The sequence below is a fragment of the Lichenostomus cassidix genome, chromosome Z, assembly GCF_008360975.1.
Source record: "Lichenostomus cassidix isolate B80296 chromosome Z, HeHo_3.0, whole genome shotgun sequence".
NCBI classification, from domain to species: Eukaryota; Metazoa; Chordata; class Aves; order Passeriformes; family Meliphagidae; genus Lichenostomus; species Lichenostomus cassidix.
Window position 1 is genome coordinate 60,926,795 of NC_139511.1, and position 131,772 is coordinate 61,058,566.

General features: G+C 41.3%; 6 protein-coding genes across 18 annotated transcripts; 3 read left to right on the forward strand and 3 right to left on the reverse strand.

Annotated features, from left to right (window-relative positions):
- Positions 1-9,702: 9,702 nt before the first annotated feature.
- Positions 9,703-23,989, forward strand: CCL28 (C-C motif chemokine ligand 28). The gene is made up of 4 exons (XM_085042435.1): positions 9,703-9,851; positions 19,937-20,063; positions 20,797-20,980; positions 23,497-23,989. The coding sequence occupies exons 1-3, from the start codon at positions 9,788-9,790 to the stop codon at positions 20,951-20,953; spliced, it is 348 nt and encodes a 115-aa protein (XP_084898561.1). The 5' UTR covers positions 9,703-9,787; the 3' UTR covers positions 20,954-20,980; positions 23,497-23,989.
- A 3,711-nt stretch (positions 23,990-27,700) lies between these two features.
- HMGCS1 (3-hydroxy-3-methylglutaryl-CoA synthase 1) lies at positions 27,701-49,235 on the forward strand. Of its 5 annotated transcripts, none has more exons than XM_085043072.1 (10): positions 27,701-27,857; positions 32,033-32,490; positions 32,877-33,002; positions 33,520-33,684; positions 34,412-34,580; positions 34,709-34,879; positions 35,684-35,790; positions 36,123-36,248; positions 36,524-36,687; positions 47,727-49,235. In XM_085043072.1, the coding sequence occupies exons 2-10, from the start codon at positions 32,043-32,045 to the stop codon at positions 47,868-47,870; spliced, it is 1,620 nt and encodes a 539-aa protein (XP_084899198.1). In that variant the 5' UTR covers positions 27,701-27,857; positions 32,033-32,042; the 3' UTR covers positions 47,871-49,235. The 5 variants fall into 5 exon arrangements, with proteins under 5 accessions (XP_084899198.1, XP_084899197.1, XP_084899201.1 ...); XM_085043071.1 differs by lacking the exon at positions 27,701-27,857 and adding an exon at positions 30,748-30,779; XM_085043075.1 differs by lacking the exons at positions 27,701-27,857; positions 47,727-49,235 and adding exons at positions 30,748-30,779; positions 38,932-39,182.
- NIM1K (NIM1 serine/threonine protein kinase) lies at positions 40,679-57,078 on the reverse strand. Of its 4 annotated transcripts, none has more exons than XM_085043078.1 (4): positions 50,597-57,078; positions 49,697-50,085; positions 43,615-43,883; positions 40,679-41,683 (listed from the first exon to the last, which is right to left on the reverse strand). In XM_085043078.1, exons 2-4 carry the CDS (start codon positions 49,986-49,988, stop codon positions 40,934-40,936), a joined length of 1,311 nt encoding a protein of 436 aa, XP_084899204.1. In that variant the 5' UTR covers positions 49,989-50,085; positions 50,597-57,078; the 3' UTR covers positions 40,679-40,933. The 4 variants fall into 4 exon arrangements, with proteins under 4 accessions (XP_084899204.1, XP_084899205.1, XP_084899203.1 ...); XM_085043079.1 differs by having other exon boundaries at positions 49,697-50,027; positions 50,498-57,078; XM_085043077.1 differs by having other exon boundaries at positions 50,498-57,078.
- Positions 57,079-70,514: 13,436 nt separating this feature from the next.
- Positions 70,515-86,961, reverse strand: ZBTB35 (zinc finger and BTB domain containing 35). 5 transcript variants are annotated; one of them, XM_085042101.1, is made up of 8 exons: positions 86,846-86,931; positions 83,107-83,245; positions 81,733-81,834; positions 80,600-80,744; positions 78,442-78,805; positions 78,117-78,339; positions 74,455-74,585; positions 70,515-72,161 (listed from the first exon to the last, which is right to left on the reverse strand). In XM_085042101.1, the coding sequence occupies exons 2-8, from the start codon at positions 83,228-83,230 to the stop codon at positions 71,499-71,501; spliced, it is 1,752 nt and encodes a 583-aa protein (XP_084898227.1). In that variant the 5' UTR covers positions 83,231-83,245; positions 86,846-86,931; the 3' UTR covers positions 70,515-71,498. The 5 variants fall into 5 exon arrangements, with proteins under 5 accessions (XP_084898227.1, XP_084898228.1, XP_084898226.1 ...); XM_085042102.1 differs by having other exon boundaries at positions 78,117-78,805; positions 86,846-86,961; XM_085042100.1 differs by lacking the exon at positions 86,846-86,931 and adding an exon at positions 85,938-86,248 and having other exon boundaries at positions 78,117-78,805.
- An 11,739-nt stretch (positions 86,962-98,700) lies between these two features.
- SELENOP (selenoprotein P) lies at positions 98,701-106,325 on the forward strand. 2 transcript variants are annotated; one of them, XM_085041855.1, is made up of 6 exons: positions 98,795-98,847; positions 99,523-99,562; positions 100,320-100,523; positions 101,704-101,916; positions 103,556-103,673; positions 104,546-106,325. In XM_085041855.1, exons 3-6 carry the CDS (start codon positions 100,333-100,335, stop codon positions 105,209-105,211), a joined length of 1,188 nt encoding a protein of 395 aa, XP_084897981.1. In that variant the 5' UTR covers positions 98,795-98,847; positions 99,523-99,562; positions 100,320-100,332; the 3' UTR covers positions 105,212-106,325. The 2 variants fall into 2 exon arrangements, with proteins under 2 accessions (XP_084897980.1, XP_084897981.1); XM_085041854.1 differs by lacking the exon at positions 99,523-99,562 and having other exon boundaries at positions 98,701-98,847.
- On the reverse strand, positions 105,663-118,958 carry CCDC152 (coiled-coil domain containing 152). The gene is made up of 8 exons (XM_085041856.1): positions 118,819-118,958; positions 117,718-117,823; positions 111,542-111,610; positions 110,449-110,513; positions 108,868-108,970; positions 108,048-108,175; positions 107,059-107,145; positions 105,663-106,538 (listed from the first exon to the last, which is right to left on the reverse strand). Exons 1-8 carry the CDS (start codon positions 118,903-118,905, stop codon positions 106,416-106,418), a joined length of 768 nt encoding a protein of 255 aa, XP_084897982.1. The 5' UTR covers positions 118,906-118,958; the 3' UTR covers positions 105,663-106,415.
- Positions 118,959-131,772: the final 12,814 nt, after the last annotated feature.

The following is a 131,772-nucleotide window of genomic DNA, read 5'->3' on the forward strand; positions in this document are numbered from 1 at the left end:
TAGAGGATACATGACTATAATTGGGATTGTAGATTGGGCTTGTCTTCCTGCCATTCACATGATTTCCTCTTGAACCATCTCTTCATGGACTATTTTATCTAGGGGTTCTTTGACATGTAACGTAAGAATGTAAACATAGAAAAGTGAAACAACCAGAGCCAGTTCTCAGGAGGCACTGATGTTATAGTTGCTTCCAGACTGACGTATTTCAGTAAAGGGATGACCAGCTTTTTAAAATGAATTTTAACTGTTAAAATGCAGATGAAGCTGTTATTGTAAAGTTAGACAATTTTGTCAAAATCTGTCCAAAGACAGGAGTTTCTCTTTGAAAGATTTCACAATTTCAGTTAGAATATTTATAATGGCTGAAATTTTCAGTGCTAAACCTTTCCTTTAGTTTACTATTTGTTCTGCACTCGGTGTGGGGGGACTTAGACTAGGAACTTGAAATTTATTAAAAATTTGCACCCTTTTCTCCCAGGAAACTTAACACAGAGAGGCTTTGTTTACATATCCTATAGTGGAGCATGTACTAGTTACTTCTAGTCTCTGTGGTAATATATAAAATCTGATCACCTGATACTGTCATGATAAATATCTATTGAAGTTAGAAACCCTCCTGCAGCACTACCAGGGAGATGTGGGCTGTATTTGCTGCTGCCATCTGCAGACTCAGTGCAAAGGAGTGCTGCAGTGTTAGTTAAGGGAAGCCGTGGCTTGAGTATGTGCTGGGTGGAGCTCCATGCTTCAGTGGTTTCTGTGAGTGTTAAAACCTGCTTCTGTTAAAAAGAAAATCATGAGTTTCCAAAAAAAGAAGGGTTTTTGCCAATGAACTTCACCTACTAAAAGTCTTGTTGAATGATCAAATTTCTTGAAAACTCATTTCAGATAAGTAAACCAGTTTGGCAGTGACTTGATTTACAAGTAAGTATATTCTTACAGTCTGTTTCAAAGTGAGGAATGTTGGCGCATTTCTGTAGTTCTCTGTTGCCTGGATTAGCTTTGCAAAAAAAGGACATGTTTTCTTAGTCACCAAGTATGAGCATTTACTCTCTTTATAGTGAACATACAGAAAGCTTTGGAAGTGTTCAGTACAACTTTCTTTGCCTTTGGCACGTATTGACAAGCATTCACCTGTCATGGTTATGAAAGGTATTCAACAAAAGATGAAAAATGCCTTGGACTAGGCATGCACCGAACATTTAATCAGAATCTGTCCTAACTGCTTACATAACAGGCTATAGGTGAATCTCCTCCGGAAGAAAGTAATTTATAGCGTGAAAAAGTCTGTTGGAGAACAAAGCATTGAAGACAGAATTGCTTTGCTCTGGCTTTTTTCTTCACCCCGTTGTTCTACCTCCCTACCTTGCAGAAGGACTGGCTTTTCAGTGAGTTTTTTCCCATTTCCATAAGGTGTGCACGTACCCCAGGCAAAAGGGGAAAGGTTTCAAAGGCACAGGTGAAGGTGAACTGCCTGATTGTGGCAGAATGCTCTGTTCCTCAGCTGGTGGTATGTGATACCAAGAGAGTGTGGGGGAAGCACATCTCCAAAGGATTAGTGCTGATTGAAGGTAGAGAACATGTTATTTCCCTGGCACTGGTGATGTTATGCCACAATATCTCTCCAGTTTCCCTGGCAGGAGTTACTTTACTGCTGGAGATAGAAGCTTTATTTTTCAGCTGAGATTCCACACTGACATAATTACATCTACAAAGTAATAAACATTGATGTTCCCAGTGTAATGAGAACGGCTTCTGCTAAAATTTTCCAAGTTTGTGCTATACCTAGACATGGGGGGGAAAAAGACAACAGAATACTTTGCATTGGAGATGTTGTTTGAAAACACTCACATCCTGTCATGTTTACAAAAGGTTTTGATATTTCTGCTTCCTTTCTATCCCAAAGTAAACCATACTTGCAGGCCTTTAGCTGCCTCACACAAAAGGAAAGACGTTGCAGAGTTAAATACACAAGAAAATTTGGTTTGCCAACATCCTGAAGGCTTTCTGCTAGGCTTCCAAAGTCAAAACAGTTGAGCAGAGGTGTTCTGGGACATACAGAAAATAAATCTCAACACTATTGAATGTTTTATCCCTTCATACTTTATCAAAATAAAACTTCACTGCTGCTTGTTTTCTTTCCTCCAGTCCATGACCAGTCCTTTCTTTCCTCTATCTCGACTCTTCTGGTGGTAGCATTTCACATTTGTCTCCAATGTGCTCTGTAAGAATTACCCAATCTCACTAGGTCCCTAATTAGTTTATAGGAGGGAAAAAGCTTATTGTCTAATATGAACAAGTGGAGGAGCTGGGCCAATAAATGTATTCAAAAATAAATTCTTCAAATCTGAAGAAGTAGAGCTGAATGAGAATGTTACGATGAAATGTAGCTCTTCAAGAGAAAGACTGATCTAGAGAGGAGCTTGTTTAAAACTCTGTAAATACTAGCTTGGACTTTCGTGGTTAATGGTGGGTGCCAGTCACTTCCTGCTAGCTGACCTAAAGTGATGAAATAGTTTGGGTTTTAAAACTACAAAAACACAGGAGGTTTTGCAAACAACTTTCCAGTGCTAGGAAACAGGATCTGGAATAGTGATGAGGAAATAGGATACCAAATTCACTTGCCAAAGTAAATCAACTCAATGCCCCAAGTTAGTCAATAAATGCAAATATGCAGGACTGTTTCCATCCAAGTATTTGATGGTCTGGAAACCACTGGATAATTTGAAAAAAAAACAGATAGTGAAATAGATTACAGGAAGGCAGTGTGTCATGTCCTCTGGAGGGCACAGAACCACTCCTGGGCAGGACAGTCAGCATTTATTTGAAAGATTTGTCTTTTATTCCAGTTTTATTCCTGTTGCAGCCCAAAGACTGGATCTCTGAAGAAGTGAACAATTCAGAGTAGTCCATCCTTAACTGAAAACATATAGTCAGTGGTACTTGACTGCAAATGAGATTAAAAAAAGAAGCATATTTACTTGCCCAACTTCAAGTGGCTAGTATAACCTGGAAGACATTTAAGTGCAAATTTATACCTATCTATTTTTGCGAATCAAATTAACTCTGTTACATCTGTGGAGGCTTGATCTGCTGGCTGAGATGAGCTTGGTTTGCTGTGGTAGTCTCGTGATGTAACCTTTACTGCAAATGAGGAATATTTGGTGACCACATTTCTTTAAGCAGAATTCAAATGAAAAGCAACCAAATCTAGCAACCAAAGCCCTTCCAGTATTAAAGAGTGAGAACCATAGAAGCAGACATATTATTAACATTATTCTTAATAATTTATTTGTCCTGGGGAGGGCAGGGAGGTTTCAGTCATTCCTTATGTTAGATGTTGTGTGTCAGTAAAATAGTCTGTGCCCAAGTAGTCTTACAATATAAATAGTTTGGTTTAATATGATGTAAGTAGCGTTTAACTAAAAATATGAAAACAGAGCAAGTGATTCTAATCTTGTTTAAGTTCAAGTAAGAGACTTTATAAATGTAAATTAGAACTAATAAATGCAAATTAGTAGTTTTTTATCAAATTGTTGGCATTCCACATTCCCCATGGACTAGTGAATTTCATGGCTCTGGTATTCCAAAAAGAGTGGCCAGAATACTTCCATGTCTTTTTGCTTTTTCTTTCAAGTCCTGTTTAAAAAATTTCTTAAGTACATTTTCCTGAAACAGTAGCATCATGGAGGATGATAGGGGAGATCTATATGCAATTCACACATCATTTTGCTATTAAAAGATTTAGTCCTTCTGTGTCCCATTGCTGGTAAATGGTGAATCAGGTTTTCTCCAAATGGCACAGTAGAAATTAACCCAGCTGCAGTGCTGTCTACTGTGTTTCATCATAACACATGATGGTGCTGTACACTGAAGTTATTTTGTGCCATTCTGAGGGGAAAAAAAGAAAAAAAAAAAGAAAAATGGCACAGGGAAGAAGCTTTTTTGGATGACTGCTCCTTGGATGGTGAGTTTCTCCACTTGTGCCTAGCTACCTGACATCTTCAGAGACAGAATGGGCATTGATAGGAAATTTATGCAAGGACACAGAGTGAAAACACATTTTGCAGTGGGCCAGAAGGCCTGTTCACAAAAGAAAGATCCTTCATTAGCGTCACCCTCACATTTCTTAGCCTGGGCTATAGAAAGCATAAAAGAATTCTTGGCCTACACTAGGCTTAAAGGAACTGTGAATTCAGCTCTGAACAAAGAACCAAGTATGCTCTGTGAGACTGAAGAATGGAGCATAACCTCAGAGGCCTCAGAGCTGTGAGGGGACAACTATCTGTCACCTGGCAGACATGAGGTCATGCGAAATTCTATAAAAGCCTTGGTAAAAGCCAGCTAAATAACAAAAAAGTAGCACGAGGGCATGATGGTTTAAAAGACAAAATTTAATTTTCTGGTGTAAACAAGGGCTGCAAGAGATCATAGTTCAGGGCTGGTAATGACTTCACAAACTACTGTAAGAGTCACTGAATTTGGGTCAGGAAAAGAGGCAGAATCACGTTTGTTCCCTGTGAAATTGGTGCAAGGTTGCTGTTCCCCACGCGTTGCTGTAATGTGCTGCACGTGCTCCACACACACTTGTGTTGGTATAACCTTGTCTGTGGTCATGTTTGCGCTCATCCTGCGTAAGCCTCGCTGACCGTAAACGTGTTCAGCCAGAGCATAAGACCAGAACATTTCTGTGTTTGTTTATTTTGGTAGAAAAGAGCACCAGCCTGTCCAAAAAACTTGATTTAATGCATTCCCATTGAACGTTTGTCACTTCTTGTTACCAACCTATGCATACAATGTTGGATTTTAAAAGATAAGGTGAGTAGAATAGATACTTGGGATGTTTCTTGTCTGGAAAGCCAGCTTCAAGGTTTGTAGGACTCAGGAGAAGAAGGTTAGAAACAGAACATCCTGCTGATCTGGACCACTGATCTGTGTGGTCAGATACTGTGACTAGACCTGTCCAACTCCCATTTTGGTTTTTGCCTTTTGGAATCAAAATCACAGACTCACTTCCTCATTCAAAAAGTCAGCTAAGGCTTAGGACCAAAAAGCCCCCATCCAAAACTTAAGGGATCCTGTTCTTTGATGCTCATCTTTGTCATGACAAAAGGCAAAGTCTCTTGGGAGGCCGAGTTGGAAAGAAGCTGTATGGACACTGATAGAAATGTCATATTTTTACTTGGTTTCAAGAACAACTAAGCTATGTAGTCAAGAAGATATATTTGTTTTTAAAATAGTAAGGAAGCATGCAGAATTGCTGGTCTTTGTTCTGTTCAAAAACACAAATCCCAATGTACTTATTTCCTGCTTGTGCATCTCAGCATCAGATTCTCTCCTGAGCCAATCCCAAACCATGGAAAACATCTGCCATTCTTTCTCTTCAGCACCCATCTTGTGGTCATCTAAATTATGATTAATTTTTTTAAAAACAGAGATTGAGAGGGGAAGGGTCTTCAGTCTGTCCTTTTTGTCACTGCCTCAATGAATTAGGTCTGTCTTCTAATGCTGCATAATAGTTTGTCAGCCTTAAATATCATACTGGATGTATGGAAAGGGTTGTTATTTGGCCATCTCAGATGATGGGAACATGCCATTAGAAACCAAGATTTCCTGTTCACCAGTGATAAAGGTACTCTTTGGCAGTCTTGAAGGAAGTTTTTGAGGTGAATCCTGAGGCTCTGCTCAGGGCTGACTTCCCAGAATGGTTCAACATCTGCAACATGATACTAACAGCATTCTATCAAATGGTATTGCTTGCTTCTTCAGCAATTGATTTCTGGGCGTCTCCCTCTTTAGTCTGCAACATTTTCATGGCCATTTTCCCTTCAGTCTGTTTCATCCTTTCAGAGAGGAGTAGAATCACAGAACTTTTTCAGCTTTCTCATTGTTCTCACTTCAGAGAGATTTTCACTTCTCTTTTGCATGCCAGTCAGCTTCTCATCTCGGTTAGCACCTGTGCCACAGCATTCTCTCCTCCTCTGGTTTGGTCTCCAAAGCACCAAAGGGATTGTGAGGAACAATCCCTTTTGCTGTGTACTAGTGGTAGGGGAAACTCTGTGCTGTTTCCATTGGTGATGACAATTGCTGCCACAGAAAGAGGTTAAGTCCATACAGCCACCTCTACATAAAATGCCTGGTCTGTCTGTGTGTGACTCTGTGTGTCAGCTGGTCCAGATGGAATTCAAAATACCCATGGTAAACATTTTACTGAAATGGGTAAATTTCAGGGTATTTCCCTGAAATTTTATCACTGCAGCTAGAGCTGGCACCTTTGCCTTCTTGGTCTGTAAAGCCCAATATATCATTTCAGGACAAAACCTACATCTTCTTTCAAAGAACTCAACTTTCATCCTATTCTGTCATAATTTAGGAAGTCAGGGAATGGGAAGTCCATGCCCTAAGTGCCAGGCAACAGCACAGACAGGGACAAGCTTCTCAGCAATTCCTGCATGTGCTGCAACTCTGTCCTGGGGAGGCTGAGCACAGCAGGAGCATGTGAACATTATTTGTGGGGACATTCACCTGGTGCAAGGGGAATGGGTGCTCCAGTCCTTCCTGAAACTTTTTTCCCTGTTTTATGTACCCATAAGATGTAGTGCTGAGTGTAAGACAGATCCCACAGCTGCTGGCTGCTGGAAAAGAAATTATTGGAAAAGGATTTCTGGGAGCTTTCCTGGGAATGGGTGTATCCATACCCATCCTCTTGGGCAGAGGACTGAATCTGGCTTGCATATTAGAAACTTGCATATTAACCACTTAAAATTTTCACAGCCTGAAATTTTCTTCAGGACTCTTCCCATTTCCCCCCTGCAAAGTACCCACAGATAAATTTCTGGTAAGCAGAAGGCTGAAAGAGAGTTATGCAGACCATCTTAAAGTCAGGGGGATTATGGTAGGCACAGGGTCAGCCGATGCAGTCTAGAATAGGGGGCATCTGAGTAGGCCACAGTTTCAGGTTTTGATGCCCACATAAACAATTGAGACATTGCCATGAAGTCCAAAGTATAATTGTAAATTGTTGTGAAATCTGTCCATTCATGATTTAAGCTGAACTAGAAAAAATTCCTTGTGTGTTGATTATTATGATCATTTACAGAGTAACAGAAAGTACTGTGTTAAGCCTATTGCATCTATCAGTGTGTCAGAAGAATTCATCAAATTCAGACTTGCTGGAAACAGCAAAGACCCAAAGTTGCTTTAACATGGATTACCCTGCTTTAGCAAACTGGGCATAGTCTTCCTCAGCAATCAGCACTCCTATTGCAAAAGAAGATTGACTGAAAGGAATGAGTGAAAATCTTGCCTTGGCTTGAGTAACTGGAGAAAGGTGTACGTAACTGAGGGCATTATATTACAGAGCATATTGAAGTAGAAGAAATTACAGTCATTAACCTCCGCTCAAAAACTGAAGGCTCAGATTAAAAGATCTGTCAGTTTTAGCCTTGGTAGCAGTTCTAGGTTCACAAATCAAAGGCAGAATTTCAAAAAGGATTAAAACAAGCATTTACTTTGTTTCTCAGGATAGAAGAATGACTAGCTTCTCATTTGCAACACTTTCTGCCTGCAGGTTAGTGCTCTGATCTGAGCTTTGAATGCAATCCAAGTCAATATGTCAATAAAACTCTTTGCCTTCCTTCAGCTACACTTGTAACTAATGCGACTGTCAACCCAGTGAGCCCAATTCTTGGAAAAGAATTTCTGGCTAACTCCTCTTTCCTTTGTAAATTGGATGGCTGCCTGCACATTTATATAGAGCCATAGCACAATATTTGCTATTGTTCTCTGACTTTGTTTTTATTTTTAATTTCTCAGTCTCATAAATCAGCATTGTTTCCTGAGTTTACATTTTGTCCTGTTCCAATAGGTTTAGCATTTTAAACTGTTGGCAGGTTATATAGCCTCCATAAAGTGGAAAGCGTGTTCCGGGTCTGACACAATCCTAATTTCCTTGCTGCACTTTCATGTTGAAGTACATGGCCATTTACTTCAGTTTGTACCTGTAAGTGACAACATGAACATAAGGCAGAGGATTGTAAGATATTAAACTTGAGCGCAAGCTGAAACAAGTGTTTTTCAGTCTGCTGTTGTTTGTTGCCAGCAGCAGAGAAAACAATAGCTGCAGATACCTGGATTTACTCTGTGGTTTTGAGAACATTGCAGGTGTGTGTGTCTGAGCAACCTCCAGGGAACACTTCAAACTTGTCATACAGAAACAGGCCTTAAGAAACACAGAATGCTTTGATTCTTCCTCCATCTCCATCACTGCTGCAGCTCCCTGTACTCTACACTCTCACCATGAAGAGACTTTTGTAATCAGTATCAGGCCTTTAAAACTGTATCATCCCATGTAAAACATTTGCCAGAACAAACAAATTAATTATCTGTAAGGAAACCAAGCACCTCAGTTTACAGCATCAACCAGACACAGGAATACAAAATCTAATACGGAGTGAAGCACTGTTTCTTTAACATGTTACTCCAGTAACACCTGTCTCACTGTATTTCTTTTAATCTAGTTTGTTCCTGTTCATGCTAATTTGAAGAAGAACATTGATGCTGCTAATGCTCTTGTCCTCTTATAGGTTCAGGTTAATAAAGATGTTCTGATCGGTCTTACCTTTGGCCAGGGTGGTTTAGCTTTTATGATACAGATTTTTCACTGTAATCAAATGGTGACAATGAATCAACTTGTGATTTCAACATAAATGACTGCCCTGAAATCATACTTTAAACAACACATATCATTATCTTCTACTCTTTTTCATTTTAACAATAGACTTTTATTTCAAAGTGTAGTAGTCTGCATTAGCCCTGCTCTCTTATACTGGTAGATAACAGTGACTAGCAGAAACCAACAGCTATGAAATAAAACACTGATAGCCAGAAAGGTTGATTGCACTTTATTAATTTATTATTAGAGGAAATTGCAGGAGCAGTGTTGGGACAGTGTGAGTACAACTAAAGTCCCTGAGGTTAGCAATTTCTTCTATATTCAGGAAATTTAGAAATAGTAAGAATGGTATAGTGAGCTAGAGCAAAGATGAGCTTGGTTGAGCAGTCTAGGAAATTCCCAGACTGATTTTTCTGATTCAGCCCTGGGAAAGGTCAAAGCCTGCACTGCACTGAGAGTGGTGGAGTACAGCAGCTGCTCGCTACCCTTCAGCCACAGAGCTCAGTTCAGACTGAGACCACACAGTAATTTTTTAGGGGTTTGGAAGCCTTGAAACAGTGCTGAAAGCGAAGTGTAACAGGGGTAACATTGTCCTTACAGGCTGAAAATGCGTAAGTCAAATGCAAAGCCAGTGCAAGGCTGGGGTTTCCTTGAGATTACACCTATTCATACTGCAGCAGGTTTGGCCCACAGTATTGCATGTGTAGCTTCCATGGAGATGACACCTAATAGCAGAGGGGTTTTTTTCCTTCTGCCTTAATCCTGCAAGTACTTGTTTCTGAAGTATTCCTACCCCTGGCAAATCTTTTGCTGAAGAGCCTCATCAGTGAGGAGGGCTGTGAGGATCCAGCTGTAAGGCAGTACCATCTCAGGGCACTATGTGGAATACAGCCTGTTTTCCCATCTGGCAAAACACGGAACACACGTCTGCAGGCGAGAGGAGGAATCCTGCTGAAGTCCATAGTGCCACACGGGACGGAGCTGACGCCAGGCTGCTGCTCAGGGTGGGGCTCTAAGGTATGTTCATCCCCAGCAGCCAGCAGGTAGGCTCAGGTGTTAGTCCTCCAGCTCACCACCTGCTCTGTGGCTGTGGTCCTGCAGCTCCAAGGAGGAATGGATGTGAAATTACTCACTGTTTTGGTTGTTCTAGCAGTCACGGTTAGCCAGACGTCTGAGAGTGAGTAAAACTGTACTTTATCTATTTCTGTACTTGAATTGCTTTAAGAAAAAAGGGCCTTCTGAAGTGTGTCTACCTGGAACTGTGTCTGCTTGTTTGCAGCTCTGCACAGGACCAGAGGTGATGGCTTAAAGGTCTGTGCTTTTCTTCAAAAAGTCAAACCTGGATGTCTTAACTGCACAGAGCAATTGGCATTTTCTGTGGGGTCAGGGCTTCATCTGAGAATTTCCTCTGCAAACCTGATGTTTCCACAACTGGTGTGGGCACCTTATAATTCTGTGAATTGGCTTAAGCAAGGAAAAGCCACATGATTTATTTGTCACAGGAAACATGAAGATTTTAGTTGCTGAAGGTGTAAAACCTTTAAAGCAGTGATTTCCTGTGGGAGCCCTAGTAAAATTTCTGTATATGTTTAAAGGGGTCTCTCAAGTTGAAATGTAAATTCCTCCTCTACAAGCTGCTCAGAGGAAATATGTTTAGAAAATCACTTGGTCTTTTTCCTTTAAAGTGAAGTTTCCCTGGGTGACAGAGGTTTCAAAACACTTTTTATGACAAACTTCAAGTAACTGATTTCCCCCAGCAGAAGAGCAGTTTTGCATGCAACTTTGCTCTGCATTCAGTGCAGCATGCCTCAAGGATTCAAGAGATCAAATAACAATAACACTTAAATTTAAATTTAAACTTAAAATTTAAAAGACATTTTAAATTTTTTTTTAATTAACCTGAAACTAAAAAAGTTTTCAAAACTGACTAGGCAATGTTGTGCTTGAATTCTTAGTTTTTCTTTGTAATTTTTTACTGGAAAATAAACTGTGTTCACAGATAAGATAACTCAGATTCTGGAGCACTTCCTTTGGGATGATCCTTTCTCAAGCTCCACTGGCTTCAGTAGGAGTAGGAAAAGTGGAATTCATTGAAGATTTAGACAACACATGGACAAAATCTGCCTTAAAATTTTACCCTGCTAAAATGGCCACTGCACCTGCTGGTGTGGGAAGGCTCTGCAAGTGCTTCTGTACAAGATATATGATCTGGCCAGTCAGCAGGGTTTTGCACAATGGGGCTGGCACGTGCATGCAAAGGTCAAAGTAAAGGGTCTCTTAGAATATGTTCTCTTACACTGAGCCACCTGGCACAGGGAAATGCCTTTATCACCCAGTTTTCCTCATCCAGACATGCTCCATACTTGGCTACAATACTCAAATGGCAGAACACAATGAAAATGAGCAGAACTTCAGGGGGCCAGCTGGGTACAGGCACACCCTACCCAGAGCTGAACTAGATTTGGGCTTAACCCTACGTAGGCTCAGGCTTCTTAGGCTCACCATTATGCATTTGTTCATTTCAGGGTGACAGTACAGATATACAAGTAAGATTTGGGCTGGCACATGCAAACTTGCACAAGTTTCCTTTGCTTGTGGATATGCATTGGTAGCTGTTGACAGAGGCCAGGAAAGGCATCTGATGGCCAAAATCACACCTAACCATTGGCTTAAACATGGTCCAGCCAGGAAAGGCCAGAAAACAAGATCCAGGTATTTTGCAGAGTGTGATGGGGATTTCCCCCTCCACAACCTCCACCCCTTCACCCTTATTTCCCGTAATATAATCCAAAAGAAATTTTTGCTGTTTTACTTTAAAAAATCCTGGCAATCTTCCATGATCACAGCTCAGTGCCAGAGATTTACAGGGTGCCACACCTGCAGTGAAGGGGGCAGCACTGCATGAAGTATGCAGCAAGCTGAACAATGGAGCTTATTCCAAAGATGTGTGATTGGTTTGAATTTCAATTTGACAAGACAGAAGTTCTGTTTTGGAAGCTCCTACATGTATTTCATCTTCAAGCCATGAAGAGAGAAATTTGGTAATTCACATACAGTAATAGCATCCAAATCAAGTGTTCAATGCTACAGCATAGGAATAACACCTAAGTGAGACTTCCCAAAGAAGTTATCTGGAGTTATCCTACTGAGGTTATTCCAGTAATGCTAGTCTGGTCTGTGCAGTATGGGAGATGGTTTTCCTCTTATCAAAATGTGTTGCTTTAGAGAAACAAACCAGATCTAAGTTCACATGACAGCTTCTTTCTGCATGTTAATATGCAAGACATTCTGATGTTTGTTTTTGTTAGGAATCGGAGAAATTTCACCTTCTGTAAGGCAGTGGAGATCACTATTAGACCACTTCAATATTACACTATGGTTTTATAATTTTCAGCCTGCATTTCCTTGATGATCTGTAATCCAAGTACCAAGGAATGTTGTATGGGGACAGACAGCTTGCAAACTGATCATGATTTGATGAACGAAGACCCATCTGAAAATCCTGACCTGTGTGGAATACCCATCTGTTCATCTCCATTCAGCCTTCCAGCCTTGAAAATGTCCATATTAACAGCACTCCTCATAGCAAAACAGGAAAAGCATCACTGCATAACTTCATTTGTATTTAGTCGTTATATAGTATGCTTTATAGATTTATATATTGTTTTTTATGGTTATATGGCTATAGCTTAGAATCCTTTCCATCTCTTTTTTAACTCTTTCTCAACATTGTCCTTTAACTGTCAAAATTAACTCTTTCTCAAAATTGTCCTTTAACTGTGTGTATTACCATGTCAAAATAATAGGATGCATTAGATAATTTTTCAACATTTGAGTTCCCCTCTGAAGTCCAGCTATTAAGCAACCACTTTGTTTTTACAGACCACAGCTATGCTGTAGTACAGCTATACAGACAAATGCTATGCTGCATTTGCCAAGAATTCTAACATCCTGCTTTGTTCACCTGTCAACCAAGATCAGAGCCTTCTGCATAATGAAATAGTTACTGACTTGCTTTAGGTTAAGCTGAAAAGATCTGCCTTGAGATGCTGAACTCTTAAAATAGCCTCAAGTTTGTTTCAAATGAGAGGAACACTTTCTGGCAGCTTAATGAAATGAGTGCTAAATAAGCTGCCTTAAGGTTGTTAATATTAGGTGTAGGTGATTTGATAGCAAATTTCCCTCCAAGGAGAGAGCCTGGGTTCCATATTCTTAAACTAACAACATGGGAATAAGTGCTGAAACTTGTTTGTGGAAATGGTTGTATTGATACCAGAGCATATCAATACATACAATGTTCTGACTCAGCAAGACATTAATCTGATTAATCTATGCAAAATTGCTGGGGTTTTCTTTCCATATGTACAAAGCCTACTTTGTAACCACAAAAGAATTCCATTAGGAAACACTAATGCCTGCTGCTAATAGTGCAGGTGTGCCAAACTTGTGCAATGTGTGCAGAGCTGCAACTGTTCAGGGTGAACCTGAGGCAGAATTAGCAGCAGGTCTCACATTTCAGCACAGAAAGTGCCTCAGATTTATGGATCTCACCATGCAAGGGAAGCATTCCTTCAGACCACACAATGCGTTGGGGCAACCCATCCTACTCAGTAATATTACACATATTTTCTGGGCTCCCTTAGTTTGTATAAATTCAAGAACAGTCCTGGTTTTCTTGGTTACGTAAAAGAACAAGTACAGCATGGCCTTTCATTCAGCAGTCCATTGGTCACATCCAGTTCATGGAGGCCAACCAGGTGCTCTGCCAGCAGTACTGACAGGCTCCTCTGTGCTGCAAGGAGGACTCAGGAGGGACCACCAAGGGCCTGGTCAAAACACTGACCGCTGGAGTGAAACTTGTGAAGGAAAGAGCTGCACAAATCCTGCCTAAGGCACCTGGGTTGGGTCTGGAGGGGAGGGAAATGGAGATAGGAAGGAAAAATGCCTTTCCCACTGCTCTCACTTAGCACCCAGCTTTTCTTTATCATGTTTAGTCAAAAGAGACCAAAATGAACCCAATAAGATTTAAGAGCAAGCACAGGGGTTGGGGACACAACGGGTCCATCACTCACCATCTATTTCCATGTGGCATCATCTCCCCTTTTTTCCTCCATCTGGCTGTCCTTCATGAGGCAGAGACCAGCCGTGTCTGTCCTTAGCAGTGCTCTGCCCTGCCCCCTGCCCAGTCCCACCTGCCTGAAACTGCAGCTGAGAGCAGTGCAGGAGCCGTGCATGCTCCTCCTGTGTGCCACAGGAGGGCTCTTCATCAGGCACGACAGCTTCCCTAAAAGAGCTGGCAAATCTAGGATTATCAGCTTGAAACTGAAGAGCTGTGGAAAAGTTCTTTGTGGCCCCAGAAACTGAGCATGCATCAGTGATTTTTTTTAGTATTTCTTGCCTGAACCCTAGATGACCAGCCTTCTCCAGCTGATTAGCATGTGGCTCTCAAGTCTGAGAATGAGAATGAAAAAAGTAGAACAGAAGGATAAGACAAGTTTCTATGGACTAAGTTTGGCCAGGTAGCAGAGAGGAAATGGAAAAAGAAAGTGTAGGCAGTCAAAGAGATTTGATACTGATCACCTAAAATGTAAAGACAGATATAATGAACAGTACTCAGGGAGGTTTTGGGTCTTGTTCCATCAGAGCCTGTGTTTTCACTGCCCTTCATTCCCAAGTAGTCCACTTTTTTTTCTTTTGAATGTGATAAATTACTTTGAAAACAACAGATCCTTTTCAGGAGAGAGTTCCCAGGGAAGAAATACCAAAACAGATAACACCACCTGCTGAAATAAAAACAGAGCAATCCCGTCTGGCTCAAGATCCATCACTAAGCTTGTCAGTCCTTTCAGCAGCTCCTTTAGCTTTAAGAGTCTCAGTGTCAAAATACAGGTCTAAATAATTTTTGGGTAAGCTGCTGCATATTTCTTACTGTGACACTGAGCTGTAGATACAAATGAAATCAGCAGCACTGAAAAAAATCCCATTGATTGACAAATGGCACAAAAAAGGCCAGGCCAGCTTCTGTATGCAGAACCACACTTCTTTCCTTTTAACTTAACTTTGTTTAGATCAATAATTACTAATAACCCTTGTTTAATTGCTGAAACCATAAAAAACCAAGGCCCTGGGTTGGGCTGAAATTAATAGCTTTCCTTATTACCTCTAATTTCTTCCCACTTGCAGGATTAGAAGGAAGTTATAGTAACAATGGAGCTGCAAGATAGCTCAGTGCTCCACAAGAGCAGCATCAGCTTTCCCAGGCTCAGGGGAAACAGAGGAATTCCTTGGCTCACTGCTCTCATTCTTCATACACAGGAAAGAAAATCACTTTTAAAACTGACTCCCAAGTAAAAAGGTACCAGTTATCATATGTGCCTCTGTCAAAAGAAGGTTGCTGGTGACACTCTAATGTTCTCTGACCAAAAGACCCTCATGCCATACATTCATCTATGATTCACAGATTATCAGTTTCTATTTTCCACATTGTAGCTGTGCTTTCATGCACACAACAAAAATTTAAAAAAAATTAAAGGTGACAGCTTATTTTTCATAAAAAAAACAGTGCAGATCAGAATTTCTCAAGGAATATATACCTGTGAAAGTAAGAAAGCTTCCCCAGGCACACACCTCTAATAAAAACATACTAGCAGGCTCTCAATCTCTGTAAGAAACGCTCTTGCCTCTTTAGCAAGAACATAAGCACCACTCACATACATTTTATCCAGAATTTCAGCCAGGTTTCTGTTGGGGTATATCCCAGTTTCACATGCCACCTGCTGCCTGTGCTCATGCTGTGGGGCACAGCTTTTGCACAGCTGCATGGGTTGGATGTCAGTGGCATCCAATGCTCCAGGTCAAAGATTGACTGGGCAGTGGCTAATTGCACTTGCTCTAAAATGGCAACTCTGGCCATGGAAGTGGTGTGTAAAGGCACAGTTATAAACAAGTTGTTAAAGGATGCAATTCCCATTGGCTAAGTTTGTAGCAAAAGTGCAATTTGTCAGCAGTGACCAGCAAGACACACACAAGTCCACGTGGATGCATCAAGAGTTTTCCTTTATTTTGCTTGGTTGAGCCTGTGTATATTTTTCCTTACAAAGCTATAAAAGTACATCAGTATTAATTTCATAATTTTCAGTTATGAAATGTAAAAATGGCTAACCTGGGGCTATATTGTGCATTGTAAAGTGCAATACTGATAGTTCAGATCTGAGGATCAAAGCAAGTGATGGTTTTAAGTATATAAAGTAGGATGAGGGCAAGAGATGATAGCCAAACATCAGCAAAAGCAGCTGAGGAACAGTTTGGGGGACAGCTGGCTCTCCCTAACACCTCCTGTAATATTCAGCCATTCCACAGGAGCTGGCAGTATTGGTCTTGCCAAGCATTTTAGTTTACTAGACCCCCAAAGTAGTACAGGATTAGTCCTCTCCAAAAAGCACAGCAGGCAATCAGACAGAGTTTAAAATATAGTTACCCTTCCTTAAGTTTTTATCTGACATAATCCTTCTGTCAGGAGCTAACTGGCAACAACAAAAATTTATGCTTTAGTTTGACCAGCTCTACCTTGAGGGCCCAGAAAAAAAACTCAGTGGTGCTCAATAAGCTGAATTTCCATTTGTGAAAATCAATTAACTTGCTTTACAAGAAGTATGCTGTTGAAGAAAGAAAAACAAAGGGCAACCGGGAAATACTACAGGTAACACTCAACACATTTCATTAGTCCTTCTGCACCGTATGATTATTTACAACCCTCCTCTCTGGGTTGCTGACGAGACAGCTGCAGGGCCAGCTTCTGTCTTTCCCCCTCCCTTCTGACTGTGAAATCCCAGGGTTCTGTCACCAACCCCACGGGTACAAAACCCCCCTGCAAGCAGCAGTGGGCAGTGTGAGTGCTCTCCAGCGACTCTGGTTCTGTCACTGGCTGCTCAAGCACACTGCTACAGCTGTGCCAGCATCTGTTTTTCCAGCCCTCAGCAAGCACTCTTGTAAGGAGCACAGCACACAATCTTCTTGCTTACAGGAAAATTTTTAAACAGACTTCTTATCTACTGCTTACAGAAGCTGAAATTGATTCTCTGTCTTTTTCCCTAGCTTGTGACTCTTGCGTTCAAGGCTAAATGATTACTTAAGGGAAAGAATGAATAGGAAGAAAAATGAAAACAAATAGGAAGAAGACTCTCTCCCCATTTCTCCCAAATTAGTTCAAGGTCTGGGACACAGGGGTCCTTGTTGTGTTCACTTTGAGCGTGGGTTTAATCCTGAGACCTTCATCCTAGATAAATCCCTGAGCAGCACAGCTTTGCTTGTCCTTGAGCTGATGGACAAAATCCCTTTTAGAAGATCTATTTCTGTGCTAGCACTGAAGAAAATCAAGTGCCAAAATGTCAGTATTTGCCTTTCAAAATCAAAACCCACCTATATTTATTATCTGCTTTTTAAAGTTCAGTGTCTTTTTATTTTCAAGGTGGTATTAGCAAACAGGAGATAATCTGCTGGAGATAATTCCATGGTGGAGACACATTCAACCACGGGAGCCCTTGGGGTAAAAGAAAACACAATGCCCAGCAAGATAATTAATAATTTCAAAAAGATAACAAAAGATAATGGGCCTGATTTGACCTCAAAAGACAGAGATTTTACATTATAGTCCTGCCACTTATTGTGTCATTAATGATGGTGATCTTCCACAAGTAGAAATAAATCTTTTAAAACTACTTTTATATTACTGTAACAAGCCTTTACACATGCACAAGGAGGGGTAAAGGCAACTATTATTTAAACAACAAAACCACCAACCTCACTTGTGGGAGAAACTGAGAGGACAGTATCTCACCACACAAGCTGTGAAGATAACTAGCCCTTGACAGCACTCCGAATTGCCCTTCCACTCAGGCATGCAGCATGGGGAGCAAACAGGAGTCTGAAGTGTGGTTGCAGGTGCAGGGCTTGGACCTCACTGGGCTCAGGAACATGTGCTGGGGTGGCTAATGTCACTGCTGTGCTGCAAATGAGGGATATGGGCTTTTGCTTTTAGGAAGGGCAGGCTGGAAGGCAAGGAGAGGGAGCTGGCCTTTATGCAAGAGAGCAGCAGGAATGTGCGGACTCTGCCTCTGGGTGGTGATGAGCCAGCTCAGAGCTTACAGGTCAGGATTAGTGGGCAGACCAACAGGGGTGACACGGTAATGTGGGGGTCTGCTAGAGACTCCTGACCTTCTTCAAACAGCTGGGAAAAGCCTCATGTTCACAGGCCTTAGCCTTCATGGGGAACTTCAAACACACTGATATCTGCTGGAAGGGCAATTCAACAGTGCTCAAGCAATCCACAAGCTTTCTCAAGTGCATTAATAATATCTTTCACCACAAGTAATCAGGGAACTGGCACAGAAAACCTCTCAGCTGGACCAGATGCTTGCAAGCAGGGCAGACTTAGTCAGGGGCACCAAATCAGAGGTAGCATTGGCTACAGTGTCCATAAGTGGTGGGGTTTGGGATCCTAGGAGAAGGAAGGTGGGCAAAAGGCAAGATCATTGCCCTGGATTTAATAAGAGCAGATTTACAACCTCTTCAGAAGTTTGGAAGAATCCATGGAATACAAGCCTGGATAGAAGGGCCAAGCAGAGCTGGCTAATGTTCAAGAGTCACCCCCTCCAAGCATTAGAAAGGTCTGTCCTGACAAACAGAAAACCAAGCAATGTGTCAGGAGCACTGGCTGGATGTGCTCAGAGCTTGCAACTGCACCAGAACATAAAAACTATGTGTGGAACAAAGGGGTGGAAGCAGGGCCAGGTGATCCAAATGGAGCATAGAGTTGTCTGATCATGCAAAAATGAGGTTAGGAAAGACAGAAAAAGCTGAGCTGGAGTTAAATCTGTCAAGAGATGTGACATGTGATAAAATACTCCACAAGTACATAAACAGCAAAGGAAAGAGTGAATATGAAAACCCACAGCTACATCAGACAGAGCAACTGGTGACAAATTACATGGATAAGGCTGAGGTACTCAACACTGTCTTACTCTTTACCATTCAAACTGGGCTTCAAGAATCCCAGACTCCTGGGACCAGAGAGATAGTCTGCAGTAAGGGTGATTTTTGTCAGTGGAAAAGGACCAAATTAGGGAGCACTTTTTAAAACTGGACAGATATAAGGCCACAGGACAGATAGGATGGGCCACAACCAGTACTAAGGAAGCTGGTTGATGTCATTGTGAGGCCACTGTCAGTTATCTTTGAACAGTTATGGCAACTGGGAGAGGTTCCCAAAGACTGATAGAGAGCAAGTATTACCCGCATCTTCAAGTAGAGCAAAAAGGATGATCCAGAGAAATATAGGCTGCTCAATCTCATCTCAGTCCCTGGGAAGGTGAAGAAAATCCTCTGAGAAAGCATTTCCAATTGGAAAGTATTTCCAATGAAGGACAAAACAAAACAGTCATCAGGAGTAGTCAGCATAGATTTATGAAGGGGAGATCATGCTTGACCAACCTGGTAACGTTCTCCAGTAACATGACTAGCTTGTTGGTCAGGAGACAGGTTTTATGTACCTTGACTTCAGAAAAATCTTTGATACTGTCTCCTGTTGTATCACCATAGACAAGCTGACAAAGTTTAGGACAGATGAGTGAAGATTGAGGCAGACAGGATGAAGGACCAGGTCCAGAGGGTTGTGAACATTGTCAAAAACCGTGGGAGTCAACATGGGAGATAATACTGTTCAACATCTTCATTAAAGACCTGGATGATGAAATAGAATGTGCCTGTGGCATGTTTGCAGATGACAGAAAACTGGGAGCAGTAGCTCATGCACCACATGGTTTTGCTGACACAGAAATGGGCAGAGAGGAAACTCATGAAGTTCAACAAGGGGAAATGCAAAGTCCTGCATCTGGGGAGGAATGATGGCAGGCTGGGGGCTGGTAGAGAATGGAAATAGAAATCTGGTTGGTTTGTCTGCTTGTTTCACAGGACCTCCAGGGCCTGATAATGAGGGAAGGGGCATGAATACATGACTTTCTTGGTCACCAAATGGCTGCTTGTCTCATAAAATGGAGTTAATTAAGCCAACCGCATTATCAGGGGCTGGGAGCAGATTTCAAGCAGAACTCAGGGACCAGATGGCCCTGCCTGAGCAGGGGGTTGAACCAAATGACTTCCAGAGGTGCCTTCCAACCTCAACCCCTCTGTGAATCTGTGCAATCTAACTCTGACTTGTCCCTCTCACATCTGTGTTATTTCCAACATTGTTACTACTCTTTTTAGCTTTGTTTCCTGGGGCCTTTGACTGTTGCACGAAAATTTCAGATGAAATTCCCAGAAGAATTCTCAGAAGGGTGAATAGGTTTGAAATCCAGGAAGCTGATGGCCCATGTCACCTAGAGGCTGCTATGTAAGATATTTTATGTTCATTGTGAAATGGATACTACAAGTTAAAAAATATTAGGCAGCATTTAAATAAGTAGAGTCTTGGAAAGATAACACAAATTCAAAAACAAACATATGGTGTGATTTGAGAACTGTCCTTGCTAGTGCTATTTAAACTTAATTGTTAAAATTTCGTTCCTTTTTCAGTAATAATATTGAATAATATTCAACCTTCATTGACACTTGTTTTATTTTCAGAACTGAAAAATTACCCATGCACCTTAAGACTTCTCTGCTTTTTCCAATTATTTATCCCCTAAAACCCTTGCCTAAACTCATTAAATCAGCTTTACTTCTGTACATAAGCTATTTCTAATTTTTTTTCTGGTACAGTACCACACTGTTCAGGTTAAATTGGTACCTTTTTTAGACTTTTGCATGATAATCATGACAATAATAATAATTATACAGTGGTCTGCTTATTTATGAGCCATAGAAATACTGATTTGCACTGTGGTTCTTTTTACACCAAAGTAGTTAAGCTTTTTCAGATCTTGGAATGTACATTTAATCATGTAAAACTCAGATCCTAACTTATCTGAAATAAGGAAAAACGTGAATAAACACAGTATAAAATATAATTTAAGATTAAACAAGTTTAACTTTGTTGCCTTCATAGGTCAGTGATAAGTATGATGATTTTAAAAGCTGGGATTCTTTTTTTCTTTGAAACTGACAACCTTTTTTTCCTCTGTCAGTCTCTATGTGAAAGGAAAAAAATTCTGTGTGAATCCACGGATTAGAAAAGTCAGAAAATTCATGGAGAAGATAAAGCACAAGATTCACAAGAGCAAACTTCATGTTAGAAAACACAGAAGAACCCGAATTTCCAAAATGAAAGAACAGAAGCAGTAGCATGATGAACCAAGGCCCATTATGAAGGTACTGTGATATACAGCATTGCGGGCAAGGATACCAGATTTCACCAACAATGGATGACTGTAGCATTAAAATGACTTTTCAAATCTCTGTGTGCTAGAGAAAGCAGACGCAGAATACATCACCTGTACTCAGAATGATACTGATCAGATTACCAGATAAATGACAAGGTGTTCCTAGCAATGTCTTGCAGCAAGTGCTCGCTGTACCTCCTGGACCTTTTGCAGACTTAAATCTTCCTCTCTCACACCCTGCTTTCATGGCAACCTCCCCTGTGATCTCTGTTTTAAAATGCTGCTCCTTCTCATTCCTCCATTTTTCCAGTCCTACCTCTGGCCTTTATTCTTCCCTGTCTGAAATCATCTTTGTGCTGTTGCCTGCTTTGTTTATATTCTTCCATTTATTAATCTTTCTTTATCTTACATAGTTTTACAAACACCTTTCCAGAAACTTGCAGTGTAAGTTTGGCAATCTCTGCTCCCAGCTGTTACTATCATGAAATGCAATTTCAGTGGTAATTATCTGAGTCTGTTCATAGGACTCAAAGCTTGGCATTCAAAGCTTTGCAACAAAGATCATCACTATTGCTTTTTTGTTCATTCAATAGCCTATTCAGATCCTTCAGATGTGTCCTTCCTACCCTCTTTGCTGAATTTCTCATAATTAGGACTGAGAATTACATGTGTCCCTCAAGGCCTTTTTTTGAAGACTAGCAATGATGACAGTCTGGCTACCCACTCCGTAGCCTCTCTTCCACTGCACAGCATTGCCTTCTTTTGTGTGGAAAAGACCTGATTCCCTCCCTCCTTCTTAGAAAACTTCAAATTAATTAAGTATTTCCACTAAGACATCTCAACAACAGCACCTCTCCTCACAGACACGTATACAAAACGCAGCAAATGAGGGATAAGGGAGGTCTTTTAAAGAGTAAGTGCCATAGAAGGCATAATTCTAGTGACACAATAATACTTAATGCAGCACCACAATTCTGTTCTTTCTCCTCTTCCCCCAGCAATTACTGGGATTTTTAATCACTGCATTTGACTTAAATGAGCTCCTCTAAGTTGCTTCTTGTGTTTGTTTTGAAATTTTTATGCGTAGCTACATCCTGCAAGCATGAGAGAAAGCAAGGCCAAGGATAGGGGCGAGAAGCAGCTGCTGGTAGGTTCCCGAAATAAGAAAGATTAACTACCGCAGCAAGGTCACTAGAGATAAACAGCATACTCCTATAGATGCAAATCTGGTGAAAGAAACTTGACTTCCTCCAAAACAGATAAGAGAAACAATTACTGCCTTTATGAGCCAACAGCCTTCTGACAGGGATGAGGCAACTAATCTAACTCTTCTTCCAGATTCTAGGGAATATTTTGCACAGCATGTACGCTGGCATAGCTCCATCCACTGCCTGAGCAGCATGCAGGAAGCCTGCTGCTGGGAGCAGGAGCTGGGGCTGCCCTCTCTGACTCTGAGCCTGCACAGAGGCTCTTCCTCCCTAGGCTGTGCTTGGCGCACTGCTGAGGCAGAGGATCTGACCCTGGCTGATGCAAGCTGAAATGGCACACGCTTTCCACCATTTCATTTGCACTGCCTGGACACCACATGGATAATTGGCTAATGGGTATTACACAGAATCCAATCCCCCTGGGCCCAGGTCAGCAGAGCAGAGCTCCAGGAATGCTAAATTGCTGAAGCATTTTACAGCATCTTACTGTTTCTGGCAGTTTTATTTTCTTCCTCATGCTCTGCTCTGCATTCCAGATTTTACCTTCTTGCTTCCCTCAGATTTCTACGTAGGTTTATGATGGCATCTCAGCTCCTCAGAGCTGTGCCATCAATGCAACCAGTCACCTTTTGAGTGTACCCAACATCCTGACTAAAGCATGGACTGTACCCTAATTCCATGGCTGTTCTTTGGGAGAGAGCATTTCACGGGATTAGAGCATGCAGTATCTTTCCAGGGGAAGGGAAGGGGAAGGGGAAGAGGAAGGAAAAAGGGAAGGAAGGGAAGAAGGGAAGGAAGGGGAAGGGGAAGGAAGGGGAAGGGGAAGGAAAGGGAAGGGAAGGGAAGGGGAAGGAAGGGAAGGGGAAGGGGAAGGGAAGGAAGGGGAAGGGGAAGGGGAAGGGGAAGGGGAAGGGGAAGGGGAAGGGGAAGGGGAAGGGGAAGGGGAAGGGGAAGGGGAGGCAAGGGAATGGGTCCATGCTGGTCTAGGTACAGGCTGCTGGGAAGCTTCATGCACTCTTGGCTTGCAGACCTGTCCTGTGACAATTGTAGGAACACAGAAGAGCTGCAGTTTTCTCTCCTGTTTCACAAGCAGTACATATACTAGGTGGTGACTTGTTTTTGTGCTATCAGCTTTCCTGGCCTTCAAATCTTTGATTCTTATCAGTTCAGCAATTCCTGCTTTGTATTTGAAATTAAAGACCCAACCAGATCTGCAACTCAAATGTTATAAAAGTATTTGCTTTTACTGGATCTACTTTAAAAGACAGGCTTTGATATTTTTGTTTACATCTTCCAGTTCTTCAGCGTGTTGAAGCTTCTTTTGGAATCAGTAGATCAAACTGAGAGATTATGAGATTACAAAGTCCACTCCCCGCTGCCAACTGTGTTTCAAGTTTTGGTTCCTGTGCATTCTTTTGGGAATTGAATTACAAGTAACTTCCACCAGTCATTCAATTTTAAAAAACTTTCTTCCCTGATATAGGTATGTGAAATATCAAAACAGCACTTGAGAGATCCACTGTCTCATACAGTTGCATTTATCCCTGAATCCTGACACACAAATATGTAGAAGAAAAACCTTCCAGTTTCCAAACCTTCATTTGAGTGACCTCATACTCTCTGTACCTGAGCATTATTTTTGACCTTTGCTATTTTGTACTTGGCAACAAAATGAAATCAATGTCTTTTTCAGTAAAGTCATCTCAACATCTTGTTTTGTGGAAGAGATTATTAGGGCACATTACTTTGTTTTCTCTGAAAATGCTGAATAAAGCTCTCTTTTCAATGGGTTTAGGTGCCTAAAAGATGTATTTGGCTGCATCTGAAATCCCCAGTGAATATTTAGTGGCTTAGAAGAGTAACTTCCATTGAATTAAGTCCAAATTAGGCCTATAATTAATATTCTTGAAAATTCCAATAAAGGCACTCTTAGGCAGTTTTAAGAAACAGTTTAATATTGCTATAATCTGGCTTTTTCATTTATTTTAGGAGTTATTAACTTAATGTGACAGCCTGTCACATTAACTTAATGTGACAGCCTAAACTGTAAAGTTTAGGAGGCTTTAAAAAAATCACAGATAGCATTGGTTAAGAACTACTGAACAGAAGCAAACCTGTTGGGTCTATTAAGGCAAAACCAGCACCTTGAATTTGATATTCTTACTTAAAACCAGAAAGTGAGTCATCAGACTGCAAACATTTTTCTTTCAAAACAAGGTAAGGAGTTCCCACACACTTTTACACAGTTGAAAAATGTTGACAGACACTCAAATTCAAGCCCCTCTTTCATCAAAACAGCCTGCATTTTAACACAGGAAGAGGATACGTGCTTGTCCTCTCACTAGGACACCTGAGTATGTTTCTGAGACAAGGTTATTCTGAGTTATGCTGAGTTTCTTTGGTAGCATCATCTTTACTAAAACAGCCTGTTCTTTCTCAGGTTTCCAGTTCTGAGGTTACTGAGGTGCAGCATTCATTTTGATGCATTAGTCCAAATTAACAAATAGAATTTGGAAATACAATTTTTGATCGAAGATTTCTCGGGGTAGACTGGTTAAGCTCTGCAGCCATGAAAGGGAAATGACCTGCATGCTCACTAGCTGGGCTGGAAATAGTGCAATCACATGTCTGGAGCACAATTTGTTTAGAGAACTATAATTAATTACCTAAGAGGTTTGGAATAAGATTCACCAACAACTTTAATGATATTAATGCAATCTTTACAAGAAATTAGTGTAACAAAATGTAGACCATTGCAAAAGCAGCATATAGGCAGATCCTTTCTTGTGAAGAAACAACTGTAATTTTTTATAAGTATTCCCTTGTAATACACTCCATGGCAGAAAAAGCAAATAGTCTCATAAAGCTGAATGAAAAGAATAACACTATTGACAATGATTATAACACAAATTGTACTTTTAGTAAGAATAAGTAGATTCTAGATCTTGGGCTATAAAGAATTAGTCATCAAACTGCTTTGCAAGAGGAGGACATCTGGACTTGATACAAATTTAAGTCAGCATCTGGATCTATAAATATCCTGAGGAGACAAAAACATTGCTTTTAGCAACGTAAAGACCAGGTAAATATCTACATATCAGGTAGAGACACATAGACCATGGAAAAGAAAGCAGTTATATGGGTCACCTCTCCAATCTTAGTAACTTTGGTAACATCTTTTTTATGAGATCTGTAGAAGATGTAATAAAGAAGATTGTTCTTTACGTATGCATTTAGTGTTGACTATTAAAAAAAATTGAAAACCCCAATTCTGACTTGACCACTTTGAAAGCAAATTGGACATTTATCAGAAAGAAACCCCCCACCTGAGTGCAGGTTTATGCTGTCAGGAGCAGCAAGAGCAGGTGCAGTTAGAGCTGTGACAAGCCAGCAAGCAGGGCAGCGACCTCACCAAGGGCATGCTCTCACAGTGCCCAAACACACACATAGAGCAGGGCCAGTGACAGCAAAACAGGGTCAACCAAGAGTCCAGGTTTCCAGACAAGTCTGCAGAGATGAGTAGGCCAGAGGTGAAGCTGGGAAGTCACTGGGTCAGGATCAGCAAGGGTCACACCAGGCACAGGCACACTCACAGTGCCCCTCTGGCAAGGGCCCATGTTTGAACACAGCTCCCAGTTGAAAGGGAAGAGATTGCCAAGGAGGCTCCTCACAGCTCCATCACAATGCTTTCTCCAGGACAGCCCCATTCCAGGCTACCTGAGATGTGGGAATCAGAGCCAGCCTCGGGCACAGGCAACTGAGCCCCTGGGGAGCAGGGGGATGCACTGCTCCATCTGTTCCCCAGCAACTCTTCCACAAACCCAGGATGGTCCAGGCACCTTCATATCAGGAAACATTTTGCCACAAAAGCACGTAATGAGAGGCTGGTTTCAGGAATCCATTTCGATGTCTAGAACAAGGATACAGCTCTGGTTCTGGCTTTTTTTTGTTTGGAGCTTGTTTGTTGGTTTGTTGGGGGGTTTTTTTGGTGTTTTTTGGTTTTTTTTGGTTTTTTTGGTTTGGTTGTTTTTTTTTTTTTTTTTGTGGTAGGAATGGAAAAGAAGAAGGAATTGAAGTTTTAGAGTCCCAGAGCAGAAAATGAATGTTCCTAACAAGTCCCTTTGGTCTGTAGGCACAGGAGTTAACAGGATGTCTACATGATGTAACTGTGCTATCACCTACTGAGTTTGCATTTTGTCAACATGTTTTTTTCAGAATGACAAATGGAACTGGCTTGTACACAGAGTGGCACAAGCTTATCAGGGGACTGCAGGGTGACCCGTGCAAACAAAATTTCTCTCGATTTCTCAGTAGAATTTCTCAATCCTTACACTACAGATAGTTGTGTGACAAATCTGCGATGATTTTGCATGAAAACAGCAAAACAAACACCTACAAGTTCAAAACACATTGAACAAATGGGACGGGAGTTAGTGCTTTCAATGATGGCTTTTCCATTTCATTTGCCGTATTTTTAGCTGCCCCTGAGACGGTGGTTTAACACCTGGAGTGGTGTGAGGTGAGCAAGGTGGTGTCTTCTGGCTACAGCAGCTAGATCTCACAGAACCTGACAGCTGCTAAGGGAGTACATTTCCTTGACTTGAGCAGTGTTTTACAACCCAATTATCCAGGCAATAAAATTTATGTTTGACTTTCGTCAAGCAACTTCCCATCTGCAACAGAGGTTTGTGCTCCCAATTCTCTAGGGGTGTGCAGCAATGGATTAGGTGGATATAAATCATCGCACGGCCTAAAGGCAAGCGAGGCTGCCAGGAGGAACCCACACATTAGCTAATTTCAAATTTGTCAGACAGCACTAACCCCGTGATGTGCACCTTGGCACGCGGAGGATTTGACGAGCTCGGACAAAAATGTTACGGGAAGATCCAGGGCAGGGCAGGGCAGGACACCCATCACATCCTCCGTGAAGCAATTCCGCTGGCACAGCCCCGTGCGAGCCCCGGTGCCGAGGCACGCCGGGGTGAGGACACGCCGGGGCCGGGGCACGGCGGGGGCTGGCTGCACTGGAGCCGGGACGAGCCGGGAAGGGCCGGGAAGGGCCGAGGCCGGGAAGGGCCGGGAAGGGCCGAGGCCGGGACGAGCCGGGAAGGGCCGGGAAGGGAAGGACCGGGAAGGGCCGGGAAGGGCCGGGAAGGGAAGGGCCGGGAAGGGCCGTGGGCTGGCAGCGCCGTGCCGGGATGCTGCGGGCGGCTCCGGCCGGGACACGCGGACACTCCCGTCGCCAGGCAACCGCCTCAGCGCGGCCCGAGCCCGTCCTACCCTCACCCGCGGTCGGCTGCGCGCTCCCATTGGCTATCCCTGCTCGGCGCTCGGCTCCCATTGGGCGTCCGCCGCCTCTGCCGCGTCCCCATTGGCGCGCCGCCCTCTGCCCACGCCGCGTCACTTTCTCACGCCATTCCCCCCGCCCGCTCCGCCCGCCGCGCGCCGGGAGGGGGGCGGGGCCTGGGGCGGCCGCAGCTGTGATTGGCGGGTGGAGCTGCCGCTCAGGGCGCGCGCCGGGCGGCGGGCGGTGCAGCTCCTTAAAGGGGCCGCACGCCCGCCGGGGACCGGTGCTGTTCTGAGTGCGTGCGGAGCCACACCGGCAGCGACATCGGCAGCGACATCGGGAACCACACCGGGAACCATCACCTCCGACGGGTGAGCGCGGCTCGGGCCGCGGAGGCCCTCGGGCCGGGAGCGAAGGGCTGCGGAGCCGCGCGGGGAGAGCATGCGGGGGGCGGTGGGGCTGCGAGGGGCGAGCCGCACGCAGGGTCGGCGTGGATGGGAGAGGTGTTTCCAGGGATGCGAGCGCGTTCGGAGGAACGCCCGTAACGCGGCAGGGAGGAAAGAATAATAATAATAATAATAAAATTAATAATGGGGGAAAAACGAGGAGAGAAAAAGGATAAAAAGCCACCCCAAAGAGGCGCGTCAGGGTGTCCCAAATTAGGTGTCACCCGCACCGGCCGCTGTCCGGAGCATCACGGCCCGTGGGGCGACGCAGCGGGCGATGCTCACTGCCCGGGAGGCAGACAAGTGCCTCCCGAAAGAGCCGCATCCCGGGACGGGGGTCCCGGGCGCTGCCTCCCGCCCTGCCCCAGGGGAGGCCCCCGGGCTGTGTGAGCTGCGCTGAGCTCAGGCTGCTGCGGGGCTCCGCCGGGCTCTGCCCCGCCTCAGAGGCCACCGAGAAGCCTTCGGTGTGTCCCTTAATTGCCTCCCAGTGTCGCGACAGCGTCGCCCTCCCAAGCCGGGAAAGGCGGAGCGAGCGTGTCCCCCTGCCCACGCCACCTCCCGTCGCGCAGGCAAAGGCAGCCGGGTGCTGTCCCGAGGCATGCCGCCGCCTTGGTTGTTGATGGCGTTAGCCGCAGGGCTGTGGGCATCCCGGCGCCCACCCGTGCTGCTGACGGAGCCCCGTGCTCCGACCTGCCGCCACCCCCGCGGGTGGGGCCGCACGGCTCCGTCCCAGGCTCCGTGCCCGCGGTGTGGGGCTCCGGCGGTGTTCCGTGTCCCGCGGGATGCCCGGCGCGGCCCGTCCCGGCTGCGGGGCTGCGCGTCCCGCGGGGCTGTGCCGCGCTCGCGGCGGGCGCGGCGACCTCTGCTGGCGGCAAGGCTGTCGTGCGCGCGAGTGTCACCTGCGGGCCCGTGCGGGGACAAGTGGGTGATGTCACACCGGGGCTGCCACAGCCCGTCCCGCTGCTCCTCTGGAGCCAAAGGCATCGCTTGTAGCCAACGAGGCCGGGACGTATTTTCTACCTTTGAGTAAAGTGTTCCGTTAGAATTAAAAACTTAGGCAGGAAATAACAGCGTCAAATTATTGACATTATATGCTCAAATTCCTAAGAAAGACAATGAACGCCACCAGCTGTTATGAGAGAATGTGTTTCTGGTAACACCAGCAGAAAGAAGCGGCTTGTCTTACACTGCTTGTTCATTCCCACCGGAATCATAAGGAGACACAAAATAAAGCAGGTTTCTAATTTCTGTAAATTAAAGCGTTTGAGGTTCTTGGTTTTTTTCAAAGAAATCATACTTCTGAGAAAGTTTTCATTTTCAGTAAAAACTCAATGATAGGATGTTGTTTGCCGTTTGACCAGGAGGACAAAGGACTGTCTGTTTTACACTGAGTAAACAAGTTTTTTTTTTCTATAATGACTGACTGACTCAAGATGTCATACAGCCCATTTCCTTCAGCAGTCAGAGCATGCTTACAAAGCAGTGCTTCTCATGGCAGTACAGCCCGGTAGCCCAGACTGCTGCCCTGTTTGGTGTGACTAGTGAGCTTGGTATTTTGTGAGCCTGGGAACACGATAAAAACACCCTCCCTTTAGTTGTGTCCTACATAAAGTTTTCCGATGAGAGGACTGCAGTGCATAATACCACTTGAATGCCAGTTTTGGCATCTCAAAGTTCTCTAAGTAGCAAGCAAAGGACACACTGGTTTTCCTCAGCACTCAACAACAGAGCAATTCCTTTTGGCATTTGGATTTTCCCAGCGATTCACTGCCTGGTTAAAAGCCCCCGTTGTTCCATGGCCAGTACATATCAAATCCATTACACGTGGCATGCAGGTTTCACGGAAAAGTCGCTGCATCCTTTCAGTACTTAGAAAGAGCTTGTTAAAAAATAGAGGGAGAGGGACTTCTTGCAAGAGTGCATAGTGAGAGGACAAGGGGGAATGGTTTCAAACTGAGAGTAGGTTTAGATGAGGTATGAGTGAGCTCTGCTCTGGGTACACAGCTTGCCCTCAGCATGGCTGCCAGACACTCATGAGCTGGTATTTTCTTTTTGAAAAAAATGAGGTGTTTTGTGCCAGAGAGATGGACCCCAAAGCCCTTTTCCCAGCTGGTCCCTTGGGATCTCTCTGTGGGCATGTGTCCGCATTCATATGGGAGCCAAAAAGCACCCTCCTCCCCTGCAGTGCCTTTGCAGGTGTGGAATAAAACACAGCTTTTGGAACCAAGTTTCGGAGCGCAGCGCTGCTGTGTGTGCCCAGGCCACAGAGGTGTGTGTGACTCGGTCACGGTGCTGCCGAGAGGGACGTGTCCCTGCTGTCCGCAGCTCCTGGCCACTCTCCGGACCAGCACACTCCCTCCCTCCCCTCGCTGTGGCTTCAGCAAATCGCTGATGGCCACTGCACTGACAGCACCAGCCTGTTGCTGTGCCATAACAAACCCTGCCCGGCAGCTTCCAAAGGCAGGAATAATGATGGGTTTGCTCCGTTTGTGGGTTGGTGGTTTTTGGTTTTTTTAAATCAGTATAGTTTAAAGCAAGATACGGAGATACGGTGTTGCTCCACAGTGCAAACAGAAGGGAGGTGCCAGGGGATTGTCCGAGATAGCAAACAAACAAACCCAAAGCCACACAGGAAGCCTCGCAGAGCTGGGGTTTGGGTGCTGGAGAGCTCAGTTTGTTTCCCGCCGGGCGTTTCTGGCTCGCACGGAGCCGCAGCCCGGCGTTCCGTCCCGCCGCTCTGTCCCGCCGCTTCCCGTGCCGGCCGGGCGGGGCTGCCCCCGAGCATGCGCGCTGCCCGCCCTGCGCATGCGCACTCCGGCGGGAGGCGGCCATGGGATTCCGCGGCGTGTAAGAGTGCGAGCCGCGGCTGCGTGAGGGCAGAGGTGGGACGGCGGGAGGGCGGCGGGGCTGCGCGCTGCGCTGTGCTGGGCACAGCCTGGGTGGGGAACGCGCTGGGAGCCCTCTGCGCCGTTCCCGCGGCTCCTCTCCGGCTCCCGGGCGGGGTATGGGTAACCTTGAGTGTGGTGGGGACGGCGGCAGGGGACGCAAACACGGCGGAATTGGTTGTTTTGGTTAAAGCGGCGCAGCGCGCTGTGGGCCGTTGTTGGTCCGTTTGCACAGTTGGTGCCGCTGGGAGAGGCCGGGCGAGGTCAGTGCGGCGGTGCTCGGAGCTGGGCGCGGAAGGGACGAGTGCCCTGTTAGGATGTAAGCCAAGGAGGATGATGCAGGGCAGTGTAATTGAGGTAGGGTTGAAGTAACAGGGTGTAGTATGTCCTTGGGCGTAGTAAATCCTCAAGTGTGGTGACAGGAAGGTTGTGGGGTTAGAGTAAGGAAACTCGGCCTTTCAGGGAGAACACTGTTCATCTCAGCCCGTGAAATATTCCTCCAGGCTTGGTGTTTGGAGTTCTAATTTTGGAATGCCAAAATAAAGTATGTCTAAAGCAAAAAAAAATAAAACCCAAACCCAAAAAAAAACCCCACCCCAAAAACGGACACCAACACCCCTCTCAAAAAAACCCCTAAAACCAAAACAGAAACTAAAAAGCAAACCCCACACAGAAATAATTCTGCCCTGTTGCAAGTATAAACAAAACAAAGTGACCTATGTCACTTTGTTTAAAAATAAAAATGGTTTTGAAGAGTCCTGGTCTGTTTTAAGATGGTGATTTCCTAGTAAGTGTTTTCAACTAGCAACACTAATAAAAATACCCATTTTTTCTAGCTTGGTTATATGCAAAACTGAGACTGTGCATTTAAGCAGAAGTAAGAAAATGAACATTAATTTCTCAAACACTTAACACTCAGTAAGTTTGTGTTTTGCTTCAGTAAGATAGCTTGGGCTTAACCTACATCTGTCCATCTGCAGGGCTGAAATTAGTATTTTCACTTAATTGAAAAAAATTTTACAAAACTCTAATGATGTTTACAGTATACTTGGTCTAAAGCTTCACCCGAGGCAAAGGCATGCATTCTGCAAATGACCTTACAGAGTACATACAATACAGTTTTTCCAATAAAATTACAGAAACTGAAAGTAGGTCCCTCTAAATGGATGTGAATAAATCACAAGGTTTTGTGGTTTTCTTTTTTTTTTCTTAAAGATCTGCCACGATGCCTGGGTCTCTTCCAGTGAATGCTGAATCCTGTTGGCCCAAAGATGTGGGAATTGTGGCACTGGAAATATATTTTCCCGCTCAATATGTTGACCAGACAGAGCTGGAGAAGTATGATGGTGTGGATGCTGGGAAGTACACCATTGGGCTAGGCCAGGCAAGGATGGGATTCTGCTCTGACCGGGAGGATATCAATTCCCTCTGCTTGACTGTGGTTCAGAAGCTCATGGAGAGGAACAACCTTTCCTATGATTGCATTGGGAGGTTAGAAGTTGGAACGGAGACCATAATTGATAAATCAAAATCTGTGAAGACTGTCCTGATGCAGCTTTTTGAAGAGTCTGGTAATACAGATGTAGAAGGAATCGACACCACCAATGCATGCTATGGAGGCACTGCTGCTCTTTTTAATGCTATTAACTGGATTGAGTCCAGTTCCTGGGATGGTAAGTCAAGTGTATTTTCTTGAAAAGTTACATCATTCTTACATCAGTCTGCCCTGCAATGACAGTGTTCATGTTTAACCTTATAAAGCCCAGAGCCTAAACTGCTTTTTTCTCTTTCTCTTAAGAAAAAGAAGTCTTTTTCTTAAATGCCCTGGGCATTTGCCACTAGTTCAGTTACAGTGTGAAGAATAATGACATAGCTGTTAATGTAAAAGTCTTCTGTAAATTTTGTTGTTTGCCAGTTGAAATGTAGGGGGAAAGTCAGGATTGATGAGCCCTTTAATCTCGGTGTCATCTCAATAACCCAAGTCTAAACATTGCAGATGGATGTTAAGATATGCCAGACTCGTGGCTCCTTCTCACCATTTTTTCTGTGTTTCTCCTAGGACGCTATGCCCTCGTGGTGGCTGGAGACATCGCTGTGTATGCCTCTGGAAATGCCAGGCCCACTGGGGGAGCTGGTGCTGTTGCAATGCTGGTTGGCCCAAATGCACCACTGATTTTTGAGAGAGGTTAGTCCTGTGGGAGAACATACACTGTTCAAGTCAGATAAGTGCATTTGTCCTGAAGCCTCTTTCCTGGTTTTTGTACCTTGCTGGAGCAGTGGATTAATTCCCACTAATGTCAGAAATTGTGCTTTGTCTCCTCTTGCTCTGGGCTAATTCAGCCAAATTCTGTTACAGGACACAGCAGGGAGCAACTAGAGATGCTCCTATCTGTTAATTTCCTTGAGGATTCTCCAGTAAAATTGATAGAGTGTACTAGGGGTGAATAACACAACATTCTACTTCCAGGACAATATGATGACAATCCTTTATTTCTTGTGTTTGTCATGCTCACTCCTACTGTTGGTTACAGGCAATTGGGAACTGTGTGAAACCTTACCTTAAAAGGCCTGAAGTGCTGTGAAGTGCTTGACTGGGGCCAAAACCACTTGTTTTCCCATGTGTACCAACTGATGCATGCCAATTGACTCGAAGCAGCTGAATAAAATAATTTTCAACTTTTCTGTTGATTTCTGTCCACCAGGGTTGCGTGGAACCCACATGCAGCATGCGTATGATTTCTATAAACCAGACATGGTTTCTGAATACCCTGTGGTGGATGGCAAGCTCTCCATACAGTGCTACCTCAGTGCATTAGACCGCTGCTACACCGTCTATCGCAACAAAATCCACGCCCAGTGGCAGAAAGGTGCGTAGCCTCCCCTGATGATACTACAAAATTGTCAAACACTGGAATGTGTAACTACATAGACAATGCATTTTCAAGTTCTAGTATCTGGTCTGAAGACTAGTCTATGGGTCTCTTCATGTTTGTACGTTCTAAAGCTATTGAAATATTTGCTCTCTCCTGTAAGAAATTATTTATTTCTGTTCTGGCATACCTAAGTTCCTGACAGTCTGTAAGCAGCAGCGTCTACAGGCATTTGTTGGTGTAACATATAACACCTTGGTTAAAAGCATGCTATTACCCACCTCCTTCCAGGCTAGTAAGAAATTTAGATTAATATTTAAATGTTATATAATGACACTGATTTTTTTTTTTTTTACCCAATACATTTAGTAATTGCTTCAATTATATTAAGAGGCATAGGTGTGAAGAGAGGCAAATTAAATAGATTATTATGTCAAAATGCTGGGTGGGAATACAGAGATCCTGTTAAACATAGCTCTTTATTCTAGAATAAGAGCAAACATTGTTAGCTGGTGCAAAAGGTAGTAGAGAAAGAATTTTTAGATGGAAGCAATGCAGTGTTTTAAGTGCACTTGACAGCAGCAGTTAGTGTAACTTGTATGTTTGTGTCTCTTCTATGCCAACATGGTACCATAACTGGTGTCCTGCCAGCTCCCTGCTTTATTTCTATAATTGAAGTGAGTACTAAACATAGATTGTAACACAACACTTCTGCCACTTCCAGAGGGGACAGACAGACGTTTCACCTTGAATGACTTTGGATTCATGATCTTCCATTCTCCTTACTGTAAACTGGTACAGAAATCTGTGGCTAGACTCTTGCTGAATGACTTTCTCAGTGACCAGAACCCAGAAACAGCAAATGGTATTTTCAGTGGTCTGGAAGCTTTCAGGTGAGAATGGCTGCTGTCTTCCTAATTCACATAATCCTAATCTGTTACACATCCAAGGTGTGTTTTCACTTTCTGCTATTTTAGCGACTGCTTCTGAAATTCTTCTTTTTTTCTTCTCTTTTGAATAGGGATATAAAACTTGAAGATACATACTTTGACAGAGATGTGGAAAAAGCTTTTATGAAAGCCAGTGCAGAGCTCTTCAATCAGAAAACCAAAGCTTCATTACTTGTATCCAATCAGAATGGAAATATGTATACCCCTTCAGTCTACGGTTGCCTTGCTTCTCTTCTAGCCCAGTAAGCGTAAAATTGGGAAAAGCTGTTTATGAATAAGGTCATGAAAGGTTTTGGTTTCAGAAAGCCTTTTGTAAAAGCATTGTCTAGCAAACCTTTTCCTATGAGAATGTCTTACGGAGAAAAACTTAAGTTAAATGACTATTCTGCACACACATTCAGTTCAAGTGACAAGCAGATTGAAAATTTCTGTGTCAGAAGCTGACCCAAAACACTTGCTTACGGCCTTCCAAAGTAGGATCTTGTTTGTGAGGTGGTATCTCCCCTGAGCCTCAACCTTTCTCCTCTCCCTTCCCCTAGAAACACTCCTGAAGTGGAAAAGAAAGTCAGGATGTCTTCTCTGTCTTACTATAATAAACACAGCCAAATTAAATTACCATTTAATTAATGTTTTTTAATTACAGACTTTTGCAAAATCCTGTTAAGTTTAAATTAAGCCTCTTCCTGTTTTTTTCCTTTTTTTTCTTTTTTCTTTTTTCTTTTTTTCTCCATTTTTCTTTATTCTGACACTGCCTTCCAGGATGTATGTATTCATTTTAGGCTTGAGATTGCTTAAGAATGAAATTTAGCTGCCTTTATCATATTCTGGGTATTTCTCAGGCATGTTTTGCAGCTTCGGAACTCGTAACAGCAGTATTTGAATTTGTGTTTTTAAAAATCAGCATTTATGCACATAGCATACTAAATGTGTATTATAGACAATATAATTTGCTGGCTGCTCTTCCTAAGATAGCTGCAGTTTCTAGTTATTTAAAACTGGCACTTTGGCTTAATTCTGGATTTAAAAAGCTGTTGTATGATTTGCAGGTACTCCCCAGAGCAGCTTGCGGGACAGAGAATCAGCGTGTTCTCATATGGCTCTGGTTTTGCTGCTACCCTGTATTCCATCAGGGTCACACAGGATGCCACCCCTGGTGAGTGACAGGAGGTGATGTCAGCTACCTCCCTTGCACAGATCACTCTCTATGCCTTTTTACACAACCCACCAGCATAAGTAAACCTGCCTAATGACAGCAGTGCCACACTGAGAATGTCCAGCTTCAGGAAGTATTTACATGTCTCCTTGAGCAAATAAATAATATTCTTCAAACTGTCCTTAAATGTTCTGAGTTGGTTATTGGGAATATTTTTAAATTACTAATACTCGAGATTCTGTAAGGCAAAGTACTTTGGGTTTGAAATGTTCACATGCTAGTGTGCAGTTCTCAGTACTGGCTCTACCTTACATGATGGCTCTATATTGCAGGCTCTGCACTGGACAAAATAACTGCCAGCCTTTCTGATCTCAAAACAAGACTTGACTCAAGAAAATGTATTGCACCTGATGTCTTTGCTGAAAACATGAAGATCAGACAGGAAACACATCATTTGGGTAAGAACTTAATAAATAAATGTCAATCTTTTCTAGTTGTAGAGCAAAATGCTCCTCTCTAATCCACATGACTTTAAATCATTATGGTATGGAATGAAGGAAATGTCCAACCCTTTCTGCTTCTGAGTAGCTTGTGTTCATTTGGCCCAACATTTCTGAAGTAGAAATGCTGGTTTATTTTTTTCTGCCTTAGTGCATCCAATCTGCAAAGGCCTATGTTGGGTAAAACTCTTAGCAGGAAACAACTAACAGTGTGTTACTCCCTTTTTTTACAGCCAATTATATTCCACAATGTTCAGTCGAGGATCTCTTTGAAGGAACATGGTACCTTGTGCGTGTGGATGAAAAACACAGGAGAACTTATGCCCGGCGCCCACTCATGAGTGATGGACCTCTGGAAGCAAGAGTTGGAGTTGTCCACCCGGGCATTGTTCATGAGGTGAACACTCGGCACTCTTTTAAAGTTTGATGTAAATGGTGGAACCATTTACATGTTTGTCTTAGCATGTGCATGTATGTTAAGAGGAAGTGGTTTTATGACTAAAATTCAATACTTTGTTAACACATAACAAGCCAGAAGTAGAAAGTTGAACATGTAATTTTAAAAACTACATTTCATCATAAAAAAGAACGAAACTGCACAAGAATGAAAGAAGAACAAACTGGCTTTTCTCACACAATCTGTTTGCATGAAGCATGACCAATTTGACTGACTTAAGGCCAAGCCGTCCAGTGTAGCATGAATGTTGTTTGAGAGTTGAACTAGCCATGAAGTATGAATGTCTGTGAACTAGAAAACTGTGTTTAATGGTTTTTTTCCCTTCTTCTTAGCACATCCCAAGCCCTGCTAAGAAAGTGCCAAGAATCCCTGCAACAACAGAATCTGAAGGCGTTACTGTCGCCATTTCCAATGGGGAGCATTAAGATACCTCTGTGAGGTGGGGAAAGAAACGAGGTGTGAGGGCAGGGTGAGAGAGAGAAAAAAAGGATTGCAGTAGCACTGAAGTTTCAGTGTACCGTAGTACTTAACTGGAGCATGAAAAAACTGTTTAAGCTCCTTGAAAAAAATCATCATAATATGGTGTGCTGATTTTATAGTATTTTCAGAACACTAAAATCAGGAGTATATTGGAGATAGAGGGACTTGCCAGGTGCTGTGGGGATTCCTTAACATGTCTGAACTTCCATAATTGCTGAAAAGTAGCTGTAGTACATTACTAAGTCTTCATACACAGAAAATAAAAGGAATCTTCTGCCTGCTCTTCCATGTAAAATGACTTGAAACTTGCACTGTTAACTTCTACTAGTATTCAAGTGTGTGCAAAAATAGTCCAAGCTTTTAATGTTAGGGTTCTCAGTGCCTTGACAGTAAGTAGTCTACCTTCTGAATACTGCAATTCTCTTTCACTTTATCACCTTCCCTTTCATCTCCCAGTCTTCCTCCCATCACCCCATTGCTTTGGGACAGGCATAGAACCAAGAACATCCATTGTTGGAATAGAGTCTCTCTTCCCTGTCAAAGTGATTGGATCAAGAACGACTAGGCTGACAAGTGGTTCTCTTAGAAGAAACTCCGTGACCCACTATGTTAGTTACTATGTAATTCCTCCTAACATCTTAACTTGTTTTATACCTGCATTGTAAGTCCCAGCAGCCTGGGAGGAAAGAAGAAGGGAGGTAGTAAATTTTTTCTTCTTAAAAAATGAGATCATTGATTTGGCACCATGATGGATTGATTTGTAGAAGTATCCAAGACAGCAGAATTTTCAAATAAAACTTAAGAGTTATTGTGGAGCTGTTTTAATTGGCAAACGAAGGAAGCAAGTGATCTTTATCACTTTGTCCAGAATTGTGGCCTATTCGCCTTTATATAACACATTTCCAAAAGACTCTTTCAAGCTTTGAATCTGGCTTTGAAGTCCTTCTGACTACAGTAATACTGTAGGAGTGAAGTCTTTTATTTCTTTCCCCCCTCCCGCAATGTGCAAGCTAAAGCTATCCATTTTGCAAGTAGTAGATAGATATACAGTGGTTATGGGGAGTCCATTCTGGTAGATTTTTAAAGGCCAGATTGGAAATGAACTATGATATGAGCCTTTTAAGCTTGTAATATATATATATATATACACACATACATATATATATATATTTAAGTTGAGCTAATGTACAGATTGAAGTTTCATTGAATTTATTTCTTTGCTAATTCTACGTAGCTACATTATCTAATATAAAGTAGCAGAAATTGATTTCTCTGTTAATTACAATTTTTTGTGCGTGTAATGAAGTGTTTGTATTACCTGTCACTCACTAGGATTTGATAACTTGCTGTATTTGTACCAAGTCAAGCCTTGGTAAAATAGTTGTTTATTATAAACTGATGAATACTAATCTGTTTGTTCTGCTGAAAATGATGGAGCAATGCATGATGGTAGTGTTTGCAAGTATTTTGGTTTAGGTTGCTCTCATGAAACTTAACCTTGGCACCTGTAAAACAAACTGTCATGGAACAAAGTCCATTGCTGGCAGTGGACAAGCCAAGAAACGAGCTACTGGCACAGACCTCACATGTCTGTGAGGCTGATCCTTTATTAAAATAAAGTTTGAGATATTTGAAACCTGTTGGAGTAGTGCTGACTTGTTGGTTGGGTTGGGTTTTTAGGGTGGACTTTGTTTTCTTTAACAGGAAAGAAAAAGGAAACTGGCTCTGTTAAACCCAAAGTTCTGAATTCACAAGCTGTGTGGACATTCTGCATCTTTCTTCTTAGTGTCATTCTGTTACAAAAGTGGAAAGAGTTTCTTAGGCTGTATGAAACAATTTTATCAAGGCCATGTTTCAAGATAACTTTAAATGCTTTTATATGAAATGCTTTTCCTTTATAGTGGAGGAATTAATACTCACTTTATTAAATGGAATTAATTACTGTCTTATAAAAAGTGGTATTGTTTTATTCCCCTCAGAAAATCGGAGAAGGAGGCTTGGTTCTTGCTTTGTACATACCTGAGCCTCACAGTCCAGCTTCCCATGGGTGGCTTTTCAGAGTCATTCTGTTGCTCGTTTATATTATTTACTCCTTCTAAAGTGAGCTGATTGTCTCACTGATGTTACAACAGATAAGGCATCCTGCCCGTAAGTGGGAAAGCACGAGCTGTGCCTTTGGACACTCTGTATGGGGCATCTCAACTAAACTCATAGGTTCTACCTCTTAGGTTATCATCTGAGCTGTCCCTGTTGAGAGAACAGCTACCACACTTGTGCTTTGCACTGGAGTTGATGCTGTTGAAGATGTAAGTATAGAATAAGCCATTAAAGCTGAAAATTGGAGCATCTGAGCATTTTGGTGAAGCTCAGAACAACTGGAGTTGTCAGATTCTCCAGTTTTTAACTTGCAGTGGTCAAGTGTCAAAATCAGCTTTGTGCCAGCTTTGGTTGCCAAAGCAGGATGGCAGGAGTGAGGAGAAGCCTGTAATGCTCAGTGGATATAAGCAGATTTTGCAGCTGCTTGCATTCAGCTACTGGTAACACAGGCTAAAGCAAGAACATAAAACTACACAAGTTTTGGAGTATCTTTAAATCTTTCTTTATTGTGCAGCTGGAGTCCAAGCAGTTCCAGACTGGCAGAATCGTGCAAGTAATGGAAGGCGTCAGAAGGGTAATTGATGGTGGGCCAACCAGTCAAGAACCCACACGTGCAGGGTTAAAGTACTGAATCCTAATTTGTCTTTTGGAATCATGACAAGTTGGGAACTGCAGCCAACAACAGTTTTGCTGTTTCTTGAAAGAAAATAAAATGCTTTTTTAAAATTAGTTTGTCTAATTGGATGAGGAAGTTCCAAAGAAGAATTTGAAGTTTAGATTATGATCTGGTCTCTGCTTAAATTTAGTTCTCTGCAAAAACTATCTCGGTTTGCTGTGGTAAAGGTGTGTTAAGCTGAGGTACAGCTTTTCAGAAGTTAGCTGTTATATGCCTGTGTTGCGGTTTTGAGGATGTTACAGCAGACTTTACCCTAGAGCCTCTCTACCCAGCCCGGTTCAGCGCCTCAGTGCTCCAAACCCTCTGTCCCAGGGCTGGACACTGCATTCTCACCGGCCAGGGAGCCATAAGGCTAGCTCTGGTTTGTCTGCTTCCACAACCGGCGGTGATAAAGGAGGCGAGGAGGGTCTATGCGTTGTGTCCATGGAAGATGTTTATTCGCATGGTGCAGCAGAGGCCAACGACCTCCCCGAGGCAGAGATGCCTCGAGGGCGAAGGCCTCACATGCACAGCTACATGTGGAGCATAAACACACATGGAGCATAGACAGCAAGATGGTGGAGGGTAAGGGGTTTTATAGGGCAACAGAGAAGGGCAGGGAGTGGGGAACTTGCAGCTATTACCACAATATGCCTGTATAGAGAATCTCCCAAGTGGGTTAAGTGCAGTAGTGTGATGTTTATTAAAAGATCCCCTCCACTCATGATCCTTTCAGTTACTGAGTTCTTGTACTTCTCCAGGTGTCTGGAGAAAGGGTCAAAAAAATGCACAAGAGCTCTGTATTTGAGTGCTTCACTGTCACTTGAGAAATGCGAAGAAAATGAGGCATTTTTGGCTTATTCAAAAATTACAAAAAATGTTAACACTAGAATTTAAGGAAAGTGAATAATCCCCTTTGTCAAATGTGCTGAGCATAAAGCTTGCAGTGCAATTTTATAAAATAGAGCACAGCTTGGATGTGTGCTTAATCCCACTGTAAGAATTTATTCCGTTCCTCGAGTCATCTTCTTTGGGATCTGGGTGGGACATGATAGGAACAGATTCTAGTGCTCTTTTCTTCTGTACTCTGTGCAACACAATTCTGTAGACCCCTGTTATTGAGCTGCGTGCATCTCTTCCCCGGTTGTTTTGAATGTGCTGTTCTGTGATTCCTAGATCTTCCAGAATATTTTTCACCTCAATTTCTTCTTCTTTGAGTGTACTGATGTCTGATAAATACTTCGGATCCAGTTGAAATGTCTGTAAAGGTTTGGGGAATGGTATTCCTTGCATCCATTCACTGTTCATAATCAGTTTGACAGAGTATCGCTTGGTTGGTACTGGCTGAAGGACTCCTTTTATTAGTTTCTGGCAATTTTCTGAGAGGCAGGGAGGCAAAGTGTATGTCCCTTCAAGAATGCACTTTTTCAGCTTGCCTACTGTATCTGCCCGAAATGGCATGCTACCTGTCGTCATGAAGTATAAGAGGATTCCCAGTGCCCAGATGTCTACATAGATGCCAATATAGTTTTCATCTCGGAAGAGTTCAGGAGCGGCGTAAGGAGGGGAGCCACAGAAAGTTTTTAAAGTTTCATCTCTTTTACTCATTGTGCTGAATCCAAAGTCTCCCACCTTAACACAGGTGTTACTGGCGTAGAAGACATTTTCTGCTTTCAGGTCCCGGTGAATGATATTATTGTCATGCTGCGGAAGAAGAGAAGTTGGTATTGATTTGTTCCCATGAAAGTTCTCAATGGCTATCCCTAATGGATTAACTATCCTTTGGGACAAGGGGAGTTATCTTAGGCAAAGTGAGAAACCAGTTTTGCAATGAAATTGGGAAAAGTATTAAATTTAACTTAATTCTCTAATGATACAAAAACAATTGAGTAGGGGGAGAAGAAGGGTGCTGGGATTTTTTTAAGCACTGCAGTCTCGACTTTTAATTTTCATGAAGCAAATGCGTGAGGGCAGTGTGACTAATCCTACAAGACTAGACACCTTCATGTGCAAAATCTGTGCTTTTTTAGGGTTCACAACAGTTGTTTTTGCAGTTACTACATGTAACTTATGGATTTAAGCATTTAGTTCACCAATTTAACATGATCACAGAAAAAGTAAGAAAGTTGCTACAATTCCATTCTGTGATCTAATGTCCTATGAGGAACTGGTGGTGGCAGGACAGAAGGGCCACAGAGGACCACAGACTTGTGCCTTGTGGTTTTTCATGTTGGAGGACACCTAACTTTACTGTCTTCTAGTTTTAGAAATCTAAAATACATACATCATAACTTCTAGTTTTTTCCCTTGGAAATGTCAGTAGTAACTAAGGACTCAAACTGAATTTGCTCTGCTTCGTTATGACACACCCATCTTGATTAGGTAAGAGTTTAGCTTTGAAATAACTAGAATGAGCACTCTCTGCCTTATCCTTTGGAGTAACATGGTGGCAGTACCTGGAGGCAATAAGGAAACCCTTTGGAATCCTATTTCAACTGTCATTATTAACAGCCAGGGATCCTGTGTCCTTGTAGACTGGCAGCAGTGAGATGGGATTTTTTTATGTAACCCGGATGTGATGGCTTAATGAAAGTGAAATGTGCAGAAGTCTTTCTGTACAACTGAAAAGGCTGGCTAGCTCAGTAGTCTATAATTAATTCTAAGAAATAGATGTGGTGTAATTTTGAAATGTAAATTCAGTTCCTGTAGCTGCAGGGTACCTGTCCTGTGGATCAAGTGTTTAAGCTAATCCACCACTTAAAACAAATATGATCATTTCGTCAAAATACATAAAAAATTCATGCTGTTTATATAAGCCATGAACAGTGTGTAATGCAGTTTCTAGATGTCAGACCTGAGAATATCATTGTTTCTAACTTCGCCGGAAGCTACTGCATGGCAGGATAACACGAGCCACGGGAGGGCACCCTGAGCCAACTTTAACCAATGCTGCTTCTCAAATTTGTGCAACCGTTCTCCGTGTTTTTATTTGATTGAAGGAGCTGTAATTACCCTGCAAGGTTTAGATGAGATTTACCGAAGTAGTTTAGTTGCTCCTTTTCTGCCTGGACAAGATGCTTTGGGGTCTACACAACTAGCATCATCCTAAGTGAAGATACTGAAGACAAGGCAAGAAGTGACTTGCTGGGTGTTAACTTCACAGATTTTCATTGAAGCAAGGACCAGGAATTGACTGTCTTTAAGTGACAGATTCCCATGCATCCCATTAAGAAGAAAAAGCATGATCTTTGCAGTACCTAACCAGCCTTTCTGGAAGTAGGAGAGTGACTGATCCTACGTTTTTAAATAAGGTGAGGGAAGAAATGAAGTTTTGTTCACTTTGCCCACAGCACCTTAAAGCAGACAGAACATTTGCTAAAGGGATGATTACACCCACCAGGTGTTCCCAGTTCAGTCTCTTCTCAAAAACTGTCAACAGAGAGGCGGCAAGCCAAGGTGGATGTGCAAGCTCTCAGATACCTATAACCCAGCCCTTCTCTGGCTGTTTTGCTTTTCAGAAATGTGGGCCTGAAATTTTGGGCAACAGTATACCTACTGTTGAAAGTCAAAAGACACATCCACAAACTGTGCTAGTAATAGTGAAGGGCCAACATGCCTGTATAAGAGCAACTTACCATGTGCTTCACAGCAGACACAATCTGGGAGAATATTATTTTACACTCTGTTTCTAGCAGCTTTCCTTCTGTACTGATTTTAGTGAAGAGCTCCCCACCTCCTGCATACTCCATCACCAGGTGCAGTTTTGAGAGTGTCTCCACCACTTCATACAGCCTGATGATATTTGGGTGGTGCAGCTTTTCCATGCTGGATATCTCACGAGACAGCAAACGTTGAGTCTTCCTGTCTAGCTTTGTCTTGTCCAAAATCTTAATTGCAACTTTCTCTGAGAAGAAAAGGATATTTTCTATGTTGTTAATGCAATAGGTACAAATGGTAATACTATTTATTTACAACAATGCTTGTTGTAGAAAAGCAATAAAATTTCACCTCATCACAATAAATTAAGCTGCAGCCCTGCAATCTTTCACACAACCCGCAATCTTTCACACAACTCCTGCCCCCTTCTGTCTATGACATCCTACTCAGTGCTGAGATAGCTGAAGGCTAGTAGAGTATTGCAAGAGCTGATCAAATCATCTGCTGCCTTGGTGTGCTTTGCTGTGACAAGCTAATGAATGTCTGAAGGTACAGCATCTGCTTTTGGTGTCCAGTGCTGGTAAAAGAAGTCTGTGTTTTCTTAGTCACAGCTCCTGAGATGAGGTACTTGGAGACTAATGGAGGTGCTAAATTTGGGTGCTTTATTTCAGACAAAACAGACAAACTTGCAGGGAATTTAGAGGCTTTGGGTGTTTTATTCTGAGCAGTGGAGTAAGTCGCAGGGATCCTGTAAGGCAGCAAATCTAGCCAGCAGATGCTGTCCTGGTAATGCAAAGCTGCTTTTAAGTCCTACATGTTTCTGGAGCATATCTGCCATGAAGCCAAGGGCCACAAAACACATACACATATCTGCAGCTGCACCACTTCATCAGAGTAGCTCAGAGCAGTATGAATAGGTCAGTCAATTACCCTTATGTTTCTGTAATAGTCTGTAAGTTACAGCTTTTGTCTTCACTCTTCTGAATACAGCTGGTATTTGAAGGATTAATCTGGTTAAAACAGGTTTACAGTGGCTTTGTATAACTTGTCAGGACAGCAAAATAAAAATGGAGCACAGCAATAAAAACAACTATTTTTATTCATGGGAATAAGGGATTTTTGGTTGTTTGGTGATTTTTTCCCCCTCAAAACTGTTTCTTCCCCTCAAAACAATCACAAATTTCTTAATAATTAATCACTTTTAATAAATCTTTCAGACAAAAACTTCACCTTGGTTTCTAGTACACAAGAATAAATTAGAAAAAATGGATTTGTTCACTTGTTGCTGTAAGAGAAGAGTGAGAAGGCTATTACATTTGTACACGTGTTCTGGCATAAAAGCATTCAAAACATTTTTACTGAACGTTATAGTTTTTAATTCAAATCTAGTATTTCAACATACATAAAGGAAAGGTTAAGGATACTTATGCCTGTATCTGAACAGATCAAGAAAACTCCATGTTTGGTATATTTACATTTTTTCATATGATACATGCATCACTTGATCTCCATACTGAAGTGCAGTAGGTGCTTGGAGCAACCCCACATATAATTTTTGTGGAAGGTGCTGAATTATCCCTTGATGTGCCGGTTTTCAGGAGCCTGTGCAGAGTACAGGGCAGTTTTCCTGGTCACACTGCTTCTCTCTGACCTGTTCCATGCTTTCTAGGGAGCCCTTCAGGGCAGCAGGTACCTCCTGCGTGGTGTGGAGGTAGGTGAACCAGGAGGAAATGCAGCTAGTAACAGTAATGCTGGCAGCACTCTGACTGCTGACCTAGTGAAAGACCCTTGTCATTTCATAGCATATTGATCCCCTAAAATGAGAGGAAAGAGCAGAAGTTTGCAGTAGGTTATATTTACACAGCTAAATGCTCACAACACTTATCATCTTAATCATGTAATTTCATCATTATGTCTTGATCTATAAAAGTTCAGGACATTTGGGCTTAAAGAAAAAATCTTCTAAGTTAAATTTTTTCTCTTTTATTTTCCTGGAGTCTACTTTTTCTCTTTTTTCCTGCAAAGTTTTAAAAGCAATGAGGAAGGAAAAAAAAGGTGTAGAACTGAAGAGCCTGATCATATTCAAACACCACCATAAATCAGGACCAAGCTCTTTTAAATCAACATCATTGCAGTTGCAAATGCATGACATGCAAAGAAACCCAGCCCACCTAGACTGCAAAAAATGACACCTTTCTTTTATTTTCTAAACTCTTCCTTTCTCCTTCCAAACAATGCCTGGTTTACAAATCCTCTATTACTCTTGCATAGCAGCTGTGCTGAACAGAAAGGCATTTTTAGCAGGCAGCTTATTTACCAAAATAATCACCAAAAGAGCTGAAAGAGATTTTGACTATATGCAGTATATGCTGTGGCTCAAAAAGTGCTAGGTGAAATCTTAGTAAGAGAAACTAGGAGAAGGTTGGAAAATAATTTCAGGGAGAAATGGTGTATGCTGTGATAGCAGAAGGAAAAAAATACAAACAAAACCAAGTTCAAACTGCTTGGGGAAAAAAAGCAAACTAGGTGCCTGGACATTCCTGCTTTTGCAATTTGTGTCACATTAGACCAACTTCTTACTAGCTTTAAATTCTGGATGCTCTTCATTGTTTCTATTCAGCTGTGCTCTCACACTTCCTTTGTCTTCTGGAAGGAGTGTAAAATAAATGTTATACAGGGCTTAGGAACAAGACAGTGCTTAGCAAGAAACTCCATGGATTTCTGGAGAAAGTCTCTGCCAAAATTCAGGTTAATACAGCAGGCAATGCCCCTGAATAACACAATGCACATAGAAAAATAAATCAGAAAAGACCTCTATGATCATGATCAACATGTCAAGCCCACCACTAAACCTTGTCCCTAAATGGCACATCCACATGTGTTTTAAATACCTCCAGGGATGGTGGCTCCACCAGTTCACTGTGGAGCTCATTCCAAGGCCTGACCACACCTTTAGTGTAGAAATTTTTCCTAATGTCCAGCCTAAACCTCAACCTTTCCCAGCACAATTTGAGACTATTTCCTCTTGTCCTGTCCCTTGCTACCTGGGAGAAGAGGCCAACCACCACCTGGCTATAACCTCCTGTCAGGCAGTTTTAGAGAGAGATCAGGTAACCCCTGAGCCTCCTTTTCTCCAGGCTAAACCCCCAGCTCCCTCAGCTGCATCTCACAGCACTTGTGCTCCAGACCCTTCCCCAGTTTTGTTGAGTTTCACTGGAGTCACTCCAGCACCTCAATGTACCTCTCTCTTGTAGTGAGGTGTCCAAAATCAATGAAACAGCACTCGAGGTGTGGCCTCACCAGTGCCCAGTACAGGGGAACAATCCCTGCCCTGCTCCTGCTGGCCACACCATTGCTGATCCAGGCCAGGATGCCATTGGCCTTCTTGGCCACCTGGGCATACCCTGGCTCATGTTCAGCTGCTGTCACCAGCACCTCTAGTCCACAGTGCAGTTTCTAGCCACTCTGCCTCAGCCTGTGGCACTGCCTGGGGTTGTGGTGACCCAAGAGCAGGACCTGGCACGTGGCCTGGTTGCACCTCACAGCACTGGCCTCAGACTATCAATCCAGCCTGTCCCAATGCCTCTGCAGAGCCTTCCTGCCCTCCAGCAGATCAACACTCCCACCCAGCATGGTGTCATCTACAAACTGACTGAGGGTGTACTCCATCCCCTCCTCCAGATCATTGACAAAGATATTAATCAGGGCTGACCCCAGTACTGAGCCCTGTGGAACACCACTAGTGACTGGCCCCACATGGATGTTACTCCATTCACCACCACTCCCTGGGTCCAGCCTGCCAGCCAGCTTTTTATCCAATGAACAGTGCACCTGTCCAAGCCATGGGACATGGCATCCACATCACAGCACCAAAGATTCTTCTGTGTTTTCTAAACAACCAAGACAGCCCTTGTGAGGGAAACAGGGTTCATCATCCAGTACGATCCCGATATTTTTTTGTATCTCTCTCTCTCTAGAAATTACGTGTCTTGCTGCAACAGATCACAAGGGCAACAGAAAAGCACACATATGTAATTGTTACAAAGGCTCACCTTAGTAAAAACAAATTTGTTTCTCCTTTTTGATACAGGTTGACATGCAAGGAGAGAGACCACACTTAGAATTGGCAGTAACTGAAGAGCCAAACAGCACTCTGACACAAACACCACCCTCTACCACAGATACCCAAACAGCATTAATGATGAAGTCTTCTATTTATATAATCAGATTTTAAAAAAAGATTTGCACTCATTAACACTGTGCAGGAACAAAACTGCATTACCAATACAACTGCAAAAACCAGAATCCTCTTTGTGGGTGGTGATGGTTGTGTGTATACATTAATGTCTGTGTGCATATTCCTATTGTTCTGTCAATGTACTATATTTTATGGGCACAGATCAGCTCACAGGCAGAGACAAGTCAGAAAATGCTTATCTTTCGTTCTTCTTTTCTCATGACAGCTACAAACTTAGCACCAATAAATCAACCGCCTTTCCAGTGAACTTTTAAACCAAAAATGTTACAAACAAACAAAAGAAAAATAATTTGAGAGATTTCTGTTGAAAAAAAACCTTTCCCAGAAAAAGTAAAGTTTTCATTTTGGTATTTAGTTTGTCCAAATGGTATTCACCAAAGTTCAGAATTTTTCAATCAGCTCTATTCAGATACTAAAGCAACCTGTTTCCTAGGTACGTTCAGCAAGTAAAGGGTTTACTGAGATGAAATCTCTAACTCCCTTTCATTAGCATTCCTCTTGTTGCCAGTACAGGAGCAGCATTTCCTCCAACAGTAAGTACAAAACTATTACCTCTGGAAGAAAGAAAAAGTATCACAGAAGAGGAAACAACTTGTTGTGGGCCAAGGAGAACACAGATGCTTTTCTGAAAGAAGCACAACCAAAAATTCAACACCCAGTTAAAACAACCCTTGGGTGTAGGCATGCTTAAATGTGAAAAATTAAGTACCATCAGTTCCCCACTTAGATTCCCAGTGCAACGACTGCTGCACCTGAGGGATAATTGTGAGCTTTCACCCCTCTTAAATCTGGGCTGAAAGAGGTGATTAGAAAAAATAACAGGTGATATGATTTGGGGGCATATCTCCTTCTCTCACCTGTAAAATGATGAAGGGAAGAGAAATCAACCAAGCTGAAAAGTAAAGACTATGAGAAGAAAGCCAAGATAAAAGTGTGCAAAGATACAGAGAAAACTAGTCACCCTGACGGAAAACAAGAACAATTACTATTATTGTCAGGAAAAGGCAGAAAAAGAAACAGGACAGTTGATGACAAGTTCACAAGCTCTTAGTTTTACCTATCACTGAAGTGTCCACTGCAGTTACCTAGCTCTTCTAGTTCATCCTAGAAGCAGCAGACAGGGTGCTTTTTATAATTAAAACAAGAAAAATAACTGACAATTTAACACAAACACCAGTTTGGCAATACCAGAGCTTGCTTCCCAGCACCTGTTCAGCTCACACCTATAGCCCCATCCCAGTACAGGATCATCAGCAAATGAGTCAGTAAAGTGGGCATAACATTTCTCACCAAAATTACTACGACCAAATACAAATTTTGTAAAATTTGTGATGAAACAAAGGAAGCCTTGCTACCTCTTGCCGCAGGCAGGAGCATGTCTAGCCTGCCACCCTGGACATTCATCACCTGCATCACTGCAGGCCATGAGCTGGGGTGGGGAAGAGGGCACATGGACAGATGGAACAGGGAAGGTTGTAGGAGGGGAGGTACAACACCTCACTTCAAAATGTGGAGCGTTTGAGCCACACAAATGGGATGAGATGTGTAAACTCCACAGAGTGCAGCAATGAACTCCTCCTATAATAGCTGCCATCTAGAGAAAATGTTTCTGGTTTCTTTAAAGCCTAATCCAACCCTGAGCATTTATGTGTGCCCCTCCCTATAGATTAACTCAACAACATTAAAAATACACACACAGACACAGACACACACACAAAATATGTATATTTAAGGTTGATACAACACCTTTCTTCCCAGAAGAGGCCATTTATATAGGGCACTCAACATGCAGTAGTGCCTACCTTTGGTTAGGGAATGAATTCCAAGCTTCACTTGTGAGAAATTCCCACTTCCTATTTCTCCTCTGACTCGATAGAAGGCAATTCTCTTTCCTAGGGTTAATTCTTTCACCACTTTTTCATTATGAGACATATCCTGCATTAGTTTCTCAAATGGAGTCAGTCTGTGCTGTCTGCCCTCTTCATCTTCTCCATAGCACTCCGCATGCCCATCATCATCTCTGCTGTCCTCATGATGCCACCTGGAGGAGCGGTATTTTCCAAGAATTCCTTCATTCACATATCCTGTTGTCATAGTCTATAGGGTAATCACTTCCCCATTTAACAAGATGTCCTGGTAAGTTTAAATGAAGTAATTCTGTATGAATATGCAATCCTGCACATTATAGACACTGTAACAAATGCAGGAAAAAATAAATAGCAGCTCACAGAAAGTTCAAGGACTAGTCTGGAAATTTGTTCAAAAACAAATCTGGTACATCTACATACTGCATGTCCTGTTCAAAATCAGACATAAAATTGAAGTTGTATACATTCATTTCTCACAAACAGATTTAGTGTGTCAGGATCTTCAGCTGCAAGGTAGAAGAGGCTTTGCAACTAAAACTGCAAACTTTGTGCAAGAAAACAGCGGGGTGCTCACTGTCTATGCAGCACACTTGACACATGCAAAATATTTGACACAAATGTTTAGACTTTAGCTTGATGTTTTGAGAACTAACTTGACAGAAAAAGGTCAAACAGAAAGCTGATTAACTGCTCTGAATAAATCCAGATACTTCTAGTTAATTTTGAATAGCTGACCTTAAGAGCGTAGCTCTCTTTGATTCTGGTAAGAGTCCAAAAGCTGACTGTAGGGATTGCCTTTGACTCATTCTTCAGCCTGTAAGCTTGTCACCGTACCTTGGAAATGTCACTGTGTGTTGAAGCCTTGCTGTAAAAAGAACGTTGCACCTCTGTTTCTTTCCCATGGTGTGTTCAACAAAGCAACTGATTCTGGAAGATGACAGAAAAAGCATAATCTGTGCACCAGGCAAAAGAAATGCTGCGCCTCAGTATCCCTGCAGTCACATGGCAGGACAATACAGGATTAAGTAACTGCAATGTCACGTTAACCCTCCTTTATTTAGATGAGCTTTCTTTAACGCCTTGAGCCTTCTCAAAATTTTGCCAGACGTGTGGTGCTCCTAAGCAGACAGATGAAGAAAGTAATTAAAACCTTTACATAACAGCCATACGCTTCACTGAATGACAGCATGACCCACACCATTTCACCAGTTTAACTCTGGCAGCACAGGCATAGAAGTACTTAACCTAAATACACGAGCAATCACTTACCTTTAAAGCAGCACACCTTTTTTCTTCTTTACCTTTCTTTTTTAACCTTGAAAGCCAGGAGTTGATCAGCAGGTGCTGATCATGCAGCCGCACGCCTGAGGGTGGTGAGCTGGGCACAAAGCTCTGAGAGAGCACAGGCAGTGACAACGCTCACCTCCCCTGCTCTCAGCCTGCAGCACACCCGACTGATGGACAGGGAGACACCCGACTGCCAGGATAGATGCACCAGACTGAGGGAGAGTGAATTAGACCAGTAACTCAATGCCTGAAGCTTAGGTAGACAGTCACCTAAGGTGCCACACTATCAGAGGGCATGTGACGTTTGCCAGGTAGAGCTGCCCTCTAAACCCCTCAATCTCCTGTGTGAGCAAGAGGTGGAGAGGTCAGAGGCACAACCTAAGGGCACAGAAAAGGCAGCTGGTGATGGCTTCATTAAATGGGAACTGGAGTGGCACAGAAGCACTCGTCTGCTCCTTCAGAGAGGCCAGGTGACTGACCCAGCTTCTGGGACACTGCTCCTTGCCTTGAGACACATTGAAGAAATTTTGCACTTCACCTCTCTGTGCTGCAGCCACACTGCCAACAGACAAATCTGCCCCAGGGAGAGGCAGAAAGCCTAGCTTCTCTTTTGCCTCAGTCTGTGACTCTCTCTGTCACTTCCCTGAATCAGAGATGCTTTTTACTGTGTGTGCTGCAAACTTAATGACAAAGTTTGTAACTGGAACAGAGGGAGAATATACTTATTCCATTATGCCCTTGTTACTCTTTTTGGCTTACTCATGTTTGAAGAAAAGGGCCATTTTCATGGTTGAGAGAAACTTAAAATAATAAATAATCATATTATTCTCTGGCTCTAAATATAATGAAACCCCTGACATATACTGTATGTGTACATACAGCTCCTGGCTAAATCCTTGAAACTGTTATGAGGGAAGAGGCCAAGTGACAAATGAGAAAGTCCTCAGTATTCTCCCACCAAACCAGCTTTCTTAGCACCAAATGTTCCCCCTAATTGGAGGAAAGAATCTATGTGGAAGGACACCCCATCCCCAAGCAAACTGACAAACCCTAAACCCACACCTTACATTCTGGTTTTCCTCCATTATTGCTTGCCTAAATTGCGGCCCACAGTTGTTTTCTGCTTCAACCTGTTTCACATCACAGTTGTAAAAGTATTTTAGGTAATAAAAAAAATCTTTATATGAAACTCAATGGTATTTCACTGTTTTAATGGTGGATGGCAATCTAGCAGAGCAGGGCTTTTGGAAGCCACTTGTCTGCTGTACAGTGGCACAGCAATTCAGAGGCAGAACTCTGTCCCCATTCTGCTCTTTGGTCTTGAAGGCAGCAGTACAGGTTGTCCATACGAAAAGTCTGGAAAATTCCATGAGCAAAACACAGGCACGCCATGTACAACTGTAAGCTATTATTAAAACAAGTGTCTCTCATTGGGCAGTGACATCCTCATCACCAAAGAACAGCTGTAACTTACGGCTATAGCCTCCAGAGTGGCAGGTATGGACAATTCTGCTCTTGCAAAAGAAGAATCACACAGCTACTACCATCTTCTGCAGAAATTATCAGGGCCCTTGCAGTTAACTGGCTGTACAGAAAAGGCTGACTGCACAAGAAGGATTTCCTTCAAAAAGTCTTGTCTAGGCAAGCCCCTCCTGAGCACATTTGGTCAAGGCACAGAAGGCAGCTAGCCCAGTCCATGTGGATCACAGAGACAAATCATATGGGAATGCCAGAACCTTGTGGGGACAGATGAGTCAAGAGAAAGGCAAAACTGCATTGAAGCATTAGCACATGGCTCTTGCTGAATTTGCTCCTGCAGAATTTTTCCTGAGGCTCAGCATGCTCTTTTTTAGAGCGCAGCCTACCATTAATCTCCCTTTCAGGCTTGCCACTTAACAGTCAACCCTGCAACCTTCTGGCACTTGGCCAAGCTGGCTGGTTTTCCCTGTCTTTTGACATGAGCTTTTTCACTATTCCTCGTGTTAGCAGTACATATACCATCTACTTAGGGTCTACATTCCTTCCTGTAATTAAAACCAGCAAAATCCATCTGATATCATACAAAGGGGCAGTGACTGTAAAAGAAAATAATTCTAAGAGAGAAGGGAAAAACAAGGAAATCAGGAGTGATCCAAATACAATGAAGGACTAACAATTTATTATTTTCCCCCCAGTCTGTCTGACTGGTGATCTGAAGAACCTCGTAAGAATTTATCTGACCAAATAATAACTTTAAAAAAACAAAATAAGCAAGCAAAAGAAAACCAAAACCACTACAAACAGCAACACAAGACAGAATATACAAATGTATCAATCCTTTAAGACCTCTGCCACTGTAACACTGCTGTTGTTTAACCTCGTTTTTCAAACTGACATTCTCGTCCTATTCTAAGAAGGGCTAAATACCCTCAGGCTTCAGCTGCAGGCTGAGCTTAAAACCTGCACCAAAACCCTAACGAAGTTCTGAATGAAAGGAAAAAGAATTAAACCAAGAAAGAGATCACTGGATATACAGAGATCACTGGATATACAGAGTTTGGTTCCTAAAATCCCATCTTGACAGATATATAGAAGTGACCTGGTTTTAAGAAGCTTTGAATGGAGCACATGAAAGCACAGAAGCATTTAGACCAGTGCTCCAAGCACTGTGTTTTGCAAATTGGTCTCTTTCATTAAACCTGTCTTCCAGAGAGGCAAAAAGCCACTCAGCTCTGAATGCTTAAACTGCTGCAGCTCCTATTAGAGTGAACAAAGTCACAGTGGAGGGTCTCCTACCACTCAAATCCTCAGAATACCAGGAGGTTTTAATGAGGATGCCACTGGATATTGCCTCACATTGACTAGAGTTCCCTTTTCAGTCCCTCTGCTGTCTTGTCTGTGGAGATGAGGATTTTGAAAATATTTCCCTAGGGTAGGGGATTAGTTCAAATTTTTTAAATTCCCTTGAAGACCATTTGCCAGCTCTGGAACAAAACTGAATTTTAAGCAGCAGGGATTTTTTTTAAAGTCATCTGCAAGAAAAATATCTACCCCTTTTTTTAAATCATAGTTTTAAAAGTTCAGTTGTTGCAAGAAAATACCAACAATCTAGTATACTCCTGTGTACAGATGACCTATCCTTTATAAAAGATGAGAGCCCAGCAGAACACTCCCACAAGACCTGTAGCACAGACCACAGGTGACACAATAGCTCTGCCGTGCAGACAGACACAGGGGAAAATAATAGCTTCCCTTCTGTGCTTATGCTCAAGCAATATTGAGTGTATGACTGTTGTGGCCAAAGGAAATGAACATTTGTTCAAGGTTTGCACTTAGCACATTTTTTTTATTTACATGAGACTCTCAGTCTTATTTCTGTGAATGCCAGAAAACAGAATGACTATATAAAATATAACCCAGTGCTTCATATAAATGGTTAAAACAAAACAAAACAAAACAAAAAACAACTATTCAAAATACAAAATATAGCATGGTTACAAGCTGAAAACAGACCTGTGTGTTCCCAGCTCTGGTAGGAGGAAATACTAACAGGACACTGACCACAGAGAACCTCCAGAAACAACTTGCTCTCTCTGCCCAGGCCCACATGCCACCCATTTCCGTACATCCCAGAATTACTACAGCTAGCTGGCATAGCATTCAGTTTACCAATTATTGTTTGATGAAAACCAGACATGGTGAAGATCATTCTTATCACCTTCCTGCTGTGCCTGGGAATGTTTTGATGACAGCCAGTGATGAGCCTGGGCTCGCAGGTGGGCAGGGCATCGCTGCTGGTTCTGTGCTGCTGCACTGGGCAGGCTGGAACTCCAGTGTGAACTCAAGCTGAAGGGACTGTGACCTGTAGCTGATGTGGAAGCAGGTACCTCTAAAGCATCTGTGCCTGTGGTTGTGACTGTGCCACGGCAGGCTCACCTCTGGAGGGATTATGGCTCATGGAGGCCCCACCAGAGCAGGTGCACTTCACAGCACTGTGCCTGTGAGTAAATCTGTGCTGCAGCAGGTACAGCCCTGAGGAGACTGTGGCTCATAGATAAGGCTCCACTTGAAGCACGTGCAGCCCTAAGGCACTGCAGACTATGGGTAAACCCAAGTTGGAGCAGAGGCATGGGGAGCACTTCATTGTGATGTTAAACCATGACACATTGGACTAAATCTTCTTGAGGGTCTTTTCCAACCTAAATGATTCTATCATTCTTAGCCTAGGACATGACACTGTTTTCCCACACAGGGAATATTAACATGTGCAGCAGCCCTGTCTGAAAAAGAACATAAACACCTTCAATGGCTTCTGTGCAAAACCTCACTTACTGGCCACAGCACCAAGAAGGGAAGCAGGAAGAGATAAGAGTTGCACTGTACTGACTCCATTCACCACAATGAAATGCCTGTTCTACACGCTATTATCAAACAAAAAACTCCAAGAAATCCTGGTGTAAAAGGGAAAAGAATGGCCAAAAAATAGTCCTCCACACTGCAACACACAAACTCTTGCCTACAACTTAATTCTACAATTTTAACTTAAAGCAGAAGACAGAGGACTCTACCAATTATTCAGAAATTGAGCAATCCTGAGCCAAGCAGAACACAGGTGGATGCTTGCTCAAGTGTCCCTTAACCTCAGCAGAAAGACTGAAACCTTCATCTTTTGAATTGACCCTATAGTCATTCTGACTAAAGACAAAAACAATTATTTGGAAACTGATGGAACCTGATCTTTTAAGGATTTTACCTGACCAGCCTGTTGCCAGATCTGCTGACTGACGCAACTCAGCACAGGTCACTGTAGCACAAAACTACAGATCTAAGCAAGCTCACATGTTTATTTAGTCCAACTTCCTTCTTGCCAAAACCAGAGATAAGACATAGAGGAAAAACACATTGGTGTACCGTATTCTGTGGTCCATCCCTAAAATGTCTCTCCGTGATCTGGAACAAGCAGTCATTGGCTGTGTCCAGGAGAGCTGCAGGCTGCCCCACAGAGACCCACCCAGGGGGACCCCCAGGCCAGGCCAGCACAAGCACACACTCACCTGCCCGGGCTGCCCACACCTGTGTGGCAGCAGCAGCTCAGGGAGGCCACTGACAGGCACTTCATGCGACACTGGTGTCAGGGTGCAGCACAGACTCACCTTCCCACCTCCCCTGGGGTTATCTGCTGACAGGCTGGAATAAGCTCTTGAAGAGATGAAGGAAGGCTGCACAGAGCCCTCAGCAATCAGAGCTTACATAACCCTGCCAACACAGGTTGGGTGCAGCCCAGCTGGTGGAGTCTCACATCAAATCCACCATCTGCACTGTACAGGGTACACAGAAAAGAAAATCAAGGCATAGCAATCAACATAATACAAATGATAACTCGGCAAGTACATTAAGACCTGTGAAGTAGAAACTAAAATGGGGGGAGGGACGGGCGGAAACCCCTTTCATCCTTTCACAGCACTGCTGATAAAAGAGCTAGAAAGAGAATTAAAATTCATTAGTCTTTGAATTGTACAGAAAATTGCATTAAAACAAAGACAAAAAAGAATTTACTAGTAGAACCCATTGATTTCCCAGTTCTTTGAAGTATACAGGAGGGATCGATTTGAAGTCTGACTGTATTTTAAAATTAAATTTACCATTTCAAAACTTTAACCTGGACAGTCTATTTCCTTCTTTGATGTATAATGCAAATTAGGTCAATTTGCCTCAGATTTGTTCTTCCAAGATAAAATCAGTTTCCATTAAGCATGTATTCTGAGTCAACAGAGATGCAACAAAGTCTTTATTAGCCTTTTAAATAACAGAAAGAAATTTACATCTAATTCAGTTATTTCACTAACAATTAGCTTGACTCCTTTTTCAGTGAAAATAAAATAAATCCTCTGGATAAAGCAAGCAATAGTCCAAGAAGGAAGAAACAGGCAATACTTTGAGTCCTGCTGAAATCACTGAAAAAAATCACTGAAGAAATCAGTCTTCACTTGTATCAAGGAAATGATTGCATATTTAGGCAGATGTGCATTGCTAAGAAGATGGCCTGCAACAAAATCTGTGTGGGGCAGTGCACTGCTACCAGGTTTGCCATCCATATGACCTCCCCAAGCTTTGCAGGCACAGAGCCACAGAGCAGGAGAATAACCACAAGCTTCCCAGTTCTGCTGAAGCTTTGATTAACCTCTGGAAACTGCTTAATGCATAGCAAAGCTTCAAGACGTGGCAATGAGCTTAGCAGGAAGAAATCTGATCTTATTTGGCATCCTACAGGTCATAAGCTACCAATCTCTGTATATCAAAATCTTGCCCACCAAAGACTCCTCTTCCACTGGACTGAGAACAGAAGTGAAATTAGGATAGGTATTTTTGAAACTGGGATCTAGAGAAACCATACAAAGGCAGGAAGAAACATTCAGCCTCCAGCAAACTGAACTGTACTATCAGCTTCATCACTGCGGTGCACATCAAGGATCCTAAGTGAGGGATATTAACCCAAACTGCAGATTTTACTTTTCCTTTGCAACTTTGGCTTCAATATTGCAGCTTAATGCTTCACATGCATCCTAGGTTTCTTTCACAAACTGTTTTTGGCTTTTTTTTTTCCTTTTCCTTTTTCCTCTTTAGCTGACCTGGTTTTGGAGCACTGAAAAATTCATAATGCTGTCTCAAACTGAATTTCCAAATGCAGCAGTGTGCGCCAAGGAGGCTGCCAGCACATTTAGGCAGCTGACCTCTCCTGCTGCAAGGATCAGCCCAGCAGACAGTGTTTGAGGGGAGGCACAGAGCTATACCCTGGGAAACTGATGAAGAGGAACACTGCAGAGCTCTAAGCCATACTGACCTTGCTACTGACCCACTGAAAGACAGAATTATGTGAAAAAAAGCTGCTACATCTCAAATCCCTAAAACCCATCCTACTTTTCATATCACATTTAAACAGCAAAAGCTTTCCTGAATTGAATGAATATTAATGTTAATAAATTTGGCTACCATTTAATTTATTTAGCTCATCTTATAGACATCTGTTGAGTATCTGTCTCGTAACAATTATTATTGTTATTGCTGTTCTCATTACTACTATTGCTTTTAAAATGAAAAATTATATAAACTATGTTCCATTAGAAAGAACAGTGCAAATCTGAGTAAAAAAGATCATAACATTTCCAGCTGATACTTTGTTAATATGGGAAAAAGAAACACATTCAGTGTTCAAGTTAGGGAAGAGATTTTGACAAATCTGCAAAAATGGAAATTAAGAATAAACCCATGGTATTACATGCAACTCTATCACTACATATAACTCCATGGTATTACACAGATACTAAGCACATTCCATGATTTCAGGGAGCATAGGATGACTAAGAAAGCAGAAAGCAAATATATGCAGAAGTACAGCACAAACAAATTTTAGAACATCTTTAAGCCATAATCTTCCCTGCAAGCATCCACTCCCCTGATGAAGTTCTGTGGATACATGTGGATACACCATACACATACCACAATCCAAAAATCTAAGTTTATTTAAAAATCTATAGGTAAGAGACTCCAGTTCCTCACCTTTCATCAATCTTCTCCTTGAAGAAATCTGCAGGAGAATTTCAGTTTAGAATCCAGAAATGTGTCTGAGACTAGAGGCACGCAGAAGACTTTACAAGCTATTCCTATTAGACTAAAGTTCTGAAATAGCAATCTATTTTTGAATAGACAACAATGTAATGCTGCCAGCATTTCTTTCACTGACTAATATATCCTGGATTTGCTTAATACTATACCCCTTTCCAGCAGCCTTCTATCAGCTCAAGGAGAAGCAGCTGCCTGAGTGCAGCAGAACTTAATGAAAAAACTCTAGTGTCATTTCACTTTGTAAAGTGTGGGGGGAAAGACGATAGGAAAACAATCAGTGGAACTAGTTCACAACTAGTGTTTAGAAAGAAAGTGAAAGAAAAGAGAAAGAAAATACCTACTAGGTTTCTAGGACAGCTTTTGCAAGTAGAGGAAAATGGGAATAAGAGATATAGAGGAACAGTCTGTTCAGCTTTTCCAAATTAAGCAGGCTAACACCATGAGGCCATCAAGATGGAACAAGAAATGTTTAGTGTTGCCCTGAAATTTGAACAAAGTGCAGCTGGCCATCCAGAAGGTCACAATCTTTCAGGACAAACTATGACTTGTCAGGTGCTGGGCAGGATGTCAGCCTGGGCAGGATGTCACCTGCTGTCAGGATGACAGTCAGAGCCTCTGGCAGTAAAAGACCAAAATATCATGTGCTGGGTGCACCACCCTGAGCTCAAAGCCATGATGGCAACTCTTTTTCTTGAGAAAGGGCACCCTTCCACCTTCCTGATATTAAAAAAAAATGCTTTATGAGGAACTGCAGCATCAAAACCATAATCTTTTTACTCTTCACAGCATTTTACAGATGCCATTATATCATTTTAACACTACAGACTGATGGCAGGAAACAGGTCAGGAAACTAAAACCTGCAAAGGGCTGCATATTGTAACAGCTGTATTTTCAGGTGAAAGGGGAGATTGATTTGTTTGATCTTGTATATCCTCAATCTAGAAAACACGTTCCAATAACAGCGTGAAACCTCTCAGGAAGTAGACTCATGATCAGCTCTGAAGAAGTACACTTGAAATTCTTGAGCAAGCATGTCAGAGTGAACACAACACTGTCCATAATATCACCTGGTCATGTACCCAAGCTAGAACTGCCTGCTTTGTTGGCACTAAGACTTTCAGCCTGTAACTTAAAGATTAACTGATTTTTCTCATTTCTCCAAAGGTGTCTGACTGAACCTTCATTGACAATGTTTACTCTCATGTCCATCCACAATAGCAGCATTTCTCAGTGCCACTGCACTAGCTGAGAGAGAAAAATAAAATATATGTCACTTGCATCCTCTCCATATAATTAGTACTTAACCCAGCTAATCACACCACTTAATCTGATGACACCATGCAGAGCTCAACAGGACGGGAAAGAGATTATTCTCATAACCTCTAAATCACAGGGCTGGCATAATTTGGTTAACTAGGCCAAAGAACTTTATATATTTCTCTCACATCTCTAAATGTGTCTCATTTGTAAACCTAGGGGCACCCCATACCACTTGAAAGGCAAAGATGAAGTTCTACTGTGTAATACTGTAAGGTTATTTATTCAAAGTAAAAAAACAGAGAACCATTAATTTGAAAGCCCACTCCCAACTCAAAGCCAGCATCAAGCCTATATCCTTCACCACTTACACTCTTGATATAGAATTACACAATTTTTCATGGACATGATACACAACTGTACGTATATACCATTTTTGTGTATTGTTGAATCAAAAACCAAAGAAAAACACAACCTCTCCTTGCCATGCTCTCTTCTGTTTCATGAAAATTAAATTAGATGTGAACACAGACTTATTGTTCACTCTAGACAATGTCACAATTCCTGCTTATTACTCCTGATAATGACACTCCTAACATTCCTGTAAGATGTTTTGTGTATTTTTCCTTTGTAACAAAAAAATGCACAAAAATTACTGCCTGTATTTATAACTCACTTGACACATGTAAAGTAGTAAGGCCAACAGCTTTAGTGAATTGTTACTGTATGCCCAAGACAATCACACACAGATGACCACGAAGTCACAAATCATTGAAATTGAACACTAAAGATTGCTAGAACTCAACTGCTAGCCTGATGGACAAAATGGAAACAATGGAATCTCATTTCTGATGAAGATGGGATCTGTTCACCTTTTCTATTTTGGCACTGATTCACCCCAAGAGGGCCCAGAGACACTTCAGAGACAACATCACAGAAGTGGGTATTTGCTTTATTTGGTGCACAGGGTGTGGGGGATTCCCTCCTCCAAACACACACACCAGCACTTCCAAAACCACAATGTTATAGGTAAAATTCATGAATATTCATCACATTGCCCCGGGATAGGAGTGGTTATAAACAAATAATTTCTCAGAAGTCATTAATATCATTAGCATGTGCACCACACATGCTCTGTATGTCCTGGTGGTCTTTGGAGACCCCCCAAGACCCCACCAGGATGAAGGTTCCCAGTAGTCTTCATCACAATACACTTTCCATCTTTCTCTCTAGAGCATGCGTAGTCCTTCATGGCATAATTCAGTGGATTCTGTGCTGGCTTCAAATGGATTCCTGTCCCTCTCATATTGATAAGATTAAGGGAATCCTGTTTTTCTAGGTTTTAGAATTCACATATTCTGTCCCTCAATAGCTAACTTGAGTTACCTACTGATTACCCCTTTCTCAGTACCAACAATGAAGTAGTACTAAAGAAGACTTAAAAATACATTTACTAATTCTGGAAGTTTTTATTACAGCACTAAATGTGAGACAAAATTCTGAGCTTTGAAAAGTTTTGCAATACTACTGAATCAGATGAAAAAAAAATTAATGCAGGGACTTCTCATGTCTTGATGAAGCTGAGTTCTCTTCCTTCAGCCCACATGGGAATTGCAATTCTAACAAAGTTTTATAGCAATTATTATTTCAGAGTAATTCAGACTTTTAATTAAGATTTTTAACTTAGTGATTCAAGTAAGACAGAAAAAATACTGTTAATAGAAGCATTTTTTCATCCTTCCTCAATTAGTTCAATTAGGCCACCTTGCGTTTGCACTCCCAGAGTCAGACAAAACACAGACATATTTTCAGCATCTCTGTATCACTTCTGTACTGAAATGCATGCCATACCCTCTATTACCAAAATGTCTGTTGGAGGTTGGAGGCATTTTCCCCCATTTTGTTGCTAGGGAATCATTATGTGATAAATGAGTGGACAGTGAATGTGGGCTTTCACATATATGAATTCAGCATTTTTAAGTGATAAGGTACCGTGTAAAGTAGCACTTAGATAAAATACAGTTAAGTAGAAACAAAGTTAGAGTGAATTATAAACTATGTAATAGTTGTAGTATGCTAGAAATGCGGTAAGAAATACATGGTAATAGATGTCTTTTAAACTGTTAAGCCACAAAGCCAGAGATCAAGACGCCCTGAAGGAATAAAAAGAAAGAGACCTCACGCATCCCAGGAAATCTGTTATTTACAGTCACACCTCCCCGAGAAGAGTGTCAGCTACAACTTGAATTAGAGCTAAAGAAGACTTCAGCCCTCAGCCCTGAAACAAACCAGGAGACCAAGATGTCGCTGGCCTGGCAGACAGGGGCATAGAGCGAAGAAGGAGGAATGGTTGAAGTGTAAATAGGGTTTTTTTGGACTTAATATGTAACAGTTACAGAAAGTACTTAAGTGCACATTAAAATGAATAGGGGACGGGACTGAGCATAAAGCAATCCAGCCACTCCCGCCCGGCCCTAAGTCTTTGTTCTCCTAATAAATGGTCAATATTCCCAAAAATGCCGGCTTGTGAATTTGTCTGTATCGATTATGACCCAACAGTTAAGAGACAAAAGGGCTGGCTAGGGTGTGGTGAGGGGAGGGTGGCACCTGGCCACTGGCGAGGTCTCGTCGAAGGGAACAGCCGAGCTTCCGCAGCTAGGCCGGGCTTCTCTGTGACCGCCAGAGCCCAGCTCTGCATTTCTTCCTTACTGGGTGAGCTTTCGTTTTGTACGAGCAGCCCCTTGATCGGGCATTTTTATTAACACCACGTTTGACTGCGGAGGATCTTTACCATCCCCTGGGGTGCCTCAGGCAAACCCGGGACCCTTTCCCTTAGGGAACAGTCCGGCTGCCGCTCCCTGCTTTCCTGCCGCTGACTCACATTGCTTTTCTGCTACACCGTGGCCCCACGTCCCCCGCCCTCCCGGACACACCGCGGCTTCTGCCACAGCTGCGGAGTTTCCGCCACCTTTGCTGGCTAGCTGGGGTGAGCCAGCCCTGCCGCTCCAGCTCGCTGCTCTGAGCTCCCTGCGGCTCCCCATTCTGCTCTCCACCCCGCCCGCCATTAGCTACGCGGCCGAGCAGCTGACCGCGCGCCACAGCGCCCCCTGCAGGCGCGGGGAGTCATCGCCCCTGCCTGCCCGGCTGGGAGCCACCAGCGCCCCTGCCGGCTGTGAGCGGAACTGCACCGAGGGGGAAAGTGCCCGGCAGCTCAGAGAAAGGTCACACCGAGTTTCTGGTTTTGTTTGTTGTTGCTTGTTTTCTTCGTTACAGATACTAGTAAAGAACTGTTATTCTTTCCCCCATATCTTTACCTGAAAGCCCTTGATTCCAATGTTATAATAATTCGGAGGGAAGGGTGGTCATATTCTCTATTCTAAGGGAGGTTCCCACCTTCCTTTACAGATACCTGTCTTTCAAACCAAGACAATGTCTTGTACATATGAAAATTATAGTAGCAGATGTAAAACCTGACTGTACAAGTTGTACAAATAGAACAGAAGTCCAAATAAGCTTTAAAACTCCAGAGGCCTTGGCAGACAGCTCCTGTTCACAGCCCTGAAATCCCTTTTACACATCATGCTGCATTTACTGTTGAGACGATTAGTGGAGACCAAACAAAAAGTGAACTCCCACTGCTAAAGCTGCCAAACTTCACAAAGCACTTCTGAAGGACAAAATTTCTGGGGAACTGTATTGCAACTAATTGTCATTTCAGTATGTACCAGCTGAAGCTGGTATACCTGGATGAAAACAATGTTTCCATATGTTTTCAAACAAAAAACCCACCAACCAACAGAACCCAGGACAAAAGAGCTGCAAAATAGTCTCATGTCTGGAGCACCTACTCAGACCTTAGTGGCATATTTGAATCCCTGTCCTAAACTCTGAAGAAGGGATTCAGATGCAGTCTTTCAAAATGCAGAAGAATACTGGCACTGCACAATTATCCTACAGGCATGCCTTGAAAACCATTAAAGCAAATTTCTAGAGAGCTGGAGAGAGGACAATTCACTGACTGTGATGCAAATTGCCCAAGTAGCAATTTACACACAAAATTTATGTATGAAAATATCACACCCTCATGTGAAGAAATATTAAGTAATAATTTCTCAACATCTGGCTTATGGGCACAGCTCTATGGAAGACACTGGAATAAACTAATGCGCTGTTTAACAAGAATTAAGCCTCAATTACTATGTGTTTGTTCTAAGTGTTAAGTACAGAAGTTTCAGAAACTCTAATCTCTATTCCCATAATCATTCAATAGACTTTGTTTAATGTCTACATTTTCATGTCATGTACAGAGCTACAGATATTTCTCAACTTCAGTCTTTCATTTTTCTACCAGATGGTTCTCAGATGGTTATCAGATCCTGGATCACCAAAGACCAGCAAAGAGGATGACATAATACACATTTGGGAAAAAGGCCAAACCCAGTTTTTACAGATCCTCCTGCTCTTTGATTCTGAAGGGAAACCTGCATCTTAATTTTTTCTACTTAGCAAGATATCAGCTTGATATGATATCAAGAGGCCAAAAGAGAGTTGGGACAGAAAAGCATGAGGGATTAAAAGCAAAAGAAAGCCAAAACCCAAAACCCCAAGCAACAATAAGCACAAAGGCATTGAAATAAAATACTTTAAAAAATCATTACTTATGCAAAAAGTTGTCAATCTTAATTACAAATGAACTGCTGTCAAGAGAGATCTCCAAATGGAGCTGATTACACTCCAAATTAAGACAAAAATTGGCCACTGACATTCTGCTGAAGCGCTCACATTTTGCACAATACTACTTCTGAACTGCTTTGCTTTGATGTTTTTTCAAAATCTGATCCTTGTAGAATCTGAGCATTTTTCAAGCCGTCATGGCTGTCCCCATCCTCAGGGGAGCTCTCCAGGTGCAGCCCCAGCCTCTGGATGACACCTGCAGAAATGCAGTTCCAGTTACAAACACAAGCCCTTAATGATGCGAGTGCAGCTGCCCTCTGCCCTCACTGCAGCAGCACAGCTAAAGGAAGCCCAGGCAGAAATGCTGCCTTCCAAGCAGAGGGGTACAACACATACAGCCACAAAGGTCTGCAGTGTCTGTGTTTAGTGTGGTGGTACAGCTGTGCAATGCACCCACACCTCAACAAGGTGTGGGCTACGAGACCACAGGGACAAATAAATGCCTCGCTGCTTTTCCAGATTGCTCTTCTTAAGAGTGGGAAGCACCACACTCAGAGTGGCTGAACATCCCTGGAAAACTCAAATCTCTGTGCTCCTGTGACATGCTTTTTGGTAGCTTAAACAGTCCTGCACACTGCTGAGAGTAAGTGAAGCAAGACTACCCTATCAAATGGTAATGAAAAGAAGCCACTGGGAATTAAACACTGACTACTCAGTGATCTATTCTTATTCTCCTTTGGTGCAATAATGCCATGCTTGGCTAGAGAAGTGGAACTTTGTTTAAAAGCGAAGCCCCAGGATCAGTTCTACAGTTCAATTTTTGTGCCACCTGATTACTGAACCAGTCTTGGGCATGAGCTGAAACAGACTCTTCAACTTGAATCCTGCAAAACCAAGTTCCTAAAAGAGGATCCTGTGGAACCTGTAACGAATGAGAAAAGCCCAAACTTACACCACTCTGTCATGTGTAAAAATGAAACCAAAAATGAGAAGCATTATTAGCCCAGTTTCATGATGCCCCTCTCAGCCCACAATCAGCTCAATTCATGGTGGCCTGGCAGAGCAGAGAAGATAACTGTCAGTGCAATCAGCTCCTGAGGGACTAAGAAAAATGGATTCTTTCAACTGTGCTGTACAAAAAAAAAACCTATCCACGGGCCTGCTGTAGAGGCCAGGCCAGTCATTTTACATAAACACAGCCTCTCAAAAGAGGCCACCTTGCACACGTGAACTGAGCCTGCTCGCCTTGACTTCACGAGAGCTTTCTCAAACACAGGTTCATAAATATATTTCAGCAAACTACAGGAAATATAATGGAAGTAATAATACAGAAATTGCAAAATAATAAAATATAGTAATTGCAAAATAATACAAGTCACACCAGTAGCAGTTGTCCTTAATTGTTCAAAGCCAGGTGACTTTTCAAGCACACTCTAATTGCCTTGCACGCAATACATTTTCTAAGTTTCTTCCAGATTAAACACTTTCTTATTTTGCAATTAGAGCTTTAAGAGTCCTGATAGTATCAGCATGCATTGCTGCACAGTGTAATAACCAGATTATCTTAATGAGGGACTAAAGAGTCCTTAGACTTCTGATACAATCTCTAAAACATAAATGACACAATAATCCAGACTGAGAACAATTACTTATAAACATCTGAAAAATACAGGGCTTGGGACACTGAAGCAAGTCATACACTGCTATTACAACAGGAAATTGCTCCATGGTGTAACACTGTGTCTTTCTGAGCAGATTGGAGGTGTATTGGCTGGACTCTGGGCACTACTTCCAGAGAAATGAATGGAGAGCATTTAATCCAGCTGTTATCTATCTGCTCAGTACTGATGATCTAATCTGGAAACTGGATTAAACTGCACGCACAGATTAACACACTGCTGTACAGCTGCATGGATTTATGATTGTCATGACAACCAGCAGAAAGTGTATCCTAGTATCCCCTCACAGATCAGATGTGTCTCCACGCAGTGTTAACAAGATTTATCTCTAGCACAGGCATACTTAGAATGATTTCATTGCAGATATCTAGACTGCCATAATCTCGAATTCTCTCTGCATTTTAAAATACCAATTCACAACCAGAAGAGAGGGCTCAGCTGATGAATGAATGCTGAAAGCAATGTAAATCCTGGGATACTATCTGCAATGTGTAATTTCTTAGAAAATATTAGTCTTTTCCAATTTATTTTCCAGGGTACTGAGTGTGTAAGTTTGTATTTATTTTACTAACATAAGAAAGATTTACCCTATACTTCCCACATTAGGCATAGTCCTCTCATATTTCAAGCAAGGGATACATTGATTTCTATTTTGGAGTTACCTTTCTTGATAACTTGTTTTCCTTGGCACTGGGAAGAGTCTTTGGTTTTATGCTTCAGGAGAGAAAGTCAAAAAACTGGACAGTATTTTCAGTTCAGAATTATTTAGTCCATGTAACCAGAAAAAATACAGAAAAAAATTTAAAAAACGTTTTAAAAAAGGAAAATAAAAGCCATTTACATACTTTACAGGAAGAGTTAGAGGCTGAGCTAAATAATATTTGCCAAGTGTACTAAAAGAGAGCTGTCTATGACTGAAGGACTACTTTTTTCCAAACACATAGAAGAGCCATGCTGGAGATTTTCTCAGTGTCAGCCAAGAATTTCAAAGGTTGAAGTTTATTTCCCAACTCACAGTAAATATCAGGAGGACAAGCCCAACTTCCAGGTCTTTGGAATAACACCGGAAGTTAAGACTGGCCATGAAAAAGTAGTGTGATGTTTCCAGCTGTAAAGAGCTAATCCCATCACTTGTCAGTATGGTTCAAAATCGTGTGCTGTCCCTTTGTTGTGCTCCCCCACCCCAGTGCAACTTCCCATCTAGAAAAGAGCAACGACCCCAAATTCTCCTGCAAAGAGCACCTTTTGAACGTTTATCTTAAAACCATCTCTGTCACAAGTGTTTCCTCCAGACAAAGCACTACAGCTGCCACAACTCTGCATCTCCTTGGGTCAGTACCTCATGCAGTGGGAACTTGCAAGGCCCCACTCCAGTTTTTCCTCAGTGATGAAGTCCAGAGAATCCTGCCAAGAAGTTCAACTAGGGGAACCAAAGAAAAATCCTTTAGCAAAGGGCCAACAGATCATTTTATTGTAATGTGGTTACAGTATGAAAACCCTATTTTTTTTCCAGTGCAATTTAATTGCCTTCAAAACAGAATCAGTACATCTGAATGTGTTACAATGTATTATTTCTATTTTCAATAGTCCAGATCCTGTGTTAGTTCAGAAAACCACTGTTTTTCATCTGGCAAAGCTAAGGACTCCACAACTGGACATTTTTTAAAATACCCTAGAGCTGCAGTCTTTAAAACAACACTCAGAAAAGATCCCAAACAAGCAATTTTAAGAATAGGAAAACTGGCATATACTGGCATTTTATTTCCTAATATCTCAATAGATTGACTAGGACTAACTAAAATCCTGAAGTCCTCTGCTCTATTTATTGGATAAGGTACTATTTAGAAAACAGGTATCATTGAACAAAAGGTACTAGATGCTAATATATAAATGTTCAGGGAAAATAAATAATCTCAACCAAATTATTTGCTCATTTACAGTCACGAGATTGCTCAGGCCCTGGGACTGCTATAGATCTGACAAAGTATTTTAAAATAAATAACCTACTCCAAGAAAAAATAAATGTCATTCAGGACCCTTTTAGATAGAATTCTATATGTAAAATCCAGGTGGGTTTTTTTTAATATACACATGAACAAATACTCTTCTCTCTCTGATAACAAGCACCAGTTTTTAGTTTTTCTGAACAGGCTGGAACACGTGTGCACCTATAATGTCAATAAATCTACTTGGTGTAGATGAACCGCATTCTTAAAGAAGCAAGTCCCAAAACCACAGTTTTATTCTGACAGGAACTGTCCCTGCCGCTCTGAAGTTGTAGGAACAGATTGCACTGCCCAAGGAATTAACAACCCAACCCAGAAAACACTGCAGCGTGTCCGTGCTCCTCCCATGGAATTAGTCACGTATTTTGTAGGTCAAACACTTGGAATCAAAATGTTTTTCGCCTCAGGCTCCAATTAGCCCTAATTGTGAGAGAGTGTCAGATAAAACACGCGTGTGCCTCAAAGAATCTGCATTTCAGTAACAACTGGAACCCGCGGGGCTCGCACCCACGTTCAGCCTCATGCTGCTCTGGGGTGAAGACGGCTCAGCTTAGGAAAATGCGGGACGCTGCACCAGTAATCTCTTCAGGAAAAATCGCAGAATCCCTAGGGCTGTAGGGGACCTGTGGAGATCATCCAGCCCAGCCCCCTGCCAAGGCAAGATCACCTGGAGCAAGTGATCGCACCGGAACGCGTCCAGGTGGGCTTGGGATGTGTCCATGATTCCACTTCGCCAGCGTACTTCCTCTAGCCAAACCAACATACATGCTGTAACAGCAGCGACAAGGTCCCACTGCAATTACCAAAACACCTCCGACGGCGTTTCCGCAGAGGCTGGAGGGGAGGATTGCCGACGGCCCCCAAACCACGGCCTGCGGCTGAGCTCCCTGCGGGGGGAGCGCGGTGCCTCAGAGCCAGCTGCCTCCTGCCGCCCCGCAGCCCCCGCCGTGCCGGCTCTGCCCGGGGCCCGCCCGCCGCCATGGGCCCGCCGTGCCGGCTCTGCCCGGGGCCCGCCCGCCGCCATGGGCCCTGCCCCGAGCCGCCATTTGCTGCTGCCGGGCGGCCGCGCCATTTCCCCGCCTCCGGGCGGTGCGGTCCCGGGAGCTCCAGCGGCTCACCTACCTTCCCTCCTCCTGCAGGACCAGCTGGTGCCCGAACGTGTTCATGGACTCCACCAGCAGTAATTTGGGCTTGGGTCATTTGGGGAGGAAGGTACAGGGACGGAGGAAGGGCGCTCTGTAGCAGAGTTGTTAGTCGAGGAGAGCCTTCCTGCGTGTCCCTCAGGGTGAGGAGGGACACCATGCTCCCAGCCAGGCTCCTGGGCATCAGGACAGGCTCCGCTGGGCACGACAGCACAGCACTGCTCCTCTCCTCTCCTACACGTACATGAACTGCTGTTGTAAAGAGGAGAGCAAACAGAACCAACAAATAGCCTGGCTGCCAGTACCATGGCATTGTTCAATTTAAATTGGACAAAAAATTACACAAAACTTAGTTCCGTTGGTCAGACGCAGACAGATTATTCCTTTAATTCCACTGAGACCGACTTTGTCTAAATGCATATATACCTAAAAAAATTTAGAGTTATACAGCTAAGCAAGCAGGCCTGTTCCCTTCATGTTATCAAACGACAAGCTGCTTATCAGAAGCCAGATATAAATATAATGGCTAAAATTTACTTTCATGATAAACATTGAGCCACATTCTTCCCTCTGCAGAGAATCTTAACACAGATTACTTGCATCTCAGAAAACACAAACCATAATAATAGAATGCAAGTTACATTAATTAATTTGTTTCAAATTTTAATTGTGATCCATATTTCCTTTGCAACAGTTTCTCAAAGGCTATGATGAAACACAAGATTAATTTTGAATGAAACTAAATAAAAGCACAAATCCCAGGAAACAGTTCTGCATTTGAAGATGGAAAAGCCTGATTTTAATTAAGATCTGTAGTATTACCAAGAGTAGTAGGGAATGTCCTTGCAAAAATTCTTTCCTTCATTTAAGGCTTTGAAAATAAAGTTTCTTCAGGAGTTTGGAGCACCTCTAACCTCCAGCAGTAATTAAGAAGTTCTTAGCATCCTTGACTGTAGACAAGCATTTTCCAAACAAATCTAACTTTACAGTAAAAAGCTAATAATCGTAATAAAAATGAGATTGATCCGTAACACTGTAATGTGGCAATTAATTGCCAGTCATTCAGTTGTTCCTAATATATTGGATGAAACAAATAATGCAACATTTAATGGTTGGTATTGTTTTATTGTCTAATATTGATTAAACTATTTACACTTCTACTTTTCAATCCAGTTTAGCACTCATACCTATGGCTTTTACTTTTATGTTTAGCACATCTTTTGTCAAGTGTCAGAATTTTTCAAAAAAAACAAGAACCTGATACCATATAGACAAGTCTCTATGTTTATATTTAAACATATTAATTTTTAAAAATGATTATTTAGAAAAAGAGCCTGCTCGTAGCTTTCTTCCAAATCATGTTTATCACAGACTCTACCAAGCTTTTCCTGTTTTTAAGTGCCCCTTTTAGGATGTCCTGCTACCTTCAAGTGAAATCTGTTCCCTCCCTCAGCCCCCCGCCTCTAAATTTAATGTAAAAAGAAAATCAGTAACCGACAATTTCAAGCAAAAATATAAAGCACTATAACATTACCTACATTGACTTTTGCAGAACTAAGTTCTCAAAAACTCTAGAAACTTTGTGGAAATTTAACCACTCAGTGTTGAAAAGGCACAGGATTTTTGTGCTCAGAGACCTCCAGCAACAGTGCTTTTAGCCCAGCCTGAATGTTAAGATCTGAAAATTCATGGGTATGTAATTGCCCCTTACAGCAGAACCCAACAGATTTTACTGATTCTCCTGCAAATCTATACAAGACTTTGCTTCTACTGCAAGAGGAAACGAGGTGAAATTACTCTTACATATACCCAGGAAAGGTGTGACAATGATACAAGCTATTCATTGCTAAAAACCTCACAAAGTTGTCCGTGTCTGTGGTAATTTCTGTTCCATGGCACGTGAATGGGAAAGTATTTTTCGCATATGAGAGAAGTTTAGTTGTACATGAAGAAAGCTTATTTTGGTCCACTTGTCCAGTTTCCTAAGGACAGTATATTGGAAAGGTAACCAGTGATGGTTCAAAAACCAATGTAAAAGTTAACAAAAATAATTTGGTATTTCTTAAACCTGCAGTGTCATTATTTCTGCTAGTCATCCGCTTTTGCATTCTGTGTATCTACTAACTGTTGTGTTTTTAAGTCTTCAGCTTGTTCATTATGTTCCTTATCTGCATCATCTGTTTGATTAGGTTCCTTTTCTTCTGCTTCTCCTTGATCAACACTTTGATATTCTACTTGCTGAAGGTCTGTTCCATCTATAAGTTCTGCCTGTACTTCTTCCATCTGTATTTGATTTACATGCTCAACATGTAATTGCTCCACATGAACTTCTGCACCTTGTTCAGTCTGAATGTGTTCAACTTCCAAGTAACTAATCTGCACCTGTTCTTGCAGTTCCTCCATCTGTGTAGCTTTCACTTGATTGTCCTGTATGAGATCCTGGTGCATCTGTTCCACAGTTACCTGTGCAGGATCCACCTGTACCTGAATAACTGGTAGGACATGCACTTGCTCAACTTGTTCTATTATTGTCATAGATGTTACTGGTTCAGCTTCCATAGCCTCCACTGGAAGAACCTCTTCTGTCACTAACAGTTCTGAAACATTGTGCATTTCTTTGAGATGCCTTCTCAGCTCGCTGCCTTGCATAAACCACACATCACATAGGGTACAGTGGTTGGGTTTGTCACCAGTGTGTATTACCAAGTGGTCTTTGAACTGATCCCAGCTGTTAAACACGCTGTTACAAACCTGAAACAAAAGATACAGTGTGTTAAACAGTGCCAACAAAAATAGGACAAAATATAACGCCTATCTGAGATCATGGCTTCACAGCCTGTAGCTTCTTGCTACTTGGATTCAAAAAACATACATGCTCGAGGTAAAAGCTGAGAAGACAGCTTCATATGAACAAGAAACTTGGTCTTTATTTATTCTTTCTTTAAGAATGGTGAGCTACTTTGAGTGGTGCATACATAAGACCTACAAAATTCATGTGTCAGTGTAGAATTTGGAAGTTTTCTCATTTTTACCTCATCTGAAATTCACGTACAGTATCATACCCCAATCAATACATGTCTGGCAGTACAGTTTTGGGTGGAAAGCTATTTATACATTAGTAGTGTACAATGAAAGTGTAATAAACACTGTCCTTTTACTGACATTCTACATGCAGTACTACTGAACAACTTTTCTTATCAGCTTTCACTTGCTCAATGACATCATGAGGTTTACCAGGCTAGGCTGAACTCTGGTCCCATTCTGTGATTAAAAAAACCCCCACTTGAGTGATTTCAGTATATAAAACTCTATTAAAACTCCACCCCTCTTATTCTCTTCCAGCCAAAAGTACTGTCTCAACTACACACATGCTGTTTTCACAAAGCACATGAGATCCCTTCCTGCCCCTTCAGCTGGCATTGAAGGTAAATAACTGGAAAACACCACACACTGCAAAAATAAATGAGATGCAGGGTAGAGGGCACAGAGGAGTGGGATAGAGGCAGGCTTGGAGTAAAAAAAACCCACAAGCTCAGGAGTCTTTGTCCATGCAAGTGTTCTTGGCTCTAGAAAGCAAAAAGAACACATATTTCAACACCCCTTCACCGCTGGCAAATAGTTTTGAAACAGAGGAGAGAGTATCTGAGAGGGATTAACTCAAGAGCAGGTCTGTGTAGTGGAGACAAACGCTTCCACTTTGCTGTTGGAAGTCTGCTAAAATGGGTTGTGATGCTATTGCCACACCTTTTTCCCCCCAGGCTCACACTTTACAAAGAGATTGCACATACAGTTCTTAAAATATTGAGATTATAGATAAGCACTCAAAATTAACTTAGTCATACATAAAGGTAATGACTATCAGCAATGCTCAGGCACATAATTACTGTTCTTACCACATGGAATCTAATTCAGTGTTCAAGGCATACACTGAAGAACACCAAAAGTACCCATCAAGAAAGCACAATTTTGTTTTCTCCTCTTTATTCAGTGCCCAAAGATTTATTTGTTCAAATTTAGATCTAAAGAGAAAGATATTCAAGAATTGCTGCAGTTTCTGCAGGCGGAAGGGACAAAATCCACATTTGCAACACCTGTGAGAAGATGAGGAAGTTTAGAAAATGGAAGCTATGACTTCAGTCAGTTCTTTGAAAGTGAAACATGATTTATCTTAAAACTTTTATAATGTCAGTTACATATAGTGACCAAGTACCCTAGCAATCGCTACAGTATTTCTTTTGCTTAAAAGATACTACAGATTGGAAATTGGAATTCCATCACAAATTGGAATTACTTTCTGGACAAAATCAACACGTTTGGTATCAAACAGAAGAATAATAAAACAAGAAATTAAATAATACTTTGTATTTTGGACTTCAGTGAAGCATGCTCAGAAGTGGGAAACGCCAATGTCAGTGTATCAAGAACCTTGAAAAAGAAGCCAAAAGCAGTAAAATGCAGCCTACTCAGAAGAATCTCTGTAAGTATTATGAGGGTCCACATTAGTAATTCCATATTTTAAATGTAGCTACTTAGATGTAAGAATTTATCTGCGTATTGTGGTTGAATGTGATCCAGGAGACCTTGTCACAGTCTATGACTTCCTCATGAGAAAAGAAAGGGCAGGCACTGATCTCTTCTCCATGGTGACCAGTGTCAGGACCCGAGGGAACAGCCTGAAGCTGTGCCAGGGGACGTTTAGATTGGGTATCAAAAAAGGGCTATTCACCCAGAGGGTGGTTGGGCACTGGAACAGACTGCCCAGGGCAGTGGTCACAGCACCACTGACAGGTTCAAGAAGCATTTGGACAGTGCTCTCAGGCACGTGGTGTGACTCTTGGGGTGTCTTGTGCAGGGCCAGGAGTTGGACCTGATGATCCTTGTGGGTCCCTTCCAACTCAGCATATTCTGTGCTTCTGTATTTATTTTAGCAAAGTAGCTCTTAGAGACAGAAGCCCACTCTAATTGACTTTCCTCTTCAGTCCTCCCACGCTCCCTTGAAGGAAGGAGGTATCTGACCTCAGACTCAGCTACTTCCATTACCTACCTGACATTCATACAGCTTCTTTCTTCCCTTTTTTGCACCAGCTCCAGACTGACAGGCTGTCAGGTGACATTTCAGCGTGCTATTCCTGGCAAAACGTTCATGGCAGTTTGGACATTCAAAGGGTTTTTCACCTGTTAAGACAGATACAAGGATTTGTAAGTGTATAAAACCATCCAGTCTTCCTTCAGGTCTCTCTTCTTCCCCTCTCTCTCTCTCTTGTATAGGTTGACAAATATGGTGATAAAGGCATGGCCAACTGGATTATTCTACAGAAGGAGAGATGGAAATTCAATATAAAAGGGAAAAAAACTCATGTCTCATTTAGAAGAAAATCAATGTAGCAATTACCAACGTAGCAATTCAGGTACTTTGAGTTATTTGTGGAAATTATATTACTATTCTGGCAAAATATCTTGAAGAAATAGCAGCTCTTTAACACTTTTCATCTGATAATAGTGACAATTAAAAAATCAACATTAGTAAAGAAGGAAGTATTTAAATAATACAACATTTTGTTTTCAATAGTAACAGCTTATGCTTGAGAGCTGAAACTGAGCTCCAGATAATGAAGCTGGCAGAGAATGATAGTGAAATAACAATGCATGAATACTAAACAAAAAAAAAACCCTACAACTGACTTCCCCCTAAAATACAGTGAAGAAAAAGCACTGAGGCACATAAATGGGCACAAGCAAGATAAATATTCCTTTTAGTTTTATCAGTTCATTTCAGCCACGGTATCAAACATAGAAGCTAGCTAAGGACAACAGCAAGAGAGGCTGAAAGCAGGTCCTTTTATCATCCAAGGTACTGTCATCAAGTAGTAATGAACAAAAGGTGTTGAATTCCACCATGCACAAACACACTGACATCCAAGCAAATTAAATTACAAAAAACCCTTGTAAGAGCATGTTTCCTCTGAAAGTCTGATAATTAACCTGTATAGGTACTGACACCAACACCACTACCAAAACAAACGTCTTAATGAACTGTGAAAGAGGCTGAGCCATTTCAGTGAATACCATGAGGATCAGTCCTAGCTAGTTTAAAAGTCTGCGTTTTCAGGAATGCAGTTGTTATTGGATATTGAGGTAGAAAGCCAACAAACCAATCTTCAGAAATATTTACAAGTTCCTGATTAGCTTTTCAAAAGAAATTCACAAATAGCTTAGATCTTATCTGTACACCTTAAAGCTACTGAAGATGTTAAATGGTGGGAGCATTCCCTTCAATAGTTACAAAATGCTACATTTTTTTGTACAGGTAATGCAGAGGATGCTAAACTGCCTTCAGTCTTGCAGGTCAAAAATCATGGACTTTGCCTAAGCAACTAGTGGGTTTGGAATTAGACGATCTTCAAGTTCCCTACCAATGCAAACCATTCTGTGATTCTGTGATACACTACAGAGCGTGCATGGATGATCAAGCAGCTCCTGGACAAACTCACAGGACCACAGGACCTGGTGAGATACATTTGCAGGTCCGAAGGGAGCTGGTGAAGGAAGCTGTTAGCAACTATCCATAAAATTTGAGATGTGGCAGTCTGGTGAAGTTCAAGATGACAGGAAAAGCAGAAGCATAACCCCTTCAAAATGGGGAAATAAGGAAGACCCTGGGAACTACAGGCCAGTCAGTCTCACCTCCATGCCCTGAAAACCATGGAGCAGATCTTCCTGAAAGCTATGCTGTGAAGACAGGCTGAGAGCATTGAGGTTGCTCAGCCCAGAGAAGAAAAGGCTTCAGGGAGATCTCAAAGTGCCTAAAGGGGGTGTACAGGAAGGCCAGAGAGGGCTTTTTACAAGGGAAGGTAGTGACACCACAAAGGGGGAATGGCCTGAAGCTGAGGGAGAGTAGGTTTAGATTAAATATTAGGAAGAAATTCTTTTGTCAGAGGGTGGTGATGCACTGAAACAGGTTTCCCAGAGAATCTGTGGGTGTCCCATCCCTAGGAAGTGCTCAGGCCCAGACTGGATGGGGCTTGGAGCTGCCTGGTCTAGTGGAAGGTTTCCTGCCCATGGCCCCAGAGGGTGGAACTAAATGGTGTTAAAGGTCTGTTCCAACACAAGCCATTTTATCATTCTATTACTGCCCCACTGCTATTTTAATGTAATTGCTGGTACAGTGATTGAAGAACAACAGGATCAAATATTTTTAGGACATTTTCTCCCAAGCTTTTCAGTTTCATTTTAGCATTTAATCAGTGCTATATAGAACTCAGCATTTAGAAAGCATATAAATGAAAGGGAGCTTTTTCATTCAGTTTAGGAGACCACAGTTAAATGCTGGTATCTGTTTTGATTTTAAGCTTAAGGCTTTTGAAAATGCTAAACTGGAAGTAATTAGATTCTATTTGTCATACTTATTAGATCAATATAAATTTAGAAAGTACTCTGTACCTCTTCTGATATGCTAACTTGCTTTAAATTGAAAATACTTTTTTTTTTTTGCAAGAACAACCAACATATTGTACTTTGGATTACTCCTGTTATCTTCCACAATTTTTTTTCTGAATAGATTTTTGTTAGGTAGCTTGTATTTGGATTGCTCACAATGGTGAAACACTCCCTGCTTATAGGGCATAAAGACTTGTCAAAGATTGTTTATAAAAGGAACTTTTAAGAGGCTATTTGGAATAGACCGTACACTGCCATTTATCAATACTCAGCAGTCTCATACACAGATATGTTCTAATTAAATTACGACATTTTAATTAAAAGGCTTTAATAGTAACAATCTGCAAAAGAAATAGAGCTGTTACCCTCCATTAAAGTTTTAATTTTGACTCATGACTGGCACATTAAACAAAAACATCCAGAATATCAAGACGACATATATTTTATGTTCAGTTATCTGTGTCACGCTCAGTGTCTGTTCAGTCAGCAGACTTCTCACTGAGATGAAGACATAATTTCCAATACTACAAAGAAGAAAGAAGGAGTACACATCTCTTTGTTCTCAAAAGATGTTACCCAGATTTCAGAGGCAGATTTCACAGTAAAAAGCATACTATAATGACTAGAAATGTTTTTGCAGGTTTAGCAGTTTTGCTTAATTAACCAGGAAAAATTCAAATAATGCATGAGATGTCAAGAGCAAGGGTTAAACTTTCCAAACAAGATGGTATAAGAGAAAATTCTTTTAGGGTATTTTATGTCTAAAAGGCATTTGCTCAGAAGTTCTGTTAGATAGATGAAGAAACTCTACAGACTGAATTCTACAAAGAACATTGTGATTCAAATCATATTTCAACAAAAACATTTACTAGAAAATTTTGAAAATAAAAGTAGTTCCTCAGTTTGGTATTCTTGAAGAAGGGAACATGCCGAAAAGACGTATTTTGAAAAAAAACTATAATATTTAATAGACTTGATAGAGAAACTTCTTTAGTACTTTCTCGTTTTAGATGCCTCTTTTTAATCAACTCAATCCCTCAAATTGAGTTTCCCTCATCAATGGAAAACAAAAAAAACATGAGCAAACAAAAATATTCACAAAGAAACAAAGAGACACGGCACCATTTTAGTTATAACCAAAAGCCAAGTATTTCTAGCACTCAGGACTCATGTGTTTTCTTCAGCATATTATCTATTTCCCCAAAACATGCAATACCCCAAAATTCTAGAGTGAAGGCCACAAGCACAGGACTGTAGCAGTGCTCTTACCTGTGTGCTTCCGGAGGTGCTCTTTAAAATGTCCAAAGTGGTCAAACTGCTTGTCACAGTACTGGCATACATGTATTTTCTTGCCAGGTCTTTGCTTCTTGCTGGCACCACCTTCATCAAGGTGGTAACAGGTGAGGTGCTGTTTCAAAGCACTCTCTCGTAGGTATCTTTTATTGCATATGTCACACTTGTAATTCTCAGTAGAGTGTGTTTTCATGTGTTCCTTAAAATGGTAAAACAATTTAAATGAACGGTTACATTTCTCACAGTGGAATAAATTGTTCATGTGTGACAGCTGAAGTTCCACAATTTCAATACCTTCTACCTGTTTGCACGAAGGGTCAGTTGCACTATCACCTTCTTCTTGGATCTGGCATTTTCTCTCTCCCTGACGATACTTGCTGGTGATATCTGCCAAAAGAGCCAAAGCAGATTCATCTGATGTACCTGTTGTCTGTATGTACTTTATAGATTGCTCTGCAGAAGCTACTTCTTCAAGGGTTTCAATGCTGTCGTCTTCCACTTTCATCGTCCCTTCAGCAATCTCAACCTCAATTTCAACAGGCTCTGATTCTGCAGATGGCAGTGTTTCTGTGATAACATTAGAGGTTTCAGCAATCTTCCTCTTTTTTGGGTTATTTTTACCTTGTGCTTCATTTGATTCTAAGGGTGATGAATTTTCTTTGTTCCTGAAAAGCATTTACATGAACATGGTTAAGATCCATTAACAATGACATAACGACTCCTGCCTAGTAATGAGCTTCTGCATCCACCACTCCCTAATTGTTTGTCAAAACTGAATGATGACACACATAACCTGTGTGCACATCAGAAGCTAATTTGTCCTTAATCTATACTCCTTAGTGCAGAAAAATAACATGGCAGAAGCTGATGAAGTATTTTAAATAGCTCTGCTTGAGTAAAAGCACCTATCAAGAACAAAAGCTAGTTAACCTAATGATATAGGTTTATCTAAAAAGCTGTGAAATTCTGTACTTGGAAAGAAAATTCCTGTAAAATAATGAATTCTTTGGCCTGCCTACTGAGAAATAAGGTTCAAGTCCCTCCTATGCCATTCACCTCTTTAGCTCTGGAGTGTGCGCAACTGCCAGCAGTACTTTGAGCTTGTTAGAAAACACTTCAGCTGTGACTTCACTTGATGGTTTTACACACCACACTATGGTTAACGTATTGCAATTCAGAAAGGCACACAGCTAACAGCTGACATAAAAAAGCCATCAAGATGAGGAAAGAGAATTCTAGTTTAATTTTCTGGGCTTAAACACAATGCTCAGTTCTGTGCTGTTCTCTCTGTGTAATACACACACAACGCCCTTCCTCCAAAATGTCAGGGATGGCATGTAATCTCAAACACATATAGAGCTGAGTTGGTCAATGCTTTTGAGTCATCCACAGAACTTCTGTGCTGCAGGTGGTACTACTGATCAGCAGTTTCAAAAATAAGTGGCTATCTTCTCCCCAAAGAGACTCACGGGAGTAAGCTGTGCTTTTAACTTTCCTTTGCACCACAATGAATCCTTTCATGTACTGAATTCCCTATCTCTTCAACACTTTCCAGTAACAGGAGACAAGACTTTGCCCAGTATCTCCAAGTCATATGTCAGAGGTGTGTAGCTAATGAAGTAATGCAGGCCACAGCTTATAAATGGTACCTTACTCTGTTCACACAAAGGAAAACAACAGCTAAACCCAGTTTCATATAGTGTGGATTTCTGATGTCTGCAAGATGACAGTTACATAGCAAGTTACTGGAAGGAGCTCCTGGATCATGTACCAAAAGTAACCAGTGTAGCATGCAGAAGGAATGAGAACATGAGAGAGCTTCATGGAAGTAAAAGGGAAGAAAGTGGATGAAAAACAGCATGATGGGACTGGCATCCACTTTTTTCAAGATGGACTTTGGCAATGGGTTACAGTTCCTGGCACTGGATAACAGGTGCTGCAGCAACATTGCATTGAATATTGAACCCAGATAAAATTTTAACAGTTACATTCATTCTAGAAGTTTGAGAGGTTAATTTTGTAGCAAGAGGTTTTAAGATCACTGATTATTGTCTCATAAATAGCTGAAAGCTGCACAAAATCAAAACACTGGCACAGATTTGGTAATGTGGGCTGTACCAGAGGTGCATTGTTGCTGCACAGCCAGCTGTCAATCAGATGTGGGCCGTAAGAGAGCAGACCAGCCATCAGTTACCACAGAGTCACAGTCCTACAACATCTGCAACATTTACAAGCCACATCACTTGTCACTGAGTTCTAGCCCAAAGAATGTTACATTCTTGTTTTAGTCTGAGTAATTCTGACACATGTTACAGTAGAAGAGCACATGGTCTTACACAAATTAAGGAGGTTCCAGCATAAGGAACACCACTGCAGAACACTAGCAGACAGCTCTTGCAACAGGGTTATTAAGACTCTCTCCTTCAGTGTTGGGAAGAAATAGAGGCTTATGTGCTCACCTGATTTCAAGTGCTTTGATTGCTTCTAGCATCTGTAAATACTCAGCTGCTTTCCAAACATCATTGGCTTCTTCCTCCCCTTGTACCATTAGTTTTGCTGTATAGGTGAACTCAATTAGGTGGCGAAATGCCATGTTACTTACACCTACACACAGGTGAGAAAGAGAAACAAGTTACCTTTAACAATTCCTCAGTCTCATCTTCCCAGTGAATCTTACACACTTGCCTTCACACTATTTTGATCACAGTACTGTAGCTGCCAGTTTCATAAAGATGACATCCTTCAAAGGCTCCACAGAGCCACTGAATGGTTTGAATTGGAAGAGACCTTAATTATCATCTAGTTCCAACCTCATTCATGTTGGAATAAAAAATCTACTAGAGAAAGACGTGAATCTCGGACAACTGTGAAGTTTTGCCATGACAAAGATAAAAGGAAGGCTAAGACAGACAAAAAGCCATTTATATAATATAAAGATTTAAACAGATAAATACTGTTCCTGGAGGTTGAAATGCTGCTCCAGGAATTTCCTCCCTGCCTATCACATAAGTATTGGTCCATGTCTGTTGTGCTCTTGCATCCCAGCCGAAGCATCTGCCACTGGCCATCACTGACAGCCTCTTTCAGCTGACCAACATGGCTGTTCTCAAGGGAAACCTTTTGTGTAGTACTGCTAGTCCTAAAACCACAGGGAGTCTGCCTGACTTCACTAGCCATATATTAGGGGAAAGAAGGGAAAAAAATAATGAAAACGCACCACATAATTTCACATTTTTCCTTCCAATATATTTAATATTGTTCTTTCTCATTCTGATTTTTCTTCAGGGAAGTTTTCTTTCCAGTGATGGTAGCAGTCTTGGAACAACTTGAGAACAAAGATCTAGAAAGCTAACTGATATGACCAAGCATGTTCAAGTGTTCAAGGCCAGGCTGGATAAAACCATGTCCAACCTGGTCTAGTGGGAGGTGTCCCTGCCCAAGGCAGAGGAGGTTGGCCCTAGATGATCTTTAAGATCCCTTCCATCTCTTAACATTCTATGATTCTACACACTGGCCTGTACCAAGGATGCCATGGTAATTTCCAACTTGAGCACACAACTCTGAATGCTGTTATTTACACAAGTCAGATTACCTTCAATCTCCACCAAAGGCTCCTGAGTGAAATCTTGGAAAAATTTGTGGAAGAACTGGCTACAGGCAGCAAGAACTGCCTTATGAGCTTTGAAATGGTGACCTGGAAAGAGAGACAAAAATTTTGCTTTAGGGTAACACCTTCTTCCCTCCTTAGTACAGAGTAAGTGCAGATGCAGAAGAAAAATCTACCCAGTGTAAACATCTATTCCAGCATCATATCCTGTTTCTTCTTGTAACTCTGGATACTACAGCAGCTGGCTTGTCCCTTCTCACAGAACCTTGCTGACATTGCTGACCTTGCTAAAGCTCTGCAACTCAAGCAGCTGGAGGACTCACTCCCTCCAGTGTTTCTCTTTTCCGGTATTTCAGAAATTAATTATGGGAAATTTCTACACAAACTTTTCTGTATGTCTTGGGCTCAGCTCTGTATGTCTTGGGTTTTTCTTGCTCCTACAGACTGATGTATGTTATCACCACCACCAGCATCAACACCACTGCAGAACAGAAGTGGTTCTGCTCTGTTATGTCTTCCAGATTGTGTATTTCTTCTCCCCAGTGGAGGCATGAACATTTGTAAGGCTCAATGGGACAGAGATAAAAGAAGCAACATGGATTAGAACTACACAGCTGCACAAAAAACAGCTTTTTTCTTCATTTGCTTACCTCCTTCTAATCTGGACTCTGTAGGATCCTTTTCCTTCAAAATGAATTGCTGCTACCCTTTGAAAGATCAGGTGGTACTCCTTTAGCTAAGTCTGTCCTAGTGGACACTGCCTATATTCTCTGTAGTGTTCACCCATTTTAAGACACATGTTTGGCATATGAAGCAGTCTTAAGTGACCTACCACATACCACCTTTTTTAAGGAGATAATAAGCATTCGTATCTTTGTCATCCTTTTAAAACAGTACTTAGAACACATAAAGAAAGTGTGTGCTTCTAACTTTTTTAAAGTATATATTAAAATAATTGACAAATACCCAAGAAGCTACTGTAAGAAGTAAATCTTATTTCAAGATGTAGGGTTTTTTTATTTAAACACAGTATTTGTAAAAGTTCTCTGCATGTAGTAAGCCAGCTCAAGTCAGAGAAAAATATTTGAACAATGTTTTGGGAATACTAAGCACATTAAATATGGCACAGCAGTTTCAAAGAGGGTTTCCATCTCAAAATATTTAGCCTCTTGTTTGGAAAAACAGAAGCAAAATTATTAATCACTATAATGAAATGTTGCAAGTAACTCGCACACAGGTACAGAACCAAGAATTTGTTCACAGTCCAGTCTGACAGCTGACCCATGAAAAATCCAATAGCATCCCAGTACAGCTTTCAGAATTCCCTGTATACCAACTGGTCCTCAGGCCTGTACATACCATCAACAATCAGAGTGATATCTGTAAACTGGTCCTGCTCACGTTGTTCATTCAGTCTATCCAAAATAACTTTATAGTGTTCAGGGAATTCCTGGATACATTCCATTGTTTCCTCAGCTTCCATGGCAAAAGGCCTGGTCTGCAAAACAAATGTGGTGTAAGAGTATCAATTCTGTGCCACTCAGTAAATACTGTGCACAGTCAGGTTATTATACAAATGTGAACTAGCACTTTGCAGGGACTATAAAACCAATGGAAATGTGTCTTGCTAACAGGTTTTTGACCCAATGTTAGCTGACAGGTAGGAAATGGCACAGTTAATGATGTGGAATACTGTCTTATTTAGATACATGAGAAAACAGTCAACGTTTCTTTATCCTACAGATTCAGCAGGAAACCACCACCCCCAAAGCAAATGCTGCAGGATGCAACATCTCCACACCTACTGATTCAACACCACTGCAGAATCTTTATATAGTTACTTCTCACAATTCCACCAATCCACTTGGTTGACAAGCAGTTCTTAAAACTTTTATATTTAAGTTGCATTTTGCAGCTCATGAACACTAGATGTTTACTTCCTTTAAAAAGTAATAAAGCATATTACTACATAGTAAAAGAGGATGTAATAGAGCAGCAATTTTCAACTTCTGAGTGCATCACAATTGCCAAGGATTTCATTTGCTGTCACACCCATGCTTGATTCATCCATCCTACTTACACTTCTTCCCCTGTAAAGTGAAATATTCTTTGCCAGCCTTTTGAAAGAGACACATAATGCTTGTAATCTGATAGTCCTTCCTTCCTAATACAATAAACATAGCTGGGGATGGGAGTTCCAGTAGATCTCAGACCTGGGGAAGTTTTAGCAGAACTCTGTGCCTGTGGCTGAGATTCAGACAGTAGTCTGATGCTTCTGCAAAAGAACCTCAAGGGAGCACCCAAGTGCTTCAATGAAAGCACTTCACAAATTACCTCCAGGCAAAATTACTTCAGATCCATGCAGCAACATTCATCTTCAACTCCCACGTTAACATGGCTTACACTTAGAATGCTACAGAAAAAAAGAATTATGGAGTTCCTGTTTTCACCACAAAACACACTCTTCCTTGCCTCTCAAAAAAAGTCACCCATAAAGAAGTTGTTTTAAAGTAGAGCAGAAGCAACCACTTAGGGTAATCCAGCCCTACCTGCTACTGCTACATTGCCACCCACAGAAATGTTGTCCACAAAAATTGTATTTGTTACCTGGTGTGCAACGAGCCACAATTTATTTGATTATTAATTGATTATTATGATTATTATTAATATATATTTATTAAATTATATTTATTAATATTAAATATATTAAATTATCATTTATTTCAGAGTTATGCAAGCCTGTGTGCGCCTTAGAATTCCACAAATCAAGTACCCAACTATCAAAACTTTCTACTACATATACATTTTAGGACCAGTGTTCCTTGATAAAAAGTAACAGAGTTCTCTTATTAATTAGTAGTCTCTCTTCTATTGGCTAATGGTTTTCTTGCTTCTCATGCTAACTAGTCCACACGGTCAGTCTCTCTCTTCTTTTGGGTCAGTGGGTTTCTTGATTCAGTGGTTGCAATCTCCCCTTGCCAAAATTACCTGTTACCTAGTTATAGCTGATTCCAGCACAGTTGCCCAGTTTGCTTTATTAGTTTCTTCCTTATTTTGGGGTTTCTGCTATATGTCCCTGTAGCTCATAAATTCTGCATTCTCTGTGTCCACTATCAGTGGGACATTTCTTCTTCCCAGCCTTTGTTAGCCTCCCCATAGGTCTGAGATCACTGAAGTATATCCAGCCCTAAACCTTAAGAAGGCAATTCTACCAACAAAAAATTTGGGTTTTTTGACACTTGGACATTACTTTGAAGTTACTGGTGCTCTCTGTTTCACAGATTAAATCTCCTTTCCTGCTGAGGAGGCTTGAAAGTGCACAAAGATCAAACAGCAAAGCATATCCTTTCTTAAGAAAATTTTACATATTCCGTACTACACAGCAGAAACACCTATCAGGGTCTTCAAGGGGGCAGAGGAGGCCAGGCTGCAAGAGATGATGAGGTGGAAGGCAGAGGATGCTGCTGCTGCTGCATTCATGTCACCTCATCTGTAATGATTGGTGTAAGACAGACAACCAGAAGCTCCTGCCTTTCTTCCACCATCTGGTATTTCACATGAAGTCTCATGTGGGAACGCGTCACCCACCTACTTCACAGCTTAACTCTTCCTGCCCATTTTTGACACATCACAAAAGGGCACATGACTTGCAACTAAAAGCATAATTCCTTACAACAAAGAAAATTTTGACCTCCAAACTCTCATAATTTTCACCCACCCAAATGTGCCTTACTTCCAAACCTATTGTGGGGATATCTTAAAAAAACCCCTCAAACCTCAAAATAATAGATCAACCTTACTCCAGCAAACCAAAGATACTTTAAAGTTTCTTTCTTAGAACTCTCACGAAACGTAAAAAATCTACAACTTACGTTAAGCAGTTCATTAATTTACAAAGAACTAGTAAAGAAGTGAATTTATTTTGTATGTAAATGCAGTTGCAGCTTTCATTGAGTATCCTCGTTTTAAAAACCTCACTCACACTGCACAAAAAAACCTGACAGAATAGCACATGTTCAATACGAGCATGACTGCTTTGGAAGGAGGAGTGAAAAGTACAGTTGAGAAAACAAAGCAGCCAACACAGACAGAAGTGATCCGAATTCCCACCTATGAGTGGGCTCACAGATGAGGGACAGAGACAGGACCACTCCAGTTGTTTGCACAATTTCCTTGAAATCGAAACCCACTGAACTAGTGCCTTAATCTTATCAGGCTGTAACCCTGGGCGCATTTCATGCGATGTGCATATGACTGGCAGAGCTGTTTTCACAAATCACACAACTGAGGCCGTGTTGTTATTAGTGGCTGGATTTCAGGCCCCAGATGTTGGTTTCCCGCACGGATCGCACGGCAGCGCGGGCGGGGCAGTGCTGGGGCAGCTCGGGTCACCCGGAGGGGGCGATGCGGGGTGCCAGCGGCACCGCCATCTTGGGAAGAGGACCCGCGGGCTGCGTAGTGCAGAGCACGGATGCCTCATGCACTCTGCCACCCGTTTTCCGGAAAGCCAACGCTCCGGCACGGCGCAGCCCCGGCGCCAGCCCAGCCCTGTGCCCCGCAGCGCGGACCCGGGGCGCTCCCCTCCCGCCACCACCGCGGGCACAGCGGCCGCCAGGCGGCGCCCCCGCCCCCGCCCGAAGCTCCCGCCACCCGCGCGCGCCTCCCCCGGGCTGCGGCCCGCGCGCTCCGCAGCCACCCGCGGTCTCATTGGCGGTCGCCGGTGTCAGTCAGCGCTCGCCCCGCCAATCGCGAGGCGCCGACAGCGCTCGCCCCGGGCGGAGAAGCCAATGAGCGGCCGCCGAGTGCCCGGAGCGGGCGAAGGCGGAAGGCCTGGCCCGCGCCCAGGGCCCGCCGGGCACGGGGGATCCGGGCGCGGTGCGGGCGGCGCGGGCAGGCGCGGGGGTCCCGCGGGGCGTCCCCGGAGGGGACAAGACCGCTGCCGGCCCGAGACTGGCGCTCGGCAGCGCCGCCGCCTCGTTAGTCCTTATTACGTCATCAAAGCGCGCATTAAATCGATCCCTTTTCAATTCCCGGCCGGGTCGCGGCCCGGCGACGCGGCGCCCCGAGGGGTGGGGAGGCGGTTCCGCTGGGGACTCACCGGGAGCAGGTCCTCGCCGCGCCGCTTCCCGCTCCGCCGCCGCCGCTTCCTGCTGCCCGGCACGCTGGAAATAGGGGCGCGCGCCGGCCAATCCCGACTCGCATTCCCGGCCTGCCCCGCGGCCACCTTCCACGCGACAGGGCGCGCGCGCGGCGGGGGCGGGGACCGGCGGCGCGGGGCGTGCCGGGAGTTGCAGTCCGTGTGTGCAGAGTGACGGGTCAGAGTGACCCAATGTGGCAGCTGGCGGGACCGCAGAGGGGCGTCCGGGCCAGCCTCCTTGCTCCAGCAGGGTCATGCACAGCACACGGCGCAGGATTGTGTCCACACAGTTCAGTATCTCCAGGGAGATTCACTCCAGTATCTTCAGTATCTCCAGGGAGTTACACTCCACAGCCTCTCTGGGCAACCTGTTCCAGCCCTTGGTCACCTGTGCTGTAAAGTTTTTTCCCATGTTGAGGTGGAATTTGCTGTGCATCAGTTCTTGCCCATTGCCTCTTGTCCTATTGCTCAGCACCACCGAGCAGAGCCTGCTCCATCCTCTGACCTCTCCCTGCACACACTGACAGACACTGACGAGGTTCTCTCTCAGTTGTCTCTTCCTGAGGCTGAACAGGCCCAGCTCCCTCTGCCTTTCCTTGTAAGAGAGATGCTCCAGTTCCTTGATCACCTTTGTCATTCAACTCTGTTCCTCCTGCAGACAGGGAATGCCTATGTCTCCTCTTCTAGATGCACTTTGCAGTTGCACTGCAGTGTTTTATGCATTCCTTAGTGTGGAATGCCAGAACATTCTGGAAGGCAGGTGGTGTTAGGGCCACAAACATTCTCACACACAGGACTTGTACCTGCAGGATTCCCTTCGGCTCGTGTCTCCTCCACTCTGTTACACAGCCACTTCTCCATGCAGTTCCATAACGCTATGTTATTTTATAATTCAGATTGAGCCGTACCCAAAATGAGTGAAAAGCTGCAGTGACACGGTGCCCAGCAAGGCTCATTCTGTGGCTCCCAGCCGTGGCCCTCCAGCTCCAAGTCCCCACAGCTGAGGAAGGAAAGGCCCAGGCAGCACCTTGCAGCTCCAACAGAGCTCCTGGGTTATGAGGCACCTGAGGAAGAGACAGCAAGTGCATGGCACTGGCTGCAGGCAGCCCCTCTGGCATCCTCTCTGAGCCCTGATGATGTGAAACTCGGGTTTCTTTTCTACACTGGAGTCTTAAGGGGTCCCTTGGCCATTCAGGTTTCATGTCCTGCCACCAGATGAAAATGTATTCATCCAAATAAATCAGTATAATGATTTAACTTTCCAGCACAGGCAGCATGATCATCCCTTTGACAGCCTCTACGTTGATGCTGACAACAGAAGAGCAGTCTCACGCAGTGGCTGTATGTTCTAATGACCTTGCCCATGTTAATACCTGTAAATGTTAATTCCTGTGAAAAACTCCCTTATTTTTCCATGGTGCCACATCTACACCATTACTTTTGCCATGTTCCTTCTCCACTGAAAGGATAAATGTCTGTGAAGTTAAGGCAGCTGTTCAGCAGAGAAATTTTACAATTTCACACAAGTATAAATAGTAGATATTTGGTCAAGTTGAAAAGAATTTTTATATACTCCTCAAAATGCAGGCTCCAAAGACTCTGAAGAGCATTTTATAATACAATAATACAAGAAAATTGTATCAATACTGAGGACTTGTAATACATAATAAAAAATCTTATTTGCTTGCATTATTGCTTAATGGCCTTCTTAACGTAACACTACTATTGTTCTTGTTAGGAGGTCTGCTCAGAGTTGTTTGCAACCTAGGAGTTGCCTGCCACACCCATTCTTGTTTCCTGGTACACAGCTGCACATAAGCAATGTTGATACCCCCTGCATTTAGAAATATATGAAGGTTTGTTTTAAACTACCAGAGATCTAATTTTTAGTAGAAGAAATGTATCTCCAATAGCTTAAAATTCAAATAGAAATATTGCTGAAGTTATCACTATAGCAGAGTACAACACAAGAATTAAAATTTTTCATTCCATTACCTTCTACCTATCCACACAGTGTTGGTGGCTTGCTTGTTTTTGATTAATATATGGTTTGTTCTGACCATGGCATTTTCCACTGTGTTTCTTTTTTCCTATGGTTTCATCCATCTAGTTTTACTGCAAGGTTAGGCTGAAGCTTCTAAGTGAACAGTTCATACTTTGCCCTAATGGTTTTCAGAATATAAAATTACACTGACTAAGCTATAACTCTTGTGCTCTCCTTTTCCTCTCTCAGAGATGGGTGTGTTGTTTTCCTGCACTACCTCTAGGATTTCCAAGAGCTATGCTACAAAACAATGTGATTTAGTTTTAGTAAATCTGAAAACTGCCTTGTTTATAGTGCATTTTGTTTACATAAGGAAGAATATGTTAAGCAGACATGTAAAAGATCTTTATCAGTATCTCTAGTTCAACCTGTTTTAGCCATTTGTATGGCTAAAAATTGCCTATGCTTTTCTTCTTTTCCAGAATCACCTCAATGACATTAGAGACTCCTGTATTTTATTTTTTTAGATAACCTGGTGAGTCTTCTGGACATAACATTTCGCTGAATTTGGGAAAATCACCGAAGTGTAGATATTCTCCACTAGCTCCAGCCTTCTCACAGCAGCAGGGCTGACATCATCTGTCCAGGCTGAGTGTTGTTAGCCTCTCCCAGGGGGAGCTGAAAAGTAGCAAACAGACGAAAATGAATACTAAACTAATAATAGAAAAGTGTGAATAATGTATTTCGCTTCTTTAATAAAGGAAACACTGCTTTGTGTGAAAAAATGCAGAAATCAATAAACTGGAGGCATGAAATCAAGAATTCAGAAGGCTTGCTTACATGCATCACTGAGTAGATAATTGTTGTCCAAAACCAGGTGATTCAGATCATAAATGAAGGCCAAAAGGTATCATTATCTCATCTAGTTCAAGGCCATCTACCTAGCAGCCTGTGAGCTACGCCCAGCCTGCTGGACAGTTCTGACTGGCTCCCCAAATGGTTTTGGAAGCTGCTTAGTTCACTCATAACACAGCCAGATCTCCCACATCAGAACCAGATTATTCACCGGGCAGGTACAGAATACAGATAGCTGCAATGTGGCCTTTACTGGTCTGTTTCATTAGCAAAATTCTTACAAAATCAGCTGCTCATTCCTGTAGTGCTACCAATCATTTGCAAACGTCTCTGTATCAGATGGCTCAGCACGTCTCCGTTGCACAGTGACTTGTTCTATGCATGAAAGGGCTTTACTGTCATGCCTAGAGCAAGCCAGATGTGTGCTGTTATGCAAGAGGAAAACATTTCTGTAGAGCCCCTTTGATAGGTATGCCGAGGGCAATAATGTAAGTGTCTGTTTAAAAAGTTTTAAAGGAAAATAAACATGGGTTGTGCTTCTGACAGAGAGCTCTTCTGTTAATCCTCCTAATTTCTTTATTATTTCCAGAGGAAATAATATCCAGGGAAGATATAAGGACTTAATGGAAATCAAAATGATAGTAGTAACTACACAATGCAATGCTTGAAAGCTGTAATGTGTTGAATTGTGGATTGACGCCAAAAATATTTAAACATTACTCCTGTGACACAAAGGTGTCATCCTGTTCCTTCGTTATCTTTCTATTTACAGAAGAAACGTCCAGCTAGGACAGGTTGTGCATTTATATCTAGTCAGTATTATCTGCTGACGTCCGAGCACCATGCCAAGTCTTATCTCCTGTTTACAAGTTTCGTATTTTTGTGACCCCAGAAATATCAGCTGACTAATGAAATCAGGGAGATCAGTGTCTAGTGAATACTGCATGAGATAATAGTTGTATTCTAGTTCTTATCTAAATATTTTCTTTTATATGAGTTTAAATATCTGGAGGAAGAAGCAAGTCTAACAACTTACTGTCTATCAGTTTCATAAACCCTAGTGATTTGGATTCTGAAGCATTAGAAGAAGCATGTCTAAAGAAATTAGATGTTACATACTTAGCAATTTTATTTTCTTTTAATCCCAGAATATAGAATCATACATATAAATGTAGAATAGGTTCTGTTGGAAGAGCTTGTCCTCGTGTAAATTCAGCAGGCCTTGTCTAGGTCAGTGCTTGTCTGGAAAACAAGTCTTAAGGACTCTTAAGGAAAACCTCTGTTAAAAAGTTGCCTGTTTTAATTGTTAAAATACGTGTACACCATGCAATTTTTGTATGGGTATGCATTGTGCATCATGAGTAGAAATAACATACACAGACATTGTTATTAAAGATTTCATATAAGTACCTCTTCAGAGGTGACCCAAATGTTTCACAGCCAAATCTTTAGCCTGATTTGCAAAAATATTTTTGTTTTGTGTATTTTTTTTTTATAAGCATCAGAGGACTTAGCCCATCAGGACATGAAATGTGGCAGCTTTTCCAGCTCTCTTTCATAATCCATTAAAATCTACAGAGTCTGGGAGGGCTTAAAGCTAAATTGTAAGAAAAGGTTTTGACCTAGCACACAACCAGTGCTGCACTTCCATGTATTATTAAACATTAATGGATAATTTTAGATTACTCCTCTTTCAGGTCATATATAACTGTAGACCTATGGGTCATACTATTTCTGTGTGAAATTGTGTATGGCTCATAGGGGCATTAAATGTTCACTATAAAGTTTGCTTCAGAACCTGGAGACAATCAGGGAGACATTCCACATGCAATTAAGATAAGATTAATAGCAATAAAAAGTTGGAAAGTTGGGCAACCTAAAAATAATTCTTTCTGTTATCTAGGGGAATGTTGTTTTTCCCTTCAAGAACTTTTTTCCTTCTGGCACAGCCTTTCATCCATCAAGTGCATCTTCCATCTGTGCAAGACAATTTGTGCTGTGTGTCACATTGACTGGGACTGTGCCAGTTATAATGTGAGTACTCACTTTGCAGGCATGCAGGTGGAGCAGCTGCCAGAGCACAGAGAGACCACCCAGCTTCTCTCTGTTGTGTCACTTCAGTTCTTAAGCCCAGCCTCACACATGATCCACACTGTGAGCCTCAAACAGTGCCTGAGCTGCTGACTGAATAATGATTTGCCTGAACAATGGAGACTGAAGTCCTACATTGGCTTCAGCACTACTGAAATTCCTCACAGTCCTTTAGTTTTGTATTTTGGAACTTACCTAGGCAAATGGCTGTGTTAAAGAATTAACAAAAGTTCACAACAACATTGAGAAGCAAAGAGCCTTTTCAAAAAGGGGAATACAACTAAAAAGCATTTATTGTTAATTATTACTTAATGCAGTCATGGGATCACTTTTGCATTTGGTTTTCTGGTCTGTCTCTCCTCCTGAATGTCTGTTAGCTGACAAGAATGTTCAGCAACTTTATTGCCATGATTCTTAAATCATTACAAATTTTTCTTCACAGTCATATTTTGTTTCCTCTTTTTGAGCTCCTACAGGAAATCTGGCAAGGATTGTGATGCAGGATCAGCAGAAAAAAAACCCTACTTTGTTTTTCTCTTTTTTTTTTTCTCTTTTTTTTTTTTTTTTCTTTTTTTGGGACAAGAAAAAGGTCCAGAAGTTTCAGCTTGCAGTTTAATGTGCTGGATAAAATGCTGATGGTCAAAGATGGGTGTGGGAGCTGCTCAGCTGTTGCACCATGAGATGCAGACTCTGGGCTGTGTGGGAGATGCTATCACATCCCCAAATACAATCCTTAAGACTGTTATATGCCTGATATGTAAATAATAATTAGTCAATAGTACAAGGTATACATGAACAATATTTTGAACGTGTCTTTCTGTCAAGAGGCAGACATTAAAAAATGAAAATAGAGGTCAGGTAGAGATGAAGACTTACCAAAGTAAAATGCCAACCTGGCATCATCTCTGCTGTAGTTCTATATGAGTCCTTACAAATGAGCATCCATGCAAACCTCTCTTGAGCTATTGAGGCATTATGATGACTGTTTCTTGATGGGACCAGGACTTACTCACCTTTCAAGTTCCACAAGCTTAGCCAGTGCTTTTGAAATGGGATGAGGAGACTCAAAAGTGGGTGTTACTGCCTTTAATTAGACAATATGATATGAAGCCTGTTCAGTGTATTCTCAGATGAGCCAACAAGTCCATCCAAACACATGTGAACTTAAGAAATAATGGTAATTTTGTAAAAACAACCAATAGTGGGTGCTTGAATTTTGCAGGGCAGATTTTCTCAAGTCTTTGCTATTTGTAGTGACGTGGAGTAGTGTAATGGCTTGTGCAGGTGACTTCCAAAACTGTCCTCAGACAAAATGTCATCAAATCTTCTCTCACTTCTCTTTCTTTCAAACACCCAACTTATGTACTCTGCATTGCATTCTGCATCCTGTATTCTGGAATGCAATTGCAGTTCTACTACTCTAATTTTGTCTTTTCAAAAAACTAGGTGTCCAAAGCTGTAAGGAGAACAGGAATACTGCCAGTGCCAAGGTAGGGATAATATGTTTGTCATATATCATATCATGTCATATCATTTCATATCATCATATCATATCAATCATATCATATCATATCATATCATATCATATCATATATCATATCATATCATATATAATGGATATTATATAATATATAAAATGTATATAATAATATATATCATATAATCTTTGCTGGCCCATCATCAATGTCATACAGAAGTAATATTTTGTATTCAAAATTTTATTTTGCCTTTATTGTTACTTTCAACAACTGCATCTGTGGAAAATAAAATACAGAACTGTAATATCAGAAGACTGAGGACTTCTGTTATACATGTTTCATCCAAAATACACAAAATTAACCATATGTTGTCACTGTTGAGCAGCTAGCAGAGTAATGAAAACACCAGTTCTCAGTGGCAAGAAGGAATGACCTTTATTGTTTTGATTTTATCACATATATAGAGTTCTCAAAAGTCACCCAGACTGGTCAGTCAGAAGCCTTCCCCCAGGCCTGATTGGCCAGGCCTGCACTGTCCAAGTTCTGGGACACTGTTCCAATAACATCCAAACTTTATCTTTATTTATAAAACACAAGAAGAATTCTCGTGGGGAAAAAACCTGTGCTAGCCACAATATGTTAGTTAATAATTGTAATGTTCAACAAAAATGTGTACTTTGCACGAGATAAGAAATACTTGGAGACTTTCTGGAAGTGCTAAATGCTTTAACACTAGAGTATATAATATAATCACAAAATCATAGAATCATAGAAGGGTTTGGGTTGGAACAGACCATAAAGATCCTCTAGTCCACCTGTCATTAAATTAGGTTATCATCTAATTTTAACCTTCCCTCTTTCAGTTTAAAACCATTGCCCCTCACCCTGTCATGACTTGCCCATGTAAAAAGTCCCTTCCTCTCCTTTTTTCAGCCCCCTTTAGGTACTGAAAGACCTCACTGAGGTCTCCCTGGAGCCTTCTCTTCTCTAGCCTGAAAACCCCAACTCTGTCAGCCTGTGTTCGCTGGTGAGGTGCTCTAGCCTTCTCAGTATCTTTGTGGCCTCCTCTGACCCTGCTGTTTTAAAAGAAGTATCAGCAGCAATCAGCTGTCAATCTCATGTATTTGAAGCCATCTGTGTTTTAGTTTGTCGGACTCCATTCCATGTAAGATTATCTCCATCTTGCACTCAGCTATCTGAATCTGCCTGTAAATGCTCCTCACATCTCTTACAGACCATAATGTTTGCAGCCACTACTGTATTACCAGGAAAAGAGAGCAACACAGAGCCACAGAAAGAAATTTAACCAAAAATATGTAATCCATTTTTTAATCACAGTTCAACAGTTTTTGAAAGAGAATTTTTTAATATGCAAACATCTCTCATTTATTAGCTGGGCCCAGTTTTCACTTCAGTTTTAATATATTTCACAAGAGATAAGCAAAGGACAGACTTGAACTTCCTGTCAGGTTCACTGTGTATGGTCACTGAATCCCATGTACTGGGCTGTCTTAACTTCCATTGTGTGGCTAGGGTTCAGTGCAGTGAACTGTGCCTGGGTGACCTGTTATAAATCATTAACAAGAACTTGCTTGTACAAGTATTTCTGGTGAGAAGCATTTAAATTTAGTCACCTAGAATGAACTGCTGTGAATTTAGCTGACGAATCGTTTTCCTCCACATCTCCTAAGGAGGGTTATTGTGTATAAAGAGTTTAGTAGGAATTTCATGTATTGCTGATAGTTCTTCTGAGGTTTTGATTACAGTTACACTCTCTTGAAGGCCTGATCTGTTAATACAAAGAAAACTGTCTGAATGCAGTATAATAGAGGTTTGTTTAACTTTCTTTGTGTTCATTGGTCCAGATCTATAATCATTTTAATGTGTTTACTCAGAGAATTGTATTGGAGAGCCTAAAGCTGCCTACTGAATTCCTGGTGCAACTACATCCTTCCTGTAGGAGGATCATTGTGTGGGATATGAGATCCATGTGGGAGATCCATATAGATACCCTGCTTTGTGCACTGCATGACCACTTTTGCTTCTTCTTGGTTTACTATGCCAAGCACCAGGAGCCTCAACAGAGTGACACCAAACTGAAGGAATTTTTAGTTTTCCTCTGTGGATCACAGGACTGCCAAGTATTACTAAATATACCAGCAAAAATACAAAAATATGGAGGATTCTATAAATCTGTGATCTTCTTTACCTCCTCTTGGGTATCATCAGCAAATTTGTTCTTCCATCAGATTATAAGAAGACCACCGGTTTTAGGCTCACTGCAGTGGCATGGAGAATTTGTGGGCTGACAGAATTATTGCAGGGTAAGTGTGGAAAGTAAATAGAGCCTGTAAGGAGCTCAGGATACATGTAGGTATTCAGCAACTGGGGTCCGTTTGCATTTGTAATCTGTGCAATGACTGACAACACATCTGATAAAATATTTCCCTTCCTAATCACAGTGTGCTACAAATAGGTCCACGTAGAGAAAGATACTTCATTATTATAATGGAATTTCCAAGCAGAAAACCCAAACATTTTGCTACTAGATCAGGGCTCCTTTAAGTCTCATTTTGTTTATAAGTAGACAATTGCATGTCTCAGCTAATCCTTTGTTCAGTGAAACAATGTTTAAGCCTATATCAGAGGATATCAGCTTTAGTTCCTTCCTTTGAATTCTGAGAAGTGTTTAGTTACCTTATGCTGCTCTGGATCTCACATGACAGGAGCATAGGTTTACTTTACTTCAATATATCTTCTTACCCTTCACTTAACTGACCTTTTTTTACAGCATTTATTCAAGTTTAAGGCCTCATAAACGATTGGAAATTTCTTTATATAAGTATTAAATAACTCTAACAGCCTGCTGTGGCAATATTTTCCACTATAAAGTATGAGTAACTACACTGAGTTGACACAGTTGTCAGAGAAGACATGAGAAGAACCAGTAGATAATTAAGATCTGCAAGTGGACTTTGAATTCTGTGTTTGTGACATCCTTCAGTCACAAGATCAAAACAGGCACTGAAGTCCTAAGGCCTCACAAGATAGTTCATGCTGGATCTGTGTTCTGCCCCCATCCTCTCATAATTTGCATGTTACAAATCACCTCAGCAGGCTTTACCAGAATGTTATTTCTGACAGCCATGATTCCTTGTAATTTGGAATGGTTGCATTGCATTGGGGTTTTTAAATTTATTTTTGTTCATTTTTTTCCCCCCTAAAATATATGTACATAACTGATACAGGTAACAGAAGCAACAAATTACATTTCTGTGCTCTGATGCTTTGAAAAATTTGGAACACATCAAAAAAGGGGAAAGCTTATGTTCAATAAGGAAGGAAGAAGGCTTTTATTTCCACCAGGATTATTATTCCTCCCAAAAGAAGAAAGAAATTTAATAGAAACAGGATGATCATTAAAAAAATTATTGTTTGAAACTGAGGGCTTGTCCAAATTAGAGTTTGTAACTTGCCTCCTGCTGTGACATTGGAACAAACTCAACAACTAAAGAAATACTTGCAGTGGAAAGCAAAATTAATTTTTAAGATAATTGTTAATTTAGAAGCTATAGACAAAGGGGTACAGAAGCGTGTGAATAGAAAGGGGATTAATGTAAGAAATGGAACGGTCAGACTCCTAGACTGTTAATTTGGCAATTATTAACAGCTTTATCTGTGGTTGTAAAAAAAACCCCATGGAAGTGAATTTGTTTTTCCCCTCAGAAACAGTAATGCTTCAGACTGAAGTTTCAGCATATTTATTTTATACATTTTAAAACCGAATTAATTAGATCTATCTTAATTCACAACCAAGATTATAATATTTCTTATCACTTGCTTTGAGACAGAGGAAATTTTTTCCGGAATAAATATTGAGGCAGAACAATGATCACAGGTAAGGTGAATGTTAAAAAGATGCTTATGGCATATCACCCTGAATGTAGTTGAACTCTTTTTAATATTATAAGGGTTATAATAAATGTGATAATAAATAATAAATTTTAAAAAAAGTACTCTCTACAAAGCAAAGGAAAAGGAAATAGAGATGGAGTATTGCTCTTCCTTTGAGAGTGTCTCCACCTGTGTTGCAATAATTGGCAAAAGAACAACTGTCAGTCACTAATGAGTTGCCTTATTTTTATTAGCCCTGTTAATAGATCTGTACCTGCTTCATTTCTGTTTTGCTGCCTCTGTGCTCATGCAAGAATTGATGGACATGAAGCATAACAAATACTTCCAGCCAACCGTACAGGACTTTGTCCACACTGAGAATCAACACCCACACCTGAAGCAGGAGGTGAGCAAATTGTCTATCGATTGGAATAGTAAGGGACACCATCACAGGTATGAGTGCTTGGTACCAACCCAGCAAAGAGTACAATATATGATTCCCTAACAACAGAAGCAATACAACCATACTTCACTTCTTAAAAATACTTCAGGTTCAGTATGAAGTCTGTCTGCTTTGTGTCTTCCAAGACTACTCAGTAAAAGTTCAGATCTTCCTCATTCTTTCCAATGACTAGTGCATGGGACTCCTACAGCATAAAACTGCAAGGTCAGCTGTTCCCTTTCTTGCATCCAGCCCACAAAATGCTTATCTGTGCAGAAGATGGCCTCAGGCCATAGCACTAAGCAGTATCAATCTCACCACCTTGAACTGTGACCAAGTTTTAAAAAATTTATTTTCCCATAAACATGTGTAGCATGTACATTGAAGGAAATCAAAGCAAAGCAAACTGCTGATGACGTAAAACACATCATGCATAAACAATTGTCTCCTCAAGGAAAGAGAGTAAGGAAATAGTTTAACCTGGATGTTAAACATGTATCTTGGTGGTCATGGGGTTAAGGAAATATATCAGTGAAATACAGAGGGTCAGGTACCTATTGGCAGTAGCTAGAGCTTCATGACTTTCATTAAAGAGACATTAATTTAAACATCTGAAGTTCTGGGCTTTAACTTTCAACAAAGTTGATAAACTGGAAGGTTCTACAGAGAAAAGCTTGAAAGCAGAGTGATATAATCAAGAGCAGCTGGGCCAAAGGAGCTCAGTATGCACATGCCCTCAGACAGAGCAACCATTCTCTAAGGCAAATATCAGATAAAGCATATGAGAAAAAACCTGCTAGCTCAGCAGTTCTGTAAATACAAGTACCTTCCCCCCCTCACTGTGGTTACCACTGTGTTCAGAAAATAATGACTCCTCGGCCCATCCCCCTCCTCTGACTGTACCACTACCTCCAGCTGACTGGGGTGACTGACAAATGCATAACATTATATTTGAAGTCATTATATTAAAAATATTTTGCTATTACGCATCATAAATGGTTTCCACTCGGAATTAGTTACTAGAGAAATATTTTGGGTACTTTTGCTAAAGGGGTTTTCTTTGCTTGCAGGGTCGTTCTGAAAAAGCTCCCTGAACTTTGAACCGTATCTGCAAAGTGAGATAAACAAGAGCTCTATAAATACCACAGCCCTTTTCCCCACACTGTTTTCTTCTGCGGCGGAGCCAGGCAGAGCTGCCAAGAAGGGGGAGGAGGAAAGGGTAAGTGTGCTGGGTTTGCTATGAAAGAACTTCATGACTTAAGTTTTGGCACTGAGTCTGCTTATTTCTTTGGCTGAAAAGGCTGAGTGTGGAAATTTCCATTGGAAACCAACTAGAAAGTTGAAATATGAAGCGAGGTATAAGGCAGGAGACGAAGCTCTCCTGCAGCTCGCAGGGTGGACAGCTGTTGCTGGGTGCTGCATGCCACTGCTGCAGAAGCCTCCTGTAAAGGCAAGGAACGAGATCAAAATGTCATGGGAATTTCATGTGTTTATAACAGACATAAAGGCAGGCAGCGTTCCTGGTGTGTGGAACAAGTGCAAAAAAGGCAGTGTTGGTATCTGTTGGACCACAGCTTAGTCTTCAAAGTACTTCACCTAGAGCATCAGGAAAGAAACACTAGGGACAGCTGGATTTCACAAATGCAGAAACAAATGGCTCTTGTTTTAAAACGTCAATTATTATAAATTTTTTTAGGATAGGACAAGAGGGATGGAAGATGTATTATTTATCAGAACTTACTGGAAACCAAACTATTCTGTGTTCACTGTCAGACTTTGATGTAAGTGAAGATATAGGTGAAGGTGAAGATATACAATTCCACAACCTAGGACATGTTGGGGAGAAGCTTTATAATTTTATACATTTATAATTTTAATTTTTTTCTAAAAATAGGTGTTCAAGCCAAAATTATTTAATGGAATAAAAGGAAAAGGTAATTAAAGAATTTCTTATATGCTTTGATTTTCATAAACCTTAACTGGACTAAGTATGGATATAAGATTTTGTTAGATCTGAGGAATCCTGCAATTCAGTTTTCATTTCCAGTTTTTGCAAAATTGTTTCTAGTGTCTGACTTCATAGATTTTTTGGGAACCAAATACTCCAGACTGACTTGTAAAAATTTTGAAGTAATTATTATTATTTTCTGCTATGTTCTGTGGTACTTGTTGTGTACTGAAATCCACCATTGATGCATGTATTTTTAAGTCTGTGGAATTACTCTGGAATCTGGAGTGAACTGGTCCAGATTCTTCCTGATGTGAATTGGCTTACCACAACTGATTTCAAAAGACAAGAAACAAGGCCACTTTAAAATCACTGAAGTGCTAAAAATGGTCAAAAAGAAATTATGAAGAGGGAAAAATAACGTAGTCTGATTAGTAATGTTAAAAAATAATTCCAGTTATTCTGCATGTTTACTTTGCAGCTGTTCAAACACAGTAACAAAAAACCCACAAAGACCACAAAGAAAAAACACCTGCCTCTATTACAGAGGAACTCCACAGAAAAACCAAAGAAACTGAGCAGTAAACAAAGAGCTCAAATTTATTCCTACAGGAGTTTGTTTCTTTTTTTGTTTGTTTTTTACAGAACGGAGCCAATATGCTACTGTGTTTCCTTATGGGAATTTCAGAGTCTGAGCTTTATTTAGTCATTGGTCTCATTTGGTTTGTTTTCTCTCTTCTCAGGTAAAGCCCAGCCATGTGGGCAGGTCTGGGGCTAGTTCTGGCCCTCTGTCTCCTCCCAGGAGGAGCAACAGAGATCCAGAACTGCCAGGAGCCCCCAGAATGGCGTATTGGGGAGGAGGACCCCATGCTGAACTCCAGAGGCTTGGTGACAGTGGTGGCTCTCCTGCAGGCTAGCTGATCATTGTGCCTGCGGCAGGCTTCCAGGTAAGCGTAAATCTCATTCCAATTTTTGTTATCCAACTGAGGATACTACGTGTGCCCTACCTCTGATGCACTCAATGAACTCTGGCAGCCCCAAATGCCACCATCACAGCTGGTCTGTGTGACCCAGTGACCAGGCTGACTATCAGTAGAAGGGCTCTGTGCCAGTGGGTAAGATTCTTTATCTCTTGACTGACTCCTGACGGACAGATCGTCTTCTTCAAATTATATTTGCAACATAATAGTATGATCAACTTCACATTAATGGAACCCAAACCACATGAACACCCAACAGAAACAGTTAGCAGCAGATGATTAATGTGGCAAAGATGGTGAAGCCAAGAAACATCACTATCCTCTGACATGGCTAGATCACCTGAAATAGAGAGATCCATGATCATTCATTTCTTACATAAGATGTGTCGGGTAAAAATTAAATCAAAACACATGCTTTTAATGTGCCTTTTCAACCTGTGTTCAGAGATCCTACATATATTTAAAAAATCCAGAAGATAAGGAAAATTCTGGCCTTTCAGAAAATGGATGAGGTGTTAAAGGGAGTCATCAATATTAGGTTTTCCTAAAAGACCTGGAGCACTGGTGCTCTAGTTTCTAGAAATTATTCCTTGCAAATAATTAGCTATCATTACAGTAACAATAATAAGAAAATAATTTCAAGCTGACTCAAGCAGAAACTTCATAAAGCCCTTATCTTTGATTCATTTTATGATTGTGAAATTATTTTGGCCTTAAAATTCATAGTACCAGTTTCAGATTTGGATTTTAGTCAATGTAAGAACATTTTAGTTTGCCCCTCTAGGCTGCACAACTTATATATCATAATAGGCTTTGCAAGTTTATTAAGAATTTGATTTCAAAACATAGCAGTAAATCTCTGGTGCCATCAAAGTTAAAAGTGGGCTTTGCGTTTGGCTTCCAAGATAGTTGGGTTTGATTCGTACATTTTAGAAAAATTTTAAAGAATCTTCCACATTCTAGATTATTTCCTGTAACTGAAGAATGAAAGTTTTCTAGAGCAATTCCATAGGAAGGATACAAATGAAAAGGAAGAAACTCCACATTATACAGCCGTAATAAAAGCAAGATGGAGCATATGAACTTCTGTGGCAAATCTTACATTTCTGTAACGATTTATGGTCTTGCTTCTTTACATTCCCACTAGTTTGGAGGACCTGCGAGTAAAGTTAGAGAATGAAGGATTGTTCAACATCTCGTATGTGGTCGTCAACCACCAGGGACCTCAATCCCGGAGGGAATTTCACCTACTAAAAGAACGTGTTTCAGAGTACATTACTGTCTACCAGCAAGATGAGCAGCAAGATGATGTCTGGACTACTTTAAATGGCAACAAGGATGACTTTCTCATCTATGACAGGTGTGTGCTTACAGAGAAAGACAGGAGAATATTTGTATGTATTTTGAGTAATGCTTTGTAAATCTCTATATTATTTCATTGATGTGCAAATAACAAAGACATCATGATCACCCACTAAGCTGAACTAATAAAGTGCTAGTATTTACTGGAAAAACAAAGCTACAAAAGCAAACTCTGCTTTTGCGTAAGTAATTTTGGAATAATTTTTTTTTCTTATAATTACTGTAGATTTAGATGAACATAAGTGAGTGTAAAATTTGGTAACATGTTTATGATTCTATGGTGTTTTTATTTTTAGACAACTTCATTACATCCATACGTGTCAAAGTAGAATCTTCTATCTCATGGAAGCATTTTTGATGAGAGTTGTTAAAAATGGCATGTAGACATAAGGAAAAATTACTTTTCAGGTGAAATGTAAAACTTCAGAAGAAAATAGCTTTTTGATGTAGGATTCTGGAACATATATATTTTGGCAGCACCAGTAATAACTGTAATTGAAATCCTGATTTTTCAGTTTTGGTGTGATAGTAGTTACTTCAAAAATCCTACACTTGAAACATGTCTGTACTAGTAACTTAATATTACTGTAATGAACACTCCAAGTTGATACTGAACCATAAATAAGCTTAATACAGAATTAGATAGTTACTTTTTTTCTGTAATATGATGAAGTTAAACAAATTAGCTACATTAGGTTTGTGTGATGAAACTAGCAGTGGAATGGTCTTAAATGTTACAGCAGGAAAGTATGGAAAGTATGTTACAGCAGGAAAGTATGGAAAGCAGTTACATACCCAAGTATGGAAGGTTGATGTCATAAAACAGATTGGCAGAACAAGGCCGTATTTAGTGTGTGGCGGGAGCCCAGACACCTGGTCCACAGCATTTGAAAGGCTGACCAGTTTTGTGCTGTCAACACACACAATATGCATACATTATGAGCTGGTTTAGCACTAGTCTGGCCATGATCCATTGTGGTTCTAGGAGTCTGTATCCTTATTGTGCCTTAGCCACAAAGGTTTTGCCTGCTGCTGGTGCCAGACATGCACTCCAGACGTGTAGGAAGCTACAGCTGGAGGACTGTGTGGTGGCACTGAACGAGCTGCCCTTGTGTACAGGTTCTGCATTTACTCCAGCTCTTTCAAGCGGACCAGTTGTATAGTCAAAGGCATCTCAGAAAACTGAAGTACAGACATGGAGCAAATTGGCGCCATAAACATCCCCTCATGCACAATAAATCAGTAATGCAGGTGCACCACAGTGCCCATTCCAATCCAAATACCTGTTGGTTGCATAAAAACACTTGGTAAGGATGCAGCAAGCACTAAGCAAACAACCCTCCTCGTTAGCCCAATGGGACTGCAATGAGTGCTCCTGTGCTAGTCTTCAGTGCCACTAAATGAGAGGCTTCTGGCAGTGTGGTCACCACATCAGCCAGAAATCATGCTCCACACACTGGCCAGTGCAGGTGAGTGGACAAGAATTTGTAAGGAAGATACTGGATTTGCCTGTAAATTTGAATAGAAACACTCCGTGTGATGGTATAGAGTGGGTGGACTGATGCAAGCAAAACAAGGTATCATAAGAGAGATTTAATTGTAGATATTTGTAACCACAGAGTTCTTTTTCTCCTTAGATGCGGCCGTCTAGTGTATCATCTGGGTCTGCCCTACTCCTTCCTGCATTTTCAATATGTAGAAGAATCTATTAAGATTGCATACTGTGAAAACAAGTGTGGAAACTGCTCTTACACGGTATTTTCTTGTCTCATTCTGTGTATAGTAGAAAAGAAAACTGGATTTGACTGGTATTTAAATAATTTCAGTGTGATTAATCCAAAAAGATTCAGTTTTGAATTTACACATTTCCTGTGTCTTGACAGAGAGCTTTTAAACATTTCTTCTAGTGAATTAGATTTAATTTATGGTAGACTGATTGATTATCTGAATTCCTTTCCTTAGAAGCAAATAATTGTCAGAAATGTAAATGCAGTCTTGGAGGGTAATTCTCTTTGTAGAGTTATATACAGCTAGAGAGCAATTAACGGCTCTAGTTTTGTGGGATGGGTAAGTACATTAAAAAATAGTATTATTTTAAACCCTGGAATCAAGCTCAAGCTGGTTTGCAATATTATTCATCGTAGTTTGCATTTAAACACAGTCTACAAAAATTATTTTTTAAAAGTGATAATACAAGATGACAAATTATTCTTGCTGCTATAAAAGAATGATAGCTTTTTTTTAAATGTATCATTAAAGGTCAGAAGTACTTTTAAGGATTATCAAGAAATGTACATACATTATCATGAAAGTTCAACTTTAATGATTTTTGATTCCATTGTGCAGCTTTCTGCCTAAATGTAGACCACAGACAGGTCAGATGTGGGATCCAGAATAAGAAGACTTGTTATTAGCAATTACTGAAATTATAATTGCTAAAGAGCCCTGTCTAGTTAACTGTGGTGTCATAACACAAGGTTATTTTTGATATATTCATACATTCTTCAGCAACAAATAATTTTAAACTGGGTTTTGTGCTCTTGCAAAAATGTTAAGAGAATTAATATTTTACAACTAGTTTAATTAATTACAGTGCCCTGTATTTAATGCAAGCTTCTGTTTTGCAGGAACCTGATATTGATGTTGTATGTGAAAACATCACTAAAAAAGCAGGTGAAGAGCTGTCAGAGATAGAACATGAGACAACAGGTCAGCATTCCCATCACCACCACCTGCACAGACCTGGACACCACCGCCGTCACCACCACCACCACCATCACCACGCGGGCAGTCGCCATCCCAAGCATGAGAACCACCAGGCTGCTTCTGAAACTGAAAGACAACATCCTCACAGCGCTTGGCGTCGCAGGGTTTTTGGCCAACACAGACATGATCAGATAGGTAGTCAGGAGCCCGTAGACACTGTTCCTCCAGGAGAAATGGAGGAAATTGCACAAGATAAAAAAATAAGGAAAAAAGGGAAGAGCAGCTGTAAAAACCAGTTAACTTGAAATTGGCAGACAGGATCAGACACAACCGCCAGCAGCTGATCCTGTCATTGTCGACACCTTTTGTTTGAAGAGCTAGGGAATTCTGTCACTTGACAGTGTCGTGGAGCACTTCCAAATTCTTGCAGGTGACATGGGCAGCTGGCAGCAGAGGACATCACTGAGTCTTGACAGTGACGTCTGCTCTCTGCTGCCTGACGTTCACCAGCAGCAGGAGCAAGTGAAACTAGTGACACCTGACAGTGACAGGAAAAGGTGAGAAACTGATCCTGAAAAACAAACTAAGCACCTTCCAGACACAAGGGAGTCCCACTAAGTTCATGTAGTTGCAAGAACGGAAAAATGAACAGATTAAGTGTTTCTATTGCCCCAAATTGAAACTTGACACATACTGACAGGTGTGCGGAGTTAAAATATTGCATACTTTTAGAGCAGTGCTCTTAGAATTATAGAACACCTGTCAAATTCCATCAGCAAAAATTTTATGAATTAAAGGAATTTTACTGACCCCTAGTTTGTTTTTCAGTTTCACTGGGAAGGTGTCTGTATTCTTGATTAATTTGTCTTTCTTGTTTCTCTTCTAACATTCTGCTTGCATTTGTGAGGACAGGAGCATAAACTATGATCTAGGGGCTCCTGTCTGATGTTTTGCAATCAAGAACAGAAGAAAACCAAGACAGATATTTTAATTATTTTTTATTAAGAAGACAATATCTTCAAAAGTTGAGGTTTGGGGTTTTTCTCCTAACCTGGGGATACAAATCATGTACAAGCAAAACCTACTCCTAAGCAATGTGACAGAATAACTTCACATTAAAAATGTAATATACAGAGAGTAACTGCATTATTTCAAGAGATTTTTATGCCTAACTTCTGTGGCTTAGATACAATAAGAGGGTCCATTAATACAGTGCTACAGCTTGTAAAATCCTACTAAATCAGGAAGATCATTCTAAAGTGAGAAGCAGTGTTAACAACTCAGTGTCAGAATCAAAACGAGGGTGGGATGAAACAAGTTTAATCTTGGTGTAATGCTTATCTTTGCTTATAACAGTGCCGAATTTGATAAATCTGTACCAATTAGTAAGGTAATATATCACTTAAACTTGTATAACTTCTCTGTCTGTAGCCTAGCATTCCTAATGTTTGATTAACTGAATGGAAGTCAACCCAGTTGTTTGAAGGATTTCCAGAAGAAGAAAATATTCAGGAAAGGAAGACTGCTATGAAAGCATACACCATAATTAATGATGGTTTAATAGGGAAATTACTGCTCCTACAAAACCTGAGTCTTTTTATTGTGAATGCTGATTAGCAAGAGAGTAGCCCTGAATATACACAGAATGCATGCCTTTGGAATATTTGACAAGAGTGTTTTCAATAAAAAATATTTTCTTCATGTCTTGTTTTTACTTTGAGATGCACAGTTTGAAATACACTGTCTGTACTTCGCACTGTATGTTCCACTGAAATACTTCAAGTCATTTACTCAGAAACGCCTCCGTTTGAGGGGCAGGTCTTGGCCTTTATTAAGACGTTGCTCCAAGTCCCTTATGGTGTTTCGGAGAATTTCAATCTCCTTGTTTTTCTCTTCCTGGAGATGCTGCAGCTTCTGTAAAAATGCGAGCAAAGGCTTAATTGTTAAACATCACTTAGAATTATGTAACTATATTCTGCTATTGCGAGCCAGAAATATTATAATAAAAATATTTTCCTCAGTAGTTTGTATCACAAAATTACAAAAATTACTTCCCCAGAATCCTATTTTTGTGCCATGCAAAAGTCTCAAGCCTACAAAAAAACCCAAAAAACCCACAGAGTTTATATCAGTGTTATTTATGTCAGTTCTATCTTAAGTTTCCATGTTAACAATTCTGTAGTAAAACCACTGCACATGTGGCCTTTTTTGTTTATCCCGAGCAGTAGCAATATGCCAAGAGCCATGATAGTTGGAGTTGATGATCTTAAAAGCCTTTTCTAACTTAAATTATTCTATGATTCTATGAATTCACTTGTGTAGAGGTGGGAGGGGTGTGTGGGAGAGAACACCAAGAAACCCCAGGAAACTCCTCCTTCCAGCACCCTGAAACAGCACTCAGTATCTGTGAGCTACAGTCCATGAAAGCACCTACCCTTCGATAGATACTTTGTGGCAAGACAGAAGCATCTGAAAACGACTTGGTGGTTTTATCCTGAGCTCTTGCCAATTTAGCATTGAACTGAAAGAATCGGGCAAAACAAAACAGTAAGAACAAACGGGAAAAAAAAGTACTTAAATATATCAAGTATAATTTTCCCCTTTCTTTAGTTGCATTTTTTTACTTGAGGGTAGTAACAGTAAGCCCTTCTAGTAACTAATCCTAGAAAAATGAAACTACTTATGTTTATTTTAAAAAGAATGCAGTTACAAGTTATATTTCTTATTTTGCAAAAGTATAAAATACAGCACAAATATGATAAACCAAAACCATATAGATAAAAAAGATGCTTCTGAAAAAAAAAGAAAAATCAGCTTCTCAGCCACATATCTACAGGAGGAGAAAATACAGACAATGCTAAAAACCTGTGAAACCATTACTCTTATGTTCCAAGGATATCTCAGTCTGAACATTTTCACATCTTGTTTCCTTTTGATATGTGAAAGGTTTGAGGTATTTACTTAGTTCTTTCTGTAGTAAGAGTGGTTTAAAACCTGTGCAATGAAATACATGTTGAATGCTCTGGCTTAAATCTCTGCAGGATTAGAATTTTTAATGGGAATTTTATTTTAAAATATATATATATTAGAAATTAAAACCAAGATAGTTACACAGAAAACACTGCTGATATTTTTTACAGCTCAAAACCTAAGAAAGTTTCAAAGTAATTTAATTTGGAACAAGAATAAAGAAACCTTCAGTCTCCCTATACAGTAGGTAGAACTTAATTCCTGAGCAGAAGTGAGTCAGTTACCACTGTGGAAGGGAGCTTCTGCCATTGATCTTTGTAAAGACAATAATTAAGTTTTCTAGATTCCAGCATATTACTTTGCTAAGTACAAATGAAAATCTTTTCACTATACAGTCTCTTTTAAGTTTACCCAATGACTAATTCATCTTTAGGTCAGCTTTGTAATGCATACCTCTATCTGCAGTTTAATTATTTCATTCTGCTTCTCTTCATTTTGAATTTTCAGCTGTCTAGTTAGCTCTAATATTTCGAGTTCTTTTTTCTCTCTCTGTTCTTTATACTCCATTTCTTTTACTTCAACTAGCAACACAGTAACACCAAATATTACAACTATAGAAGATGTTTAGGTGAAGAATTAACATAATTCTAAAAATATGAAAACTTTCTTGAATGCCAGGTCAACATTTCACTGGAAAACAATTTCATTCAAGCAAAAACCATACTGAAGCTATATATAAATCCACACTGTCCCATCCCAGTAAGATGGTGTCTTTTTAAAAAAACATCATATTTTACAAAAACTTTCCTTGTTGTTTTCAGCTATATGGATGACCAAAAAAATTATTTAAGGTTATGCCTCTAATAGAGAAAATGAACATTGAAATCAGTTTTTCTCATTGCAGTACTATTTATTTGTGCACATAATGTCCTACTCTCCTGAACACAGATAGAACATTCTAACAGCAGTCTAGCTTACAGTTGAAAGCAAGGTTCCAGTCAACACTTAACCCAAAATTTCATTCCTTCAGATCTTTAGACCCACATTCCCAGCATTTGTTCTGTGGGGGAATTCTGCTTATCCTGTGTTGCTATACTATTGCTTCATTACCACTGTCTACTCTCTTCATTAAAGATAAAATTCGATTAAACACTACCCACTTCTAGTGTTTGCATGTTCCCACTAAGAAGTGGAACTTATCCTAGATGAAATGCAGCTTCTACAGGTCACAGCACGTTTTACCCATTGCTAAAGCAGTCTTCAGAGAACTTACATTTTTTTCTTATATCACAATTCAACTGTGCTATTTCTAATTTGTGGTCTTCCTCTTTGTTTTTAATTTCTGTCATGAGTTTCTCAATCTGATCTTTATATTCCTGTGAACGGAAAATGTTTTATAAAGATCTTGCAGTTTCTGTGCTCTTAGCCTTCTATAAAACACAGCTATCATGCAAAAACCTACAGTACTCTATAATTCAGTACTTGTTTTATCCTCAGTCTTGTAAATATAAATGCCCCATTACTTCTTACACAGTCTGGCTGAAGTCCACAGATGATAAACATAGCAGATTTCACTGTATTACAGCTATCTGTTAATATAAAACTAGAAATTGTACTTCAGAGAACAGGCAAATAGAGAGGTAATATTCCTTTCCCCAGACTGGGATCTGACACAATGATGCAGTTAGTTAAGGGACCACAGTTTCACCTTTGTGGATTTTTGATTCTAGGATTGCATCATTCAAGTATGAATTCTGTTAGCTTTGCTTTATACCAAGGATTACACAACTTCATGCTGGCAGCAGTAGATACATCAGTGAGGCACTGATGCTCAAAGTTTGAACGTGCCAATTACAAATGTACTCCAGAAACTACTCTAGAATTATCAAGGAATTGTCCATAGCTGCCATTGAGGAGGTGCTCACTCCAAAGCTCTTATTGTAGCCTTCTGACAAGATAGGTAGCCACTCAGCAGAGCAATGCCTGGGGCACTCAGAAAGGCAGTTACTGATTGGGGTAAGAGTATATAGGGACATAGTCCTTCAGAACAACACCAGCAAGTCCCACTGTGCTCATATATGTGTTTTATGGGTGGAATAATAGTTTCTCACATTCTTCAAAAGACATTACTCATTTTTCATTTGAACTATCAAGGTAACAGCTCTATTGGTATAAATACTAAATTTTAACTCATAGCACAAACATAGACAAAGGAAATCAGCGGTGAGATTCCTAATCCTAAAATGGTAACAGATCTGCTCTCTCCACAGAGACAACTATGACAACAGAGAACTATGACTAGCCCTGCTGGTTTTACCTCCTTTGCAAAAATCAGTGCCATAGATAGAAAGTAGAGAGATCATACATGGAATTCATTATGACATACAGATAAGAAGTAGAGACATATTATCTTTGTAGTATTTATTCCTGAAGAAACTAGACAAAATTCAGACCATTCCTGATTCTCTGGCAGCACAGCCAGGCATCTTCACTGTCAAAACCTTATTTCCACACAAAAAATTATCTTAATACAAGGGATTAGACTTGTGAAGATGAAGTTGAATTTAAAGCTAAATACAGCTAAAAAACCCGCAAGTCCATCCTAGAATGAGCTGAAGTTTGCAGCACTAAGGTAGTTTTAGTGTCTTAGTTCTTCTAACACTTTTTCATATGGATACTGTCATGAGAACAACCCTTCTCTTTTTACGCGCCATAAACGTTAAGAGAAGAGCAACAATAATAATGTTGCTCTTCTCTTGCTGTATCAACAGCAAACCCAAGAATAAAAAGATACAAAATACAATAGGGATACAATATTTTTACTCTACCTAAAGAATGATAATTTGTGACATACCTCTTCACAAGTCTTTAGTTTATCTTCCAAGATGTGAATGGTACCCTTCAGTCTATCATTTTCATCTAGATAAATAAAGACCATATGGTACACTAAAAAGTACATTTTGACAATTTCATTAGCATGAAAGCAGAATAAGGAAATTACTTTCATTTTTTGGACTTGGCTGAACTTTCAGAAACTTTTTTATAGAAATTATAATCACCATTACAGAACTACATACTGGCAATCCTCATTTTTTATGAAGAAAAATCATAGCTAAATCATAATTCTCACCAGGTATTAGTACTTGGAACTGTCTTTAGCCTTCTGATAAATTATGCATTCAAGAAAATCTATATGCAAAATTCTTTGACTCAGAAAATAAAAGACTATCATCATAGCTACAACAGTTTCAAATTGGAAGATGTGAGTTTTTAAGTACTTGTTTCCCAAAAACTAGAATATAGTATGCAAAAACAGAATTCAGAGAAAATAGGTAATGTTTTTTTATTATTAATATCAGTTTGAGTATTAAATGCATCCATATAGTTCCAGTGTTAGAGGTATATAATGTATATGCTAATATGCCTTGAATGCATAATAGTTATAAAATTAACTACATGGTGTAATACTGTTGCATAAAGATAGAGCAAATATTTATATATTTTATTTTCAAGTAAAAATGAGTAGCTGTCAAGTATAATGAGGAGAAGATCAATAACATTTAATAGCATTATACTGAGGATTAAGGCACTTTGGTTTAACAAAGTGGTAAAAACTATTCAAGTGCACAAATATTTGAATAGTCTACAATCCAATAGCTGAATGATTCTTTCTCACCTTTTCTAAAATTGCCTGTGTTACACTGAAATGAATTTAAAGCCCGACTATTGATTAAAATAACCTCATGAGGCAGTTTCTAAGCAGGATAATGGCAATAGACATTTATTACTGCACAGGATTGATTTTAGATACATTTCTTTCCCTTCTGTTTGTCTGCCAGTAAGTTTCTCTGTCTGAAAAAAATCAGTAAATATAAACAAAAAACTAAATGCCTGCTCATTCAAAATTACAGTATAGCATACATATAATAACATTTTTTTGCCTTTACCTTTTACATTGCATTGGTTTTCAATGGTTTGTGTTAGACCCTTTATCACATTCTGTAGAGTACTGTATTCTGAAAGAAAGGATTCAGTATTTTTAAACAGTGTCTTCACAAATTTCCATTTTGTTTACAAAATTTTCTCAAATATAATAATTTTGGTTAAATATTACTTTAAGTCTTACTGACTGTAGAAATAACTCAGATTATTATTACATGATTACTGCTTAATTTTAGTTTTTAGTTTGATGATAGATTAAAATCACTGCTATCAAGCAATAAAAACAGTTTCATAAAACTATTACATTTTTGTTCCTAGTCAGAAAACAAGCATCTCTTTGTTTCCTGGGCAATACTAGAAGTTTTCCATAACAGCCTTCCAGCAATTTCATGTATTTAATGAAACTGAGACTTTACTTTCCTGACAGAATTTTCTTGCCAATATGCTTTTTGGAGTATCCACTACCTAGACTTAAGAGTATCCTCATTGCAGTCTCTCACCCCTTTTTCACCTCTCTCTTGATGCATGTAACATTCATCTTATGGCTCAACGAAACCTTTGAGAGATTCAGAATATGCACTATATCTCCATTATCTCATTTTATAAAACATAATTATACATGCAAGCTGTTACCAGTTTACATACTTGTATGGCATAATTTTATTTTTCAAACTGTATTTTTAGTATTCAAACACCATATGTACTTCCTGTAATACAGGATTTGGTTTCCATTAAATGCAAGTTTTATCCCTTATGTCAATTTGTCAGTAAAATCACAAAACAGCCAAATACTAGGAACAGTGGGGACTTTACAACTGAGGTTGCTTCCTTTTAAAACTTCTCTTTCTCCTTCCAGAGTACCATTGCATTTCTTAAATGGCTTTTAATTTCCACAATGGATAAAAGTTTGCTGAATAACAGTTACTCATCTCATCAGACTAAAGCCCTTTTGAAAACTTTCTGTTTCACATAATTATAAACTACATTACAAATAATGGAGTGAGGAAGATTAATTAAGATCCCAACGAGCAGATTCATTTTTCTGCTCAGTCTTTTTGACTGTTAGCCTGTTCCGCCATCAAGTCTGCTTTCCATGCAGCTGAGTACATTAGCCAGATACCGTCTCCCATTCCATGCTTACAAAAAAACCCAGTAGAGGGAGCACGAGCAGCACAGAAACATTGCCTGCCCTTCAGTTCCTGTGCTGGATCAAAGGCATCTGTGGAAAAATCCTACTCAGAGTCAGAATGACTACATCAGCATGCCCGTTTGCACCAACTAGTTCTACTACAAATTTCCTCCCCTTTGAAAATCTATGGAAATAAACTCAGATGCTTGTAATTCATGCATACTTTGGAAAGACATCTGAGTCTAGCCTTTAGAAAGGATCACAACTATTTAAATGCAAGCCGCTCTTTGTTCAGTCTCAAGAATATCTGCTTATCCTTCTTATCTTTACAGGACATATCCTGGTACATCCCATATGTAATTACAGTTGTGACTGCAAAAAATTCCTGGGAACCCGCAAATTTTGCTTGCTCACATTAAGGAGAAAAAGCAGAATTTTCCTAAATGTTTGCAGCTTTGTGGATCACTGGCATAGCATCTGCTATGGATTCTGTCTAGTTCCTTCCCTGTAAGGAATACTGCTTACTAGCAGAAAGACTGAACAGCCGAAGTGCATTTGTAATTGATTTTTTAATAGGGCAATTACATCAACCACCTTTTCCTTTAGCACTTTAGAAATATTAAATAAACAAATGCACAACGCTGAAGATGCTAAATAGAACCTCCTTAAGTGTTTCATAGACAAAAATGTGATTGCTTTGTTTTAGAAAACTACATTAGAATTTAATTCAGAACTATAGCACAAAAGTGTATTTAGCCACCATAGAAAAGGTTTAGGAGCAGAAAACAAGGATGCCAGACTTGTATCTGTCATAAATGGATCTGCAATGATTTACACAAAAGAAAACCTGTTGGTTTGAACCTTGTCTTTGTTTAGCAAAGAATGTATCAAGAGAAAATGAAATTAATTTATGACCTCTCAGACTGCGTATACACTGCCCAAGCTGCTTATCTTTTCCCATCTTATCTTAGGTATAAATGTTTCACTGCCTGCTCCCTTGATTTTTAGATGTTTTCTTTCTTCCTTTGCATTTTCTTCAGAATTTCCAATGTTCTTTTACCTTAAACAGTTCTAGGGAAAGACTTGGCAATCAAGGCTATCAAGGAGTCCTCAGGTTGTTGAATATTCTTGGGGTGTGAAATGTTGTTAATTTTTTTCTTTCTTAAAACAAAGAGCTCTTCAGCCAGGATAAAATCCCACCTTCTCCACCCCACTACCACTTGTAGCCACAAACCCTTCTGGTAGGTGGAACAACAGCCTTTCCTTCCACAACACTCTTTCTTCCTGCTCCTCTGCCGTAAGCAATTTCTGTTGCCCTTGGACCAACTCTTCAAAAGATACTGTGGCTGAGCTGGGTTCTGGGAAACAGCCTGGGACATAAGGCTAGGAGAAATCTTTTTGTCCAAGCCACAGCTGGCAATATCACTCTATAAAAGACATTCCCACAACTACAGTCTGTTCAGACAATTATTGCCAGAATAAGATTCAAAGTATCAATGCTAATATTTGGCCCCTTCTGTCTTCTGCAGTCCTTCATAAGACCCCTCTATAACCCCATCAAAGAGGGTTTGGGGTCTTCTTTAATCCCACAGTGTTTTGACCTTCCAAAAGGTATTTATAAGGAATTGAAGAATTAGATGCAAAATTTTTAGTAGTCTGATTCTAAATACCACATGTGCTATTACACCTTTTGAAGGGTCAGCATGGCAGGTCCATTTAATAAAGCTAAAAAGATTATTTCTATCAATTGCAAAAAGAAGAAAAAAATTGTTTGGAAACTTTATAGACTTACTAACTTATAATCACTACATCAGCCTTTCACATCCTTTTGAAATATTGTTAATGTTACCACCACTTTTCACCGACTCTGCTCATCACCAGTAACATGTTAACTGTTTACCTAAAGGTTCCTGCTGCAGCATCTGCCACAGTTTATGTAAATTTTCTGCCCAAGGTATTTTTTTGAAACTGCTAAGTACCAATAATTAACACAGTTCAAAGCTGTAAACTTGTAAGCACTTAATGACCTGATATTTGAAGGGTTTGCCTCACTGGTAAGCACAATAACCTAATAGTTTACCTTACTGGTAAGCACAGAATCACAGAATGGACCCTCACTGGGTATCTGGCCCAACCTCCCTTCTCAGGCAGGGCCATACCAGAGCACAGGACTGCACCCAGATGGTTCTTGAATGGCTCCAGTGGGGGAAACTCCACAACCCCTCTCAGTTTAACCTAACAGAGTAGCCATGATAACTGTCTTTATTTCTAAACATATTCTATCCCTTTGGCATCTTAATTGTATTTTATTTCCTTATCATCAGGTAGTTTTCAGAATCACCTCTTGGATGTCCCACATTGTTCCAAGTTCCTGCTCTTCATTTGCTTTTGTCAATGCTACTATCTCTGCAATAACTCTAACTCATTGGCCAGGATCTTTGTCTTCCAGCAATTCTGCCTCCTGTCTATCCCTATGATTTTAATAATTGTTGAGATTTGTTTTTTCCTGGCTATCCCTGCTGCTGAAAAATTAGTTCATATATCAGGCTGATTGCATTGGTATTTTTACCTGGACTTCTGCCACCCACACTTTTTTTCCATCATGTGTTTCAAAAGAAGCTCCAGAGCTGTTCTCTTCAGTAATACCAGCATAACAATCTCATCAAATAATTTCTCTCTTATCTCATAAAAGATATCTCATGAACTGTTTGCAAAGTTCAGATCTCTCTTCTGACTTTGATCTGTTTTCAGTCCATTCCACTTCCTTGTTGCAGTCATTCCAGCTGCTCTGATTTCCTGAGTTGTTTCTTTCACTTTCTCTGCTACCTTTTCTCCCATAGATTTTACAGTAAGAATTATTTCTTCTTTTTGTCCACATTTTCCTTTCCCTTTTTACAAACTATTCTATATAAACCCACTCCTTACTGGTTTCATCAATAAAAAAGCCTCATCTGTTTCTGACTGACTGTCCTGCACTGTCCTTTGTGCTTAATAGACAAGGGTCCCTGACTCAAATCAAAGTTCCATCCAGTTCACTATGCCACTTCACAATATACACTACAAGATACTTCATAAAAGATGAAAAAAAGCTGAATAAACAGTACCCTTAGTATGTCTTCTCAATTTCCAAAACATAAAATTAAGGGAGACTGGGAGACAAAATTAAAGGATACTGTCTTTGTGTTTAAAAAAGTTGTTAAGTATTTTTTCCATTATTTTTCTCAGTCTTTTTGGACTAATCTATACTTACGTTATGCACAGGCTTCTGTGGAATTGATTTAACTTTATTTTGTAATGTATAGAAAAATTCCTCCTTTTGGTTATCCTTAAATAAATAAACAAGTTTTAGTTCCATCTAGTTTTCTTATTACAATAGGCAATGAATTCTGTAGTCACTTTCTCTGTGCCATTCACAATTTTACAGGTATGAGTCATATCAGCTCTATTCTTTCTTTTGGCTGAGAAGTTTCCAGTCAAGTGAAGTCTTCCTTCAGATGTTCCAAAACTGTGACCAAACATGTGAAGGCCCCAAACGCATTTTCCTCCACATACCTTCTGGGCGTGTGGCACAAGGCACAAGGCCATCTTTGAAAGAGTATAGATTGTGACCTTGAAAAAAGCTGGCTGCAGATTCAGAAATGGCTGTCCCTCCTTCCCCTGGGAGCTGCTTTTAAGCTCAGTCTTTTGTCCTCGGCCTATGCTGCAGTTGCATGGCAGTCACATACTAGACCCTGGTCATGACCTAGGGATTTTCTGGCTTGATATCAGACCTGCCTCATCACTTGGGACCAAGCACTGATCCTTGAGCCATGTCTGGCCTTTGTTACCATTTCTGAACTCCATTCTGATTCAGCCTCCCGAGTCACTCCCTCCTGAGTCACTACAGACGTGTTTGGTAATGCAGACTTTTGGCTGACTATGACAGTCCTTGTTGGGCCAGACTTCCATGGGCACAGTGGGAGAAAGCCTTGCATGATAAAGCCCCTACATCCACAGTCTTTGTCATGGGATTGGTTCCTGATTTCTTGTACCTTGCTTCTCCCTGACAATACCAAGCCTTGCCTCCTTCTGTTACCTTTTCTGGTTCTCCTATGTCTGTTTTGAGATGTGTGGACCAGAACATTACATGAAAATCACAGACCTTAGGGAGTCACAATGTTTATTTCTCTTTTTCTTCCATAATCATGCCTACCACTGTATTTGCTTCATTATCTACTGATATGTTAAGAGAACATGAATATTTTAAGAGAACTGTTCAAGGACAGCAATGTCACTTCCCTGAGAAGCAGCCAACTAAGATCAACCACTGTTTATACATAACACTTCCCACACGTACTGCTACTGGTCTCCATCTCCCCTGTCATCCTGTGTCATGAGTTTTCTGGTGTATCTGAAGAGATTATATTCATAAGCAAACTTCACTCACTCAATAGCTCAATTTCAACACTCAATGTCTGATTATGCTAAATTAGCAAAGTCCCAGCAAAGATTTAAATGAAACCAACTGGCAAGCTCATTCCTCTGTGAAGCTAAGTTTATTCCTACCTTGTTTCCAAACTTCTAGCAGGTTGAATTCCCAGAGTTGAGAGTCCTACAAAAAGATGCACCTTTCAGCTACTCTACAAACAGTGGAAGAATAAGCAACCACAAATCCATGCTAAGCACTAGATATTGTTTCTCTTTTCAAATACTCATCTGAACACTGTTCTAGAATAAAACAAAAAATCTTAATTTTATAGTTTTCTCTGTAATTCCTCCTTTGTTTCACAACTTTTTAATTATGATTATAGACTTACAATTCCCATCTGTAAATGATGAATGACATTTTATTAGTTTCCATTGAACAGTTTGAATCCTCACAATATTAACATGAATATTAATATTTACTATGGGATGGATTTCATTACATGACTCAAGATTAGGCATTACTGCTTTTCCCACAGTACCTGAGATCCTTGCCATTTTATTTTTGATGGCTGAAAATAATGGAAGTACTTCTCAGAACTTCTTGAATATATGCAAAAATCATACCTTTCTAAAAAGAGAACTTACCCTCTTTTATTGATTCCTCCTTTGACTGGCTTAATGTTAGCAATCTGTTACATTTTTCCAGCTGATGAATCAGTAAGTTATTTGCTTCATTGATTTCTGATATTTTCTAGAAAATTGTAAAAAGACTAACATTATATCAACATGTTTTAAGTTTTGAGTTTTAAGTGAATAAAAAATTTAACAATTCTTCAATATTGTAGTCACAAGCCTGTATTATTTCCCATTCAGGAAATTCCTTTATAGAGATGAATGATGCTAAAATTTAGAGCCTGTGCTATTCCAAGTTTACCCTGAGGAAGTAAGAATGCTGACGTACATCATGAGTTACAAACAAGGTTCTTTCTACTGCTTTGCATATAAGGCTGTTAATGCTCTTGTGGAACCACAGCTTGAAGAGTAGGTGGAACAGGAACTGGTATAATAAGTTTATTCCAAGAGAAATGCTAAATTTATTTCAGGTGCCCATTTGATATTACCTCTACTATGTATTTGCTGATCAGGAAATCAGCAGAAAGCAAATCAACATTGGTCTAAAAAGAAATACAGTACTGATTTTCCTCAGTGGATCAATCTTTTAAGAAATGACACATGTATAACGGAAAGGAAGCTCAATGCATATGGAATGTAAGAATTCATGCTCCTGATATGGCAATGACATTTTTCTAGAACAAGGAACAGCTTCTGAAAGGATAGCCCAGCACCAGACCACCTGGTCTAGTGGAAAGCGTCCCTGCCTACAGAAGGGGGGTTGGAATTAGGTGGTCTTTAAGGTCCCTTCCAGCCCAAATGACTCTGTGATTCTACAAAAGCAGTGTAATACTGTTCCCTTCAACACTATCTTCCACATTCTTCCTGTGAAGCCAAATTGGCCTCTGCATGATTAAAATTCTAGCACAGAAACAACTGCTTCTCAGACTCCACAGAATTCACTCCTATGACTCCAAGATACAGTCAATACAAACATTTTTCCAAACAAAGTTGGTATTACAAGACCTAAGAATAAGCTGATACCGCTTAAGAAATTTTAATTCAAAAAGCTTTTGAAAGCTCACACAATAACTATAGATCACAGTCTCAACATATTTTACCTTCTTCACTTACCTTTTCTATTTCTGAGAAGTCATCTAAAAGTTTATCAAGGTTCACCACACTGGTCTTCTTCATAGTTTCTTCACCACTGTGATTCATTTATATGTGGACCATATAATCAAAGGATGACTATATAGATATAAAAACAGATCTATGAATTCACACATTTCTCATTCATACAAGGCAAATTCTTAGGTACAAATGTAAGCAGAACCAAGAATATTTAAAATTAAAATTATTTTTGCTACTCAGCCTACTTAAGATTTTGCATTTCTAGGAAATACAATGAATGTCAAAAAGCCCAAGCAAAATCTGCCAAATTGATGATGCAGTTGAATTTGGAAATTTTGCTGCAATTAAAAAATTAATGTGGATCCACTTACATAGACAGGAAATTCCTGGTGCATTAATAATGCACCAGGAATTTCTCAGTACATGCTAAGTATTAGAGCATCTTTGACATGAGTAGATGCTCTAATACTCAGCTACTCAGGTTTAAAAATACTTACATATTTTCTTACAAACAACAAGTCTTAAATCAGTGATAGACACTGCAACACAAACCTTGCTGTAGAACAAAAAGTCAGTATTTTGAAAGGCACCTGTGAAGTTCCAGATTTTTAACACAACCCCTATTTTTATAAATTCTACTTATGGAATCTTCAACATGTATTTGCAAGATGGATCTGAAATACATAACATGAATGCTTCTAAATTCCAACTATCTCTGAACATCAGGGTCCATGCGACAAAAATCCCAATACCAGTAAATCATGTGGTCAAAAAAAAAATCATCACTTCTATGTGGTAATGTGTGAACAGCCTTTTTACAAATAACAAAAGAATTCCAATCAGAGAGATGAGCCTGAAGTTAGAATGTGTTCACTACCCAGAAACTGAATGGAATTCCAGACAGAAATAATTGCAGTACAGTTAGGCAGAAATAGGCAAATGCACAACACTAAGCAGGAACCAAAAATACATGATTGAATTATTTTCCAAGTCATTCAATATTTACAAGCTTTTATGTGTTTGTAACTTCTTTACCAAAGCAGTAAGATATTGATTCTGTGTGTTTGATACCTTTTTCTTGTGCCATTTGCTCAGTGAGACTCAAACTCAATCATAAGCCAAAGCTTAGTCTTTTAGTTTAATAGTTTTTCAAAATATAGTAAACATTAAAAAATTAAGCTTCTTAGTTAAATTAATGTGGTTTGGGTTTTTTTTTTACTAAATTAGCACACCTAATGACTTGTAACTTACTGCAATGCAATGATTTGTTAAATTGGGGTTTTAAAAATGTATTCAAGACACTCAATTTTAAAACAATTATGCATCTTAGTAGTCTATTAGTAGATAATCTAAATGTACACTATGAATGTCAAGCCCTGACTTTTTCCAGTCCTTATCATGGGCAGTATATTTGTCAGGCATCTTTTTTTTCATTATACTCTTGAAACTCCACATTTAGGCAAAGGATGGGAGTTGAGGAAGCTGCTGTGTTGTGCTGTTTTGTTTGTGTGTTTCCTTATTCTATGGCATAATTTGTTTTCTTGGAAGACAGGATGTGCTCAGCACTTGGCAACAGTGCCACTGGGTGCAAAACTCCTGCTGAACTGAAACAGTAAAATAAAAATAATGTTGTGTTAATGATGTTGTATTTTTCCAGCAGCAAAACTCATCACTGTTATTTTTGTGCATATTATTATTATGCATGTTATATCTTTCAAAAGGTATTTTTGTTGAGCCTCCCACTCCTGTTTTGAACGATGATATTTATGTCACTGGGGGCAAATTAAAGATTTAAATGGTGGTTTTGACTGCCGTAAAAGTGACACCTTCCTTTAATGCCTCTCTGACCCCTTGCCACCCATGCTTTCCCAATATCACTTTTTAAATAGTTGTAGCCGATGATCCCATTTTGAAATGTTAAGTTTTCGGGTTTTTTTGCGGCGTATGTCACTGGAACGTAGATACAGACACAGGCAGATGTAGACATTAACGGCATGCAGCAATTACCCAGCAGCAGGCTCTCCCACCATCCCCACCGCCTCCCTCACCCCTCACGCACCTCACGGAGCCCGCGCGCCCCGAGGGCGGGAAACCCGCCCCGCCGGCGGAGCGTACCACTGCCGGCCCTGCAGGGGGCGCTCCTACCCCCCGCCCCCCGCTGGTGGGCTCGGCCGGCCGCGCCTGTCCGCAGCCTCCGCTCCGGCGCTGTGAGGTTCCCCGAGCATCCTTCGCTCCGTGCTCGTAAGGCTTGGACGTGTCCGCACTGGATAGAAACAGCTGTTGATTTACTTTATGGACCGAGGAAGGGAAGGGCTCCATGCTGGTTTAGGTACAGGCTGCTGGGAAGCTCCGTGCACCCTTGGCTTGCAGACCTGTCCTCTGACAATTGTAGGAACATAGAACAGCTGCAGTTCTCTCTCCCATTTGGAAAGCCTGATCCTCCCTATAGTCCATGCCCACTTGTTGGCCACATTCCTGCACTTGTGCTGTGCTGGATTGTGCTCCAGAAACTGGAGCAATAATGTTTGTGCCAGAAAAGCACTGCCCTGCCTCTGCACGGCCTTTTCTCCAGCCACATCTTGTTCTTTCTCTCACTGTGTTATTACCAACAATCCTTGGTTACTACCAACAGCTCTTGTCTGTTAGTACCAATAGTCCTTACTTGGCTCCACAGCCATCCAGCTCTCAGTGTGTGAGACATATACATTGAGACATACACTGGGATCCTACACAGTATAAAGGGACTTCTTGTCCAAAATGCTAAATACTCCATAGCTTTCTCAGATGGCCTGGTTTTGTCTGTAATAAAGAGGGAAGATGTTACACCTTGACTGCTTTTTGGTGCTGTCCTCGTGAGCCGAACTGCCTGCTGTGCAAATCAGAAGCTGTGGGTGCATACAGGACTTTTTTTGCCTGCAAACATCTAGAGAAATAACAACCTACCAGTCACAGTCACAAATGCTGTTTTGCAGGCAGATGTTTTATCAGAGTGTCTGTGGGTTGGTTGTGTCCTCTGGGACACTGACATAGACAAACTGATGAAAATAATTTTCATGGATAAAAGATCTGCAGCTGAGATATGAGTGGGGAAAGGACACAGTGCCAAGTGTGTCATGGGCAGGTATTAATAGAGAAGGAGATACTCAGGGAACTCGGTACAGGCTACTCGTATTTTCTAGCTCACCTTCCCTGCTTTACTTACCAATTTCTACAAAATCTGTTTCACAATTTTAGTTGTCCTTGTAAATTGTGCAAATTGTTCAAAACGTTTAGTACTTAAAAAATTTATAATTAAAGTTAATAAAATTGTTAATCATTGCAATCAGTGCTCATCTTTAGACCTAGATGTGCATAGACACTGTTGATTACTATAATGAGAAAACTCTACCAAGCTTGAGTAGTGAGCATTTTAATGCACAGTAAACTACAGTATAATGCACAAACTGCTTTTTGTGTTAATTACTTAGCTGTAGTTTTATTGTATGAGTTACATTCACAGGAAGACAGGGAATGAAGACTGAAATTGAATTCTTGTTATTAGACAAATATGTTACCCAGTGGCCATATGTTATGTTTGCAATAATGCTATGCTAAATTACCCATATGTAAATATGTCATTTGACCTCTGGGAAGGTGATTACTGTGAGCAGACTGGGAAAAAATGCAGAAAATAAACATTGAGAGAAAAATGTTTGACAGATTTTGACACAGAAATACATGGAATGAAGTCTGCAAGCCAGGGGCAGAACGTTTAGCTTGTAAAAGGTTTAAGAGTCAGCGAATATTCTTTTGTCTTAGCTTTTAAAGTATTGCTGCTAAAATAAGCAGTTTAATATTGCATGCTTCCAAAAGATGAGATTTTTATCTATAGTTCGTTTAGAGTTCATTCTAATTCTTGTGTCCTTTTATAGAGTAGTAACTTCTCATTCAAGACAGTTCAAGGGTCTGGTGGTCACTGAAAAAATGTCTGACATCCACTGTGTATTAGGCAGGAAAGCAGCAGGTAGCTGATGAGGCATATTGCGATCTACAGAGAGTTTCTAACACATACAGAAAACATTGATGCCATTTACTGCCATTGTGAGCATCCCTGTAAGACAAACTGCTGCACCAGAGACCTGTGACGAGACATTGTTTTGTATTTCTGTATTTCTGTATTCTGTTTCAACATCATCTGTGTACATTAAAATCTCATGGTTACGCACGGGCTTGAGCAGTTTTTTACTGATCTTTATGCCATTCTGATGGTCTTTAATAGCCTTCTGTACAACCCCAACCATCTCAAATGGATGTGTCAGATTCATTGACAGAGTTATGGTTTCAAAGCTTTGCAACTTTGCAAAACTCAGTTTACAAAATTATTAGTTTTGTCTTTTTCACAAGAGCACACAGCAGGAAGAGCACAGGTTTTAACTCGCCCTAGACTGCCAGAGCACTCATCCCAGTGTTTAGCAGAGTGTCACACTGACTTTGGTGTCAGACTGCAGAGTAGCTTAATAAGGTGGGAGTATAAATTGTACTCTCATGCATCTGGGGCATCAGCATACTGTTTGCTATGTTATATTCCTCTTGGTGAAAAGATTTGTTCTTCTGGTTTAGGAGATGAAAGCTGCCAGAAAGGATATTTGGTATAGAAGTACCCATTTCTGTAGCACTCTCCAAAATGTTTATATTTGTCCAAAGAATGAAAGCAGAAATATACACAAAATACATACAAATAAATGTTTATTTATATTGGGTTTGCATGGCCAAGTTTTGGTAGCAGGGGAAGGGCCAGGGGAGCTACAGGATTGGCTTCTTTGAGAAGCTGCCAGGGGCTTCCCCCATGTCTGGCAGAGTCAGTACCAGCTGGCAAGACACACTCACTGCTGGCCAAGGCCAATCCCATCAGGGATGGTAGTAACACCTCTGTGATAATGTATTTAAAAAGGAAAAAAGTTATTGTGCAGTTGTAATTGTGCTCAGAGAAGAGAGCATTAAAGTAAAAGCAGGGAAAAGAGTTTATTTCATGTTTCTTTCCTAAGCATTGGGGTGGATGTCTTAAGAGGGAAAAAAAAGAAGTTCACTTACTTTCAGCATGTGTTTGAACTGTTATTTTCTTCAGAAAGAGAACAGAAATGTCCATTCACAAAGTATTTCTTTCCTCTGTTCTTCTGTCTTTTTGCTTGTCAGAGGATGAACTAATCTTAGCTTTATAGCTATAGCTCCTTATCCATGATGTTTGATATTGGGGTGGTTTCACAGGTGCTAGAGGGGCTGAATGTGGGAATAGTCACGCAGGAAAAACAGAGCCAGCCTCACACACCCTACTCACATTAAAACCAGCACCATCACCTAAGACTCTCTGGTGCTTTCCTAATTGATATTATTGATGATAATCCACTGCACTGATGATGTTTGTTTCTCTTTGACAAGAGGTAAGGGGGTCTTCTGCGTGCTTTGTGAAGGGAGCCCCTGGGGGTCCGTTCCCTCCCAGAGGGGCTGCACTTGGTGGCACCAAGGCTTCCATTGCTGGGCCCACTCAGAGGGGCTGAGCTGGGTGGGGACAAAGGGTGGGGCTGGCCTGGCTGTGATGCCTCTGGCACGTGTGACATCGCGGGGGTGGTGTCACAATGGGGGCAGTTATAAAAGACCCCTGCAGGCAGCGCTGCCCCGGCAGAGCCTCGGCAAGCGGTGAGTGCACACGTGGCGGGGCTGGGCTGGGTGAGGGCTGGGGCAGAAGCACCACACGTGGGGCTGCATTGTCCCCCCTGGGTCCAGGGCCAGCCCCTGGTGCCAGCGCCTTGGGCGGGGCACAGAGCTGCTGCTGCTGCTGCTAGGCCACTGGGACGGGCCTTGCTGCCTGCCAGGTGTCTGGGACCCTGTGCTTCCTGCCCTCGCATCCCGGCGCCTCAGGTCCTCACTTCAGCCACCACAAGGTGCCTTGGGAGCCCCACTGAAAGCCTTGTCTCTCTCCTCCTGCAGACCATGGCGCGCAAATCAGTCGTGGCCATGTTTGCGCTGCTCATGATTGAGTTCCTGTGGCCCATGGGGAATAATGAGCGTGCATGGCAGCAGCTCGAGGAGGAGCATGTGGAGCAGGTGACCCTGGAGCCCACTGAGCCTGGCTGGGAAGCCGCGCTCTGGGCTGCCATGCAGCAGCGGCTCTTCTGGGTTGCTGCTGAGGTGCTGCTGCTGCTGTTCCTGTTCCTGTTGAGGCGCAGAAGAGCAGCCAGGAGGTGGAGAGAAGCAGCCTGGAGAGCTGAAGCAGAGGCGAGACGGAGGAAGATGGAAATGGAGCAGAGAAAGCTTCAGTTAAAGCAGAGCTACAAGGAGATCAAGGACATGTGCATGATCATGGACGTGATACAGAAGGAAATGACCAGGTTGATATGCATGAACAAGAATGTGAGCAGCATGGGGAAAGGGGAAAGTAGACTCGGCAGGCTTTTAGAGAAGCATAGAGAGTGGCCTGCCTGAAGAAAAGCTTCCTGGTGGAGATGCTCTTTGGGCTGGCCAAGGGGAGCCGCACATCTTTTCGAGCAGCCAGCGCGCAGAGCTGCACTTGCTGTCAAGTACAGAGCTGCGCCGTGGCAGAGGCTCAGGGCTCCTGCCAGACCCTGCATCTCTCCACTGCATCTCTTCGTTGCATCTCTTAGCACACCACCATGCAGAAGCCTTGCAGTTGCCTGAGATGGAGGCATTTGGAGAAGGATTGGGCCAGACAGATGGACATTGCTTTAAAATCTTGACTCTTTTAGGAATAATTTAAATATTGTAATAATTTTTTTTTAAAAATCCCTTTATTGTAAAATATGATACGATGCTTATATCTCTTTAATGTAGAATGATACTCTTGTCCAATATAATGATTATTGATAAGAAATAATAATTTTGTTACAAGTTTTGATGATAATATTTAGTAATTATTAGTAATTCTCATTCACAATACCTAATATGAATTCTAGTAATTAACCCCAATTGAAGTATCTTATATTGTGACCATAACCAATGAATTTCACATAATCTTCATTATTAGAATTAAATTAATTTTTGTATGTATTATTATCTTATATATAACAAAGCAAAAGAATTTTTAATAAGATACTGATTATAATTAGAAAATCACCTTTTAAATGTATCAAATATGTTATTATTATTTGAAAATGACACTGACTGCTCTCCTGTCTTGGGACCGTCCCTTCCCTTTGGGAGCTGCAGTAAGTGCCAAATTCCAATAAAGGTGGTGCATGCAAAAGCTCTGTGTCTGTGAGTGTCCCTGGTGCGTCACTTGGTGGGGATGGTGGGCAGAGGGTGAGGCTGTGCCGCTGCTGCTGCTGCCGCTGCAGAGCCGGGGAGCATTTGGCAGCACAGCTGATGCTCTGGTGGGCTTTGCTTCCTCTGCTCCTGGACCTGAGGCTCCCCAAGGTCCCCATGCTCCTGCTTTGGAGCGAGTGGAGAATCTGCTCAGGCCCAGAGCTGTGCACAACTCAAGAGGAATCGTTTTGAAGACGAGATGGAGCAGAGAGCAGCCCAAAGGCAGGTTTGAAGCAGTGCCACCAGGAAAGCCCCCCAGTGTCAGCTGTGAGAAATTCCTTACAGAGGGGCACCACAGCAGCCCTTTTTCCCTTTGTGCAGAGGCTTCTTTCCCCTGTAGCAGCTGTTTCCTTGGTGCTGTGATCCTTCCTGCGTTGTGTGTGATGCCAATCACTAAGAAAACAAGGAATGCCCCCAGTCAGACGGCCGCATAGGTCCCTGCAGAGGTCAGGGGCCATATTCTTATTATTTATTTGTAATTCTGGATCTCTTGTACTTTCAAAGTAATGGTGAACTTCCTACCTAGTTTTCATGTACACCTACAAAAATTAGGGTGTGAGTTGTTGAACTTCACAAATGTGTGCTTATGTGCCAGATTGGCAAGGAGCTTAGTTTCTTAATTACATTTCACTGGAGTCACAGAATATTCTGAATTGGAAGGGACCCAGAAGGATCATTGACTTTCAAGTGAATGCACCAGACAGGGATCAAACTCATTACCTTACTGTATTTAGCACCATGCTCTTAACAGTACACTAGGGGATGGTTTGTTAGGGAGTACTTTTGTCAGCAATTAACAAATCTTGTCGTATTGATCCTATCCAAAGCTGTCCATTTGGATGCTGTTTTCTTTTGTTTTCTTACTTTTCCCTCCATTGACTATTAGTCCTTCTTCTGTGGAAGTTACACAGCTGGGGGTAGTCTTGTTAGAAAGGAATAGTTGTGCCTAAAGCATCATTTACTACACTATGGAATGAGGAATGTAGCTTGTAAAGACATATGTGTCTGTATTCTGATAGTGCTCAATTTCAGAGCCAACCTGAAAGCATGCATTTTGTTTCTAAATAGTCATTTAACGCATTCCTCAACAAAATAAATTCAGAAGCTTGTTGATTGATTGGTGATTGGTAGAAATCAGCTAATTAATACTAGTCACATTCAGAAGAAAGTGACACAGTTTTGTCATTATTTATACTATAAAAGCAAGACACCGTATGTCCCTCGAGCTTTTCATAAAACAAGTCATTCTTTGGCTAGGCTGTCCTTGTAATCTGACTGTGACTACAAAGTGTACAAACCCCAACTGAGTCAAATTTTGCATCTTCAAATACAGTAGGTATCCAGATCTAATTCCACTTAACACAGGAACTTGTCCAGTGTTGCACGTTCTTCCAGCAGTTTGGGTCAGATAATGTCACTTAACGTTTTCATGGCATTTCAGGGCACTAGTAAATCTTTCTCATTCCATTAAAAATATGCTATGAGAAAAAAAGAATTCTGACACATATTGTTGGAGGTTGAGAATCTTCCCATTCCTGTTACTACGCAACAAATAGTCAGATGTTTAGAGCGATCAAGTCTTTTGTAAAAGACAAAAGCTAGGTTTTTGGGCAGGGCACAGTAAGGGAAGAGCCGGCCCTGGGAACGCTCTCTCGTGGTTCGGACGCTGAGGGTAGAGGCGGCTTATTTTGTTGCTCTTCGCCTTTGGACCAGAGCGGATCCAGCTGTGCCCTGTTTCTTTCCTCTTCTCCTGGCTGGGTGAGCTTTGATTCAACCTTTCTCCTCACGGGGAAGGGCACGTTTTCCCCCCCCGGGCTGCGTTCCCTCGTGGCTGCTGCCGGGAGAGTCCCACGGCCCCTGCTGCCTGCCCCCCGCCCTCTGCCGCACGAGACTGCGGCGTCTGCTGTGACTGCAGAAATTCTCACTGGCCGGAGAGAGAGAGCACCCGCTCCTGCTGCCCTGTTCTCTCGCTGCCCTGAGCTGTTTTTTTTTGCTGCCCTGCGTGTTTTCTCAGCCCGTCCGCCATTGCAGCTGCCGGACGGTGACCTGACCCTGCGCCACAGCGCCACCTGCAGCCGCTCGGGAGTCATCGCACCTGCCCTGGCCGGCCGGGAGCTCAACAGCGCCCCTGCTGCTTGCAACCGTGATTGCACCACACGGGAGAAGGCTCAGCAGCTCACGTTATCTGCTGTTTGGTTTTCTGGTTCTAGTTGTGGTTTGCTATTATTGTTATTGTTTGTTTATAGATACTAGTAAAGAACTGATACTCCTTTCTCCCATACCTTTGCCTGAAAGCCCTTGATTTACAAAATTAAATAATTCGGAGGGAGGAGGGGAAGGAAAATCACATCCTCTGCTCTAGGGGAGGGTTCAACCTCTCTTGGCAGACACCTGTCTTTCAAACCAAGACACATATGTAAAAGCTTCACTTCAGGAACCCCACACAGCTAGGCCACAGGTGGAGCATAGGATGCTCTTAATGATCTTGGGATAACAACCATACAGTGCTCAGATGTCTGTTGAAGAAGGCTGGACCTACTCATTTGGTAGTAGAGCTTTAGCTAGAAATCATGTTGTCTTTGGTAAATTTCCAAGCCTGTGCCTGACTCTTCCAAGGCAAGTACATATAGCTGGCTCGCAGAATTAGTTCCTGAAGGAGTTTTTCATTCAGAAGGGCAAGGTTGGTATTTCCTCTGTAACTTGAGACTGCAGCACCGTACATGCTGCAGAGAGAGCTGCTGTGAAATAGATCTGAAAATTTTTAGTATGAGGAAGTTAACTGACACTGTTTTGTTTTTATACTTTTTGTCTTTCTGGTATAATGTCATAAGGTTTCATAGGCAAGGACAATAAAATACTTAAAAAATCTTTTAAAATTAGTACTGCAGAAAAAAAATGACCAATCAGTTTCTTGATCTCAGGTGTCTCTTATGGAACAGATTTAATTTCCTTCAGTATGAGCTCAAAAGCAGACCAAGGACAGTCAGGGAAGCATCATTTGTAGCATCTGAGATGGGAAGCTACAGAAGGTTGTAAGCATAAGCTCTTCAACTTTTACTCCCACTAAGCCTTCTGCAGACTTTTATTTCTTCCAGTGTCAAGGAAGAGAGTTCACCTGTGTTCTCTCACAAATTACCACATGATGTGGGATGATCTACTTTCTCAGACTAATTTCAGGAAGCTAATGTATCATTAATTAGCTAATTTTTATATATTAGGATAAAGAAGTATATAGTATGCCAAAGAAACACCAAATACTGTGATAAAAAATTAAACCTGTCAAACAACATGCCAGTTTACTTGATGCATCTATTTTAATTAAAACTGCATCTGCATATTATGCTGACTGCTGGCAGCTGCTCTGCTGTGCCTGGTTCTCTGACACAATTGGTACACCTTCTCTTCTATCTTCCAAAGGTTACCTACTCTAATAGCCATGATTAGCGAAGATAAGGAAGCACTTGCTCAATACAGTTATGCCAGAGTGTTTAAGTAGTATACTAATCACAGAAATGGATTTGGACTACATCTTGCTTCTCTGTGGCCTGAGGGCATGGTTTCTATGGCAGTTAAAGCACTGACTGTGTGTGCAATTAATAATGATTAGTCAGAGGGAAGAATTTGTACCATAAAATTACATTAAGACCCAGACAGTTCCAAGAGAGAATGATATCCACTTGTATCTCCTCAATTGACTATAAAAGCTGGCAAAATCTTAACAATTCCACAATCTTCCATGAAATAGATATTCTGTGTTAAACTGAAAAAATTTGTACTGCAAAACTAATATTCTGTAGTATTTATTTCTTTTCCCACCACCCAAGTTTGCATTTTTTCTTTAACAAAATTAGTATCATGCTCCCAATGTTTTCTCCCTATTCCTTCTCAATCAGGCAATCTGCATCAGGCACTCCTTTTTGTCTGGTAATAGACCCCTGAGATAGTAAATCTCAATGCAGGAAAGAAAGTTGCCTGTGGCTAAATGCCATATGGTTTTAACTTTCTCTTTGTACCAGAGATTATTTCCCATTCCTACAACTATGCTGATGCATATGTAATTATATATACTATGCTGTAAATGACAAGGTGTTCCCAACACAGACTGTCATCATTAACTTGATGCATTTCTAAAATCATGGCAGGTCTGTAGAGCACTCAATTCTTCTTTAATACTCCATTGTTAAATAGAAAATGTACTTTGATAATGTTAATTTTCATTCCGATGAACAGCTCTCAAAATCTGCTGATCTCACTTCCTGTATCGTAAGTCAGAAAAAATATTTCACCCCTAAGCAGTAAAGAATAGTAGTGTAAGTCATTATGTTTGACAAAATTATTTGTTATTGTGGTGGTTTTGCTTAGCTTAGAACATCAGCAAGGTATCTTTAACATCTAAGAGAAAATTAAACTCCTCAAAAGCTGTTGTAGGAGGCTTGAAGAAGTGTCTGAAGGGTGTGGAGTGGCACAAAGATAGCTCCTGTGTGTGTCCTGAGTGAAAGCTCTGGAAGTTTTTCACCAAGTCCAGTAGAGCCAATCTCTGATGGCTCTGAAGATGATGGACATGCTGCTGGCCAAGTTTGGACCAATTAGAGGTGCCAGTTACGCCTCTGTGAAAACACATTTAAGAAGAAATCAAAATAAAGTGGTCATGTACTTCTTTTTAGCTAGAGGAGGAGGTGGAGGTAAAAATATGTGAAGGGAGAACAGCATGGAGACACCAAGGTCAATGGAGAAGGTGGGGGAGGAGGTGCTCTAGTGCTCCAGGCACCGGAGCTGATAACCCTCTGCTAGCTGTGCTGAAGGCCATGGGGGGAGCAGGAGGTCCCCCTGCAGCCCATGGAGTCCACAGGAGAGCAGAAATCTACCCACAGCCCATGCCAGAGGAGCAGGTGGATGCCTGGAGAGAGCTGTGATCCAGAGGGAGTCCCATATAAAGAGTTAAAGCTGCAAAGGCCTTGCAAGGGAGAGAAAGGCCTTTTCCTTGCTCCTGGGATGGAAGCAGCCTGAGCTCGGCTTGGGAGAGTCTGCACAGCACCTTGTGGACAAAGAGACTCATGTTGCAGCAGAATTCGGGCAGGATGTTGCTCATGAGATTGGACCCACACCAAAGTTCCCAGAGGACTGTCTCTCGTGCGAGGGACCCCGTGGCTAAGTTGAGGACCTCTCTCCCTGATGGACTGACCAGAGTCCAACCTTACCCTGACCCCTGCCCATGCTGTTGGTTAGAAAGGAGGGGGGTGAGCAGAGAAACAGTGTCTTAAGAGAGAGAGAGGTGAGCAAAGAAACTGTCTTGAGAGAAAGAGAGATGAGGAGAGAAGCAGTATTTGTAGCAGAAGAGTTGTAGTGATGAATAGGTTTATGGACTAAGAGAATACCCCACACCCTGCCCCCTACCCGACCTGTTGGTTAGGAGGAGATAGGGGGGTGAGTAGAAAAATGGTGTCTTAAGAGGGAGAGGGGTGAGTGAACAAATGGTGTCTGAAAAGATTATTTTTGCCTGTCACCTGTCCTCCGACTGTGTTAGGTAATTAAATCACTTTGCAACTTTAAGTTTTTTTTAACTGTTTGCCTTGTTTCTGTGCATCTCTTTATCAGTGTCCTATCTCAACTCATTAATCCAATGTGTTTAACAGGTTTTTTCTCTCCCCTCTCCTGCAC

Bases quoted from the DNA above. Each gene is read 5' to 3' on its own strand.
- ZBTB35 (XM_085042103.1), bottom strand. From the start codon at position 85,316: ATGAGACTTCATGTGAAATACCAGATGGTGGAAGAAAGGCAGGAGCTT. The intron at 83,246-85,232 runs GTGACATGAATG...TTTGTTTTGCAG, and splicing joins CACCAATCATTACAGATGAG to ACCAGGCCTTTTGCCATGGA. The intron at 80,745-81,732 runs GTAATCTGACTT...ACCTGTGTGTAG, and splicing joins GCCTTTGGTGGAGATTGAAG to GTGTAAGTAACATGGCATTT.
- CCDC152 (XM_085041856.1), bottom strand. From the start codon at position 118,905: ATGAATCACAGTGGTGAAGAAACTATGAAGAAGACCAGTGTGGTGAAC. The intron at 110,514-111,541 runs GTAAAGGCAAAA...TTATTTATCTAG, and splicing joins AAACCAATGCAATGTAAAAG to ATGAAAATGATAGACTGAAG. The intron at 106,539-107,058 runs GTAGGTGCTTTC...GCATTTTTACAG, and splicing joins CACAAAGTATCTATCGAAGG to AAGCTGCAGCATCTCCAGGA.
- HMGCS1 (XM_085043071.1), top strand. The intron at 33,003-33,519 runs GTTAGTCCTGTG...TCTGTCCACCAG, and splicing joins ACCACTGATTTTTGAGAGAG to GGTTGCGTGGAACCCACATG. The intron at 35,791-36,122 runs GTGAGTGACAGG...TCTATATTGCAG, and splicing joins CACACAGGATGCCACCCCTG to GCTCTGCACTGGACAAAATA.
- CCL28 (XM_085042435.1), top strand. From the start codon at position 9,788: ATGGATGTGAAATTACTCACTGTTTTGGTTGTTCTAGCAGTCACGGTT. The intron at 9,852-19,936 runs GTGAGTAAAACT...TACTCTTTTTAG, and splicing joins GGTTAGCCAGACGTCTGAGA to CTTTGTTTCCTGGGGCCTTT. The intron at 20,064-20,796 runs GTAAGATATTTT...TTCCTCTGTCAG, and splicing joins TGTCACCTAGAGGCTGCTAT to TCTCTATGTGAAAGGAAAAA.
- NIM1K (XM_085043078.1), bottom strand. From the start codon at position 49,988: ATGACAACAGGATATGTGAATGAAGGAATTCTTGGAAAATACCGCTCC. The intron at 43,884-49,696 runs GTAGGCACTACT...TTTTCTTCTCAG, and splicing joins AATTCATTCCCTAACCAAAG to AGAAAGTTGCAATTAAGATT. The intron at 41,684-43,614 runs GTAAGTTGCTCT...CTTCTTCCGCAG, and splicing joins TGTCTGCTGTGAAGCACATG to CATGACAATAATATCATTCA.